Here is a 112,632-nt window from a genome sequence, read left to right as displayed (position 1 = left end):
TAGAGGGTTTTAATTTGCAAAACATTATGTATCTAAAAAAAAAAAAAAATATATATATATATATATATATATATATATTAGGGCTGTTGTAAACGAATATTTTAGTAATCGAGTAATCTATCGATTATTCTTACGATTAATCGAGTAATCGGATAAAAAAAATTATAAAATGAAATATTGGTAAATCTGGCATAATACCGGTGTTACTATCAGATATCAATATCAGTCCAATTTTTCATATTTGAGCATCCCTAACAGTTGCTTTTTTGTAGTTTAGAAAACTAACCTGTAACAATAATAGCTCACTTTCTAAGTGTTAAGGAAGAATTTCCTAAAATAGGTTAACTTTAGAAAAAAGTCTGGCTCTCTCTCTTCCTTAGATCCCAGGTCCTCTCGGCAGGCCACGTGTAGCCACAAGGAAACAACAATGCGTGTTGACATCACAGAATTACAGAGTTTAATCCAATATAAGACAATGCATAACTTAAAAGTAAGACAATGCACAAACTTACACCAGAAACTGCAGAACAACGGAGACATACATTCATTTACCTGACATAAAAGGAAAGAAAGAAAGAAAGAAAAGCAAAGACGTGCAAAGACATCTTTGGAGAATTGCAAGAGCAAATCTAAATTGTTACTTCTGTGTAGAAAGTTTTATCCTCTTGTATTTAATTTATTCAAATAAGGCGTATCTTTGCTCCTCCAACCAGGAGCTATCTCTGACCCTCTATCTGAAGCCTAAACCCCTGCCGTGTTTACGGCCTTTCACAGATGAGTGTGAAAAGCTACAACTTCCACTGTATTGTTTTCTCACAGACAAAAGGCAGTTCAAACGATCCTAGCAAACCATCTGCTGTAACTACAAGTAAAATAAAGGTCAATAGGCCAGAATAAGTTACTGATTTAAAACCACAATTTAGGCCATTTGAATCAAGACATGTTAAGTTTTAAAACTAGCTTATTTTAAATTTATTTTCTCAACAGTTCCCTCTTTTAATCTCTTAATAGAGATTACACTCTAAAATATAAATTCAAAATATGCTATGCGAGAATATAAGCCTAACACCATATTATAGCTGATAAATTACGCCCCTCTTTTTGCATGCAACCTTCTACATAACATTTGTTGTTAAAATGTTGGCATATTCATAGCAAATAAAATCAGACAGCAAAATCATATAAAGGATTAAAATCCTAAAATACATGTTCAAAATTATCTAGCCCATAGTCATATCTTATCAAAAGATGATGCATAAGTTTATCAATACTTAACAGAAACTTTACCACAAATCTTACTGTAATACTTAAAATGATATTTTAGAAAAGTCAATCATATTCCTGATGTAAATAGGATGTTACACAAATATTTGTCCAAAATTATCCATGCAATAAATGAGCAAGTTAGATACAATATACTGCATATAAAAGACCTACAAACTATCAATAAACTTCCAGTTGAATAGTTTTGTACAACAATTTTTTTTTTTTTTTTTTTTTTTTTTACATATCTTCATTTTGTGTCCGTGTTTCTTGATGCTCCTTGAAGTAAGATGAGTTTGATGGCACGTCGTAGATGAAAACTTGTTAATAGGAAAAACAAAGATGATCCTCTGGTCTCCAGCAGCTCATTTTCCTTATAGTTTTGAACTCAGGGTCGTCAGCTCAGTAACCGATGCTCACCTATTTAGGGATTATTATGCCCACAATTTGGTGAGTTTAACAAAGAGGTCGTTCCCTCTTTTCCAACTTGATGACATCAAAAGCAGAGTAGAATGAAAGAAATCCTGATGAACATCTAGGTGTGAGGTCGTCCTCCGGTCAGGGAAGATCCTCAGTCACACCAGGTTGTGGTCCTTTGTTATTCAATGAGGTCATCAGCTGGTCACCATACTGGAACAGAGTCTGTCACCTATGTAGAGCTCCTTAATGTATTTTAAAATAAAATAAGTAATTCCTTCCAATTTGAATTAATGTTTCATTTACATTGATTTATTAATTAATACTCTAATTATTCTTTATTGTTTCAAGTCATGTATTGTTCTTGTTCTCAAATCTTATTTTAATACTTACTTTATTATCACAAAGTAAGAAATTTTTTGGTAGCTTTTAGTTTTATTTCTCTTTAAAACTTCATTCCTAATTATCATTTATTTCCTTATGTTAAGTCTCTTCCAGTAATTTTCCTTTTGTATTATAACTCAGTAAACTTCGAATTTTAAGAAGCTTTTGTCAATCTTTTGACCCTCTTTTTATGTAAGGCATTCATGAGAAATAAATGTTTTCCCATTGTGTTGAACCCAAACCTTAACCATATTTTAGAAGCAGTTCCATAATTGTTCATTTGTAAATCTCCAATTTAGACCAATTTAATTTCAATCATCATATTTTCTATTTTAAAACCTTAAAGAATAATTAGCCTGTTTTACAAGAATAAAGTTAACCGTGTCACTAAATATCAAAAATGATTTACTTTATTCCAATCATAGTTTTGAATCCCAAAATTTCAAACATTTTTTACCTTTGATCCATTTATTCTTTTGAAAAGCTATTTGTATTTAATTGGATAATGAATTACCCTTTTTATATTGTTTATCAATTATCAATGCATTTTCAGTTTTGGGGAGAGATTCGATACAACTAAGTTTATTAAATGATGTAAATATTTAGCTTAGACCTTCCTGGATGTCTTAGTTAAACAACTTATTTTAAATCATATGAATAGAGATTCAACAATCCAACAATCACCTTCCCTGTTTTAAGAAACACTTTTTATATAAATTATTTGACAAGTAATATTAAGTTTAGTGTATTCAATTTATAAATTTTAGTTATTCCATATCCAAATAGTTAGCTCATATTTTAATGCTGCTAATACACTGTAAAACATTTAATGTATTTTAATTTAACTTTAACACCCTCTTTTTCCAAGAAGTAAAGAGAGCTCCGAACTACAAATTTGCTTATTGGATCAATTCCATTCATTTCCCCCTGTTTCTATAACAGAACATAAATGTTCTGTCATAGAAAACAATAAAAATCCCATACAACTCATTGAGATGAAATCTGCTAGCACCGCTAACCTTAGCATCATATAACACAGTTGGATGTAATTCAAACATGGTGTCCCAGATGCTGTTACAATCTGCACACCTCAATCAAAGAATTTAATGTTTGATTAAATTTATGAAATCAACACAGAACTTGGTGCTATTAGCTCAGTAAGCTCTATAGACACTCATCAATCCACTGTAGCACCTTCATTTCAAATTCCATTTAAATCTAAATTTAGTTGTCACTGAATGGTAGCCACTGTAAAATAGGCCAAATAAAATTTAGATCATCTTGTTTAGTAGATGAAACGTAACACACTATGAAATTCAGCTATGATTAAGAAAAACTTTTGTAATTGTAATAGTTCCCTTCCCATTCCTGTTTTAGGAAGGAAGGGAAAAACACATTAGCATTTTGTGAGACAAACAGAGTGAATCATGGAGGAAGTTAATGCATTTCCAAGAAATGCAGAGAGTCGTAACCGCTGGGTCACACGAACCCTCAAACTGCATTGTAAAACCTCTGACAGCAGGAGATGGGGTGTCCTCAACACTTAGCATTTCACAGCATAGGTTCAGGACGTGAAGGCAACAGGGCGCATCTGTGCTATAACTAAAGTAAGGAGAGAACAATGGCATCACACACTACAAAAATTAAAAAAGAACTTATTCACCACTGCCAAGTTTTGTTGGCATCCATTTCGTCTCCAACCTGCAGACTGAAGGGAACCCCAGGAGTGGGCTTTGGCGCTCAGGTCACATGATCAGAGGTGAGAATCCAGGATCAAACATGAGAACACACAACAGGACCACTGCTGAGCGACTTGCCATGCCCCAATTCTTTTCTGCTGTATCAGAAGGTGTCCAGAGTAGCAGTCATTCCTGCAGTTCAGAAACATCTGGATACAGTCCCTCTTTGATGAACTTTGGTCAGCCTTTCGTAGTCGACAGAACAGGACGTAGAAACACAGCAGATCAGTCATCCACTGAAACCCCCGTCTGGGTTTGGACAAAAGGCTTTGATCTTTGTGGTCCCGACTCCCTGCTGATTCCAGGCAGTAGAAGACTCTCGCAGATAACGCCTGAGTCCCTTTTGTTTTCAGCCAGGTGTGAAAAGCAACACTCAAAGCAGACATCTGTTGCCAGGTCCTGTGAGCAGCACTTTGCCCCCACGTGACAACAGGAAAACACAGTCCTTCTTCACTGACCTTAGTAATCGTTCAACAGTTTTTGGGTTCCATACAGCAGTCCAGCAGAAGATGGGCACAGTTCAGCATCGTCATGTCCTTGTGCAGCAGCAACAACAGCGGCCTGATGCGGTAATCAAGAAGATCCTTTCTAATCACATCGTCCCATGATCTCTGAGCTAGAAAGACCCTGCCCCCAAGATCGCCATCAAGTCAGAAGGAAGGAGAACTGCCAAAGAAAAAATAATACAAAGTAATTAAAAAATCAAAACTTATATATGCCACATTTTGTTTGGTCACTTTCATCATTATAAATAAAATTAAATTTTATCTTGTGATGCATCCTCCTTTGTGGCTCTAGATTTGTTGTTGATGTTATAGCACAAACGGCCAACTGCCTCAAATCCTGAACTGCAAAAAGAATACACATAGAAATGCATTAAAACATTCCACCATCAGATGTGCCAGTATTAAGAAAATAATGGCACTTACTGTTCAAAATCAATAGACATCAATACCTCGATGACATTCACTCCGCTTGTGCCAAATATCAACTACAAATTTTAAAATCACAACCTCACAAACTCATTATAGAACTAGAACAAAATCTAGAATGTCCTAGTACTAACACTTATAAAAGTTGTGATTGAATTGCACTTTGTCAAATAATTATGAATTTCATAAGTTATTCACATTTTATTTGAATTTCATAGCAGTTTTAACCAAAATTTTCCTCAAAATTCACAATTTACACCCAACTGTATATAATCAACATCAGCAGTGATGCAGAAATCCATCAACAATTTTAAATGAAATAAACATGGCATAGATATTGTTTATAGCTGTTCCATTTTAGATGATGAAATCCAATTTAGTAGAAGCTTCTATATCACATACACCATATTTTAGTCCAGCAGGAAGGCAATATCACTCTACATTAAAGAAATCCATAATTCACTATTGTTGAATAAAAAAGTCAAAATTATTGATTAACTAATTTACAATTAACCGTATTCAAAAATTTACCAGGAATTAGGGTCTACTTTTCCTTCTCCCCCTGTTGATATAATAAAATTATCATTTTGAAAACAATTTTGAATCTATGTTACTGTTATAATTTGCTGAAAAACCAAAATATTGTAAGATGTTCCACCATTTCTCCAAATCACCCATCTAGTATTCAAAATAGATGATATTCAAACTGAGATGTTTCAAATTTCAAAGTTCTATCAGTAATCTCTTAACTTTATAATATCCCCCTGTGTTTTTCTTATTTCAAAAAGAAAAACAATTTAGAGGTGGAAAACTAAAATTGAAGAACTTTCTCCCATTATGCTAAAATTTCAACATGTCCAATCAGTTACCCATGTGACATATAAACCAAGTCAATTTAGTTAGAAGTTAGGTTAGTTTGTTAGTGTTGTTAGTCAAAGTTCATAAGACAGTTTCCTAATAACTACATTTATCTTCTTTAAGCCAAGGCTGAATTCTTATTTTGTATTAATTCTACTGCACAGGCAGATGATTCAGCTTTCTCCAGATTGTGATACCAAAATATGTAATCATCACCTTTAAGATTGTCCGTAAACCAGTAATACAAGTAATTTTATGAAACAAAACCTTTACTGTCCCTAAATAGTTTCAAAATAAGAAAAATATCACACAGCTACTCACTAAAGTGACATCATATTTACATAGCGCTTCCTAAAACCCAGCAATGGCCATATGCATACACATTCACTCTCATTCACACTCAAACAGACTCTTTAACATCCCATTGTAAGAAAGATGCAGGATGTTACCCCAGATCAAGCTGACCAAACAAAGTGAGGTGTGATCCTCCCCCAACACTGCCGTGAGAGCAGGAAGAAGACCCCATTCTCAGCATCTGAAGAGAGCTGTACATTAGTTGACCCATAATGTAAGAAATATACTCCCAATTCTCCTCGATGACATTGGGCAAACACATTAAGTAGTGTAATCCACCTACAGCAACTGAAAAGATCCCCATGTTCACCTGTAATTTTCCGTCACACTCCAACATGTGAAATAAAATATTTGTGAACCATAAAGTTAGAACTTCCCAATTTGTACTGATTCCATCTTCCAAACACATATTTACCCAAATTTCAAACCAAAATTCATCCTGTAGAAAGTTTTAAACACAATTATGATAAGACTATGCCCGAAAGGAAACAAAATCATCCAACAGTTCTAATGTTCAGTTTTGAGTGAACCTGTTTCAAAAACTCCATGTTATACACACAACCTTATTTCAAGATAGCCTATTGTTATTAAATGGCTACTCAGTAACTAGACCCCCTGTAGGAAAATCCCAAAAACCATTCATATGGTCATGAAATAAGAAAAAATGGGCTGCACACGAAGATCATCCTACAAGAAACAAAGTAATTCATTAGTGTTCCAACATGTCCCACATTAACAGTGTACAAAACACTGTCAAGGAGAAAAACATCATATTTATCAGTTCTGCGTCCCCGTTCTGATAAGTGAGGGTGTTCCATCCAGTGTCAGGAAACCTAGAAATTGAAGTGATTGTAAATGTTACAATATTATGAAAAAGCAATGAGATCATTCCAGTGCTCCAGCCTGGAACTGACACCACACATTTCTCCCGCTGAGAAAGTAAAAACATCTTTAAATCTGTTATCTTGTACTTTTCATTTCAACATAAAACACAGTTCTAAAAGAAATTCACATCAAATTCCAAGAATCCTGAAAGAGTGAGCTGGAAATGTCAGTGCTAACAGAACTGCAGCACTCCCAAATGCAAATGGAGTGGTCAATCAGGCCCCCTGCTCTGTGGAACAAAACCTGTAACCAAAATGGAGAAGAAATCTCTGTCCCACAGAAGCATGAGTTAACAGAAACACAGCAACAGAACATCCAGCAAAACAGACAAACACATAAGACACAAATCTCTTCTGCACAATCTCAACACAACTCAGACTGAGACAGACAGCAGCGCGTGGCGGAACATATAACGGCGGAAGACAGACACACAATCAGTAATAGATCAACCCGCACACAAACACAGATACACAGACGACGTCGTAGTTCAGCCAAGAAAAGACAGAAAAGAAGAAAATGTTAGGCGCCGGCTTAAAAGAACGTATGATGCATCATTTAATCTTCCAACTTCACTTTTATAAATCTCTTTTATTCTCATTTCAACTTATCAGTCCTTCAAGGTGATTCAACCTGTAATTTATTATTTATTCTCAGTCCTTTTACTCCCAGAGTAGGGTGATTCAACCCGCTTCAGTCCTTTTACTGCTAGAGTAGGGTGATTCAACCCGCTTCAGTCCTTTTACTGCTAGAGTAGGGTGATTCAACCCGCTTCAGTCCTTTTACTGCTAGAGTAGGGTGATTCAACCCGCTTCAGTCCTTTTACTGCTAGAGTAGGGTGATTCAACCCGAACCTATCCAATTAATCCCAAACCAGTCCAATTATAAGTCCTCTGGAGATGAGTCGTAATCTCCGGGCTGATTCAAGCCCACACTATCTGAATACACAAAGACCCAAATTCTTTTAAAGAGGTACGGGACGACTCTCAGGGCAAAGAATTCAAAAGAAACCCAGCTTTAGCAGAGGTAGCGCAAAGTCCTGCTGCGTGGAACAGCCACGAACCCCCGTTTTATGTGTATTTTCTCTTCAAACTACAGACTCTTTTAGGTGGGATTTTATATACCGCTGCAGTTTCTAAATTCCGTGATGCCGCACACACCAAAAGCAATCAGCGACGGTCCAACGACACAGCACTTCAGACAACCAAAAAACAATTAAATACTGTCTTACCACACCGAAGCGTCGGGCCGAAACGGATCAATCAGGGCCAAACAGCCGCCCACCGAGATTCCAGAACCGGCACGAGCCCCCAAATGTTAAGGAAGAATTTCCTAAAATAGGTTAACTTTAGAAAAAAGTCTGGCTCTCTCTCTTCCTTAGATCCCAGGTCCTCTCGGCAGGCCACGTGTAGCCACAAGGAAACAACAATGCGTGTTGACATCACAGAATTACAGAGTTTAATCCAATATAAGACAATGCATAACTTAAAAGTAAGACAATGCACAAACTTACACCAGAAACTGCAGAACAACGGAGACATACATTCATTTACCTGACATAAAAGGAAAGAAAGAAAGAAAGAAAAGCAAAGACGTGCAAAGACATCTTTGGAGAATTGCAAGAGCAAATCTAAATTGTTACTTCTGTGTAGAAAGTTTTATCCTCTTGTATTTAATTTATTCAAATAAGGCGTATCTTTGCTCCTCCAACCAGGAGCTATCTCTGACCCTCTATCTGAAGCCTAAACCCCTGCCGTGTTTACGGCCTTTCACAGATGAGTGTGAAAAGCTACAACTTCCACTGTATTGTTTTCTCACAGACAAAAGGCAGTTCAAACGATCCTAGCAAACCATCTGCTGTAACTACAAGTAAAATAAAGGTCAATAGGCCAGAATAAGTTACTGATTTAAAACCACAATTTAGGCCATTTGAATCAAGACATGTTAAGTTTTAAAACTAGCTTATTTTAAATTTATTTTCTCAACATAAGTTAACCAGAAGAAAAGTTATAGAAAAATCTGAAATTATATTGAATTTAATAAAGAGGCAGGCTCACAAATATGCTTATAAAAAATGTCTACAATCCAGCTTTTAGTTTATGTATTCATCTTCAGTGAGTTTAATAGATTAATTAAACTCACCTTGCCACCTAACCTGTCACGCTTTGGGTTTGAAAATACGGGAAATGCCGCCTGGACTGGGAGGAGAGGGCGAATGAACGAACGTAAGATGGGGTGGAGGGGAGGAAATAGACCAGCGGACTGACGAACCGTTAGACCGGGGGACGAACACGGGGGGAAGCAATACGGGATATTTACGACACCTTCACTGGTCACACTCAGAAACTCATCTACCAGCCATGTACGATGCGCTCCGCCACCCGTTTCTTCAGACCGGGATATGAAATTTATTGTGCGGTTCGTCGGTAAAGCTACATTTACACGGTAAGCATCAGCTACTCAGCCGCCCGCCCTGTTCAGGCTATCCGCTCACCTCAGCGCTCTTCCCGCCGTTCGCTTTCAACCAGCAGCCCCGGAGGAGAAATGCTGCTGTACTCCAGGCATTCCCCCAGTCATTTTAAGGATGCTTATTGGTTCCCCAAAAACGATAAAAAGTCAGGCATTATCATCAATCAATAAAATCCCCACGGGCCAATCTTGAAGATTGGACTTTATGCCGCTGAGACTTAGCTTTTGTCAACAACTCAGAGGCGGAAGTGACAGCTCCGCGCAACGCAAATGAAGTCCCGGCCGGAACACGGTGCGCCAACTAATAAAACATAAATTAACGAAGCTTCGAGGCAGGTAAATTTTCCTCGAGGAATTTTAGTAATCGAGGTACTCGAATCATTCGAGGAATCGTTTCAGCCCTAATATATATATATATATATATATATATATATATATATATATATATATATATATATATATATATATATATATATATATATTGTGTGGGCAAAAAATCCTGTAAAGCACATATGTGCAACCTCAGTTAAAATTGGTCTTATAGGTGTCCCTGTGTCATCCTGAAGTCAGAAAAGTACCTGGTAAGGTATTGTTTATGTAATCTGAAAGATTTGTTAAATGTCAAATGTCAGCATGTGGTTTACAGAATTTTTTGCCAACATAATATGTTTTAATTTATTTTCAGATATATGATTTCCTTTAGTGTTATGGCAATAGATCCAATATATGTTTCATTCCCTAGACCTTTCAAAATAAAACTAAATTGCACAATAAAAATGCCTAAACAAATATCAATCGTCCTAACTAAATTTTATAAAATACAAACAAACCATCTTACAAATAACTTAAATATTTCCTATTTATGGCTCTAACATTTAGCATATCAATTAACACAAAGTTTTACATTTTTAAAGCCGCAGGAGAGAAACATGAATCAAACATAAACCGGAGGTCCGCTTTTATTTTGAAAAGCCTGCCAGGGGTCTAATCAGAAACTGAAATTTTAAGATAACTTCTGTTGCAATCAAACTGTCAGAGAGTTTGATAGTACGTGCAAGAGGGTTTGACTGTGAATGTGAGAGTGTTTGATAGCGAATGTGAGAGTTTGATAGTACGTGTAAGAGGGTTTGATAGTGAATGTGAGAGGGTTTGATAGCGAATGTGAGAGGGTTTGATAGCGAATGTGAGAGGGTTTGATAGTACGTGTGAGAGGGTTTAATAGTGAATGTGAGAGGGTTTGATAGTGAATGTGAGAGGGTTTGATAGTACGTGTAAGAGAGTTTGTAGGTTTTGGCCTATGGGGCCTCTCATATTATAGTCGTCGGTCTCGGATACATTGCACTTGAATGGTGACTCATATCCTCATAATATACCTGACAATATTTACATTTACCGTGTGCTAGTGGTGGGTTAAGTATGTCAGACCTGCATATATCTATTATTCAGGGCAAATTTGAAACTCTGTTAAAAGTGATGGGCACACTTGGCAGGCCCCTTAAAATTTCTGCAGGAATTTTCTAGTTTTTATTTACTCTTGTAGGGCAAACTGTTGCACTAATTTACAGATTTGTTCAAGAAGAACAAAACTTGTTTTTTAGATTTTATTTTTGTTGGTCAAACTACTGTATTGATTTTAAACTGAATCCAGTTTTACTAGCTGTTTTTTTATTTATGGTTTTAGAAAAAGGCAGAACCAGTCAACTTATATCAATGCATTTTTGACCAATAATCAAATGTATTTTGGTCAATAAAATGTATCAGAATCTGGTAGCAACCCCATGTGTGCTGCCAGATTGTTTAGCTTGCTAGTTGTGAGGCAAACTATAAAGTAAGTGTACAGTCCTAGAATGACAGTCACTATGCTTGATCAAAGACTCAAGCCATTGTGTTCCAGATTAAATGGAAAAAGATGTTTTTTGGGGCAGTTTGCAACCTTGAGATCAAGGTTGCAAACTGCCCCACACATATATATGTGGTGTAGTTAATTTAATACCAGGTGTATCGTTACTTTGAAAAAATAACTTGGTTTCTCAACTAGAATCCATTAAATAGAAAATGTGCTGATCTGTTCCCTCCATTGTTTACTTTTGTGTTGCTGGTGTTATGCGAGACATAACTGCCCAAGGAAAAAGAGGAAAGCAACAATATATGTTTTTACTAAATAAAATTAGACTTATTTAATTGTCATTGCACAAAGACACATAAGTGAAATTGGTAATGAAATGTCATTGCTTGGCCACTGGAGCACACACAAAAACACAAGTATGCCTGTAATATAAGATGACAAATTCTAAAATTACAAACACAGTACCTTAGATACATAACTTTAATCTGATTACTGGATTTTAAGTAATATGTTTGATTACTCGTTAGAAGGGATCAGATTATTGTTTATGGTATTTCTGCTCAAGCTATTTACGGATCTGTCAGGTTTCCAATATGTGTCACCCCCAATCATAAACTCGTTCCTACGCCCTTGGGCATTATATAAAATAACAATAGTTTATTATTTTTAAAGCAAGCTTTGATCATCGACCATCCAGTTGGTATGAAGTACTCTCATCTTTAATTTATTCCTGAATGAATACTGTTGTTGAATATTATTATTCAAGTGTAGATGAGTGCAATATAAGATTATCATTTTTGGCATGTCAAAAATCCCTGAAATGATTCAGTTTAATAAAGATTTTTGAATGTTTATTTCCACAGAGAGCCACAGCTGGGTTTAAAAGGACAATACCTGAACTGACAGACAGAAACCTCGACAACAACCCTTCTTCCAACAACAATCTTGCCGGTGACTTTTCTACGCTTGCATACCCACAGAATTTGATTGCCATGGAGATTAGTCCCTCATGTACAGCAACAGACCTAGAGACAGATATCTGTTTTAGCTGTGGCAATGAGGAGTCACAGGAACTCCCAGACCTAAAGGTTCCAAAGGTGGAAACAGTGGCAGAAAACAGAAATGATAAAAGAGATGAATGTGACTACCTTTATTTTAAAACTGAAGAGGAGAAGGAAAGGGAAGTACAGTATGACAGTGAACGAGAGGAGGAAGAAAATGGTGGGAGAGTAGAAACTGAAGAAGATGAAAGAAGAGGGGAAGTGGAAGGACAGGATGATGGAGGAGTAGACCTAGAAGGAGATATTCAACAAGGAAGAAACATAGTTGAGCACAGAGGAAGAGTAGAGAGGGAAGATACAAAAAAAGAAGAATCAAAAAATTATAATCTGGGGAACAGAGAAATAGAAGGGGCGGATGAAGGTAGAGAAGACACGGATAAAGTAAATATATGGATAACAGGAATTCTGGGGGAAATTAAGCGAGATGCTTCATCAGATCAGATTTTCGTTAATGAAAATCCACAAAGTTTATTGTCTGAGCCCTCAGTTATCACTTCAGATCCACCAGAATCCACACTACAGGAGGCCTGGAGACATGACTTAGACAACAGAGATAATCTCAGTGAAAGCCACCTCAGTGACTCCCTCAAAGCAGAGCTGGCTGTTGTGTACTCAGAAAGTGATTTTGGGGAGGACCAATGGCTAGCCTTAGCTCGCTGTGATGAGACTGACCATTCAAAAGAAAACAGAGATTATGCTGATGACACATGCATTGCACAGAGCATGAAGGATGATGAAGTGGAAGAAGTACAAACTGAAGTGCTGAAGTTGGAAGAAAGAGTGGTGGATAAGCAAAATGAGAAGAAGAGTAAAGTCATGGAGAACAGTGAAGAACTGACTAAGTCAAGAAGAGATATTTTCCTGCGTTCTCCTTCGGTGAACTCCACAGCCAGCTCAACTGACCCTGATAGGAGGGTATGTTTCACATCATCCATATATTTCTACCTGCCTTGTCCCCTGCTGTTCAATGTCCCAAAGAGTCGGAAGCTAAAGTTGAGACCAGATGTTGGCAAAGATGAAAGCAAAACAAACTAACATTTCTGCTGCACATTTTTGCTGGTTGATTGACACCAAATTTGTTTGATTTTGAACATGTGAGTGGGGGGGTTTGTTGGCCTCTGATGATGTCTGGAAACTTTTTAATTAGTATCTTTAAAATGATAGTGGTGCAAATAAAAAATTTTGCTGCACAAACCAGCACAAACAGCACATTTGACATCAATTTTGTTACATTTGAAGAAGGGGCAGGGGAAGCTTCACTCAGGTTGCACTGATCCATGCTGCACTGCTCAGTTTAAATGAGCTGTTAGCTCCATACTAAGTGCTTCCAGACAAGCATGATTGAATGCAGTGATTTTGTTTAGTTTAGCAGTGTATTTACACTATCAAATTCTATTAAATTAAGTTTATTTATATAGCACTAATTTACAACATATCTCATATTGAGGCATTTTGCAAAAAAAGATCAAACAGTAATTAACTCAGTTAATTATCCAAATTAGTTCAAAAAGTTTCTGACTAAGAAACCCAGCAGATTGCATTAACTTCTGGCATTCACAAATTTAAATGTCAAAACAAAAGCAGAAAAAGAGTGAAATAATTGCTTCAGTGTTTGCCCTCATTGTTAATTAGACTTTACTGATGTTACCACCAAATAAATAATTCTTATAACAATAAAAATTCTATTGCCCATCACTATAGAACAGGTATTTAACTATCTGAAGTGTCTTTTGATCACAAACTAAGAGTGCTGTGCAGCCTTTTTGAAAAAATCTCTGCAGTTTTAAATAAAACAGTAGTGTACAAACTTCAAAGCGCCTCACAGATAGTCAGTGGGACTAGAACATGCAGAAAATGTATTATTCTCTATTTTGTAGGCTGAAATAACTGAACTTTAAATCATAATGAAAAGAATATTTATTGTGCTTTGTTTGAGCAATTTTTGCTGTAATATAAATTAATCACACTTAATCTGATGAAACACATATTAACATATTATTTAAGCTTACAGTTGTCTGACTTGTGGGCTTTTGTGTTGCCCAGTGATGAACTGGCAACCTGTCCAAGGGGTACATTGCCTCTGATTCTATGACTGTTGGAGATAGGTACCAGTGATTTAAACCTTCACCATCTTCTTTAACTTGAGTAAGAACATATTTTCTTAGTTTGCAAAGCCTTGATCACTTATCAGTAATATCAGCTTTGTTTTAAAATATTCCTAAACCCACATCCAGGTATAGTTAATCTTTTCATCTTGGTACTGTCTTGAAATCTTCATTCACATGTTGTTGTTTTTTTTTATTATTATTTATCAGATTCCTTTAGATTTCTATGTGCAACAGGAGACCTTCAGTGAGAATGTCTCTACTGAGCATGTAGACTTTTTGGTTGCTCGCCAGCAGTGGAAGAAGATGGAGGAGGAGGTCAAAGGTCTGTCTATCCCCAAACCAGGACTGGGAGCTAAGAGGAGCTTCAAAGGCACCCATTCTTCTTTGTACCCCCCAACTCGATGCCCCCGTCTCAAACACAGGTAAGACAATGCCAAGCCATTGTTTCAGGGTATTGTTTGGAGAAAAGCAAATGCCATATTAGCACAAACGTCAACCAACCTTAAAGCAGCAGTACATAGCATTTATAAAAAATTGTTTTTTTTACATAAGACTATCACAATGTCATGACAGTGTAATATGAGACAGATAATGTGTGAAAAAAAATCAAACTCTTCTGCCTTCTCCCTATAGTCCTGCTGTCATGTGAACAACAAACAGAAACAACCAGTCAGAGTCTGGAGGATGGTCTTAGCACTTTTAATAAACCTTGTGTACACGCTACTCACAACCTCCCCGTTTCTCTCTGGTACGTTACAGCACTACGGGGCATTTTGTAGAAAAAAAGAAGTATGGTAAATTACAGGTAGCTGTTGTTGCCAGAATTTTACCATAAAAAATTACAGTACAACACACAAGGAAATGTAGTTTGTCAGCATTTCAATATGAAAAGAAAATAAGTCCAAATTAAAGCTCCGTGGAGCCTCAAGCGGCCCTCGCAGCCAGCCACTGCTCACGCTTGCGCGCCCGTCCACCAGGCGATACGCTTTCATGCCTTCTGCAGAGCTCCCTGGCGATGCACCAAAAATCTGGAGCAGATTTTGCCATGTAGCGAGGAGATACAGCTGTTTGATTAACCTAGGGGGCGCAGTGGAGTCAAATTACAATGAAACTCTATTGGGCTCCTTAGAGGTTCACAAGTGTCAATCATAAAAAGTCTGGTGCAAATTGGATGATGCGTGTGTGAATAAGAGACGATCGTATGCGTATGGCAAGGGACTTCCATTTGGCCACACCCCCACGGGTCAGTAGGCATTGACATGTCATTTTATGTCAGTCTGCACAGGATTAAACCCCTATGAATTATAGAGTAAAAGTAAGACATACAGTAGAAAAACAGACAAGTTCCTCTCGGAAGTGGGCGGGGCTAAGGTGATGTCATCAATTTACCACCTAACTGTGATGAGTACTGGTCAGTAGTGAGACATAGGAAGTCTGATGCAGCTGTGACCTCGTATGTGGAAGTTATGTAACTTTAATGTTTTATGGCGAATAGTCAAAGTTTGGGACTTAGCCATGCACACATGCTTTGACATGCAAAAATTCCTGTGATAACTTTTGACCTTTAATGTCTCAACTCTCTGCTGACTGAGTTTGAAGTCTGTATCTCGAAAGCTGTAGGAGGAGTTCGATCAGATGAGATGTCTATGAAAAACAGGAAATATCTGCTTTGATCCAAAATAGCCGACTTCCTGTTGGGTTTGGACCATGGCTCCAAGAGACTTTTTTGTAGGTCCTGGCATGATACACATGTGTACCAAGTTTCATATTTCTAGGTTAAAGGATGGCTTGGGGCTGATCATTTAAAAAATTGTAGGGGGCGATGTAGAGAAATTAGGCCACGCCCATCAATGACTGTTATGGATTCCTGTTCGGGGATGGATAGGGATGCATCTTAGTGAGTTTGGTGCAACTGGGCTGAAACATGTGGAATCTAGAGCCAAACGTATGACGGTGCCGTGACCTCTGCTTCGCCACGCTGCCATGGCCACGCCCTCTACTGAAAACTCTTGGCTCTTTAAAGCAAGTGAGACCAACTTGTTATCTGTCATCCAACACAGAATCATCTTCATTAGATCAAGCGAGCCAGAGATGGAGCTTTCCAAGGAAAAGAAAGGCACTTCCTGTTCTGAGGGGGCGGGGCTTAAAACACGTCAGACTCTGACGACACAGGATCGTAGGGGATCCAACCAGGATCAGTCATGTCAAGTTTGGTGCAGCTCGGCTCAAAATTGTGGAATCTAGAGCCAAATGTATGGCCACGTCGTTACAGGTCACTTTGCCACGCCGCCACGCCCACCTGCTCCATCAAAATCAAACAGGGTTAATCCACATTACACCAACATGTTTTCTGTCTATGGACACAGTTTCATGTTGATTATGTCAAAGGGGTCAGAAAGGAACTGTTCAGAGTAAAACATGACACTTCCTGATGTCATCATTTGACCATTGGGTATTGTAGGGGACCCGATGATGATCAGTCACTGAAAGTTTGGTGCCTCTGTGAGTTTTTGTGTAAGAGTTATAACAGTTTTGTGTTTCATGGCGATTTGGTGAACTTTGACCCCAGGAAACCCCCCTTTAGGAAGTTCGAAAAAACAAACCTTTGATAACTTTGAATCGGCCATGCCTTATGAACAATCTGACCAAGTTTGAAGCCGATCGATGGAAATCCCTAGGAGGAGTTTGATCAAAGGCGACGGTTGTAAACGGCCAAAATCGGAACTTCAATCCAAAATGGCTGACCTCCTGTGATACTTGCACTATGACATTAATTGTAAATTCTGAGTGTCTTGGGGCGCTCTATAAGTACCAAATTTCAAGACTCTACCATAAAGTAAGTGAATAGGAAAGGGTCTTTTGAAAGTTGCTAGGTGGCACCGTTGAGCTGTTTCTTTTGCGATGTATCCGTCGACCTTAAAATATGTAAATTTTACACTGGCTCTATGCGCCCACCAAGGTTGGTGAGTTTTTGAATATGATAAAGCCCCCAAAAAGCCAATTCATTCGGCACAGGGAAAATAATAAACAGCAAGATTACAATAGGCCTTCGCAGCGCTTAGCTGCTCACAAACTCAAAGCATGAACACGGATTATGAAGGTTACATAAAGAGTACATAAGAGATTATCAAAGAACAAATATATTTCTATATCACTATTTTTATTTCTTTCCTACTTACGGAAAGTTTCTGTTTATATCATACTGTAGATTGGTGGTGCATTTCTATCCTAAAGAAAAAGATATAAAACTTCAGATATTTCACAACGAGATATGACATACATGGAAAAACCCTGCATAACTTTATTTTAAAGCAGAAAGTACGGTGGCCACCGTAAGAAAAGGCTTACAGTATTCAACTATGCAGCATGAACTGATCAATACATTATTGCGAGAGAACGCAAAACCTTTTGCACGGTAACACAAAAAGCATTTGATATGGTTTGATGCATAGTGCATCGTGTCATCGGCTAAATAATAATAATAATAATAATAATAATAATAAGACCAATGTGGCATGTGAAATGCACACGCCACACATAAATTCTTTCTTCACAAAGATAAATCTTTCTCACAGTTCACTCAACACGAACCTCTGAAAGCGCAACTACAGGTCATAGAGCTGCACATATAGAGCTAATACTTAACTTGATGTAAAACTCCGGAAAGAAAAACAAGTCCTCACAGGGGATTGATGTAAATACAGATTATAAAGATCAGGCTGCATTCAGTTTGAGTGAAAGGAGGTGCGCGTATCCGCGCTGGGGTCAACTTTAGACCTCACAGGGGATTGATGCGTGCAAGGCAATGCGCAGAGGCGCCAGTGGTGTGCACTCTTGGCTTTGTGGCCTTTTAAATGCATCAGCTATAAACCCATCTTTTAAGAATAATTCTGCTCCACACTCAACACAACAGAGACGCTTGCAATCTGACTTATTTGAAAAGATAAGTGATTTTCTTTTTTTTTTTTTTTTTTTTTTAAGATTTTTTTTTTTTTGAATAGGGTTAGGGTAAGGATTAGCGGTTGATGGACTGCCAGGCTTATAATACACTGGGGGAAACCCTGAAATAGAAAAAAAGCCTTATGCTACATTGTGAAAAATAAAAAGACTAATGGAACTAAAATGTCTTTCTTAAAAGAAACTTTGGGGAATTCTGGTTTGAACGTCACCATGATAGCCACGCTGACAATGGGCTCCTGAGAGAACCTAAGAAATTGAAAACCCAGCCCCTTTAAAATGACGAAAAACATATCTATAAAGGTGAATAAGAACTGGGGTGAGCAAAATACTTCAAAACCGATGCTTTGTAGTGCCAAAAAGTGGACGTTTAAAACTGAGAAAATATCGCTAGCATTTCAGCTAATGCTAACCGCTATTCATCTTGAACCTCTGCTTTAAAGAATTATGGCTGCATTTTTTTCACTTGAGTTAAGCAACCAACAGTGGAAATATGGCGGAATGGGAAACGGTATTGCAGTAATTAAAAGGCTTCTTATGTGTTAATCATTTTAACGAGATGATAAAATGATTAACATATACTAATATTAATATTTTTGTTCATGTGTGATACTTGTTGAGTTAGAGAATAGTAGAGCTGGATTTCCTTGACTTTTACTTTTTTCATAAGCAATGGCTGACTTAAAGTGGCTGTTGGAGAGAGGCTGCTAAGTTATCTGATACATGCTGAGCACAGCACAGAGAAATAAACAGCATACATTTGTTCATAAGATTAAACTATTGTAATAATTATAATAGTATGCTTGTCTTATTATTATTCTAAAATTCATTGATGGTTGACTGTTTACTGGTTGTACATATCCTTGAATTTTATTCAGGGGTGAAAGTAGTTTTAAATTTTTGGGGGCACTATGACCAATATATATATATATATATATATATATATATATATATATATATATATATATATATATATATATATATATATATATATATATATATATATATATATATATATATATATATATATATATATATATGTTGCTTCTTTGTGTGCTTTGGACTTTCTGTGCTGATTAATTTTTTTTTTTGGCAAAGCGATAAAAGCTGGTAGCTCTTGAATTGCTACAAAATAAAGCTGTATTTCCTTCAGCCCACTGGCTGCAATGTTGACACCTTGAGATGCCATGAGACCTAAATTCTGAACATCATGGCATGGAGTGCATCCCAGTTTTCCATGTCTGGCATATAACCATTCATTTTAGCTTTTAAACTAGTTATATTGATCCTGTGTCCAGACAGAGGGATAATCAGTGGCTCAGCATCATGACCTGTTTGTTCTGAAGATCCTGCTTCCACTTCTCTTCCTAACATGGCGCCTCCTCACCCTGACTCTCATACTGATAGGAGGAACCACAGAGCTCTGTTAGGTTAAAGCTCATCTTCTGAAGTTGGGATATTTTTCCTCTAACAGGTTCCAGAGGAATCACCTCAAACCAGATGTTGGACTGGAATTTATTTCAATGTCATTTGTGAATGACATTGAAATATGTCATTCACATTCTGTCATTCTGCGCTTCTCATTTTCAACAGTGAAATTATAACATCAATATTTCCACTAAATAAGACGCAAAAAAATTGTTTGATAAAGGAAAAGCCTCTCAGACTCTGAGCCTGACAGCACCAAACTATTTTTTTATATTAGACAATTAATTTAATTTCACATAATTATTGCGGTAGAAGCCATTTGTTAAATACTTGATGAAACATATTTACCGTGTTTGATGTTTGTTGTAATTGACCTGTACTCACAGACTAACTTGATAATTAGTCCAAGTTTGTGTTTTATTGAACGTTCAGAAACTACAGCGGCTGTGAAGAGCTAAGACAAAGATAAAACAACCTGAACAGGTGATCAACTCAAAACCACTCGCACCTTTTTATTCTCCGTCTCGCCGCATACCCGTTGCCATGGCAACCTCCTGCGCTCCGTTAAAAACATAACATTCAGTCCGTTACGATATTAGGTTTACAGGCTTGATATTTATTTTTGCGATTATTAATAAGAGCTCCCCTGAACACAGCAGTGGTTGTTTGGTTAATTTTAAACTCCTGTTCTGCTAGTTGGTAATGGAACCGAAACGCGCAACACCTTGTTGAAACAATAATCACTGAGATTATAATTGTTGTTGGGTCATTAATTTGAGCACGTTTTGTTGATTTTTTGTTGTTCTTTAATAAGGTTAGGAACGTTTTAAGTGAGTCAGAGGAGGACGTGCTGGTCTCAGCGTCCTGGCGGTGTTCAGTTTGTCACCTAATGCCAAGATCGACTCAAAACCTTCCACGATCGACATATTGCGCCCCTGCTCTAGCAAAGCACGAAGAGTTCAGAAACAATGTGAAATGGGGAAAAAGTTATGTATTAACTGATCAAGTCGTGTTTTAGATTGTTCTTGAAAAACTAATCAGTCACGGCTGATTAGTGGGTGCACTCACAGCTGCACAGTGAACCCATTGATTTTTTTACAACAGACAGCCGCTCCTCTCTCTTGAAGGTACTGCTTACCCCCGCTAAATCTTTTAGGAGTATGCAGTACCCTACTGTACCCCCTTACTTTCACCCCTGCTTTTATTATTTGCAATCCTTATTTGGGTTAAAGTGACTGTTGCAGAGGGGCATTTGGTTTACTGATTCAGGCTGAGCACAGCAGCTGGTGCAGCAGAGAAAGAAAACCTCTCAATGTTAAAAATATAGATCAGTTGTCTACAAAATTAAACCACTCTTTTTATTTAAATTGTATTTCTTTTTTTAATTTACTATAAAAACAAAAATATTAGTTAATAAAATACTTAAAAATTTAGTAAATAGTGACTTGAATTTATTTTGACCTTTATTCACCCCGAGTGTTGGTTGGCTGAAGTGACGGTTTATCAGATACCAGCTGAGTGGAGCACAGAGAAAGAAACAATGTGGAAATTATGTAAACACAGATACATTTTTGCTTATGAAATGAACTATTCTTTGTTTTTGATTATAATTTGAAATTAATGTAACAATTAACATGATTTAATAAATGCTTGACTATTGAGAATTTCCTTGATTTAATTTCTTCATCAGCCTTGACTGGGATAAAGTGACTGAGAGTGGATCCAGGCTAGGAGGTGGAGATAAAAGTTCTTTATTTGATTAAATTTACATGAATTTAAATTTACAAAGAAGAAGAAGAAGAAGAAACTTTGTACAACTGTAATGATTTACCAATTACTTCTTGGGGTGATGCATGAAGCATCACCCCAAGATGGTGAAGCTCTCGTGATGGAATTCCCATCTGTTTTGGAGCTTCAAGCAGGTGAGTCAGATATTGGTGTACTAGCTTCTCCACCTCACTTCACAACCTGCTGCATTTTGTCTTCAGGTTTTCTCTTGCACAGAAAAAAGGTGGACATTTAATTGGGTAATGGAGAAGAAAATTATACCCCATTCATGGAGGGAAGCAATAATCTCTATAATTCAGAAAGAAGGAAAAGATAACTTAGAGTGTGGTAACTACCACCCAATCAGTGTATTAAATATTGATTGTAAGTTGTTCACTTCCATCATCTCAAAGAGACTTGGAATATTTTTACCAGGACTAATACATAAAGATCAAACAGGCTTTATCAAACATTGTCAAACTCAGGACAGCATTAGGAAAGTTTTGCACATCATGAGCCAGGTTCACAGACAAAAAATAGAGACTTTAGTTTTAAAGTTAGGCGCCGAAAAGGCATTTAATTCTGTGAGGTGGTCCTTTTTATATCAGGTATTTGGGAGATTTGGTTTTGATAAATCTATAATAAATACTATTTCTGGGTTGTATAATAAACCAACAGCCAAAATTAAAATTAATGGAGACCTTAGTGAATCATTCATACTCGAACGAGGTACTCGACAGGGTTGCTGCATGTCACCACCTCCTCTCCGCCTTTTTTATAGAACCATTGAGCCAGTGAATCAGAGACAAGATATAATTGGAGTAAAGACACCAGGAAGGGAGTAAAACTTGGCACTATTTGCTGATGACTTGCTATTTATTATATCTCATCCTACGCAGGTTCTCCCCAAAATAATGAAAACATGAGAATTCAGTTTGTTCTCAGGGTACAAGGTTAATGTAAACAAAATGCAGGTTGTAATGGTAAATTATGATCCATCAGTTGAAATTAAGGATTGCTATAAATGGAAATGGGATGCAGATGGTGTTAAGTATCTGGGGGTGGTGATACATCGTGACCCCTCTAAAATGTTTGAGGCCAATTATTCCCCCCTGAATATAGCCATAAGGGCAGATATACAATGATAAAATGTCATATCTTTTTTCTATCTACACTCCAGGATTGAGTCAGCTTAAACATCCTTCCCTGAATGTTGTATTTATTTCAATTCCTGCCAGTTCCCACACCCTCAAAACAATTTGTAGAATGGGATAAGTTGCTGTCAAAATACATTTGGAAAGGGAAAAAGGTCAGAGTCAAATACAAAACATTACAATTAAAGAAAGAAAAAGGAGGTTGCGGACTTCCTTGTTTACAAGAATATAATTGTGCAGCTCAGTTGAGACATATTGTGTTGTCCGGATTACACTGAGGGATGGAAAGATGTGGAAGGGGAAACAATACTGTTGTGATCTGTTTTCTGTGTATTTATTTTGAGGTTTTTGTGTTTATTCTGTTCCCCCGTGAGTCTCTGTCTTCCCTGTTTGATCCCCGCTGTGTCTCATTTCTTTGATTACCCTCCCAGTGTATTTAGTCCCACCTGTTGTCTCTGTCTCTTGTCGGATCCTCGTTGTGTTACGTCTTGCTCCCTGTTGTCCTGTTCTGTAGCTTGTCATTAAATCATCATCATCATCACTGGGTCTGCCTGCGTCTGTCATAAGGCGGTTTAGATGAGGTGAGGAGAGACGCCGAGAACCCAGGTATGGTGAAGATGATGAATTTAATGGTGATAATAAAGCTCAACAGTCCATTACAGGCAGCACGGCAGAGACTAGCACACAGCTAAGTACCGGTAGCAACTGATTCACAGGACTTGAAACGAGAGCTGACACTACCAGGACTAAACAGTTCTACTGGAGCGCGCGCACACACAACGTAAGACAAAACTGAGACATTAGACAAGGACCCGATGAGGAACACAGACAACAGGTGGGTTTAAATACACAATGGGTAATCAGGGGAATGAGACACACCTGGGGAGCAATCAACAGGGAGGACAGGACAGAGACTCACAGGGAAACAGGATCACATAGAAAAACTCAAAATAAACACAGAAAACCACGGATCATGACAGCGTCCTCCCTCACCTCACCAAACCCACAAATTATGACAGTATTCAGACTACGCTGCCACCTCCATTTAAGTTCCGGTTGGCTTTGATTAGTTGGTACTACGCAGCTTGACGTTTGCAAAACTTTAGTTAATGGTTTGAACAAATAAATTGACACCAATTCAAATTATTTGAGTTGGTGTCAAAATAATTTGACTCCAATTGTACCTGTTTGCCTTAAACGGGTGCAATTAATACATGTGGCAAATACAAACAACTAACCGGTATGTCATGTTCAAATATTTCTTTTAGGCAATAAAGAAAAAAAATAAAAATAAAAATCATACAATAATTCTGGAGTTTTTTATTCCGAAAAAAAAAACAAAAAAAAACATTTGTACCTGCTAAAAATTGCAGACCTTTCTATTCTTCAGAAGTGAGAACTTAAAAAAAAAACAACAAAAAAAACTGTGGTGTATCAAATATGTATGTTCCACACTGGGTATACCAAATATTAATTGACATTATCCTTTAGCGTTTGCTTAGTCATGATCCATTTTAGAAATATTTTTCTCTCTATTTCTGAAATTAATGATGAACATCATATTCAGTAAGGTAATGTTAGGTTCTGGGGTTTTTTTAGGTGGTCTTTTGGTTGCTGAGTTGGTTGCCTATTGGTCATTTCGAGTACCTGGTTATGCCTTTTGGTTTATGTAATGCTCCAGCCTGTTTCCAAGCACTAGTCAATGATGTTCTCCGTGATTTTCTCAACATTTTTGTTTTTGTTTATTTGGATGACATCCTCATTTACTCAAAGTCCCTTGCCGAACACAAACAACATGTAAGACTTGTTTTGCAAAGGCTTCTGGAGAATAAACTTTATGTTAAGGCAGAGAAATGCGAGTTTCACAAGTCATCAGTTTCCTTTCTGGGGTTTATCCTTGAGGGCAGACAGGTACGGCCAACGGAAGAAAAAATTAAAGCAGTTTTGGACTGGCCCACTCCCCAGACTCGGAAACAGTTACAGAGATTTTTGGGCTTTGCAAACTTTTACCGTAGATTCATTCGTAACTACAGTCAAACGGCCACACCGTTAACCGCCCTACCTACAAAGTCTCCTTTCCACTGGTCTCCTGCTGCTGAAGCAGCATTTTGTAAACTTAAGTCTTTGTTTTCCCAGGCTCCCATCCTCATCCAGCCAGACCCAGCTAAGCAGTTTATTGTGGAAGTGGATGCCTCCGACTCGGGGGTTGGAGCGGTCCTGTCACAGGTTGCTGACTCGGATAATAAGACTCACCCGTGTGCCTTTTTTTCCTGCCGACTATCTCCATCTGAACGCAACTATGACGTAGAAGACCGAGAGCTACTAGCTATAAAACTGGCTTTGGAGGAGTGGCAGCACTGGCTAGAGGGGGCTGAGCATCCAGTTTTAGTTTGGACGGATCATAAGAACCTTTCCTACCTCCGCTCAGCCAAAAGAACTAACCCACACCAATCCCGCTGGTCCCTTTTCTTTTCAAGGTTTAACCTTTCTATTTCTTATCGCCCAGGTTCTCGCAACATTAAACCTGATGCACTATCCCGTCTTTATGCACCTGATGACTCTGAAAGGACCCCGGCGAGTATCCTACCTCCCAGCTGTACAGTGGCGGCAGTAGCCTGGGAGATGGAGGACATCATTAGGCAGGCCCAGCAGTCGGAGCCCATTCCAGAGAACTGTCCCCCTGGCAGGATCTACGTCCCTTCGTCCGTCCGAGCCCGTTTCCTTCAATGGATCCACGCTTCCAAGTTTTCTGCACACCCAGGTACAAGCCGAACCATTGCTCCGGTTAATCGCAGATTCTGGTGGGCATCTCTCCATAAGGATGTCAAGGAGTTTGTTCAAGCATGTACAGTCTGTGCTAGAAATAAACCCACCCACCAACCCCCTGCTGGCCTACTCCAACCTCTGTCAATCCCAAGACGTCCGTGGTCACATATTGCCATCGACTTCGTTACCGGCCTCCCTCCCTCCAGAGGTATGACTACTATTCTCTCCATTATTGACCGTTTTTACAAAGCCTGTCATCTGGTTGCCCTCAGAAAACTCCCCACAGCCTACCAAACCGCTCAGCTCCTGGTGAAACATGTGTTCCGTCTTCATGGTTCTCCAGTGGAGATTTTATCAGACAGAGGCCCGCAGTTTGTCTCTCTCGTTTGGAAACAGTTCTGTTCCGCACTCAATGCTAAGGTCACATTAACATCTGGCTATCATCCTCAGACTAATGGTCAAGTGGAGAGGCTCAACCAGAACTTGAGTCTGCTCTTCGCTGTTTCACCTCCACCAACCCGTCAGATTGGAGCCAGTTCCTGCCATGGGTGGAGTATGCACACAACTGTCACGTTTCTGTTGCCACTGGTCTGTCTCCATTTGAAGCCTCCATAGGTTATCAGCCGCCACTACTCTCCTCTGACGAATCCCTCATATCTGTAACATCCGTCCAACATCACATCCGCCGCTGTAAAAACGTCTGGCGAATCACTACTGAGGCCCTCAACAGTACCTCCTTCCGCAACAAGAGGTTTGCTGACCGTAGGCGCCCACTTTTCATGTGTCTCAGTTGAAGCCCATTCAGACCAGCGACCTTTCCCCTCCTTCTGAGTCCCCTCCTCCCCCGCGAGACATCGACGGCCATCCAGTCTACACTGTCCGCCGGATCGTGGACTCCCGTCGGCGAGGTCGTGGTTGGCAGTACCTCGATGATTGGGAGGGCTAAGGTCTGGAGGATCGCATGTGGGTCCCTGGTTCCTTCATTTTGGACCCGACCATGGTCTCAGATTATCGGTCTTCACTACCCTCTAGCTCTTCTCGGCCGCCAGCTGGCGACCGTTGAGGTGGGGGTACTGTTAGGTTCTGGGTTTTTTTTAGGTGGTCTTTTGGTTGCTGAGTTATCTCCCCACTAGATGGAGTCCGAGAGGTGGCGGGCTGTGGTTTCAGTGATGATGTCATCCTCTCACCGGAGGCTGATCATCTAATTGACGGCAGCATAAGAAGGGTGGAACGCCGGTACTTCGACGCCAGAGTGTCAACCTTAGATGGTACCTCCAGCCCCTCAGAGTTTTGCTCTGAGTTTTTTGAGATCTGCCTGTTTTTTGTATTGTACTTCATTGCGGGTTTTTGCTCCCCTCAGGATCCTTCCGCATCGGGTTGCCTGACCACTGGTTTCTCCAACGACGTCATGGGATCTTACCCCATAGATGTCTGAAAGCCAAACCTCACAATTTACTGTAAGATTCTGCCAGCCATTCAGAAGTCTCCGACCGGCCGTTCCACCTAGACTCAGCCGCTTACAAGGACAAGCCTCCCTGTCCGCCCTCCAACGCCACTCACCGAACCACCAAGCTCCACGGAGAAGCAAATCCATAAGTTAGAAAGAACTCCAGGACCAACCAACCCCCTCCAAGTCGTTAGAACGCTCTGAGCCATGCACCAAGATCAGCCGAGCAGTTTTCCGGACCAGCTTTCCTTAAATTGTTGCTTGCTGAAAATAAACTTTTCATTTTTTTACATCCGTCTCTTTGGTGTTCCTGCATGTGGGTGAAATCCGTTAAACCAATCATGACAGGTAAAATAATGAACATAACCATTGGGCTAAATAAAGGTCTGTTACAAATCATTTTCTGTTGGATTAACATACCTCTAACAGACATCTATATTGTAAAAAGTAAGAAAGTCCATCAATCATTATTTGGAAATGTTTCATGGAAAATGAATATATATTAAGTGATTATGAACCTACCAGGATAAATAATAAAACCTGAAAAACTAAAGGATCATACTCAGGGACGGCCCAAGCCTCCATGGGGCCCCAAGCAAAATTTTGTTTTGGGGCCCTCTAGTTCTAACAATGTGGACTGGTTGCAATGAGCAGTCCAATCATTACATCATTCACACACCTGCTATAAACTTATTGCATCTCTGGCAGTGCTGTTTACATTGTACACATGTGTAATAAAGGATACGTCTATCGGCCAACTGATTTCTGGGTGCCGATTTCCTTAATTTTGGGGGATCATGATTGCTGATACTTACATGTGAAGCTGATCTTATCCACTAATCTTATCTTCATCAGCAAAAGTTTAAAAATCAGCCTCTGTCCTCTTCTGCTTTACAGTAAGAGGTTTGACTGACAGACTGGCAGTTAACAATGTTAAACCAGCTAGCAGCAGATTTAGCCACAGTTAGGAAAAATATACACCGCTCTGTAAGTACTGTAACGTTTAGAGATTCACTTTATTTATCAACTTTAATAATACAGCATTTAAGTGTTAGATAACCGTTATTACTCATTGTCAATCCACCATTCTCTGACTGTATATATAATAAACAGCCTCCGATCGGAGAATAAACCAGCTAGCAGTAGCTTTAGCCACAGTTAGGAAATATACACGTACACCGCTGCCTTTCAGTGCTGTGTTGTTAAGTTTCACAAAAATCACTTGCATCTTCCAACACTGTTGTTTAGAAAAGCATTTTAAATATTGATTTTACCCTCCTGTTATGTTCGTTTCTGAGGTACAGCGATAATGTTCGTGGGTCAATTTGACCCGGAGAGTGTTTAGTCATGCAATATTGTCAGAAACCAAGAGTCCTCCAAATCTTTTTTGTGTCTGATTATTAACTCCTATACTAACCATTTCAATCAATATTTGTGCAATTATGTTTTTGTATTCCTCACAAATGAAGGATCAATGACAACAATTTACTCATTTGGACATAAAAAAATGTGATTTACATTTTTTATGTAAATAAAAAAATGTATTTACATGTAAATACATTTTTTAAAAATATTTAAATGTATTTTTTTTAGCTCGACTGACTTGATGTCTGTGATGTGAGTTACTGCCATCCTAGTCGGCCCTGGCATGATCAACGAGAAGTTCCAGCGCTTCCAGGGTTGTCATTTTTTTATTTCCCTGCGGCTCATTTCCTGATCTCTGAGAGTGACAATATCACATGTACCTTCAGTGTGTAATGCGTTTAGGACTCCCTTGCAGAGAGTATTTATGTCCCCCGTACCCCTCCACTTCTGCTGAGTGTCCACTCAGTGTGGGTGGAGTTTGCCCACAGGAACAGAAAAGGTTCCCGTCAAAAGTTGTATGAACCACCTGCTTTCTGGCAGTTTCCTAGTGAAGTAAAGAGAATAGTGAAAGAGTGGGTTTGTGTGCGTGTTTAGGTGTGTGTATAGAAAAGGGTCTCAAAGGCTCTCTCCGAAGAGGACCACAGCGCAGGCATTCACAATCGATCTGCACACGGATCGTTCTCTTTCCTGTTTATTGACCAATAGAGAGCTGGACAGTCTATGAGGCAGCCCACCTCATTAACATAACGATGCAGCGACAAAACAATACAGAAATAAATACAGCAAATGAAAAAATATATTTATTCTTTTATTTCATATCAAAATATATATTTATTTTATTTATATATTTCTTTTATTTTTATATTGATTCCTTAATTTATTATTATGTTGGATATATATTTATTATTTTATTGATATATTTATTCTTTTTATATATGTTGGATTTATATTTATTCTTTTATTTATATATTTATTCTTTTATTTATTATTATGTCAGTTTTGGTCCTCCATAGTAGCAGCGGTTCAACAGCGAGAACAGAACCAGCATCTTACATCGCAGCTCGAAGACTTAAATTATTTTCCAGGTTTTTTGGTAAGCTTTCTGACCGTTATGCTCATCTGACATATCAACTCAGTTAAGTTTTTACTGGTTTTGTTTTTAAAACACCATTAACGTAAGCAGTGTAACTATTGTATATTTCCCATCACACATAAAGCATTGGTTGTGCAGCGCACTCTGCATGGATCTAATTAACTTCTGCACCTTTATTTATTTCCTCAAAATAAACTGCTGGCTTCTCTGTTTAGACTATAAATGGATTAAAACAACGTTGCATTGTCTTTAGTTTTCTCTGTTCTGTACTGGAGACTGGTGTTAAAGGCGCCATTTCAACTAAAGGTTTTCAATGAGCTTCCTTATCAAGGTGTCTTGTCCATCACTCTTCAACATGCTGTCAGCTCCAGGTCAGAAAGACGCATTTAGTTCAGTGTCCATGAGATGATATTCAGAAAGGATTTTTTTTATTGATTGATTTTAGTTGCCTCTGCGATGAGATCTTTGCGTAAAGTCTGTCATGTCTCCATTTGAACCAGTCAAAGGTGTTAATTATAACCTGTCAAATGACAGAGGGGCTTAAAAAAAATAACCAAATATTCAGTTTGGTTATTTTTAATTATATATATATATATATATATATATATATATATATATATATATATATATATATATATATATATATATATATATATATATATATATAACGACATAACCAAGTGGCGGGTATAGTGTACAGGAACATCTGTGCCGAATATGGACTGGAAGCCCCGAGGTCAAAATGGGGAACACCCCCAAAGGTGGTGGAGAATGACCGAGCTAAGATCCTGTGGGACTTCCAGATCCAGACAGACAAGATGGTAATGGCGAACCAACCGGACATTGTGGTGGTGGATAAAGAACAGAGGAAAGCCGTTGTGGTGGATGTAGCAATACCAAGTGACCACAACATCAGGAAAAAGGAGCATGAGAAACTGGAGAAATACCAGGGCCTCAGAGAGGAACTGGAGAAGGCCTGAAAGGTGAAGACCACAGTGGTGCCTGTGGTCATCGGGGCCCTCGGGGCAGTCACCCCCAAACTGGAGCAGTGGCTCAAACAGATCCCAGGAACAACATCAGACATCTCAGTCCAGAAATGTGCAGTTCTAGGCACAGCCAAGATACTGCGCAGAACCCTCAAGCTCCCAGGCCTCTGGTAGAGGACCCGAGCTCAGAGGATGAAAGAGACCACCCACGGAGGGTGAGAGGGGAATTTATATATATATATATATATATATATATATATATACTAGATAGATATATAGATGTGTGCACACACATTTTAAATTTTGCCCCCCCAGAGGTAGACCTGGCCCCCCCAACTTTAAAAGTCTAACTCCGCCACTGTCCATAGCAGCTAACGAGGCTTTCCATTCTCAACTATGTTTACAAAAATGACTCATTGCTCCATCAAGCTGCCGCTGAATATTGAAATCCGAAGCAAAGAAAAGCCAGCGTCTTTTTGTTTACCGCTTGTTTGTATCTTCCATCACTTCCATGCTGTAGCGAGTTTCAAACGTTGCGCCTTCGTTTTTCTTCTCTCTTTGCTGTTCCGCCTGTCCACACCCACAGCCAATCAGTGAACAGGAGCAAAGCTCGCATCACCCACCAAAGCAGGGCCGGCCCGGCTGGCCAGGCGAATTGAATAGGTTTAAACATAGGTTTAAAGCAGGGGTGCCCAGGGCCAAAGGGCCAGCATCCTACACATTTTAGTTCTCTCCCTGGTGGTAGAAACAACTTTTTCAGCTTGTCAATGTTCCTCTAGGTCTTCTAACGAGCCATCATTTGATCCAGGTGCATTAAACCAGGGAGAGAACTGAAACATGCAGAATGCCGGCCCTCGAGGACCGAATTTGGGCACCCCTGGTTTAAAGCCTGAAGATTTTAGCTTAGTTTTTATTTTCAGTTGAATCTTTTGTGTTGTGTTAATTTATATTTCCATTATAAACCAGGAGTGGATCAGATCATTTGTCATTGTGTTAGAAATGACACCTGCCTTCCTTATTTCACAACTGGATGAGTTATCTCGCTGGCATCAAGATATGAAATTTTTGTCATTTTTAGTGTGGCTAACCTCGGTGGGATTTCCTCTTGTCCTGTACAAGGGAAATTCAACCCCCCATGTCCAAAGAACCTCCTCTGTCCTTCACCCTGTCCCCCGGTTCTGAGGACTCAGGCTTGGATGACTCTTCGTTTCGCAGTGCTCTGGAGGAAACGGAAAATTCTGTGGAGAGGGAGATCCGACTGACATTAGAAAGAGAAGAACAGCACCGAAGGGAGAGGGGAATGATTGCTCAGGGCCTGACGGTACCCAGGTAAGGTAAATGGGTTAAGATTGTATGGGCTCATCAAGCCTGTGCATTGACTGTTCAGATTTCTCATTTTTGTTCTTTTTTCTGTGTTCAGTCTATACACCCTAAAGACAGATGGATCTGTGCCCAGACCTCCAGTCTTCTGTACCCCTGCTCTGTCCATCTCTCCATCCCCCTCCTGCTCCTCCTCTCTCCCCCGATCAATGTATCATGAAATGACAGCCAAAAACGTCATCATTCTTGAACCCGACTCCTCTGCCTCCAGCTCCAGGAACTACCTGCTCTCCTCTGCCATCAGTAGCCTCTCTGATTGGTCTCCCAGTCTTGATGTGGCACCCTCAGAAAACGTCATTGTGGTGGAGACCTCCAATTTGATCATTCGCAGTGCTTCTGAATTTTGCCTGAGCTCTGGGCCTCCGCCTGTAGAGACACAAGAGAGTACTTTCTCTTCTAATCCATTCTTCAAGTTACGTTCCATCAGCAGTCAGTCTCTAGTGGAGCAAGAGATCAAGATGGTGAGGCAGAGAGAAGAAGAGTGGAGGAGACAAAGGGAGGAACTGTGGCGAAGAAAACAAGAGGAAGCGTGGAGGACAGGGAGAGAGAGGTATGACACTGTCCTGGTGTCACCAAGTCTAAACGAAAACATCACTTTCAGTGGTATGTAGTGTCTATGTAAAATATATGTATGAAGCAACAGTTTCTTTCTATAATGTAGAACCCACTTATTGTTTTCAGATATATTTGTTGTTTTTCTTTATTCTTTGTATTCTAATCTAATTCCTGATTCTAGTGCCAGTGGTTCCAGACAGATCTGTTTCCTCCCCATCATCGCCTTCCAGACCACGGAAAATGGAATGCTCTAGTTTGTCTTGTGACCACAAGGTTGGCAGACATGCACACACATGCAAACATAAACGTTAGAGCTTGTATTTATGCTGACCCAACATAGAAGTAAAAAGTAAAACAAAAAAATATTTAATGTACATCTGTTTACAAGTCTGATTCAAGATATACAATCTGATCACTACTCTCCAGGGCCGTGTAGAGACCTTTGTCTCCGATTCAAAGTTAAAAAGAGGCACATTGAACAAGATCTTATAACATCGTACAACAACATTCCAACAGCCCATATTAATCAAAAATTTAAGTAATTGGATTATACTGCATCGATGTCGTCATGTGTGGGCAAATTTAGTCAGTTTCCCTCGATGCTGTTGAGGGGTTTCTGCTGCTGACAGTGCGTGAGGACTGTCAGCTGCTAACAGCAGTCTGCTGTCTGCTCTGGTCTGTTTTTAAACAGACCATAGGAGAGAAGGCCACTGGTTATGAAGTATGTGATGAAATAAGCAAATTTGCTGATATTTTACTCAATAAATCTTAATAATATCTGACTGTTTACCCTCCAAAGCAACCTGGATGCAGACTGATTTAAAGACCAAACTCTACATAATTTTTTGATGTTGGCACCTCTGAGAGATCTAGAATTGTAAGACTGAGTGATATCAAGGCAAAGAAAACTCAGTCGCTGCTGGTAGACCCCTCCAGACATACAGGTGGAGCCTCCTGAATGTCTGGTTGATATGTGATGGTTACATATCAACCATTATAAGTGGTTGACAGACCATAGATCTAAAACTTTATCATTTGTTTATTGAGAATGACAATGCTATTAAATTTTATTTAATCCATTCAGAAGATGAAATAGAAGTGCTGCTATTGTGAGGATAATTATAAAAATAAATACAACAATTTTTCTAACGTCAACATTAGATGTACGTTTTTATTCACAAACCAGTGTTTGTTGGAAAAATTATATTTTCTTGCCCATAATCCGATAGCTGGACGGTGCGGTTCTGTCCCCTCATCCTTACCATGGGCCTGGTGTCTTAACCAGTACCACTTTGGGGCACTGATATACATTATGAATAGTAACCTCCAGGGGTCTCATTCATAAAACATTGCAAAGGATCTATATGAAAAGTGTACATTTGCCTCAAAACTGAGGTTTGATTGTCTCAGACTTTGACACATTTTACATGTTAATCTAGAGCCCACATCACCTTGGTTATCTTCTAGGGAGAGGAAGGTGATGGTGAGAAAATTTTGTGATGTTGTGCGGACTTTGATTTAAGATTTATTTAGGTTTGACGGCCATTTTTTTTTTATTTGAATGGTCCTTATGTACAGTAATGGCTCACCAGTGGTAGCACAAATAACACTGCTGTACTGCTTAGGATAAAGTTGATCTGTAATAAAAGTTTGACTGTGGAATGAACTTAAATGTGTGAGAGGAATCATGATGCAGTGTGGCTTCAATTCCTGTTTCCCACAGTCTCCAAAACCAGTGCCCGTAAAGTTTTTTTTTTATATAGATCACAAGCTTTGTGTGGGAAATGACCTACGCCAATGTCAGATACCATTTCTGTGTAGACATGTTTATAAACGAAACCCCTGATTGAGTATGATCAATATTAAAATAAAATGCGACACTGATGTCACAGCAAATTCAACATATCCAGTTCTGTTGCAGAAGAACACTGTGGATTTACAACCTTCACCTTAACTATAGAAATTAGAGAAAAGTCAGAAATAGCAAACATACTTGGATGTGGCATGACTTTGTGTTGTGAAAATGTCTTTGTTTAAAAATGATATATTTTATTTACATAACCGTTCTCAAATAATCAAACACACTTTACAGGAATCAAATAAAATTACAGAGCACTTAAGTACAACAAACAAAATCAATTTTAAAAATTAATACTTAAATCCATAGCATTGTTTTACCCTTTCCTACCTATAAGGGTAAAAACAGGACACTATTCATACGTCAGAAGCTGTTGATTGTGTTTTGAGAAATTATTTAAATGTGGATAGATGTGTTCAGTCATAAATGTTTTGGGCAGAGAGTTCCCAAAAGTGGGCGCAGCAAGAGAGCACTGGACCAAGCACTGGACTATCACCCTTGTTCCAGTGCTTGTTCCTATGTGATGGAGACAGGCGGTTGAACATCCAAAATAATCCTACATCAGTTCATCTGTTTCTTGTGCATTCTGCTCTGCCTTATCAAACCCCCAGTCGGTCGTGGCAGATGACTGCTTGTACTGAGACAGTGTCTGCTTGATTTTTTTTCCTGTTTAAAGGGACTTTTTCCTCTCCACTGTCACATATATGCTTGATATGAGGGATTGCTGCAAAGTCAATGACAATGCAAATGATTGTTGCTACGTGCTCGTCCAGGAGGAGTGAATGTTCCAAGTCAATGACTTGATGCAATTTCCTGGGTTTTCTTAGATTCGAAGTTTCTTTCTAAGACTTGGAAATAAACTTTTTTATCTACTGTGTTCAAGCATCTATCCTTTAATTGAGCATCCTGCACTGTTTGATAAATAGGATTAATTGGAATGTATGTGTGATTGAGTTTAAATTATATTTTTGTAAAATGTTTTGAGATGACATTTGTTGTAAATTGATTGTATATATTTGAATTGAATTGATTGGCATTAGAGAAGTAGAAGCTGCAGGAAGAAGTGTGATGGTGGAGCATGTTGGTGATTATGGGTAAGATGGCTGGATGTGGTGAGAGACGGGGAGCTTCTGGGTGATGTGGTCATGGAAGTGTGTGTGGGTGAGCAGCAGAGTTTTTATGTGCTGGAGTTTATTGAAGACTTGACAATCAAGTGGTTCACTTGAATGATATGATTACTGCATCATCTCTAGTAATCAAGTCTGGAGATGATGCAGGCATGGATGAGAATTTCAACAGCTGAGAAGGGGAGTGATGGGCAGAGACAAGCAAAAATTTTTCAATGAGAAAAGGTGGTTCTTGTGATGTGGCTGACATGGTGTTCAAGGGAGACATTGATGTCGAAAGTGACTCCAAGGTTGCAGATGTGATTTGAGGGAGATAAAGTGGTGCTGTCAGTGGTGAGACTGTCAGGGGTTTTTGGTAAGTGTAACATACATTACTTATTTGAATTTTAGAATGAGTAATAAATCAGAAAAATTCTCTCCTACCTAGGCTGCTACAGTGGCAGCTGTCTATTAGGATGCTGATGTAACGGCACCAGGTCACAACCATGCGAGAACAAATACAGAATGGTGTTCTCGTTTGGTTAATTTTTGTGCTAAAGAAATTAAGAAAAGAGGATTAATTTTTAAATAAGTGAATCTAACAAAAATGAAAAAAATTATCCTGTTTACATAAAGGATTGGTGACCAATGATGTTGATGTCTGACGTGTCAGTTGAGTTTGAAGAACTTTAAGTACAACCATAATTTTATCTCAGTAAGACAGCTGGCCAGGATGGAGTGAGATGCAGTGCGAGTGTTTTACACAGACCAATCAGAGAAACGCTGAATGGATTCCAAAAAATATTCTTAATTTATTACAGAATATTACAAAATTCTTACAAAGTCCAAAAATAATTAAAAAATTATGAATTGGGGCCAACAATCCATAATTTATGGGTCAACATAAACTACAACTCGGGTAGTAAGTAACACAAAGAACTCAAGCACAAAATTGACCAAACAAGACATGAAGGGAATTTGAATAGTAGCTGATCAGACCACTGCTGACACACAAGGGGGTAATTAAACACACAAGAACTTATAGAAATACTGGTTAACACAATATAACATTTTTAATGAAATAAATACTATTAGAACTGAACTAACTGCCAAAAAGAAGAAACATTAAAGAAATGGTAAAATTAAACTAAAGAAAACCAAATTTCCCTTTCCCCTGGCAAACAAATGGAATGACCTGCTGAGGAGGTTTGCCAGTCATATAAACACAGCAATCAGCTGGAACTCTTCTATGCACCACTCCACCAGCAGCTCCAAAGGAAACTGGTAACTCAAAACAAGAAGAAATTAAGTTACTATTCACATCTCGGTGTGACGGTAGAGACAGCTGTCACATGCAGTTTGATGGATTTGGTGGAGATGTAGAGCTGGACATTGTTGGCATAGCAGTGAATGTGGATGATGGAGCTTAGGGCTATCTTTTACAGGACCAAAAGTAGAGCGCCGAGCACCAAACCCTGGGGAACACCTTGTGATTGAAGGGTAGTGGAGGAGATGCAAATATTGATGCCGATGATTTGTTGCCTGTTTGAGATATGAATGTAACCAGGAGAGGCTTGCATTTCCTACCTCCTCAGCATGTCGGTGTTCTGCAGAGTCCTTCTAATGCTCCATCATTTGATTCAAGTGTGTTGCAGCGTAGACATATTGAAAAGATGCTGGACACTCGCTCTTGAGGACTGGAGTTGAAGACCTCTGTACTAGGGTCATATTCATCCATTCCCACTCACAAATGCATTGGAGAGACAGACAACCACATAATCCAACATAAAAAAATAATCATAATCTATTTTTAACAGTCTTCTTCAAACTAACAAGAGTTAATATGATTTATTGTATAAATTGACTCATTTGTTATAAGATTTTTCGGTAACACTTTATTTGAAGGGGTGTGCATAAGATTGACATGACACTGTCATAAACATGACATAACATCTGTCATGAACATTAAGGAGTTTTTATGGATGTTAATGACTGTTGTCATGAAGTGTCATTCGGTAAATAATAACACTTTTAATGCAAAATTGCTCTAAAAGTTGCATTGAAAGTCCATTAAAAATGCCAACTTTGCATTAAATTATCATAATTTACAAAATCATGCAAAGTTGGCACTTTTAATGGACTTTTAATTTAACTTTGCATTAAAAGTGTCATTATTTACCAAATGACACTTCATGATAACTGTCATAAACATTCATAAAGACTTCTTCATGTTCATGACAGGTGCCATGTCATGTTTATGACAGTGTCATGTCAATCTTATGCACACCCCTTCAAATAAAGTGTTACCGATTTTTCTGTTGGGTTACTGATTTTTTTTCTCATTCATTTATTCATTTCTTGCACTGTATTGTGAACTTTCTGATTTGTTAATCAATTGGACTGATTATGTTTATCAGTTTGTTCATGACTTTTCTCATTTTCTACCTGTTACACCTTCATTCTTTATTCAATCATGCTCCTCATACTTGTTCCACCCATGCTTGTGTCCATCCATCCATCCATCCATCCATCCATCCATCCATCCATCCATCCATCCATCCATCCATCCATCCATCCATCCATCCATCCATCCATCCATCCATCCATCCATCCATCCATCCATCCATCCATCCATCCATCCATCCATCCATCCATTAATACATTAATCCATGGCTCTCTGCTTCAGTGGTTTAGCTGAATTTCCCCTTCCTTCCAGTTCCCCCTTTCCCTGTTTTCAGTTCCACGTCGTCAGAATGTCATGGCACAGCAGTGGGAGGCCTCGCTCTTAGCCAATCAGAAGAAGGAGTAAGTGGAAAGAGTTAACTGTTGGCTTTTTTAAAGCCATAATGGAATCCTACATTGTTTTTCTTTGCACCCATTAGGGCAAAATAATCTTGTCTGCCAGTGGCAAATTTTGATTTCAGTATTTGTCAAATACCAATATTTGTTAAAACCCAGTATGAGTAAAATGTCTGTTTGTTGCTAAAAAGCACAAGGTCAGAGGAATGCATGGTGGCTTCCAGTAAGATTTGTTTCAAAGAATATGGAAAATGTACTTTTTTGCTTTCCCCAAAGACTGTTTAGAAAGTCCTTTTAACATTGTGTTTTAGTGGATGATGTATGACATTCTTTTTCTTTTTGACATACTGACCTGTCCAGATCTCAAAGATTTCCACAGAGCCGGCCTAAGATGCACCAAATAACATTTAATTTGGCTACTCTTTGGTTACCACCTAGAAATTTGTAAAAATAAATAAATGAATAAATCACAGCAATTATGAAAACTGTGCAGAATTTCTACTAATGTGTAGATTTTTTTAAAAAACAATGTCAAAAATTAAAATTTTACAGAACATTGAAAGAATTTGAAATTGTACCAAGATCATACATGTGGCTTAAAAATAAAATAGTGTTTTAAAACTAAATTTTTTGGAGTCATACATTTCCCTTTTGTTTACGTTTTTAAAAATTGCTTAAAAAAAAAAATAAAGCCACTAAATAAAAAAAGTTTAATATATTTACTTATTTTAACATATGGGCTCAAGTTTTTTTTTTTTTTTTAATTGTCTGATTTAGCACAAAGATTATACTGATTAGTTCAGAATATGGCATGTTAAACATGAAAAAGAGGGCAGAAAATATAGAAACTTCAAAAAGGTATCCGGGTTGCAATCTTTGTCAAATACACACAGGGTTATTGAATTCTTAAAAATTACAACCTGATTTTGATCAAATATGAACTACATGCTGATAAAGGTTGTGCCAATTTTTCAAGCCACATGACAGAAGATGTTGGAAAACATGATCTAACAGGCTATTTGGTTGATTTAACAAAAATAAAACAAAAAAAAAACCTCCTGTTAAAGCAAACAGTGTACATATTTCAACAATAAGCCCCAAAATTTCATTAACATGCATGAAAAAAACAAAACAAAAAGTTTGTGCTGTGTGAATTAGTCATTCCATATGATTTATAATGTGATAGCACTTGTGCATGGTTAACAGATATAAGATTTTTGAAGGTTTTAAGATGAATTTTAACTCTGAGAGCTAAATACTTGGCGAGAGGAGAATAGAAATGATGTAAAAGAAAACTTTTTCTTAGAAAAAGTAAGTAATTATTACTTACCTCCAAAACTGTGTTCTCAGAGGGATCGATCTAGAGTGGACGGCCGAATCAGCTGCTTAATTTGCTTCTGACTGTGGCTGGCTATGTATTTCTCTACTGGTATTGGCTATAAACTGTATAACTTCAGATATTCCACATTATGCTACCTTGTGTTTTTCTTCTATTTAATTGCCACAAACCCTTAAGTAGCCTGTGTTCTGGATTATGAAACCTGTCCATGTATTTATTCAGTTTATTGAACATGATTTACTGTAATACAATTTTCAGTTGTTACTGTAGTAGCCTTTTTTTTTATTTAAAGTGCATTGTCTGCATAGAAACTTTGCAGAAACTTGATTAGCAGAAAGAAACTTAATTTTTGAAAACCGTTGCATTTCACTTTGAACAGACTTTGAAAATCACTGACTGGATAAAGTGCTCACATGCTAGAGTCACCAATTAACGTTTTTTTTTTTCCTCATTTCATTTCTAGCCACTCGGATACCTCTTTCCTGAGTCCTGACCAAAAACATGTCCAGATTATAGGACTGTTTTTGTTTTATAGCAGTGTTTTCTCATGAGTATAATTAGAATAACAATGTGTTCAGTCGTAAGCTAACAAGGCTCTTTAAATGTTTGTCGCTTCAGGTTCAGGATGCTAGCGTCAGCAGAAGCAAATAAAAGGAGGTTTAAAAACAAATTCTGATAGTTGAGTTAATCCTGCAAAAAAAGTTGCAGCCTGTCAAAACTGTCCATCGGTGGCTCTATGAAGTGAGCATTTAAAGAATCCGGTATTTTAACAAAAAGGTATACTGAAGATTTGTAAAGATTTTTATCTCCAACTGTGTTCTTGTAAAAGAGAATTAATGTATTTTTGATGCATATATTTATTAACTGAACAATACTTATAAATGCTGAAGACCTTTTCAGTTGTAAAAGTCATATTCTGACCTTAGCAATGAGGTTTAACAATGTGAGGTCCTGTTTGTTTTTAGGAAACTGTGTGGTGTGTACTTGTTTCCATCTGGTCTCTATCCTAGTTTAGTGTAGGTCACATATTTCATTTTAAAATGTTTCTAGTTAATTAAAACTTAAATAAGCAGAAAACTTATCAGAAAATAGTGAGCGTATTAGATATTTTAATCTGTTCTAATTTACAATGTCTGTTCTGTCTGAGTTTGAAAATATTTTATGGGATCTTTTGTAATTAAAATCTGCTATTTAACGTAGGAACGGCAAGAGCATGAATGCTGAACTTAAACAGCTGCACTGATCAACCCATCACTATTTCATTAGAGCCTGGTGATCACTATTGATCTCATTACACCTTTAATCTTCAGACTAACTTGAGATCATTGCAGAGACTAGCGGATAAGCTTGTGGAGATTTATTGCAGAAACTAAACACTTTTCGGAATTTGGTTTAATATGAAAAACTGTACTGATTAGACTAATTTTGATTAAATCGTGAATATTACGGCTTACTTAAAATGCTCTCCTGATTAGGCTGTACATTGCCTAAATCCTCAGCAAAATTAACCAGATTGAGGCCTACTGAAGCCAAACATAATCAATCTAAATTGCACACCTTGTATGATAGAGTTCCTTGGAAAACATTCATACCAACTGGGGATTCCACTTTCGTCATGAAAAGCAGCCAACATGTGCAAGAAAGTGCTCTTGTCAGATTACATCCTCACTGAACTTTTTGGCCTACAGGCAAAATGCTATGTATGGCAGACAACAACACTGCACATCACTCTGAATACACCACCCTCACTAAGAAAAGCAGCATTGGGCTGTGGGAGGCTTTTATCCTTCCAATCTTCTGAGCTTGATAGTTTGCAAATCAGAACAGAGAAATATCCCCAAATACTTTGAGCTGTAATTGCAACAAGTGCACACAAATCCACACAACATTTTTATGTCGTTTGCTTAAAAAAATGTAAGTTATCTCAATTTTTTTCTTCCTCTTACTAAGTATGTATAACTTAAAAATATTTCCAACATCAATCTCAGAAGTCTGATTTTTTTTTCTTTGAGAAATCTAGGATTAAGTCAGACATCAGGGTTTTTCTTTCAGTGGCTCTTTTATAACCATGCTGTTGTCTGATGCATTGAATCATTGTTGAAAGTACTGAAGTCTTGTCTGTGCACACTCATGAAATGGTCATTACTCTGTCTTCTGTTTTGGCAACTTTATTTACCTCATGCTGCACATATATTCTGGAATTGTTTTCGCTGCAGCAGCCCGATAGTATGGTAGAGCTTCTTCTTCTGCTATTTCTTCTGATCAGTGTTGTGTTCAAGACCACCTAACCCGAGACCAAGACAAGACCAAGACTTTTGGGGTCCGAGACCAAGTCAAGACCAAGACCGAGGGAAGTCGAGACCGAGTCAAGACCAAGACCAGCGGCCCGCGCTACATGACACAATAAAATGTAAAATATGATCGAAATTGCTTCTCAAAATAATCTGAAAGATCCATATTCCCATAAAAACACCTAGATATTAAATACTTAATACATTTTACCAATATTAAATATTCCATTTCTGTGCTACAATGTGTGGTGGTCTCATGCCATCCCTAAAAACATAACACCCTGGGCATTTGCCCATATTGCTCATGTAAGAAACCACCACTGTCTGTACCATTAAACATAGCAATGCCCTGACGGTAAATAACGTTCAACTATGAACACTGACCAAGGAGCAACAAGCAAGAAGTAACCAAACAGAAGGCGCTCATCGTGACTGTTTTCACTCTCTCTCCCAGTACATGAAGCCAGGTAGTCTGACACCATGGCAGACATTACAGCTGCCACTTTGAACAAAAACAATCAAAGAGGAATGTGCATTCTCTGCGTGGTCTTTCGTTCTTGTGTTTTAGTTATTTGTTAATTTAAATATCAACGTACATAATTAAATAAAATAATGATGCAGTGTACACAGAGCATTACAAGAACAAAGAACGGGTGTTCTGTAAGGTCAGATCGTCACACGCTTAGCACGAACTCACGGTGTTCTGTCAGGTCAGCATACGTTGTCAGATAGTCGTACGCTTAGCTCAGACATGCATACGCTGTCATTACCATATGATTTTATTTAATCAGCAACATAGACGTGACGTAGATCATTATTAACAGTTAACAGTTGTATGGCATCCAGCTGCAGCCAGACCTGCTTTAAACACACTTTGAAACCACGACAACGCATGTATATCTATCTAGTTATCATATTATGTCATATTATAAACAATTTAATGACTTATTTTCGTCATAACTTGTTGCGTATACTGACAACTCCACTGACCGTCGGACTTCTTAATGCGCATGCGCTGGCATGGTACTCACTGCATGTATGCTATCCTGACAGCGTATGGTAATCTGATAGAACACCGGCTACATCTGTCAGACACGTCATTACCATAAGATTTCATTTAATCAGCAACATAGAATCATGACGTAGATCGTCAAACACTTTGTTATTAACAGTTGTATGGCATCCTGACTTAGCGGTTAAGTGAGTTTTACATAGGCGTGTGTTGTAGCTGACTCCAGCAGCAGCCAGACCCTGCTTTAAATACACTTTGAAACCATGACAACACATGTATATCTATACAGTTATCATTGAAAACAATTTAATGACTTATTTTCGTCATAACTTGCTGCGTATGGTGAACTGATAACTCCTCTGACGGTCGGACTTCTTAATGCGCATGCGCAGGCATGGTACTCACTGCATGTATGCTATTCTGACAGCATATGGCTATCTGATAGAACAACGGCTCTCGGTGAGTAACACTCCAGTCCAATCTAATAAGTAAAGAGACGAGCAGATGAATCGTACTGTTCCAGAATCACTATATTGCAGACTTTTGGACACAACGCCGTTGTCCCATATATGCGACAAGTCAGTCAACATCTCCGCACAATAATTCAGCGCAGTGAGTGATAACATTTTTCATCACAATGCTTATGTCTCTGTACAGCTAGCTTTGTTAACATCATGTCAACGGATCTTACCCCTTCTTAGAGCTACTTTTCTAAGTGACGAAAAAAGTTAGACGTTGTCCCCACCGTCTGTGAAAGCGAAGCGATGTTGAGTTAGCTGTCGCCATCGGATTTCTTACTATTTATGCAGCGCTATTATATTAATGACGATTAGACAAACATTTTCTGCCGCTGAGAGAAAACCACTGCGCATGTCCTGGAGTGCCATGCGCGAGTGAAAGGTGGGGAAGGGAGCGGGGAGTAACAGAAACACAGTTGCTTGGATTTTAATCGGTTTGTTTTGCATCCACTGAAAACAAAGATGTTAACAAATAAAGTGGACAGTATGCTGTACGTTTAGTGATATTTTCACAGTTGCGGTCTCGACTGGTCTTGAAATAAAATGCAGAGTCCTCAGAGCCCGAGACCGAGACAAGACCGAGACCAAATGCGGTCGAGTCCGAGACGAGACCGAGACCATCAAAAAATGGTCTTAAGACCGGTCTCGAGACCAAGACCAACTTCGAGTACCACAACACTGCTTCTGATGCTATTTCCGTTACCAACTGTGAAGTAATATGCAACTCAGATTCAGTAAAACTACTGCGCTGAACAAAAATAACTTGACACAATGTTTTAAACAATGAAATTGTGATTAGACAAATAAAATATATTAAATAAATGAAATGCTCTCTGTTTTATCCATAACTTAAAAAATTGTAATACTCTAAATAAAATACTTTCAGGGTGTTACATCTGTAACATGACAAAATGATTGTCAATGTGCATGAAAGGCCCTGATCTTTCTTTTTGCTGTTTTTTATTCAAATGTGGACATTTGTTCAAAAATGTTTGTAATCTTATAATTCCTGTCACCAATTTTAATCTTTTAAATATACATTTTCTTTATGGAATTATGATATTAGATGTTCAGTGGAGAAGAAACCTGACTGACTGAAAGGCCAATGTTTGCATATATACTATGGACCCATATTCATTGCTCTTGTCCTCACTGAAATTAAGTGTACTAGAACAACTTTCCTTGAGTGTCAGTTATTATTGCCAAATGAAAAAATGTCTGTCTGATGATAACATGTTCAATAAAGTGTGCAACATCTGAGAGTTGCTGTGTTTGTATCTTCTGAATGCTAGAAATGAAACAAGCTGGACTTCTTTTCTTGCTTCTTGTAAACCATAGGTGTCAAACTCATTTTCAGTTTGGGGCAAATCAAGATCATGAATGTCCTCAAAGGGCAGGTTGTGGCAAAAGCCTATCATCATGGGTGAATTAGAGAAAATGTTGTGATTGACTGCATAAAGCCTAACCTCAGGTCTAATACGGTGATAATGGACCTGAGGTTAGGTGAGTGTTGATGGTTTGTGATTACTTATTTTACACCCAAGGTTATTTCAACCTGTAGAGACTCACACAGAGAAAAATGATCGGCATGGGCGAAGCTCTGGGTAGTCTTCCCCAGGGCCCGGACACTGGTGGTGGAGCAATGGTGATTGGCTGGGGCAGAGGGACAATCTGGTGCTGGTTGGCTGAGTTAGAGACGTGGTAATTAATGATGCCAGTAGGCTGAAGAGAGTCTCACAGCTTGAATTTACGCATAGGGTTAATTAAGGACTGTTGTGTTTATGCTCTCAGTGGATGTGAATCCCAACAGAAATTTTTGAAAGATGTTATTTTAAAAAAAAATGCCATTGTTGATTAAAACATGCTTTGGAAAACTTTTGTGTGCAGTTACAAAGCATGAAGGCATCAACCTACTTTTCTTCACATGCGATACAACTGTCCTAAGATCAGCAATAAAGAGTTCTTTTAAAAAGCATAATTAATGTTCAACAAATTATCCAAAAAAGGCAGGATGACTATAATAGAAAGATACCCAGATCAAGTAGAGTGGAGCAAGTAGCACCAGTTTTAAAGATGTCAAGTGTTATTACAGTGTCAAATGCTGTGATAACAGAGTCATTAATATTAACTTGTACCTCAAGTAAAGTGAAACAAATAGCTAACACTTATCAGGATGTCATTAGACTTAGATATTTAGACTTAGACTTATTTTTATTGTCATTGCACAAAGAAACATAAATGAAATTGGCAATGAAATGTCATCACTTGGCGCACACAGAAAAAAACAAGTGTGCCTATAATTACATAATATACAAATAATGATGTATATTAAATATATATGCCCTCCGACAGACTGGCGACCTGTCCAGGGTATACCCCGCCTCTTGCCCAAAACGAGTGCTGGAGGTAGGCACCACACCCCTCCTGATCCCACTAAGGACAAGGATGTGCAGAAAATGGATGGATGGCTTATTTTCAAGCAGTCTCAGAGAGTCTTATGGATGGGATTGTTGAGCAATCTGATAGCCAGTGGGAGACAACTATTTCTGAGTCTGGCTGTTCTGCAGTGGATGCTACAGAATCTTCTGCCAGATGCCAATCGGATGAACAGACCAAGGAGAGGATGGGTGGAATCAGAAAGGATCTGGTTTGCTCTGGCTAAGCAGCGTATGTGCGCAATGTTCTGGATAGGGGGGAGTGGAGCCCCAATGATCCTCTCAGCTGTCTTCACCACTCTTCGCAGAGACTTCCAGTCTGAGGCCTTGCAGCTTCCAGACCAGATGGAGATACTGCTGGTCAGCAGGCTCTCAATGCTTCATCTGGTGGAGAGGATGGGAGGCAGGAGGGAAGTCTTATTTGTCTCAGAGAGTGCAAGCACTGCTGTGTCTTTTTCACCAGGGAAGTGATATGAGGTGTCCAGCCAAGGTTGTCTGTAATGTGAACCCCCAGGAACTAAGTGCTGCTGATGATCTTCACTGCTCTGCTGTTAATGAAGAGTGGTGTGTGGTTGGGTCGAGACCTCCTGAAGTTGACAATGATCTATTTTGTCTTGTTGACATTCAGGAGCAGGTTGTTTATTCTGCAACAGTCCACAAGATGTAACTCTTTTCTGTAATTCACTGCATTGTTGTCCTGAATGAGTCCCACAATTGTTGTGTTGTAAGCATATTTCTCGATGTGGTTGGTGTTAAACCTGGGACCACAGTTGTGGATCATCAGAGTTAACAGGGTAAACCAGGGGGTTCAACACACAGCCCTGGGGGGAGCCAGTGTTCAAAGAAATGACATTGGAGGTGTTATAATGTGAAATATATATGTAGCCCTGGGATTTGAGAACCACAAGAAGTGGGGGTTTATGTCTTTTGATAGGTAACCGGGGTTAAGAATGGGTAAGGGAGTTGCATAAATGTATATTTCGGTGATTTACCTATTGTAGAGTACGGAGAGGGATGAATTCCTATGTTTGAGAGTAACTGAGGGGAAGTGAAGTGTACGGAGGGAAAGAAAGGAGAGAGAGAGAGAGGATTCTAGGAGAAGAGAGGAGAACTAGAGCAGAAAGAGAGAGGGGGGAAAAAAAAGAGAGAGGGATTGGAACAGTATGGGAAACAAAAAAATTCGTGTTAAACATAGTTGGTGAGTTAGAAATAAGATTATACGCGGAGGATATAATTGAGTAATGGGAAGTGTGGACCCGTTAATGAGGACTGCTACTAATTAGAGGACACTGCAGCGGAGCACGTGTTTGGGGTAACGCAGCAAGACCGAAGCAGCGGTGATTGTGAGGACGTCGGCGGAGCGAGCCGGTTTTGTTTGGTCCATCCGGTTCCAACAAGAGGAAAAGTAAAGAGGACTTCCGCAGTCGTTTCAGCGAACTCAAACATCAACAGGCCTGCAACGGAAGTGTCAACGGGTATTGGACTGTATGTGTGAGAGTGCGGGCCCTGTGTGCGGAGGTGTGTGAAGTTATATGCTGAAATGGGAAGTTGGTGTAAGTTTAAGAACTGTTAATGTTTGTAAATGTTTGTAAATAAGGGGTTATAGAGATTGGTATGTGTTAAATTCCTACCATTCCTTCCACCGTTCATGGTAGAAGAAGCCAGGTTAGTTTGTGTGTTTAAGATAAATAAGAAAAGCAACTTTGTGCGTGGATGTCTGGATTATTTTACTGGGAAGGTAACAGAATGACAACAGTAGTGGAGTAAATGCTACTCATATGAGGTGAACCTGCGTGGTATCTACCTGAAAATCACGAACCCAAGTAGCCACCCCGCAAGTGAGTTAAAGTTCTGCCCTGAGAACAGGTGATGGAGCAGTGGGGTGCTACATATAATGTGATTCTATGAACATGATTTATCATTTTAGAGTCGAAGGAAAATTTCCACCTTGATAGATTAAATAATTTCATCTTATTTTTTCCTATATAATGCTATCAACAAAAAGTCTCTCAGAATAATATACATGGCACTGTAAAAACAAAAATGTGAATTTTTACTTGCATCTGTTTAACAACCCTGGTTATTCTTCTGTACCTAATTCATTTGTTTGTTATTGACTTTTGCTAAATTAAATTTCTTACATGTACATTACAAATTGGATTTTTATTACAGATGATCATGTTGTTTTTCATGTCTCCTTATTTCCTTTGTTCCTCCTATAATTGAAGTACGCCGAAAACTACAGAATTTGTTAAAAACTGTTAGCTGCCCTGAAGTAAATAAAGAGAGAAGTTCAAATACATACTGACAGTGAAAACTCTTCTTAAAAATGAAGATATATCACAGATTTAAAAAGAAATTTAAAACGGAAGGCCGCGGATAATATAGGAAATAGCATAGACATCATAAATGTAGACGCCTCTTGGAGCGCTGAGTCGCCTACGCTCCATGAGGCGTCTACGTATTTATGTCTATCATAGACATCGCAACAACAGGCTGACCCGTCCAGGAGGCGTCTACGTATTTATGTCCATAAACATAAGAGTAGACCCTGCATCGGCTGCTCCGGTGCAGGAAATACGGCGGCCATCTTGGAGCGGTTGTCCCTCCTACTTTGCTCAACCAAAACAACAGAAGATGCCTCAGCACTGAGGGATATTGTTGTTCGGATTGATGAACTATTGATGTGAGGACTCCACAAACAACATTTCACAAGTAAGATGGACATTTTATTGTGTATATTTTGTGATTAGAATATTACTTACTGTATTTATGTCCACCGGTGAGATACCAGCTAATATTAGCTACAGTGCTTGGTATAATACGGGTTCAGCCCCGCTATGAAGGCTAACTGAGATTCCGTAAATCTAAAAAAATTAATTATTCTCTAACATTGACTTAGATTATCTGACACAAGAGCCTCCATTAGAAATGGAACAATGTAACATATATTATAAAACTTATATTATGTGTTATAACATTCACCAGCAAAGTTTATACAGGTGGTAAAGACTATTACTTGTATGTTTCACTCTGTCAAAAGTAAGATACATCCCAAATCTTCCGTTTTTGTTTTGAAGGTTTCCTAAAGACACAATGTGAGGAAGAAGTGGGAAACTCTTCCTCAATCTCGAGCAAGTAGCAACATTATGTGTCAAGGCTGCCGAAAATCTCACTTTTCATGCAGTGTAAGTGTCTCAGTTATGTCCAACTGATGCCGATTTACAGATGGGACACAAACATGCTGTACATTTTGCTTTATTAGTAACATCAGCAGCTCTGCAGACACCTCCAGAAAACTGATCCAACTCCACAATTTAAACCTGCTCCTGGACAGCCAAGTACACAGTTGCTCAGCCCTGAACTTTTCTAAATAGACCATTTGTTTATGTAAACAGGTCCAGACAGTCATCCAGCTCTGGCAGGCTGCTGGCCCCATAACCATGACAACCATCAGTCTCATGCTGATGTCTCAGTTTGTACACATTTAGTTGGTTCTGTTTATTTGATCCCTGTCCTCCCCTCCTTCCTTTCTTGTGTGTGTGTTGGGAATCTTGATGTTCCTGGGTGCCAGGGCTGTCTGGGATTTGCTGTCTCTCTGCTAACACGGCTGACTGGAGGTTCTGGAAGAACCTGGAGCGGACACATTGAAAGAGTCTGACATGAGTTCACGTTAGATGGTGTTGGTTCTCTTGCAGCAACCAAAAGGCTAACCTCTGTACCCGTCTGAGGTTCTCCTCCATCTTCTGATTGGCTGTTTGTGTCAGGAACTGGATGTAGTCTTCATCAACTAAAAGTTTTCCATGATGGCTCAGGGGAACCTCCAGACCGTGGGTGCTGCGAACCGCCTGTAAGGGCACATCAGGGCAAACGTATAAGCAACATCCCAATAACAAGTATAATACAAGCAATGGCTGAGCAAGGGCAACACAGAGACGGAGAGAAGAAATAACCATGCACACACACACACTCACACCTAAGGAAAATTTATACAGACCAATTAACCTAACAGTCATGGTTTTGGACTGTGGCAGAAAGCCAGTTTTAAAATCTCCTATTAAAAATGATAGATACCACAAAAATGCATAAATAAATCAAATCAAGCAATGTTTTATTATTAAGAAAGTAAATCCTCTAAAAACAGGCTAAAAATGGACAGGAGTCACGGGTGTCATATTTGCTTAGAAGAGTTATGCTGAGAAGAGAAAAATGAAGATAATTAATTTTATCTAGTTATCTAAATTATACATATTTTAACTAGCTACTTAGCAGTTTTTAAAGTGACCTTTACAAGTAATGATTTTCACATTGAGCATGTAAAAATCTGACTGTATAGCTCAGTGGGTAAGTCACCAGTCTTCCACCCGGGAGACCCGGGTTCGAATCCAGGCTGGGGGCAAACAGTTACAACAGTGAAATTGAGCTATGCAGTGTGGGTCCTTAGGCAAGACCCTTGGAGCTAAATAGCCTACCTCATACCATGAGAGACATTGATAAGCACGACATGCCGGGTGACATCGCCCGGCCAAACAAGGTCTGCATCAGGTGCTGGGGAACCAGAGCACCTTGATGAAAAATGGGCTACTGGAACAAGACGGAAATGGGCGAGAGATGAAAACATGGATCTGTTGGAATGCTACTACTCAAGTAACCCTAGTCAGAGGGGCTACATGCAAAGACTGTGGGAGGAATGGTTACTTCGACATCCCCAGGCGACACTAACTGCCAAACAACTAGTAGCTCAGTGTTCCAACATCCGCAAACGACAACTGCTATCACAACTTGAGATTGACGAGGTACAACACAAAGGGGAGGAGCCAGGTCAGAAGGGAGTTAACTACAACTACCCGCCCAGTACTGATACTGATGCCCATACCTGAAGCACTCGAAACTGCCAAACAAAGGCTCCAAGCCTTGGCCGGCCGCCTAAAGAGATACACAAGAGATACTGGTTGGCGCTTCTCCACCCAACCAGCTAAAGTGTACTCTCAATGGCAGGGTACCAACAACAGAGCAGACCCACCAAGGCTGGAGACTGAACAATACTGGAAAGGCATATGGGAAGGGGAGGCGTCCCACAACAGCACAGTGGCTGTGCGATAAAGGCCAAGGATGTTAAGACTCAGAAGCTACTAACCATGCTGTACACAAGCCGTAAGGAACATTGTCTCAAACAATGGACTCAAGGACAGCACAGAGGCCCTCATCTCATCAACAGCAGGGTGCAAGATGCTGGCAGGGAAAGCGTACATGGAACGACATAACCAAGTGGCGGGCATAGTGTACAGGAACATCTGTGCAGAATATGGACTGGAAGCCCCGAGATCGAAGTGGGGAATGACCGAGCTAAGATCCTGTGGGACTTCCAGATCCAGACAGACAAGATGGTAATGGCGAACCAACCGGACATTGTGGTGGTGGATAAAGAACAGAGGAAAGCCGTTGTGGTGGATGTGACTACAACATCAGGAAAAAGGAACACGAGAAACTGGAGAAATACCAGGGTCTCAGAGAGGAACAGGAGCTCCCAGGCCTCTGGTAGAGGACCCGAGCTCAGAGGATGAAAGAGGATGTCCATCACAACAACCACATTTTATGTGGAAAGAGAAAAAGTAAGTGCATAAAACTTTTATTGTTTATTATTTGTTGGCATATTCTAAATAAGTCTTAGCAGCATATTAAAACAATCTATTAAGTATTTTGACTATTTTATCGTAGTATTTAAAAGTTGAAAAATTGTACTTTGTAGTGGACATTTATAGTTATTTCCTCTATTTTGTTCAGTTTTTTTTTCAAATGACAAGAAAGTGAGTCGTTCTCAGATGCAGAGAGAATTTTACTGCGAATTATTGATGGAGACTCAGATATTGAGTTGTCTGATGAAGAAGGGGAAGATGCAGTGTTTCAGGCAGAAGCAGAGGAAGTTGATTCAGAGAGTTCCGAGGATGAAATTCAGGCAGGGCAAGCAGATGCAGAGTCAGATGAAGAAAGACAGTTCACATCTCAGTCCAGTAGGTGTCCTCTGTGGAGCCAGAATACAAAGTATTGAGTTTGTATTCTAAAAATCTTATTTTTTCTCTAAAAATTGATACTCATTTTAATTTATTTTTTTTTCCTTTATTGTTTTTTAAAGATTCCAGTTCCAACACAGTGATTCTCCCATCATTCAGAGCAATGATGCCATGACACGCCAAAACTGGACCCCAATGGATTATTTTAAGCAGTACATTGATGACTCTGAGTTTGAAGTGATGGCCCTATACACAAATCAGCGTGAAGTCCTTGTGTCTGGAGTAACATTAAATATCACTCCTGAAGAACTGAAGACATTCTTTGGGAATTCTATTTACATGGGCTGTCTAGGATACCCAAACATTCAAATGTATTGGGCCTCAAATACCAGAGTTCAAATTGTGGCAGAATCCATGACCAGAAATCGGTTTTACAAGCTTAGAAACTCCATCAAGATCGTCGATGACCTTTCATATGTGATGATGAAAAAAAAAGTGATCTCTTGTGGAGAATCAGGCCCCTCTTGACCAAAGTAAGGCAAGGATGTTTGAGTCTGCCTAGAACAGGGAAATTGTGCATTGATGAACAAATGATTCCATTTACTGGTCGATGCCCAGTGCGCCAGTATATACTAGGCAAACCACATCCAACTGGATTGAAGGTGTTTGTCTTGGCTGCACCAACTGGACTAGTCTTGGACTTTGTAGTCTATCAAGGTAAGACTACCTTCCAAGTTACAGGAAGAAATGGCATTGGAGCTGTTCTTCATTTGGCAGAGTCTGTTCCTCGAGGAACCCACCTGTTCTTTGACAGGTTCTTTATAACAATCAACCTCCTTCATACCCTGATGACAAAAGGGTTAACAGGAACTGGAACGCTCATGAGCAACAGGGTTCCAAAGGACTGTAAGATCATAGAGGATAAGACCTTCAAAAAGAAAGGAAGAGGTGAATCAGAGATGGTTGTCAGACGAAGCCCTCCTGAAGTTGCTGTCATAAAATGGTTGGACAACAAGCCAGTTGTTATGGCATCCTCTGGCTATGGTATTGAACCTCAGGACACACGCAGAAGATGGTCCAAGAAAGACAATAGATTTGTCCAGGTGTCAAGGCCACTGGCAATTGCTGAGTACAACATCAACATGGGTAGGTGGCATGGACTTGGTTGAAACTGGTTGCCATGAAGGTTAAGTTTTAAATGTATGGCGTTCCAATGTCCACTGTCTGGAGACATGATATTTCAAAAATAAAAACTTTTTTTTCCAAAAAAAATGTTTTCAGTATTCTAATTACCTTACAAAGATTGTGGAATTTAAAAAAAATGGTGATTGGATAATATTTTTTTTTCTGGTAGTCAGGAGGATAAGGGAAAGTATGTCTCATGATGAAGAAGATATAAAAAGCATGTGTGCACTGTGAAAGTTCATTCTCAGCCTTCAGGAATCTGTTATCAGTTTCTTCGATAAAATACAATGGCAAAAAATGCATTTTCTGTCAAGATTATTGATTCTGTCATTAACTGAAATCATCTTATCTTTGAATAGGAAAATCTCCATGGCACAGCACTACCTGGCTCTGATTGGTTCTTTCTAGTTAGTACTGGGAGCAAGGAGAGATTATCTGTCTCATAACTTACTGTTATGATATAGGGACAGTTTCAACAAATATGTAAACATATATATTTTTTATAAAAGTTACGTACTGCAGCTTTAGGGCCTCAAATCAGAGCTTATTGGAAGTGCCGAGATCTAGATATAAGAACTGGGGCAATCATGTTCCTAGACTCAAATAAAATCCCAGCTGAAATAAGATGACTTCTAACCTGAGTCTTGAAGACATGTATGTTCAACGTGGCTTGATGTAGATTAAGTGTAACGTTTTATCATCTTTTTATACTCTATTCTGCTGTCTCTTGTGTTTTATCTAGATTTTCTCCTGGTGTTTTAGGTTATTTTCTCAAAAATATGTTAACTTAGTAGTTATTGAAAAGGGCTACCCCTTGCAGCTTGACATCAAGATCTCACCCCCATTTCCCTGCAGGAGGGCAAAAAGCTGCTGGCTGACGATAACTACTATAAGTTTTAGCTCAAGTTCTCAATAAAATGTGCTAAATCTTAAATGTACACCTGATATATATAAAAGAAAAAGGGACATATAGCTTTGCTGCACTATGGCAACCAGATAACAAGGTCAGAAAAAAAAGTTTTAAGAAAAAAAATAGCAAGGGAAAGAAAGTAGTTCAGTTATTCTTGCTTGACTTTGACAGACTAAAAACAGAATACTGTAACGGAGTGAATATTCTGGTTTTTGTTTGAGAAATGTTTGTGGCATTGTTGTCAGTTGCTATGGCAATGAGTCTATGTGTAGCGTAGAGAGCAAGAAAAAAATGTTTGAGTTGTTCTTCAACAATTTTTCTGTGCTTTTTTCTTTGCTGTGGCACATAGCATTAAATTAATAATACCTACATCTCCAGGGTTCATTTAGATTATAGAATTGTTCCACTCCGGCAACGCAGCTATGGATAGTATGTAAAAGAATAGGCTTTTTGCCATCTATGCGCACAGCGTTGTGCGCATAGATGGAATTTCCTGATATAAGCAATAACATGCAGGGTGTCCATACAAGTGAATTTATTACTTTTTTTTCATCCAATAGCTCTGCATTTTGGATAAGATCACTCTGTGTAATGTTAAGAACTGCTAAAAGGTTAATGATTTCTTTTGTGTCCAGATATAGAACACTAGAACATTGTAACACACAGAAAATCTTAGTAATGACATTAACACACCAGAACTACATTCAGTCTCAGTGTTTCTTTATATCTTATGTTTGTAAGATGAACTTAAAAATTCAAAGACTTGTGAAATACATTAAAAAACTACTAATGCTGGTTTAACTTAAAATTAGGTCTTATCTGCATCACCACCTTTCTCTGCTTACCGATACAATCTTCCCTGTCTTGCCAACAGTGAGCCCAGAGTTCCTGAAGCCTGAGTTGACAGCCACTGAATGCTGAAAGAAAAACTACATGTGATACCTACAAACTGAAAAAGTCACTTTGCTGTTCTTTACATCAAAAATACATTAAACACAGTCATGAGCTAAAAGCTCTGACCCAACCTTCAACACTTTTTCTTTACTTTTAACAAGCAAATAAAAGCAATCTTTCTTTTGATCTTCAAGGGATTTTAAGACTTTCGGCTAATAAATGGAAACAAGCTAATTTCTTCATTTATTTTAAAAACACCACCAACACTTATTAACACTTAACAACGGTCATTTGAGGACGTCATAATAATTCTATAAACATCATTAATAGTCCTGCAGTGATGGAGGAGCCATTGCTAACATTCTGCTGCCTGTGCACCGTACGTGGTCTATGTGGCTAAAGAATGTGGAAGTCCGTGGCATATAGGCAATTCCACAAAGAATTCTGGCTACTGCTGGCCCATCTTCCAACAGACAGTCACAAAACTTCAGGAAACCTCTCCATAACTCTTTCGAAATATGATTTGAGCTAACATCAAGCTCATTCTCAAGTCGAATAAAGAACCCACCAGGAATGAATTTTATTAGAAATTATTGCAATGGCGATAATATTGGTAAATATTGTAATGACGAGATTAAGTGCAATATATACTTCTTTTCTTCCTTCCTCTCTTTCTAATTTGTGCTTACTACTCTATGTGACCTTTTGGAAATGTTATGTATGTCTGGTATGAGTTTTTGCTGCAGTGAGACTGTCCTACTCGCTAAATATTACATTAGCATAAAATATAACACTTCAGAAAGTGTAGATATTATATATCAACAATTATTGATCTCCAAACAGATGTTTGGAAAGCAAACATTTCTGTTCTGCAACAGAAATGTTTGAACATGAATATGAATGTCTCTTATAAATTAATGCAGATTATAAAATTATTGATCATTGCTTGATAATATAACCCATTAGTAGGCCTGTCACGATAACAAATTTTGTTGGACAATTAATTGTCTAAAAAATTATTGCGATAAACGATAATATTGTTTCAAGACCTTCTGACACTGATTTAATGGAAATGACGTAATAATGTGATTTACTGCCATAGATAGACGCACTTTATTTAAAAAAAAACACAACACTGGAAGAACTGATGAACTAAATAAAACCAAAAACAAAAATAAAATGGATTCTCAGTCTCCATTAACAAAAAACGTACTTTAATAAAAACTAAACAACATAAAACCAAAGTGGAAATAAATACTGCATTCAGCCAAAAGAGTGCAGATTATGAAGTCTGCATACTATATTGCCCTTCAGTAATCACTAGATTTAAATAGAGAAGATGGGAACATCCGACTACCTAATGCAGTAGGTCATACTACACGGTTTTTTGCCCCCATTTTCCCCTTACGACAATCTTAGATCGTTGGCTGTTCTAAGATTGTCGCTGGTGATTTCGTAACCGATCATCCTGTAGTGTGATTGTCGTGGCCGCTCTGATCTAAATCAGGGGTTTTCCCATTAACACTGAATGTGACAGGTAGCCAATCAGAAAGCGCGGATTCTCCTCCTGCTTTCTGAGCGGAAATTACGGAGGGGAATCCCAAACAGCTGACACAACAGTTGATAATAACAGTAAACCTATTTTAGCTGAGAATAAACCAAACCGAAGTTGGCTGGACTTCGGCGCAACACGAAGTCCAGCAGACATCGGAGATGATATGTGGAAACAACAATAATATTTATTCAACATTTTGTGCAAAGAATATAGAAATGACAAGGAGAGGAGTTGTAGCCAAATTGCTACCGCAGTTGATAAACTCTAAGTTTTCAGCTGTTCTTCGTTAACGTGACATAAATAGGTTATAATGATTTCCATTCTGTCAGGACTTTACGCTGACTCTAGCCACATGCATTGCAGGTAGATTCTAGTAAAGCATTGATTTATGCCTGGTTTTAAAATTAGTTAACTGGACTTGTAGCCATTATTTTGTGAACAGGTGGCTGGACACCACACGGCATGACGAACCCGATTGAACCGTTATGCCTAGGATTTCTGTCGGCTAATGTCTCTCAGGTTTTGAAAATGGGCTGACAGTCGGCAACAACTCGTGTAGTGTGAGCTGGACATTACACTAAGGAAATAGGAAGGGAGGGTCAGTGGAGAGCACCGGAGCTGAGCCTTTTTTCATTCAGTGTCATCAACAGAAAGAAAAAAAGGCAGGAAGAGACAATAAAGCCGATAATTAAAATCAGGTCGATAGGTTTAATTTATCGTGCGATTAATTGATCTATCGTTTATCGCGACAGGCCTACCCATTAGATTATACACCCTGGTCAGACTGGAGTTATTAACAATTCTTATGTTATAAATAAAAGAATTTCTAGAATATCTGGAAAAAGAAATCCCTCTCTTACATAGGCAAGTCAAGTTAAAAACCCATGGCAGAAAACTCTTAAAATGATGGACCTTCCTAAAATTTGCTATATCTTCTCTATGATCCTTGTCAAACTACTTCAGTTTATATTAGAGGTGTGCCAATCGATCGGCCACATAATAATCATAATCGCCCGATTTCCGTGAAAAAGTGTATGATCCGTGATCGCCGATCAGTCTCTTGTTGCCGATCACACAAACCAATGCTTCTCATTTCCCTGCCTGCCTGTGCAGCTGGTCTCCTCTTTACTTCACATTGTGCAAATGCGCAGCAACAAATCCTATAACGCACTGAGTGAATAGGGAAGTTTGCGTGTTGCTGCGGAAAATTGAAGCACGTCAAAATGCATCAACACATCGAATCTAATGGACCTTACCAAGCTCCGCCTAGAAACTCCCCTCGACAGTCCCACGTGGCTGCATGTCTCACAAACAAAGCCTCGCGGGGCTTAGTTTCTATGTGTAAACATGGCGTCTTTCGTTTCAACTGACTCTCTAGAAAGTATTTCTGAGTCGATTAGTGTAGCCTTTCTGCCGGATTTTCAAAAAATATGAGCCACGACAATGGACAGGGGAACCAACAAGTTCATGTCATCTTTTTTGGACGACATCAAGATGTTTGAGCCACGGGATGCCTCCAACATTGTGCGCGTCGCAGCTAAATGCTACCGATCATTGAGGAAAACAGCAGATCCTCACAACCTCAACATAAGTATAGCTGTGGACAAGATCACTAATGCCTATTGTTCTTGCAAGGCTGGGTAAGTCGGGCATTCATGGTTTTGAGGGTTACTTTTGAAATCAGTGATTTCTGTTGTTGGCAAATGTTTGAGTGTGCCTAGGCCTGATACTCGGTGCTAGCGTGGCTAACACGATTACAGTTTCATAAAAAGCCTTTTCAGGTAAAATAAAATCTTTAATGCATGTCAGATACGGTACACATTGCATATTGATCTGTTCAGCTAACGTAAGACTGTGTAACAGAGAGGCTTCAAGGTGTAGAAGTTGTATCGGTACTGCCATTATGCTGTACTTAGCTAAAAGGTTTTCATAATGAATATGTTTATTATTGACTTTTTTTCAGACTTGGGGGTCATTGTTCACACATTATAGGCCTCCTTAAGACCTTACAATATTTCAAGTTTCAAAATTCAAAAGGGATCAGGAGGTGCTGGTGCCTATCTCTAGCTAACATTCCGGGCGAGAGGCGGGGTCACCCTGGACAGGTCGCCAGTCTGTCGCAGGGCCACTCAAATTATCCCCATTCACTAAACACAAAGAAAGCAAAGTAATAATACTTACTCCAGCACACACTCCTTTGTTTTTATTGATCTTATGACGGTTGAGCTGCAAATGCGGTCGTGCACAAGCTTTGATCCAAGCAAGGCATTCCGTTTCAGATTGGGAAAATCTGTGAATTTTATTTCCACAAATACGATCAGGATACCTGACATCGCCTGAACAGATTCCCCACTGACAGTGGAGAACCATTCTTATTTGAGTTCTGTCGCAAAAACTTTGAGTAGATTGTGGTCTGCTAGTCCACAATCTACATTAGCATGTGTATACTACTTTAGCTTTTGTTTGTGAGACGGTCAAGCACGTGGTAGCTGCGCAGTGACGTCAAATGGGCATTAGCCAATGAAACGTGGACCCTGTGGTAAGGTCCATATGGCATAAAAACAATGACATACTTGATGGAGTTTGGCTACATCGAGGCTCACTGCAGTAAAAAAGACATACGGAGCGATCAGATAGCAGGTAAAGCAGCGCACAGCTACAAACACTCACCCGGATTAGCATGACGGTCAGAAAGCTAAACAAATAACCTGGAAAATGATTTAAGTCATCGAGCTGCGATGTAAGACGCTGGTTCTGTTCTCGCTGTTGAACCGCTTGCTACGCGCTACAGGTAGTAATATTTCACAGACGGAGCTTCGCTTCTGCTCCACCTGGCCGCTTGCTACGCGCTACAGGTAGTAATATTTCACAGACGGAGCTTCGCTTCTGCTCCACCTGGTAGTGACTCTCACACCAAACTTCTGCTTAAAGCTGCAGCATCTAACCTAAAAAAAATAAATTTTACATACATATTAAAACTTTAGTTGTCCTAACATGAGACAGAAAATCTCTGAAAAAATAATCGATCTCCTCTGCCTCCTCCTTGCTCTGCATAATTACTCCGCTCACTCAGAAACAGACAATCAGAGCTAGCAGTAATCAGCTAGCTGCCATGCTATCGGGAAGTTTTCATTCAGTAACTCTGGATTGTTTATTGTAATGGAACTTGTTTTTGCCTTTGAATGTTAAGTTTTATACTTGAATTTTTTTGGCAATGTTGAGAGGTTTTATTTCGACTTTTTGCATTATTTAGCCTCTTCAGAGCCTTCATATGTTATCAGTCTGTTAAAGATAGTATTATCAATAGCAGTACAATTTGTACAATGCCTGCTTTGTTTTTTTCTTGAAAAAAGTTATTAAAAACAAGTTTTTGTCTAAATTAAGGTGAATTCATGGTTCCTTTTTCCACATAACCGTTAGTGCTTATGATTAAAAAAATAATAATTATGTGATCGGTATCGGTGATCGGCCGTGATCGGCCCTCATGGGTGGTTGCAATCGGCAGGAAAAAACCTGATCGGCACATCTCTAGTTTATATTGTACTTATGTAACATTCTTACTTTCTTGGAGTCTGAATTTTAGATTTACCACAGAAATTCTCCTTAAAGTATGTCACTGTTAATTCACTTTTACATTTTTTTATGGAATTTGGTACAAACCACTGTGGAGGTTGTGCTTCTTCTCCACAACAAATGTTAATCCTTTAGTGCTATCCTCACCAGCAGCTGTGCATCCTCTAGCCTGCGGCACTGAACGTGGAGAACAAAGGGTTCAAACTTCAACACAGCATCTCCACAGGATCTGCTCAGACCTGACATCTGGAAAACACACAAATACACACTCTTCAGACTGCATCAGAGTATGATGCAGACTGATGAATCACACACAGTCTGCATCACTGACTGAGTGTAATGCAGAAAATATAAAATTGTCACATTTTCACGTAACAAATACTGTCATGTGAAAAGACATGATAATATCTTCACATATGAAATGTGTGATCAGGGCAGTGTTTCTCAATTCCAGTCCTCCTGACCCCCTGCCCTGCATGTTTTAGATGTTTCCCCTCTGCCACACACCTGGATAGAATATTTTGCTGATTAACAGGCTTCTGCCTGTTAATCAGTACTTGAATCAATCATTTGAATCAGCGGTTCTGGAATAGAGGCACATCTAAAACATGCAGAGCAGGGGGGCTGAGGACTGGAATTGAGAAGCACTGGATCAGGGCTACAAGTCTGCTGTATCTCACCAGGTCATCACAGGTGCACTTCTGGTGTGAGACAAACAGCCAGACACAGTTCTGTTTGTGGGCATCACTGCTGCCTGCCGCCTACAGAGGAAAAAGTAGTTTCATGCTCAGCTTAATCTGAACTTCTAAGCTATGCAGAAGACTTTAAGCCTCTCATTTCAATTAGCTAACTAAATGTGAACAAGGATATGGAGCTAGAACAGTTTTAATATTCACAATTGCACCTAACAATTCACATGTGCACAGGACGAGTCACATGCGCACAGGATGGTTCACATATGCAAAAGATGATTCATGTTTGTACAAAGCAATATGCACAGAAGGATTCACGCATGCATAGAACATGATTCATACTTGTATATTTTATGCAAATAGGCCTGTCACAATAAACAATAAATCAATTAATCGCATGAAAAACGAAAATGATTGACCTCATTTAAATTTTTTGGCTTTATCGTTTCTTCCTGATCCAGCCCCCTGCACTTCTGGAAAAACTTACCAGAATGAAAGTGGACTCCTGCCTGATCACCTGGATTTGCAGCTACCTTACCAACAGACCACAGTTTGTCAGGATGAATAGCATCACATCTGACACTATGGTTGTTGCTTCACCCTATACACCTCAGACTTCTGCTATAACTCTGAAACATGTCATATTCAGAAGTACGCTGATGACACTGCCATTGTGGGGTGCATCAAGGACAGCGAAGAAGAGTACAGGAGCCTGGTGAGGGACTTTGTTGTCTGGTGCCATAGAAATGACTTACACTTAAACACTTCCAAGACAAAGGAACTGGTCAATGACTTCAGGAGGGACAGAGGAAGTCGTGCAGACCTATAAATATATTGGCCTGTGGCTGGACAACAAGCTGGACTGGACAAGCAACACCAAGCAGCTTTATAAGAAGGCTCAGACCAGAATGTACTACCTGAGGAGGCTGAGATCCTTTAACATCTGTGGAAAGCTGCTGGGGTTGTTTTACCAGTCTATTGTCTCCAGCGTCCTGTTATATGCTGTGGTGTGCTGGGGTGGAGTGGTCTAAGGCAGACCTTTCCAAGCTGGAGAAGCAAATCAGGAGGACTGGCTCAGTGGTTGGCACAAGGCTAGACTCTCTGGCAGCAGTGGCAGAGAGGAGAACATTACAGAAACTCGAGGCTATTATTGTCAATGTCAGCCACCCTCTGCACACCGTCATCAGCAGCCAGGAAAGCAGATTCAGCGGAAGACTGCTTCTTCCAAAGTGCAGAACCAACAGACTGAGAAATTCCTTTGTCCCTCGTACAATAAAACTCTTCAACTCCTCACTGGAGGTTGGAAGAAGGGCTAACAGGAGTACAATAGAAACGGAGGAATGATAGAATCAGGCTGAATATTAATGTTTTTTTTTTAATGTTTAAGTATTTGATGTATTGGTGCTGTGTGGGAGACTGAACTACAATTTCCCTGATGGTAAAATCCCAAAAGGATGAATAAAGTTTCTATCTATCTATCTATCTATCTATCTATCTATCTATCTTCCTGCCTTTTTTCTTTCTATGGATGACACTGGATAAAAAAGGCTCAACTCCAGTGCTCTCCACTGACCCCTCCTTTCCTCATTTCCTTAGCGTAAGGGAGGAGTGAACTATTGGATCAGGTAGTTTTCATATAGCCATCTTCTGTATCTAAATCTAATGATTATTGAAAGGTAATATAGTATACAGACTTCATAAACTGTACTCTTTTGGTTGAATGTAGTTTTTATTTCCACTTTGGTTTTATGTTGTGTTTAGTTTTTATTCAAGTGCATTTTTTGTTAACGGAGACTGAGAGTCCATTTTATTTTTGTTTTTGGTTGTTTTGTTTATTTTGTTTACCAGTTCCAGTGTTGTGTTCTTTTGAAAAGAAAGTGTATTAGGTTTTGGCAGGATGTGCTTGCATTATTATGTCATTACCATTACATTTGTTTAAAATGGTCTTCAAACAATATTATAATTTATCACAATAATTTTTGAGACAATTAATTGCTCAGTAAAATTTGTTATTGTGACAAGCCTATATGCAAACACAAATATATAAGATACAAGCTGTTTCTGGCCTGTGGGCTTCGCTGCATTTGTGTGTGAATTTGAGACTCCCCTCAATCCACAAATGTCAATCAGATATCTTCCTTGTTTCAGCCAACCATATGAAGGGTCCCCACGTTGGGGTATTTTTTCAACAACTTTCTTTACAAATAAAAAATTTACAATTGCAGACAGTAGTAGTATGCTTGAGATGCCAGGGTAACAAATCCCTAGGCGTCCATGAGAAAAAATAAAAGGTTACAAATCAAATTCATCACTTAGGGCTATGATAAGTTTCACAGCTTTAGAGTTGGTGCACAATGTTAGAGTCCAAAAAGCATCTCAAATAGGCTCTGAAAACAATGAAGCTAGGCTTGTGTTTGGCAAATTTGCAGGTATGTATGTGAATAAGAAAGTTTAAAATATATTATTTTCCAGACACTCTACTATTTGAAATATCAAAGAAAACATATTTAACATACAAAGAAATCACTGTATCACATTTCATATGAAAGAAAATATTGAGGTCACACCAACATGTTTTACTGAAGGAGCATTCCCAAAAAAAGGGTGGGTTATTGTTTGTTGTTCAATGACAAACAGAAAGAGGATCAATATTTGGAATATATTTATTCCAAATATCCTGAATTTACAGGATAATTTTAGTGCTTAAGAACGGGTCTGAATTACCAATGAATAACTCTTAAAACCTGGAATATTTAACATGACCTCTATCCCCAGTGGATATAAAAAATTTAAACCTGCTAGAATAGCATCGAAAAGAACAGCAAATTCTTTAGGAGTCACATGGGAGTTATATTTACAAAGAAATTCACCACAATTAAACATTTGTCCATCCTTGTTAAACAATTGTATCACAAATGTCTCTCTTGAAAATGTCCCTCCAGGTCTCCCCTGAAAATGAGATCTAGATATCAGTGGGGTTGTACTTGGTCAAATAAAGGAAATAATAATAATAATAATAATAATAAAAATCATTATCCATCCACTTAAGGATGCTTAGACTTAGACTTATTTCATTGTCATTGAAGGCTTGAAGCAAATATCTTGGTTATTCAAAAAAATGGCAGTTATGAGGGGAAAAGCTTTGTTTATAAACCAATGTCCAGGATAAAAGTAGTTGTGCATGGAAGCTAGATAAATTACAGGGAGTTTTTCTATTTTGTAGTTACGTCTTAATAAAACGTGTAGACCACCCAAGGTTTTAAAACCTTGTTACGGATCCAATGCCACATTGAATTTAGATTTTTCAGATATATTTTGATCCATTTAACTTTGAAAGTAGAATGCAGGGTATTAAAGTCTAGAATGTTGAAATCACTATTTTTAATAATAGTAGCTAAGATTTGTATAAGGAGAAAAAATGAAAAAGGATGCTACAGGGCATCCCTGACTAATCCCACGTTCTATTTTAAACCTTTTGGTGCTTCCATTAAGTAATTTTATTGAGCTAGTTCTATAAGTGTGGATGGATTTTTAAAATTTCTCTCTGAACCAAATAAATGGCCATGACAGCCTCCACCATATTATACATTTAGTGGTGATGGAACTACTCATTTAGTAGTGCCTATTTAAAGCAGAAACGTGATTTGCCTTCAAGACCTGTTATTTTTCTCATCCATCTTCCTTAGAGAAGACTTTCTGACATCATCCGGTCTAACAAAGAGAAGCAGAGTAGAGAGTATAAAGTAGACCTGGGTGATTCTGACAAAGAGTTAGTAGAACTTTAAAAGCCTGTCTGACCCCATCGATGAGGATGATCCTGCCGGAACATGAGCTGGTGGTGAAGAACTGTTCACAGCTGTTGAGCAGAGACACCACATGTTCAATGTCTTCATCCACGCTGCCTTTCTTACTCAGGTCCAGTCTATTCAGACTCTGTGTCTTAATCCGACTGAACGTTCTGTCCATAGCTTAACGATATACTTTACTGCTGCTTTTGAAGCGGTACACACACCCAGTCAGTTCAGTGTCACGATTACGTCTAAATAACCATAGACATAACAGCAGTCTTCTTCCGCTTCCTCCTCCTCCTCCTCCTCCTTCTTCTTCTTAAGTTTTATTGGCGATTGGCAAGACCGTTAGGTAAGCAATCCCGCCACCAACCGGTAAGGAGTGTAGACCACATGACATAAAGAAATACAAAAAATCAAATATAGCCTGATATTATGGAGTTAAATTTGTTACACAATTATTCAAAAAATAAAATCGTGCGTTGTGATCAAAACTTTTGGATTTTCAAAAGAAAAAAAAGTTTCAAACAAAAAAATATCTCAATGAAACTGTAAGAGTTAAAAAAAATGCTTTAAACGCTTTTTTAAATTGATATCACTGTTTTGTTTGAAACTTTTAGTTTTGCATATCAGAATATTTTTGGTTGACAGCCCATTATATTCTTATAATGGTGAGAATATAACCCCCATTATATATTTTTTTATTTTATATATTTATATTAATACTTTTTTATTTATTTATTTTTTTTTTCAGTGCCTTGCAAAGAAATTTTGCTCAGTATGCACATTCTAAACGTACAGTTGAATGACAATAAAGTCTGTCTATTTCTAAAGCACTTTGAACTACCTTGCTGCTGAAAATATACAAATATACTTGACTTAAAAGAAAATTAGTTTTACAGGATTTAAAGATAGGCTAAAGAATTAGGAGGATGATCACTAGATTTTAGACTAGGAACACTGGACGTTTTGCTACTATATGGTAATGGGACATCATACAATTAGAGGTACATTTTAAATCATGATGAAACAATAGAACACGTTATTATTTAATGTATCAAAGACACAGTTTAATCAATGAGATAATTTTGATGATGACGCTATTACAAGGTCGTTATAGTAACTGCCTTAATAACGACAATGTTTACATGTTTAGATCTTAGTTCACACTCCTTACCAGTCGATGGCAGCAATGCTCTTTCGTTGTTTGTCAACTGCCATTACACTCCAGAAGAAGAAGATTCAGAAACAGAAACCTCAGGTTCTGGGATGGATGTTAACTTTCCGATATTTGGGATGTGATCGGACAAATGCAGTGAAGTGGTCACTTAGTCTGTCTTTTCACAGAGTATCAATATTATCCAGGTATTTGTTTTAAAATTCTGTTTTGTTAAATTTGATCGATATATGTAGACGTATGCTTAGTCAACTTTCAGTTTCCAGCTCTACTAATACCAGCAGACACGCTTTCATCCAGTCTGCTGGTATTATGCTCGGTGTTCACTCTCTCCACAGCACGCGCAGGTTGTACACTAAGCCGCGACGCAACCACATTGCTTGATGAAATAAGGTTGTCTTGTTATATAATTCCGCCTTGACACAACAAAGTTGTCGTTTGAATTAGTGCAGAGAAGAGCTGGCCATATTATAGTGATGTGCTTTTATAATCAATATCGGCTGCTTTTAGAAAAAATAATCTATTCTGTGTTGTTTCCTAGAGATGCCATGTATTTATTTTTTCCTATAATACAAAGCCTTATTCTATAAAGAAGAGTTACTTTATTTCAGCAGTTCAGTGAAACATAGATTTATACATTCTGTTAATTCTGATGATTTTCTGTTTACAATAAAAAAACATTTAACAGAATATTACATTAGAATATTCTAATGTTAAATTTTATTAATGCTATTAATTTGAGCTTAATGACAATAAGCCCAAATTAATGTTGTTGCTTATTAAAGTATTTTTATTTGTAGGATTTATTAGGTACCTTCAAGAAACGAGCCCAATTAAAGCCGCAAGTGACGTCGTACGGCCCACCAACCAGCGCAGACGCTCTCGCGCAGTTCATGCACCAGTCCTCCAGACAATATGCACAGATGCGTTCGGCGGCGCTCCCTGACGACACATGAAAAATCTGGTGCAGATAGGCTGATGCAGTGAGGAGATATATTAATGTATTATCCTAGAGGGTGCAGTGGAATCAAATTACAATGTAATGCTATTGGGCTCTTCAGAGATTCATTCATAACAAGTTTGGTGCAAATCGGATAATGCATGTGTGATTTAGCGACAATGCGTATGGCAAAGGATTGGAATTCATCACTCGGCCACGCCCACACGGTTCACCCAGCAGCCAGCATTGACAGACTTCATCTGTCATCATGTCATTTATGTCTCTTGACACAAATCTAAACCCATATGAATCAAAGAGTAAAAGTAAGATATCCAGCAGAAAAAAACAGATGACTTCCTGTTGGAAGGGGGCGGGGCTTAGATTATGTCATCAATTGACCGTGTGAATGTGATGAGAGGCTGTCTGTGATGAGACATGGAAAGTCTGATGCAGCTGTGACCTTGTATGTGGAAGTTATTGCACCTTGATATTTCATGGCGAATAGTCAAAGTTTGACACTTAGCCACGCCCACATGCTTTGATGTACGACAAATCTTTTGATAACTTTTGACCTTCAATGGCTCAAGAGTGCGCTGAGTGATTCTGAAGTTTGTATCTCAAAAGCTGTAGGACGGGTTCGACCAGATACGACGTCTACAAAAATGACATGGCTGCTTTGATCCAAATTGGCCCACTTCCTGTTGGGTTTGGACCATGACTCCAAGAGACTTTTTTGTAGGTACTGACAAGACACACATGTGAACCAAGTTTCATAATTTCAGGTTAAAGCATAGTTTGGGGCTGATCATTTAAAATATTCTAGGATGTTGTAGAGAAATTAGGCCACGCCCAAAAACAATTGTGCATTTCTGTTGATGGATGGACACCACGGCGTGTCATCCTACTTTCATGGGGTGGGATGGCCGCTGCAGTGATAGACAATATTTATGACAGTGTTTTTTGTTTTTAAAAAGTGATCCAGAAGGAGTGCTGTGATGGCGCAGGGGCAAAGCAAAACCCACATATTGAGGCCTTAGTCATAGTGGCGGTGGTCGCAGGCCGCATGTCTTCCCCCTCTCTCATTACCCACTTTCCTGTCAAACTACTTCCAAATAAAGGCAACTATAGTCAACAAAACTTTTAAAAAGATAGTGATCCAGAGAGCAATCATTCATACATAGAGTACTCCAAAGTTGTACTCCAATCAGAGCAGCACACTTTCAACATGTTTAATTAAGCAAATGTAAAATGTATTTGGTAAACTGCTCAAGTTCTGATTAACTGATCATAACACCTAATTTAATAATCACAATGTGTCCTCAAACAGAGCTCCAAAAGTATAAAAGTTATGTGAAAATTCCGGTTGTTGTAAAGAGTATTACTAAAATATTTATACAAATAAGAAGTGAGGCTTGGAGGCTGGTTCTAGTCAAATTTACCATGAAGGCAAGGGTAGTCAGGTCTGTGTCTAACATTAATAATACATAAAATGACCACTTAACACTGAATTAATAAAATATATCAACATTTCTTAATAAAACAAACAGAAAGCCCTAACAAATCTTTTTAAAGTAGGAAATATTTATGTATTTACTGTTAATCTCTTAATATGATTTGTTCTTTAAATGGCCAATTTTATTATTTTGGGTGATATGACTATACATTAAATAAGCAAATAATTGATTATCTAATAATCAAACCATAACAGTCTACTAAAACCACAATAAGAAACTTAAACAATCATAGCAAAATGTTCTGCACCATATCAGTCTCAGGAGATGATTGAGGGATGAAGAGATGCTGATGTCTGGTTTTTTAGGTTCTAACCAGGTCTTCAGTGTTCCTCTCCTGATCCATTCTGTCTGACATCATGCAGCACTGCACACCATGCCAGGACAAACACATTTGTTTTAATTACCTGTATTCATTTTAACTAACATGTTCAGCCTGGGATTTGAGTCTTCCCTCTCACGTCCGTATCTTTACAAGAGGTTTTGGTACGACAATTTAGCTGACCTTTATATATCCTGTTTTATTTTGGTCATTATTGTTACAATTATGTCTATGTCTATGGGACATTTATAGAAATACGGAACAAATTGCGTCCCTTATTGGTTCAATATGGGACGCAACATTTAACTGCCAAATACGGGACGATTCCATATTTTAAGGGAGGCGTGGCAACCGTAATGTGAAGTAATGTCATTCATACAAAATACATTAAAAATGAATAAATTGCACATTTAAGTGAGTTTTGTCAACACTATCCCTGAATGAGTCGCACTGTCAGTTAAAAACTGACAGAGTTGACATCTGATGGAGTTGACAAAATACCATACTACCTCAATTTATATGATGTTATCCTGAAGGAGGCTATATTGTAGCTCATCAGGTTCATGAACTCTTTACGGTATACCAGAATTAAGCATTTATTTCACAAAATTTCATCAAAGTTTTGTAAATTGTCAGTCATGGAGTTGACACATCATGAGCAACTTAGGAATAAAACAGAAGAAAAAACTAAAGAATAACATATGCTAACCAGAGCTGCCTAGCCCTGTTAGTAAAGGAAGATAAAGGAAGAGGTTATGGGGTCCTCAGAATTTCTGATGACCCCAATAATGCCTGATGTCTTTTTCCAATCTTAATGTCTGTCAGTGTTGACAAAAACTTGGGACAAATTTCAATTGAGTTAGAAAATATATAAAAATGATTTTTGATTCAATTTATTGATACTTTTATAATTATTTATTTGAATATTTATACTTAATTCTCATCATATATTATCTTAATATTCCTTTATTTGTTTTAAACTATTATAATGTGTCGAGTTCTGCTCAAGGACAAGGGATTTTACAGATACCATGCACCTACTACAAAGTTTAAAATACAAAATATTCAGCAAACACCAGGGAAACATGATTTGCTGTGCTCACATAGTTCAGGTTAGTTTAGTCAGATATTTGAAAAAATTATATTTTGTGTATATTTTATTCAAATTTTGTGCTTTATCCATAGGACTTGTTTGTCCCTCTTCTCAAGTATCACTGATCTGTCTTCTGACAGAAGATCATGTTTATTAGTTAAATGGGGTCAGAGATGGAGGTTTCCAAGTAAAAAAAAGTCACTTCCTGTTCTGAGGGAGCGGGGCTTAAATGTCATCAGAGTTTGATGACATAGGACCGTCAGGCATCCAACCAAGATCGCTCATGCCAAGTTTGGTGCCAGTTGACCTCAGCCACGCCCCCTCAACATATACGAAAAGTAATTTTTTTTATAGCTTTTAAAGCGGCACCCCTTAACATTACTGACCAAGAATAAAGCTGATAGGTCGAAATCCCTAGGAGGAGTTTGTTAAAGTTCGACTTGAGTAAAATTGGGATATGGCCAAAATCTACCCTTTGCCCCAAAATGTCTGCTTCTCTATGCATTTAGGGGTATCTCCAAGAGACTTTTTTTCTCGATTTTGGGTGATCTATCTACGTACCAAGTTTCAGATTTCTACGACCTACGGTTTCTCTGATCTCACCTTAGGGGGCCCTGTAGAGCCCACTTGCAATTCCACTGGAATCTGAAAACTTTACTTGGGGGACAATTTTGGGTGAAGCGTGGTGAGTCTTTGAATATGATAAAGCCCCCAAAAGGCCAATTCATTTGATGGAAGTATAATAATAATGAACACTATGATGGTGTTGATGCTGCACCCCAACCTCTACTCTCTACTTCTCCTTCAGAGAGGGTGAGATGTGCTACCAGCTCTCCGTCTAACAGGTGAATTGAGTTTCCTAAATCTGCTGGGATTTACCCTGTCCAGAACTGCGGTAAAGTCTGTTTAAGCTGGTATCGAGAAAGACTCGCCAGGTTTCTGACGACCTTCATTCAGCTGTCCCACCCTTCTTCCCCCTGTGAATTAGCTAGACTGAGCAGTCTGCAGCCAACTAGTTTCACAGGGCACACCTGTTAATGGTCGTTTTTCCTCTTTATTACAATGTGCTCTTGTTACTGAACCAGGTTGGTTTTAGTGACTCGGGCAAGTCCCAAGGATGTTGTTTTAGATATAGTTTTGGACTAAAAGCAACCTATAAACCGTTTTCCACTTTTTCTATTGATAGTGAGGTCACACAGGACTTGGGTGCGAGCAGGAAGAGTACTGTCTTAGAGCAGCAGGTCTCAGGTCTTAGGGTGATTTCCTCATGTGTGTAGTGTTCCTCAGCTTGTCTTCTGGCTCTGAAGCTTCTTTCACCTTGTCTCACGATCTTTCTGGTCCATTGAGATATAGAACGGAAGGAAAGCACCAATTCTTCTTATTTGCCTTTGTTCTTTGTCTTTGCCTTTGTCTTTGTCTTTGTCTTGGTCTTTATCTTTGTCTTTGGGGTCTGAACCCAGTTGTTGAGAGAAGTGCGATTTGAAGCCACATGTTGCGGGGCTGACGGGTTGGTCCCCATACGCAGGACAGTGTTCGGGTCTGTGGCCCCGGCTCTTCTTCAGTGCAGAGTTCTTTGTCCATCTCAATGTTGGCTTAAAGCTGCCTGGAGGATCCAACCAAAGGTTCCTCTTTTACACTCACTCTTTATAGCGTGTATCCACCCTACAGACGCGTTTGCATTGGCTAGCCTAGCACTGTCACTAACCAATGCTTGTTTCATTGGCTGACTGCTTGGATAGATGATCTCATATTCATCATTGTCTTAGAAACATTGAGCAACCGTGAGACATTAGCACAGACATCAGTCTGTGCTAATGTCTCACGGTTGCTCAAAGGCCATCCTACATCTGTTGCCTGCACAACCTTTTCTTTCAACAGTTTAAGCTGTTCAACAATCTGTTTCCAAATCTCTGAGGCGTTGGTCATCTCTGCTCTCCTGTTGGTTCCGTTTTTCCCTAACCTTTCACCTACCATCTACCTCCAATACAACATCAGTGATCTTTAATTGTGGTTACACATTTTACACCATTTCATGTTAAATGTCAAAATCACATCTATATATTCTTTAGCTTCTCTGATTTAAGATTATTTATTAAAATAATATTATGATAACCATAATGTATTAGTTCCTCTTGTTATAATCTTAATGTGAGTTATTAGAGATGGTCTTCTGAAAAGAAACCAGGAATAATCTATTTTTCTAATTGTTTGATACCACAGGTACAGTTACTTGTTTTACATGTAAATATTCCCGCGAGTGTAAGTGTAAGTATTTTTACAAGTAAACCAATATCAACATAAGTATTTTACTTTGGATTTTATTCAATTACTCAAAATGTTTAGATTTCATTCTTTAAAACTTTTATGCTTTGAAATAAGGAATAGTTTATACTATTTTTATAATTCTGCAAGCTGGAAATTTACTTCCTCTTTTTTCAGAAAACCTGCTGTTCCTGTTTCATGACACTCTCTGCCTGACTATGATTTCTTATGATTTCTAAATAGAAAAAGTAATAGAATTAATGCAACCTTTCCATGAGACAAAAACAATATACACAAGAGGTCTGTATTGTGTATAACCCTACCCTAACACTGATTGATTTTATTGAAGTTTAAGTCTACTGTTGGGTCTGAATGTTACTTGTATGATTAATTTTTAAGGTAACTTCGTGTATTGTTACTGTTAAACTAAAACTTCCAGCATGGGGAGGATGAGCTCGGGTTTTTTTGATGATGGGCTTTTTGCACTTTAGCTTCCGCATTCGGGGAAAAGTGGCTTGATCATTTCCGGTCAATAGAAAATGGCATTTTACACTCGGTGCTTGCAGGGCTTGCCCAAGGTAACAATTAATGATATACATCGATCCAAAGCCCCAACAAGTAAGCTGGAGAAAGGTTTTAAGATGTATACCTCAATATACATTCACAGATACGAAGTTCAGTTTTACTTTCTTTAAACTTTGTGGCTAACATTAACTATAACTTATGCTAGTAGGGAGAGCAAAGATTATGTTCAAGTGCATCAGGAATTAATACTAAAAAAAACCCACAAAAACTTTTCCCACACAAAAAAGGACGTACAAACACCAAACAGAACATTCTGTCTGTTGCAGATTTATGTTTTTGAATGTCCATTTTGCGATCATTAGGAAGTAATACTCTGAACACTAGCAGTGGTTGATTAACCATCTTAAACACCTGAACTTCTGATTATCTGCCAGAAAATGTATGTGGGTCGCCTTATTTTTGTGTTAATTCAACCGAAATACTTCAAGCTGCGCAGCAAGAGAACATGTTAAGGTGATAAAAGTTATGCCAGCATAACTAACCTACTCTCCACTTTCTGTATATATGTTTTTTAATTAAAGCTTTTCACTGACCTGTGAAATATGATCCCCTTGGACCTTGTTATCTTGCTATTGTAGTGTTGACAATTAATATCAAAACTTTTCGTATTCTCAGATTCTTTGCTTGATTGTGTCATTTCCCTGACCACCGATATTCGTGACTCAATGTAAAGCAATAGCGCATGTGACGCACTGCCACGGTGCACACAGTAAGTCACATGATGTCCAATCCACTAGATCACTGAGCGGACTTGCTATTTACGTTTTACAAAGGAATTTTAAAGAGCATTACCTAGCTGTTAATGCTTGGAATACAACGTGTATGTAACTCGACATCTATGCCGAGTTACATAGATTCAGACACATAAAGAAAAAAAGGTGCAGGAAATATTGGTGGGGACTGTCCACTTCATGCCAGAGTTGGTGGGGACATGTCCTTCAGGAAGTTACGCCTATGTGTCATGGTAACTCAAAGCGTAAACAAGTAAGGCACATTTCACTCATGCGGATATGATGTCAGCGCCTTACGTGCAAAGAGCCCATTACATTAGGCTTTTGCAGTGCTTTGCTGCTTGGGCCTAATAATGAATATTCTAATGAATTGAATATGACTGTAAGAATGACCTGAATGAATTCTGGAACAATCTTAAAGCTATTCTGTTCTTACCTTAGGTAACACATGTTGCCACAGTGAGATCTCTGCCTCATTGCTTGGATGCTTTGCTGATCTGGTCATCATCAGCCTCTGGAAGTCACGTTCCACAGGATGGCAGACAGTGGAAACCAGTCTTGCCTACTAGGATCACAAGACACCCTATCTTTCTTGGTATGAGTAATGCAACACTCACATTTCAACATACAATATGATTCTATGAAAACATATTATTTCTTGCCCATGTCATATGATGAAAATCAGATAACGAATCAACAAAATTACAAGAAATAAATTCTTGAAATATTTCTCTCTATATGTAATGAATTTATAAAATTCACTTTATGAAATTAGTGAAAATAAATGTTATTGAACTTTTTAAATGAAATTCTAATAGTACTATTTTGTAATAATTTATCATTTTAATAGATTTATTGGTATGTGATGCCACCACATCTGTGCTTAGAGACACTTCAAGGTTTCAGATTATGAAACCTTGAATTTGGATTTCTCATGAAGAGAACTATGTTCAAGAGATTATTTCATTTATTAATAGAAACAGATATGAACAATCCAACATCCTAAAGCAACTCTCATCGGTTTTGAATTCCTGTGGCAATTTATTCCATCAAGTGTTTGCGAGAAATGATAAGGAGACTGTTAGGTTGCTATGCAGAATATGTGACCCACTTCTTTGTGGAATTGGCTTCAGTTCAGTCTCAGTGGAGCTGTTTAGGGTCTTTGAAGGACTTTAATATTCTTAATATACACTATGGGAAAATTAAAAATGAAGTTATTTCTCTCAGTGGTCTAATTCTATCACCTCAATGGGGAGACAAAAAACATTCCAGGCTGGTCATGATAAACAAATGGCTGATTAAAACCTGCTCTGCCAGTTCAGTGACCTTCATCGATAACCTCTGGATCTATTAGCAGCACTTTCACCTCTTTGGAAGTAGCAGACGCAATCTTAACAAACATGGGATAAAGCTGCTCACTGCAAACATTTTTCATTTTATCAACAACGTGACCATCGCTTCAGAAGAACAGGCTCATGGATGTCTGACTAGGATGGAACCCTCCGCTTATCAGAAGCAAAGTGTCCCAAAACAAACTGATAAAACATCTACTGGGGACAAAATGACTGGTTCCTCTCCTCCTTCCCCCCTCGCTCCTTCTTCCCCCTCCCTCTCTGCTCCTACACTCACTCACAAGATACCTATGAAGAAATATCTTCCGGACCAGAGTCTCTCAAATTTACAGATGGAATGGATCAACAGGTTCGCCTTGGCACGACTCTCCTTAGTGCTAACATAGCAGACCCCACTTCATCTAAGCTAGTGGTCCCCAACCACCGGTCCACGGACCAATTGGTACTGGGCCGCACAAGAAATAATTAAATATTTCCGTTTTATGTATTATTTGAGCTTGGAGGATCTTTTATTTTGAAAATCCTTTAACCAGATTCTCTCGGTTACTTGCGCACCAAACTGCTTTGCCACGTAGAGACCGAGCAGGCTGTGGATATAAGCAACACTTCAGGTGTCATTGTCTCCATCACTCCCAGATGGGACCGTCTTGTTGCAGAGAAACAAGCTCGGGGTTCCCGTTAGTCATTATCGTTAAAATTTTCACGAAAGTAAAATGTTCATTTTTGTGGCGCATTTGTATCTTATTTTGAAAAGATATGTAAACGTTACCATAGCAACCAGAGTCAGAGAGCGTTTGGGCAGTGGTCGAGCGGAGATGAGTAGAGCTTGTGAGTCTTAAGTCTGGTTTAGACGGCAAGATTTAAGAATTGTCGGCCAATTCTCAAAACCTCTGTGACCACAGAGCTGATAAAAGTACAACATGTTCGATCGGTTCATGTTCAGCCACACGGCAGGAGCAACACACCACACGAACCGATTCCAGTCATGAACATCCCGATTCCAGAGGATAATCCAGTAAAACCCCCAACATAGCATACGGGAATTTAGAATGACCAAACATGGATGACTATATAGAAACAATAGTGATAGTTTGTGGACTCATTTTAAGAGATAAAAGACGTAACAAAAAGAAAAGGGGGCGGATAAAAGACTGTGGGAGCAGCCGCTCTATTTGCTGCACCATGATTTGGAGGTGACTATGTTTTTTCATAATTAACATTTTTAACTGAATAAACATAATAAACATATGACCTTTACATATCATAACATTTCCACATATCATCTCCGATATCCACCGGACTCTCAGTTGCGCGATATGTCAGCTGTTTGGGATTCCCCTCTGTTCTTACATCACCGCACTTTCTGATTGGCTACCTGTCACATTCAACAGGTTGTATTCTCGTTCCCAGTCAGGGAAAACCCCACATGCTGCGATAAAAGGGCCAAGACAACCCAAATTGGGCATATTCAGGATTTAGCGGGAACACCAACATGCAGAAGCCTTATCTGACGGTTCCCCCCTCCCCCTGGGCCACAGCAAAATTTCCAAGTCTTAAGTCTTGACCGGTCCGTGGTAATAAAAAGGTTGGGGACCACTGATTTAAGCCACCTGCCTCTGACTTCCCAGAGCATCCAGCACTCTGCGTTTCTGAGGTCTGAGACCGGGGTCCAGATATTATGTTTACACAGGTCTTCCTCCAGAATGTGTCTGGCTCCCCGGCAATGCAAAACAGGACATTACCTATCCGGATCACTACAAGTAAAGTTACAAAAAACAGAAATACAAAAAACAGTTGGAGTCCTTGTCAAACTCCGTTTTTGACTAAAGTCCCAGAGGGTTAGAGTCCCAGTTAAAAGACGTTTAAGTAAAGTCCTACAGGGTTTAGAGTCCCAGTTGACGGTGTTTCAACTAAAAACCTAGAGGTTGGAGTCCTTGTCAAACGGCGTTTTGACTAAAGTCTCAGATTGGGTTTGAGTCCCAGATAGGGACAGGGGTGCTGATGTCGTCCCCCCTGGTTGAAAAGGGGTGTGGGTTTTAATGTTTTTATCTTTTTTAATCTTTTTTTTTTTTTCAAAATCTCTTTCTCTTTCTTACTGTTTATTCAATGTCACATGCTGTTTTTTTATTATGTAAAGCACTTTGAAATGCCTTGCTGCTGAAATGTGCTATACAAATCAAATTTGATTGATTGATTGATTGATTGATTGATTGATTGATTGATTTCAATAGCCTCTGTATTTCTAGATGCATTAAATCATTTTAGTGTTAAAAAAAATCATGGCTGGATTTTATCTTTTCAACAGTTTCTGTTAGAAAGCAGAATTCATATGTCATACATCAATTACAATAAGTGTTCTAGGTTCTAGAGTAGCAAAGCAAGTCCATTTCATCACACTTCCCTCGCTATGTTACTTTGAAGTTCTTCTTCTGAGGTCCTTCAGTGTTGGCTTGATGGCCAATGTAAAGACTGTGGGCAGGCAAGGCCCTCCAATGTCCGCCCATTCTTCCGGGCCACTGACTGCTCATCTGTTTCCGTGTGTCCAGGGAGCCTGTTTTGCAGCCTTTTCAGATTTTTTTACTTGCTTTGTTGTCATCCAAGTTCCATGTAACTGATTTCTTGATTTCATTGCTCTGTCGGTATTCAGTGTGGCCAATAAAACTGATCTCTTATTAATCATTAATTTGTTCAGAATTTAACATGAGACTGATTTCCAGGTACAGTCATGATTGGTTTAATAGTTTTCATCCTTTTAATAAATGGATTTAAAAACTGTCTTTTGGATTTACTCAAGTTATATTTTAGGCTGAGGGCTTGCACAATGCTGCAGGTGGACTGTTGCCTTAGAGCATAAAATGTCCAGGGTTCAAATCCTCACCTCAGGTCTTACTGCATGGAGGGTAGTTGTTCTCCCAGTGCGTGTATAGGTTCATTCCAGGTACTCCAGCTTCCTCCCACAGTCCAAAAACAGGTATGAGTGTGTGTGTGTGTGTGTGTGTGTGTGTGTGTGTGTGTGTGTGTGTGTGTGTGTGTGTGTGTGTGTGTGTTAAAATATGCCCTAGCAAACCAAGTGATTACATGGATATCTTGCAGTTTGTTTTATTCTCATAGATTCTATAACTCTCATAAAAAGATTCAGTTTGAGATATTTAGAAAAATCCCCAACCAGACAGTTTCTACTCATTTGCAAACTTATTACAGAGTACTGTGAGGCAGTATCTGCTCCTCCACATTTCTTCTGTTTTGTTTTGTTACACTTAAAAGTTTTAGTTGAGACAAACGTCCATCCATCGCCTGCACCCAACTCGTGTTTGAAAGGTCTGCAGGGGGGCTGGTGCCTATCTCCAGCCCTGGACAGGTCCCCTTTCTACTCCACCACACAGGACAAATTACCATGCTCACACAAACGCATGCACGCACGCACGCACACGCACACACACACTAAGGGTAGTGTAGAGTGCTGGATTAATCTGGCATACTTGTCTCTGAACTGTAGAAGGAAGCCTGAGTACCCAGAGAGAATCAGTGCAACCAATGTCTCAATGAAGAACAGGTCTAACCATTGTGCCATGGCAAACACTTGTGATAACACCAATACAATGACATGAAGAGGTACACAATTAGTGAGCTTGGCCTATTAAAAATATTATGCAGCCTCAATATTTCAAGGCTCTCATTCTCATGCAGGAATGCATAGTGTCTGTAGGGCCTGCATACCCTGCATTATTGACTGATTAGCAAAGATCTAGACTGCAGTCTATGAATTCTGGATGTTTTATCAAAAACACAAACTATAATTAAAATCTCTTTTAAACTTTATTATTGAAATTTACAGGTTTAAGGTAAATTCCATTCTGAATGAACTTTAGTAATTTTTCAGCTTGACCCTAGATAGTCTAGTTCAAAAGTATTCATACCCCTGGCTGATTTAGGTTTGAAGAAATCCTTTCATTTTACCAACACGTTTCTTCTTACTAGAGGTAATAGTCATGTTTTGGAGTGGCGCCTCCTCAGTACCAAGTAGAGACTGGGAGAGAATCTGTAGAGCAGGGGTCACCAACTCCAGTCCTCCAGTCCTACCATCCTGTAACTTTTAGATGTGTATCTGTTCAAACTCACCTGGTTCAAATAAACTGCTAGTTTCCAGCATATTGCAGAGAGGAATGAATGCTGGTGAGGGAATTCAGACATTTTGGAGCAGAGGTGAATCTAAAAGTTGCAGGATGGTAGCCCTGGAGGACTGGAGTTGGTGACCCCTGCTGTAGAGGGAGCTGAAAATGAGGGTGATGGCAACGAGGCCTTTCAACTTCAAGGACTTACTCATCACATATTTATTCAAGTTAAAACTTAAGGAAAAAACTGAACAGCTGTTATAAATAGGATATTGTTGTTGTAAAGTTGTTGAAGATTATTTACCATTGATGACTGAGCAGGTTAGAAAAACATGACTGACTTGACTTTTCTGACCAAATGTGAATAAAAACTCTGTTTACGGAGTTTATCTTCTGAGTGGTGCCTGTCTGATCTTTAGAGAAAAACAAGTTCTATATTTAACAAAAAGAATTTTAAGTCTTAATGAGTGATTTTGCGGCTAAACTGTGACATGTAACCGCTCTTTGAGAGTTCTTGGACCCATCTACTGGTCTGCCATTGGCTATTTTTTGAGCTGTGATGTAGTATTTTTTGTTGATTTATGAACCTATCCAGAAGCAGTATTAAAGGTAACTGCATCAGTCAGACCTGGTAAATGCTGTGTGCCAGCAGTAGGATTTTTGAAAACATACACATGCAGATATCAATGTAACTTTTTAGAGCTTTTGTGTCTAAACTGAAACAGCAAACCGGCCTTTCATTTTTAATTTTTTAGCTCTTATCTTTGCCTACAGGTGTGTTTGTTTCATGTGTGGGAAGAGTGGGCAGGCCTGGAGCAGCTGGAGGACTACCTGAGCTTTCTGGAATACCTCTTGTGGGTCTTCACGCCTCTCGTTGTTGTTTTCCTTGTGCCATTCCTCATTGTTATCCTCCTTTATCTCTCAATACTCTTCCTTCATGTGTATAAGGTATGTACAAATTCAATATTGTCCACAGTATAAACAGTCAATTGTGAAACATTACTTTTAATTTCATGTTAATAAAATTACGAGATTATAGCTCTGAATGAAAAATTTTGTTAGTTTGGAGAAACACGTCACTAAATACAACTCCTGTTTACAAAAGAAACTTCTCTTGCAAAAATGAAACAAATATGTAACTTGCTATAAACTGTAAGAGCCTCCTGACAAATAAATGTATTATTGATCTCTTTTTGCTAAAGTTAAATGTTTATAGAAAATCAAACTTATGCTGAAATTTATTGCTATTCAGAACAATGGTTATTGTCTTTTTTTTAGGCTCTGATTATACAGTTATTGTTTTAGTTTTTCGAAAAGGATTGAGGAAGAAAGTTTGTGAATGCAATGAACTAAATTAGAGATGTAATCTTCTTAGAACACATTTTACAATTGAACCTGCCAGTAATCTCTTACAAAACCTGTCTGATAAGATTTTAGACTACAAAATCTGAAAAAGTTACACAGCATAAAATCATCTAAAAAAAAAAGCCTAAGCAGATGGGAAACTAATTTAGAGACTTCTTTTAGTGTTTAAAGACTTACACTATGCCAGTTCTAAGGCTTCTGCTGTGACAATTGTAAACCTTCCATGGAATGGTCACTCTTCTTCTCATATGTGGTTGAGGTGTGGATCCAAAAGCAGCAGGCGAGTGATGTGGTGGAGTTTCGTTTAAAGATTTAATGAAAAAAAAACCAACAAAGAATAAAACTTACAAAATTATGAGAGTCCAGGGAAACAAAATACAAAAATTAAGCCAAACTAAAGACACAGGAAGAGACAAGGAAGGTGACAAGCATATTGGTGAGCAGGGTAACAAGACAGATTGGCCTGTTGTGACTGAGATGCAGGAGCTTAAATACTAGGAGGTAGTAAATCGAACAAAGGGCCTAGCTAGATGAGATGACTGTTTGCACACTAGATCACACTAGAACTGCTCTAATTAAAAAACTACTACACCTAGACACTTGAAACTTGGAGTGGATTATTCTCCTCTTCAAGCTGAATATTTAAAACCTGGTTTGTGATTTGTGAAACCTTTTCCTGATTTGTGAAAACTCAATGAAGTTTGATAATCACTATTTTTTGGCATCTGGATCACACTAAAACTGCTCTAATTAAAAAAACTACTACACCTAGACTCTTCAAACCTGGACTAGATTATTCTGCTATAATAGCAGAACATTTATAACCATGTTTGGGATTTGTGAAACTTTTTTTCTGATTTGTGAAACTTCAACAAAGGTTGACTTTACCACTTTTTTTGCATCTGGATCACACTAGAACTGCTCTAATTCCAAATCTACAACACCTAGGCACTTCAAACCTGGATCAGATTACTTTCAATTAATAGCAGAATATTTAAAACCATGTTTGTGATTTGTGAAACCTTTTTCTGATTTGTGAAACTTCAATAAAGGTTGATTTCGGACATTTTTTGGATATTGGTTACTCCAGCTCCAAAACTACAACACCTAGACTCTTCAAACCTCGACTATATTGTTGTGCTCTAATAGCAGAATATTTTAATCCATGTTTGGAATTTGTGAAAGCTTTATGTGATTTGTGAAATTTCACTAAAGATCAGATTACTATTCATACATGTTCCATGCAGTTTTTTTTTTTTTCAAATTCAGGGTTTCCCCCAGTGTGTTATAAGCCTGGCGGCCCGCCATGCTTTACTAGCCCCAACGCCAGGCTAAGCGTTAATTGTTTACGTTCTAGGAAAATTAAAGGAAAAGAAAAGAAAACAAAGCGTCTCTTTTGCTCTTAGCATTTCACTAGCAGAGCAGATTTATTCCTAAAGGATAGGTTTATAATAGATAGGTTTATAGTTTATGCATTTAAACCCGACAGCACGCGGACTAATCACACAGCTGGCGCCTCTGCGCTTTGTCTCGTGCGCTGCCGCTGCTTTACCTCAACGCGGATCGCGCGCGCCTCCTTTCACTCAAACTGGACACAGGCTGACCTGTATGGATATTTACATCAACTTACTGTGAGGAATTATGATCCTCACAGTAAGTTGAGGATCATAAAAGGCTTTAAACTCTCTAGGTAAGAGTTTAAAGCCTGCCGCGTTAGCTCTGGACATCTCAACACGCTGCCCAGCGTGTGGCTCAGTGTCTGTCTTCCCTGTAAAGTTTATGTCTGTGGTCCCGGTTGGCCGGAGCGTTTGTGGATAAGTAGCACTGCTAAAATCATCATGCAGGTTCAGCCCGGTGAGGAGCTTTAACGCTCTCCTCGGAGTCGCGCTTAACGCTGATTTTATATTATTTTATTATTATTTTTAGTATTATTTTTCCGGTTACACGATGCATCAAACCATATCAAATGCGTTGTCTACTTAGAGTTAATGCGCGCGGCCACATGGAGATCTGAGAAACTCGTGACCGTCAGGCACGGTCGAGTCCTATAAACTCGACCAACCAGAATAGTTTCTGTGACGATTAAAAACTCAACAGACACGAAATGGAACTAGCCACTTTAGCAGCATTGAATTAAATCTCCTGTTTGTTGCGCATTTCTGCGTAGTGCAGCAGATTACCTCATCATGCAGGGCCGGTCCAAGGCTGCATGAGGCCTTGAGCAGAATTTGACTTAGGGGCCCCTTTTGTTGCTAAAAATATCAGCACCTCTAACAGCTTCTGTGTTAGATTTAGTGAAATATGGGAGAAGGGAGTAGTTTAATTGGTCAGCCTACTAAGTTGGATTTGTAAATTCAAAGATTAAACTCACAGCATCAGATTGTTGCTATGGTAACAAAACAATCTAACTATGAATATTGTTCTTTGAAGTTTTACAAAGTAAACTTGCCAGCTCCTTAAAATCTTGTACTTAAATATTAAACAATTTAAAATCATTTAATTTATGTATGCCTCAACAATTGAATAAAATTTAACATCATTGATAATCTCAATAAACATGTATTACATTTGTATCTGTGGTCTGTTTTAATATATTAGCATTTACGGGGCCCCTGAAGCCCTTGGGGGCCTAAATTAAGCCCCTGACTTAATTTAATTAAACAGAAGTGCAAATTTGTTGTTTTTAGACCAGTTGTGGGTTTAAATAGCATTTCACTGGAGATGTTTTCCCGTAACATATAATTAAACAGTAATACTTTTACATTTCCTGTCAACTTAACATCTTTTAATACAAAAACACGGTTGACCACCGGTCATTTAAATAAAAATAATCTAACTATAATCACTAAAGAAAGCTCGACATGGACTCAGACAGAATAATAACAGAACCTGCGGTAACTAAAGAATAAACCTAACTAGAAACACTATGAAGAACTGAAAATAAGGAAGGCAATAACTAACACAATTCTAACCACAATATATAAACTCAAATAATAAAACTAAAATGACCATGAAGGGTTAACCTAAAGTGAACGATAACATAATGATAATTAAGATGTAAAAGCAAAATCAAACCCAAAAAAACTACTGAAAATAACTACTGATTGTGTGTATATGTGTAACTATTGAAATAACTCCAAAATCCAAAAATGCTGTTTCAAGTCACTGTAGTGAAAATTTTGCATTGTAATATACAATGAACACTTTGAAAACAGCTTTGCAAATGCACACTGTAATGTGTGCATTTGCAAAGCTGTTTTGTAAATTAATATTTGTCATGCAGAATTACAACCTTAACCTGTGATTTAGTCCAAAAACCTGTGGCAGTTTTTGGACTGAAAACATGATTTGAACTAAATGTACTCAAAGGGCTTTCTGTGCATGTGTAACGTAGTTCATTCTGCATTGTGTCTTGTGGGAAATAACAGCCAAAAGAGAGCTGATTTGAAGGCGTTTTAATGCTCCTGCATTCAAATAGCAAAAAATAGTAGTCAAAAACAGTCCTTTTCTCATCAAAGTGTTATACAGCACCTGTTTAACCATGAACAACACTGTTTTCAGCACATGGATGTAGCAACTTCTTTAGCAATGTTTCATGTAGCATGATAACAGCTAAATATCAGCTAAAACAGTTCCATCACCTTTTAATAAAGCTTAACTGCTCCAAAACACATTATTTTACAACAGTAATTGAACCATCACTCATTATCCTTTAATCACAGGAAAAAAAACTTCACATCTTCAACGGAATCCAAACAGAAAGAGGGAATAGCGAGGGAAAACCCTTCGTATACTACAAGGGTGTAATTCGTTAAACTTCCCAGATAGCACAGAATGATTGAAACAACATTGAATTCACTAGTGTTAAACACTATTTTATTGGCAGATGATGGGCAAACTGTGTACAAAAGGTTAAAAATGACAACATGAGTTTGATATAACATTTTATTTAACCCTTGTGTCCAGAAGTGGACACAAGGGTTAAATACAAGTTACATAAAAGTTTTACGACCCCACACACGTAAAACTTGTATCATTTTCCAGTCCTCTACGTTTGCCTCAGTCCTCACACACAAGGGTTAAGAAAAGAGGAATAGATCTTTAAACATTTTTGACTCCTTTTTGACTGTCAAAACAACAGTCTGTTGTCCACAGAAGAACAGAGTACATGAGGTTAAGCTTTGTACTGTATGAATTAGGGAAACAGTGCAAGTTGCGGTAACCCCAGTTTGACTCTGGTTGGCGTCACTTTGATTCCTTGCGATGTCTTCCTCTCGTTCTGGCGTGTAATGAAGCCGCTTCTTGACAGTTTTGCTGCAGACCTCAAGAGTAAGCTTTCAGTCAAACTGCAGAGCAACGGCTGAAAAACACAAAAATAAAAGTGAGGAAGGTGCCGGTTAGAAAGATGATAAACATTTGAAAAGTTCTGAATGACATTGAAAGATTAAACAGTGCACTGGTTACAGGTCTGAGAACAAATACAAACCATATAGTTCCCCATGTGCACTCACTGTTAAATTAATATTCATCTTGATCTTTCATTAATATTTATCTTAATGTTTATGTATACAATTACATTAACCTTTCAAGCTGCAGTATAGTGTAGCATTTATGATGCTGCACTCATGTTAAAATAAGGGAATCAATATTTAAAATAAAGACTGTATCAGAAAACCTAAAGATGAAACTCAGGGAGGATCAGGGTTTAATTAACACCCCAGAGACAAATAAATAGAGCAAAAGGTGATTTATGCTGTAGTTGGAAAAATTATTTATAATTTATACAGAATAGGCTTCCATCAAACAACTGGTTCAATCTTCCATTAACTACAAATATTTTCAAATAAGTTGATTAAATTCATTCAAAAATGTCCATATGCTGATAAAGATCCCGCACAAGTAACCATAGTCCAGTTCAGTTTAACTAGTTACCAATCCAAGAATCAACAGACTGAATCAGTCATTAGCAGGTTTAGTTCAGTGTTTCACCTGCCTTACATGTTTTAAGTGTCTCCCTTCTGCCTCACCTGGATTGAATCTGTGGATGATTAACAACCTTCTGCACTTCTTGATGGCTGCAGAAGGTCATGCAATCATCTAACTCAGCTGTTCTGGAACAGAGGTTGTTAAGGAAGATATACTCAGAATTAGTTAATTTTGGAAAAAGTCTGGCTCTCTCTTCCTTTTTGATCCCAGGTCCTCCCGGCGGGCCGTTTGTAGCCACTCAGAAAAGCAGCAATGCGTGTTGACGTCACAGAATTGCAGTGTTTAATCCAATAAAAGACAACACATAAAATTACAACAGAACTGCAGGACAACAGAGACATACATTCATTTACCTGACAGACAGAAGAAGAAGGAAATAAAAAAGAAAAGCAAAGATGTCTTTGGAGAATTGCAAGAGCAAATCTAATCTTTTACTTCTGTGCAGAAAGTTTTATACTCGAGGCGTATTCTTGTCTTTAATTTATTCAAATTAGGCGTATCTTTGCTCATCCAACCAGGAGCTATCTCTGACCATTTCTCTAAAGCTGTGTTTACAACTCTCCACAGATGGGTGTGAAAGTTGGAACTTCTACATGTTTTGTTTCCCACACAGACAAAAGACAATTCAAACGATCGCAACATACCATCTGCTTTAACTACAGGTAAAATAAAGGTCAATAGGCCAGAATACATTACTGATTTTAAAACTATAATTAGGCTATTTCAATCAAGACATGTTAAGTTTTAAAACTAGCTTATTTTAAATGTATTTTCTTAACAAGGTACATTTAAGCATGTCCCTAAGCACATCATAATAAACAAATAAAAACAAGTGATTACTATCACAACAATTTAAAGCCCACCTGGAGCAGCCAGCCTTACACTTCCTTGTCCACCACATGCTCTCCCAGACCAAACAATAGGCCCCACCCTATTTTTTAAAAACTCAAATCCCACAAAATCTCGCAGGATTTCATATTTAGGCCTAGAGTGGTGGGCAGTATGAAAATAATACAAAAGGAGACATGACCTCAATTATTAAAAATATGTTTTGCCCCAAAATAACCAGGATTACTATAGGCAGAAAACAATGCCCTTATTTTTCAGTAAACAGATTTAAGATCAAAGTAATATTGAAAAACTTACCATAAAACTGCTCAGAGGAGAATTCAATTCAGAAGCCTGTTGCAAACAAGCCAGCAGCAAAGTGGCTGTTTGGTTGGGACAAACCACTACTTGTACACACTACACTCCTTGTAGAGACTTATAGATGTTTTTGTGTCAACACATTATGCGCAGTCAGTAATTATATTTATAGACAAGTAAGAAAATGTACACAACGGAATCACAACCCACTGTTCTCAACATGTAATGCTTAATTTGAAACATGACTAACCCCCACCTAGTAATAAAATGTTCTGACCCAGAGCTCAAGGATGGGGGAGGGAAGAAGGGATGAGAGGGGGTAAAGAGGAGAAAGTTGGGAGGAGCGGGTGGGCGGGGGGAGGCTTGGGAGGCAGTAAGGGGAGATGAGGAGGTGAGGAGGGGTGCAACAAACTGCCCAGATTGCACACAATGGTAATTCAACGTTGAAATATACTCAGAATGGTTGATTTTTGGTTGAGGTCAACAACTGACAGTGGATCAACCATCAAACAACCATCCAATTCTAGCCAAGTAACCAATGTTGGAACTGTGTCATTGAATCAATGTTGTTTTGTGGTTGAAAAATAATGACTGAAATGCCAATGTCTGATCAACGTCCGATCAATGTTGAATCAATGTACAGTGATCCCTCGCTATAACGTGGTTCACCTTTCGCGGTCTCGGTGCTTCATGGAATTTTTTGTTGTGCAGTTTTTTTTCCACAGTGCATTGTGTTCTGCGTCCTGATTGACTAAACAGTCTCTGCTGATCTTAAATACCGTAACATTATTGGCACACAGGTAGAGACCTGTGTGCCAATAATGTTACAGTATTTAAATATAAGTAATACAGCTTGGCCATTCAGGAGATGAAAACTGAAATTTTGAATGCCTGCTGGAAAAAACTGGCCATAATCAGCGCAAAACCAGACCAAAGGCTCGCTTGACGAGATCCATCGCTTTGCCGTAGATACAGCTGTGAATCTCGCAGGGCAGGTTGGAGGAGAGGCTTTAATGACATGACTCTGGATCACATTAAGGCCCAATTGACGAACACACACATCCGCTGACCTGAAAACAGGTTTTGTTCTTTGGTTTCAATGTAGTGCATTTAATTATGCTGCGTAATAATCGGAAAACATAAAGGTAACTATTTCGCGGATTTCGCTTATCGTGGGTTATTTTTGGAACGCAACACCCGCGAAAAACGAGGGATCACTGTATGCTGTTTTGCCACACCCATTCCCCTCCTCTTCTCCTCACCAGAACTCTGGGTGAGACCATTTTATTAGTGAGTGGGAGTTTTAACGTTTTAAATTAAGCACTGTAGAGCAGTGTTTCCCAACCCTGGTCCTCAAGGCACACTGCCCTGCATGTTTTAGAGGTTTCCCTGCTTCAACACGCCCAATTTAAATGATTCCAGTTCAGAAAAAGCTTGTTAATCAGCCATCAATTGAAATCCTGTGTGTTTGATTGAGGGGTAGATGGGCCAGGTGAGGGGTGGGCGGTTGGGGGAAAGGTGTGTGTGTCTTTGGCAGGTGGAGGGAGAGGGGTTGGGCGTTTGAATGGCGGGTGGTGGTGGAGAGGTGCAAAAAACTATGAGGGGCCGTTTAGGACAAAATTTACGTTTTGTCTCTCACACACTACCAAAAAGTCTCGCATACTCCAAAAAAGTTGCCTCGCATACTCAAAAAAATTACGTTTTGTCTCTCACACACTACCAAAAAGTCTCGCATACTCAAAAAAAGTTGCCTCGCATACTCAAAAAAATTACGTTTCGTCTCTCACACACTACCAAAAAGTCTCGCATACTCCAAAAAAGTAGCCTCGCATACTCAAAAAAATTACGTTTCGTCTCTCACGCACTACCAGAAACTCTCGCACACTCCAAAAATTACGTTTTGTCTCACACACTACCAGAAACTCTCGCACACTCCAAAAAAGTAGCCTCGCATACTCCAAAAAATTACGTTTCGTCTCTCACACACTACCAGAAACTCTCGCACACTCCAAAAATTACGTTTTGTCTCTCACACACTACCAGAAACTCTCGCACACTCCAAAAATTACGTTTTGTCTCTCACACACTACCAGAAACTCTCGCACACTCCAAAAAAATAGCCACGCACACTAAAAAAAATACTAAAATGTCACACATTCACAAATGTTAACTGTCTCGCACACATACACTACTAACAGCTCGCACACACACACAGACGTTTATCTCTCACATACACAAGACTAAAGTTGAACACACACACACAGTACTAAGACTCGTTTTTTGAATGTGTGAGAGCGAGACTTTTTTTGAATGTGTGAGAGTTGTCACGGAAGAGGCGGGGCATAATTTTTGGATCAAACTGCGCATGCGTAGAACCTAAACTATAATTTTCCATTTTTGACTCACTGTATGTTGTATTACTTAGTATATTTGTGTTTTTAAATATATATAAATATATTGAAACTATCTTTCAATAGCTACCTTATATTAAACTATGTTAAGGACAAATGTCAAACATAGTGCAAATATTTTGAAAACAATGTAAAAGATCTTGCAGGTATATTAATCTCCTTCCTCCTTCATCAGAAATGAAAAATTATAAATGCACACTATGTGTTGGGAACCTGTGTTTGTTGACTGACTTTTATTTGTCAGGCTTACGAGACAAAAGCTGAAAAAAGATCGATTTTCTTCGCTTTCAAAATAACACAAAACAGCGAATAAAGACCTCCACACCGGACCTCGTTTATTTATGTATGTATTTTTATTTTGATAGCTGCCGATTAAACTGAAAGTTACACATTGATATGATCATATGAGTAGTTTTTACCGAGAAATCGATCAGAAGCGCCGTGAAAATGGTCAGATTCACCGGATCCACGTCTCTGGCTGCAATGCGCGCTCCCGTCACAGGGGGAACAGATTTTCACGGGGGAACAGAATTTCTCACAAGACCTCTTAATAATTCCTGTAATGCTGGAACCCAGTGGACAGATTGTACTACAGCAATTTTGCTATTTTTAATCAATCAATCAAATTCATTTATTTCTATAGCACATTTAATCTACAAGAAAGTTAAACGTTCTATATATATTTAAAATATATATAGCACAAATATACTAAGTAATAGAACATACAGTGAGTCAACAATCGAAACTTAAGGTTTAGGATCTACGCATGCGCAGTTTGATCCAAAAATTATGCCCCGCCTCTTCCGTGACAACTCTCACACATTCAAAAAAAGTCTCGCTCTCACACATTCAAAAAGAGTTTCGCTCTCACACATTCAAAAAAAGTCTCGCTCTCACACATTCAAAAAACGAGTCTTAGTACTGTGTGTTCAACTTTAGTCTTGTGTATGTGAGAGATAAACGTCTGTGTGTGTGTGTGAGCGAGCTGGTAGCAGTGTATGTGAGCGAGACAGTTAACGTTTGTGAATGTGCGAGCTGTTAGTAGTGTATGTGTGCGAGAAAGTTAACGTTTGTGTGTGTGTGACATTTTAGTATTTTTTTTAGTGTGCGTGGCTATTTTTTTGGAGTGTGCGAGAGTTTCTGGTAGTGTGTGAGAGACAAAACGTAATTTTTGGAGTGTGCGAGAGTTTCTGGTAGTGTGTGAGAGACAAAACGTAATTTTTGGAGTATGCGAGGCAACTTTTTTGGAGTGTGCGAGAGTTTCTGGTAGTGTGTGAGAGACAAAACGTAATTTTTTTGAGTATGCGAGGCAACTTTTTTGGAGTATGCGAGAGTTTCTGGTAGTGTGTGAGAGACGAAACGTAATTTTTTTGAGTATGCGAGGCAACTTTTTTGGAGTATGCGAGACTTTTTGGTAGTGTGTGAGAGACAAAACGTAAATTTTGTCCTAAACGGCCCCTCATAAAAAACAACTTACACTGATTGAACATGCATTACTAGTTCTTCCCCAAACCTTGTTCATTCATTAGATTTCAACCACAAAACAACATTGATTCAATGACACAGTTTCAATGGTTAGAATTGGATGGTTATTTGATGTTTGATCCACCGTCAGTTTTTGACTTCAACCAAAAATCAGCCATTCGGACTATAATTCAACGTTGATTTAGCATCCTGTGCAATCTGCGTAGTGTAATAACATCACATTGCTACAAATGGATCACGTTACCAACACTTACATAATGAGATAAGGCTTTAAGACCTTTTCTTGCCTCCCAACAGTGTCGTAGTAGTCAATGCTAACACCTTATCTTGGAATGACTCAAGAACAAAAAAGATTAAGACTCAGAGGGAAGCGAGACTATGAGCAAACCACTGAGACCATTTTCATGAGTACATTCATAATAGTTTTTGTCTGTAAATGTTTTAATAAAATCTGCCAGTGGCAGTTCAATAGCAAATTCTTTGTGTTTTCAAAAAGCAAATGTAATTATTTTATGCAGTCAGAAGCATTTGCTCAGTAAAAACTTGATTGCACCATATGTGTACAGATATTTTCTATTTTAAATCAAATGACAAAATGCTGTTTGTTGTTGTAAACATTCACATGCCATCCCAAGACCAGGCAAAAATAGTTTCCAGGCTTCAGAGCTTCCACCACACAGAGCAGCCCTCCCTAGTGTCTCCCTGACTCAGCTCCTCTAGACTAACCAGCAGCAATTAGCAAACAGCTGGTGGTCGGTCTCAAATGTGTGCATAATACTTCATTCCTCTTGACGTTATAAAGTTCTATTATTTCTCACCATAAATATGACTGTAGTAATATAATTTGGAATAAGAGGTCTTAAACAAAAGCATGAATTTTGTCTATTGGATGCACAGGACGAAAAGTGGGATTTGTGACCCTGTATTCTGATGCAAACTCAGCTCATCAGCGACAGATATCGACAGCAATTGACAGTCTACGTTTTCACTCACTGGAGTCGAATTCTGTTGAATGCGGAATCCTGGAGGAGGGGAGGAGGGGGGGAGTGGCGGTGCGGGGCAGCGGGCGGGCGGAGGTGTTAACAACTCTTCTTAGCATACGAATAGCCTAGCATATGCAGCTTCAGCAGACCCACGTGGATTCTCAGTCATTGGATGAAAAACAATGACATCATAGTTCATCATTGACATGTGATTGGTTGGTTGATGTGTGCCCATTGGACAGCACTTATGACTTTATAAATAAACCCCACCCCAATCATTAATATTTTTAATGCTGTATTTTAACAAATCTATATAAAAATAAATGCTGTATTGTATAAGCATTTGATATTGCTTATATGCAACATGTTCATATATGAGGAACATAAAAGAGACTAAGTTTTTTTTTCTTTATTTCATTTTATTTTTTACTGTTTGCACATAAAATAAGATATAAATGCTTGTCCATTTCTGGACCATCTGGCAGTGTTTTTTTGTCCAAACATGATCAAACATTATGCTGCGTTCAGGACAGGCCCAACATCTCTCCTGTAGCATAGACCTGACGTCTCTTCCTGTAATGTAGTCCTGATGTCACTGAGCTCCTGGTTGGAGGAACTTGGGGTCCATCCTGACACCGCCTCATAGCTGCCATCCTCCCAGAATGCCACATCCTCTGCTGCCAGTACTCTCTGCCTTCCTCCATCAGCTGTTAATACAGAACAGATAATCATTATGAACTATAGGCATCTTTTAGTCATTATGAAACTACAGTGAAATTGTTTGGCAACTTCCAGCTTAGTATGCACACATAAGACATTAAAACAAACAAACAAAAAGAACACATTAATACATTCTTACAAAAAATAAAAACTTTAATGAAAAAGAGAAAACACTTGGAAACAATTGGAAGAAAAAAATAATCAAAAGCAGTTGGTAATACATAGTAAAACATAGTTCAACAAACTGAAGCAGATAATTTGCTTTGATGGATTTTAATAAATCACAGTGCTTTAATCATTCAAGGAATTGTGACATCTCTAGATTAGTAATAAATCTTACCTGGTTCTTTCTTTAGCTACATCCGGAAGACTGGCAGTAGGTCCTGGATGCAGCTGGAAAACATTTTTGTGCATTGTCAATACATAATTACAATATGTACATAAACAATACTGAAGCATAAAATATCATCAACATTCTAAAATAGTAGATACTCACACACAGTTGCGTCTCTGTCCTCGTCACGGACATCAGGACGTTCCTGAAGAGTCTGATTAATACAAATGTGACTCCCATTCTGTGGAGTGTCTGTGGAAATAAATGTAAAATAAAAAAAATATATTGTAGCAAATATATTGCTTTCTCAAAAATACATAAGTAAATAAGTTAAAATTATTCTCAACCAACCATTATACAGTCGGGAATCAACGCAGTGACTGTACATAATACATACCGGTTTCATGACTTCGTCCTCATATCTGTCCTCCGTCCGCCATGTTGTCGATCTCTACTGCTTTCCACACTCTGCCTTGCTGTACTGCGTTATAACAAAGTAAATAAAATAACGGGAAGATCAGTTTTCCTTACAAATATGCGAGTGTTCACTTTGACTAAATGTGAAATCATAACTTACTGTTTTTCTCTTCGTCCTGGTGGACTCCGTCAGATCGGCTCGGCACCGTGGTCTGAGGCCTGGCTGTTAAGGCCTAGCCATTTTTCAGGTCTGAAAAAATAAAAGAAGATGCGAGTATTTTTAAGAGTTCAGAACATCACATGTAATAAAAAATACAATACGAAATCTCACCCTACACTTGTTTTGGCATTAAGAAAACGACAGACCGCTTTCTGTAAGAAACAAACAAAGCAACTCACCTCACTGCACGTGCTCGCTATTCATAAAAGCTTTCTTACCGTGAGTTCGGCCTTGTTGGACCGCCGCGGTGTCATCTGTTGTTTTCCGCCAGGAAAATGCTTAATATCAACACGATACTGAAAAAGTAACTCCGTGAAGTAGGAATTTTTCCACCATTTCACACAACGCACGGGCATTTTCGTTCATGTTGGGTTTAGCAGTAGCACCCGTTAGCGTGGTTGCAAATCTTCCTCTGGAGTTTAATGGCGGATGCTTGACCGACTATGAAAGCGCATTACTGCCACCAACAGGACTGGAGTGTTAAATGAAAGTTGACAGAAGAAAAATACATTCTAAAAGTTATTTTTTTTTTCAAAAGTTACGTGACAGTATATTTTATTTTTATTATAATTAATTGCTAAAATGTTTTTAAATGTATAGATGTTTATTTACTCAATTCTACTTTGAACTGCAGAATATGATTCAGAATCCGTGAGTTATATTTAGTGTTTAACAAAACTTAAAAAAAAAAAGAATACAAATGTTTATACCCTATCAGAAGGTATCACATACTTTCAACCATTTTGTTCTTCAATTTAAACTTGAGAGTTAAGCAACTGAATACTGATAAATCATATGTAGTTTAAGTCTTGTATTGAGATGTGGAATGGTGTCACTACCACTCCAATATAGCATGACTCTGGGTCTTTAAAGCAATCAGTGAACATTAACATTAGTTTGAATATTATTCACAAAAATACTTTATGTACAATGAACCACTCTGGAACATGTTTTTTTTATTATTATTTTTGATTAAGTTGTGCAATTCCTCCCATCACAAGATAAATCTTCAGATAGGAGGAATGTGAAAGTAAGATCACGTTTCACAAAAGTCTATTGTATGTAATCATGCATATTCTTCTTTTATATAATCAATTCAACCAAAATTAAGTTTTTCAGTACTCCTAACACACATGTAATGTATATTTTAATGGATAAGATAGATTGTTTGGAGAAAGAATATTAAAACATACTTCTTTATGGTGAACAGAAGGTAAAAAGGGTTAGCTACAAAATAAATAAGAGTCAAAGGGCGGTGCTCAACAGTTGATTTGCATTTGCATGGCACTCAGCAACTTCATTTAAATACGAAAACCTCTGGTAGGCACAAGGGAAGGGGGGTGATAGGGGAACACGAACACACAGCATTTTTGACCACTTTTGGCAGTGTTGCCGAAAGCCCTCAATCTCCATGCGCACAGCAGAACAAGGTGTCAATAGCTGCCGAAAATCCCATTTTTCGTCCTGTGATGTATTCATCTTCTCTTTCTTGCTTTTATCAGAGGAAGAATCAGCTAAAGGAAGCTTATAGCAACAACTTGTGGGATGGAGCCAGAAAAACACTGGCTACCCTGTGGGATGGACATGGAGCCATATGGCATGGTATGAATAAATGTAAACTACTCCCCAAAGCATATAAAATGTGTTTATTTATAGCACTTGACTGTAAATGTAAAATCTCTATAATGTATTATTCTATCTTGTGATATGATCTGTGTATCAGGTTATGAGATCCATGGAATGGAGAAGATTCCCAACAGAGGACCAGCTCTAATAGTGTACTATCATGGAGCCATACCTATAGATTACTATTACTTCCTGGCCCATGTTATCATTCAGAAAGGACGTACCTGCCATTCTGTAGCTGACCACTTCCTCTTCAAGATTCCTGGTACTTCAACTGTTTTATTTGTTCTGCAAATTGAGGCACATTACCGTCATTCAGAAATATTGCTGAGTGTGTTTTGAAGTCATTTCTATACAAAGAAAAAGCATATCTGCTGGACAGTTTAACAGCTACTAGTCCACAGCAGTCAGTCTAGTTAGTCCATCATGTGGACTAAATTTCTGCTTTACTTTGTTGAACATGTCCATCCATCATTTGTCTTTCACTTGTCTGAGATCCGATCGCAGAGATAACTGATTCAGTAAAAAGAGCTAAACCTCCCTCTGTCCAATGACACTTCTCAGCTTATCGTATACTCAGCTAGTAAAATACTCAGATGACTCCGTAGTTGTTGGGTGTATCAGAGATGGACAAGAAGCTGAGTACACACAATGGACTGGGCTGGAGATGCATCAATGAAGCTTTTCAGCTATTTATCATTAATGTGACATAAATAGGTTACAAAATTTACAAGCTGTGTTTTTTCTTTCTCCTTTCTTAAAATTATTTGTATTTGTAAAAAGCAAAGGTAATAATTTTATGCAGTGAGAAGTGTTTGCTCAGTAAAAACTTGATTGCACCATATGTGTACAGATATTTTCTCTTTTAAATCAAATGACAGAATGCTGTCATGAAGCTGCTGCCCCCGTGACCCGACCCTGGATAAGCGGAATATGAATGAATGGATGTATGGATGTATGGATGGATGCTGTTTGTTGTAAACATTCACATGCAAGCCCGAGGCCAAGCAAAAACAGTTTCCAGGTTTCAGAGCTTCCACCTCACAGAGCAGCCCTCCCACGTGTCTCCCACTCCACTCAGCTCCTCCAGACTAACCAGCATCAATTGGCAAACACTTGGTGGTCTCAAGTCTTCCATCCCTACTAATGTGTGCATAATACTTCCTTCCTCTTGACCTTATAAGTTTCTGAACATATTTACAGAAATATCCCTTTGTGTGTATCTAATTTCTCCATTTTGCGTTCTTCTTCCAGGTTTCAAGTTGCTATTAGAGGTCTTCTCAGTGATCCACGGTCCTCAGGAAGAGTGTGTCCGGGCTCTGAGGAATGGCCACTTGCTTGGTATTTCTCCAGGAGGAGTGCGGGAGGCAATGTTTAGTGATGAGACCTACCGTCTTTTTTGGGGAAAACGCAAAGGCTTTGCACAAGTTGCAATTGACTGTCAAGTGGTGCGTTATGGCAAACTTCCTTATAACACTCCTTATAACACTATAACACTAGCAGTATAATATATATATTATTATACTGCTATAATATATTATGGCAGTATATTTTCTTTATTCAGATTATTACACAAAGTTCATACTTCAAAACTCTTTCATAGTTAGGCGTAGTAAAATGACAACGGATAAATGATTAAAATGGAGGTTTTATGTAAAATCCACTTTTTAGAACTCTACACCATGTACTAATATTATTCCTTCATCAGAAACATACCTGGAGTGTTGGCTTAATTCTTTCAGGCATGTTTGAGAAATCCTTTAATTTCCATGGTAACCATTCAGCTGTGCAAAATGCCTGGGTGGACTGTGCACTGCCTTCGACACGCAGCTCCTCCTCAGAACTGCAGTTTTCAAGCTTCAGAGCTTCCGCCTCACAGAGCAGCCCTGCTCTGCCCCCCACTTAGCTCTTTCAGACTAGCCACCAGCAATTAGCAAACACCTGTTGGAACTGCACATCTGTTGAGCTTATTTTACTTGCTTCTTCTCAGTGAAACACTGGTAAGAACATTGTTAAAGGGTTAATGGAAGAGTTATGTTGTGATGACTTCCTGAAGGTGGAGTTTCAGAAAGAGCAGGAGTTTTTAAAGAGAAGAGGTCCAATTTCAATGAGAAAGTATTACACTTGATGCATTTGTCTCCTTGTAGCAGGTGTGCCTGTGTGGCTACTATCGATTGAGGCATACATCTACCTATCTGTAATGGATAGGTTTATAGATATATACATTTTATGTTAACTGTTAATGGTTCTCTCTGTCTACCTCTCTTCCTCTCTCTCTCGATCGAGAATAGAGAAAGCAGAGGTAAAAATCCATTTGAACCTAACTGTATATCAGTGTTGTTCTTTCAATGTCATTCGGAATATGGAACCTTTTTCAGCTATAGCCTGACAAAGCAAGAGTCCCGTTTTGAGGCTCTTCGTTTTGAAAATCTAACATACCTTGTTTCTTCTATGCTGCTGTAGAAGAAACAAGGCAGGGTGTTTCTCAACCGTGGTCCTCTCCACCCCCCTGTTCTGCATGTTTTATATGTGCCTCTATTCCAGAATAGCTGATTCAAATGATTGTATGACCATCAAGTACTGCAGAAGCCTGTTAATCACCCAGAGATACAATTCAGGTGTGTGGCAGAAGGAAAATACCTAAAACATGCAGGACAGGGGGCCGGTGAGGACCAGGGTTGAGAAACACTGCTGTAGACCAATGGTGTACTTTGTAAGTTCCCTCTCAATAGTCTTTCTCATGGAAGAACTATTCCTTTATCTTGAACAGCATCTATGAGCTTTATTTTGAAAAAAAAATTGTGCAGCTGATAAAAATATAGCGACCTGTTGAGGAAACCCGCTGCCATGGAAACATATTGAAATCCTAATTGTTTCTGCTTCCCACTTGTTACCTATGGTTTCCAAGACTGATTCAGCTACTGTTTAATCATTTGAGAAATCTGTAAGAATGTTTTTGTGTCATTTGGTTGATAAAATCCTATTGGGAAATCAGATTTCAATTGAGATGTTTATTTTTGATCCAGTTAAATATGCTCACAAAACCTACTCCAATATGTCCAATATGAATTCATGATTGATCATGGTGTCATATCTCCATCTCTAAGCTTATTCTGTATGTTTTTCAGCCAATAATTCCAATGTTTACTCAGAATCTACGAGAGGGTTTCAGATCTCTTGGGACACTAAGTAAGTGAGGAAGATCTTGTGTGTTTTGTGTATAAGTGTTGAGGATTCTGTGCTTGTTAAACATGGCATGTTTCTGTGTCTGTCTGTCTGTATATGTATTGGTATCAGTAGTATTCTAATGATATTTGTACTTGTAGATACTATCAGGGCTTAAAGTAAAAAAAAATCCTGAGCCTGAAACTTATAGTTATGATAGAAATTAACTATAGCGTTGCTATTGCCACAGTTTAATAAAAAGTGTCTTTGAATAGTGCAAACAATTGCTTCTAACAATACAATTAACAAGCTAAACACTCAAACTTAAATAAGACTTCAGTACGTTTCAACTCAAAACAAAATGTAAAATGTCTGTGCCCTAAAGGTTTGCCTTACAGGCAAAAATCCCTGAACATTAAATAAGAGTCCTTTCAGTCGATGTTTTTGCAAGTAATTTAGAACATGCAACATTACCAACTAAATCAGTGTTTCTCAACTTTTTTTCGGACCAGCACCCCCCCAGACTTTATTCAGCTCCCTCACCGCCTCCCAACAAAGAATTTGTAGACTACTTTGCACTGACTATTATTTTATCATTAATATTACTATCACTATTGTAGATGTTTTGATTTTTATGCTTGTTTCTGTATTTATCATCAAAAATAATTTCCCAGAGAACAAAAAAGCCATGGGAATAGAAATTATTTTCACAGGCGTCTATAAAAAATTTAATGAATAATCAACTTAAAATTTGTAGGCCAACAGCAGCCAATCAGAGTGCAAAAAATATTATTGTTCTTTCTCATTTTCTAGTTGTTAAATATTACACAAAATGACCAGATAAAATATGTACAACATGCCAGCTTAAACTTTGAACTATTTACAAAACGACTGAGCTCTGCAGCATTAAAACATGGATAGAACTGTAACTACATTAATCATACCTCTTCTTCTCTTCAGTGTTTCTGTCGGTTTCTGGTGGTGCAGCTCTGTGCTGCCTTCAGGAGAATGGTACATCAGAGTATCATCCATAAAATTTCACCCACATGCCATTTACTGTGCAAACCATAAATGCCATGTGACATTTACAGTTTGCATTTAAGTTTTTCAGTGTTTTTCCACTGAAAAACTTTTGTTTTTCAAAAAAAAAAAAAAAAGAATTTGGTGTACATGGTTTGAAAATGATTAAAAAGCTATTTTGTGTGTAAACCAAAGCAACAGGAAATACTGTTTTTCCACTGAAAAACTTTTGTTTTTCAGTGGAAAAACAAAAGTTCCTTTTAATGCCATACAAAAATGAGACAGGAACATGGATTATATCTTCATGTAGACGTGTCTATTGATTTATAGATTAATAGTTTTACTGGACAGAAATTACAAAGAACAAAGCTGGTTCTTAATAAAATCCTAATGAGTCAAATTGAAAGTGTCATGGAGTCATCAGCCTCATGACATTAACACTGACATGAATAATTGAATAAATAAATATATCAAATCTAATTAAAAACATAAATAAGTGATAAGTTCTTTACTGCTATGGTCTGTAAGATATATTTATTATCAGTATTAGATGTGGTCTCAACAAACCCATGGCACTTGCCATACAGTCCTCTGTATTAATTATTGATCGAAAGGTCTTGCCATACCAGTTTATTCCTCTGTATTTACTTTAGTTTCTTAGTTTATTCTTGCATTTTGTTCTTCATTCATTTCCATTTAGTTTCCTTTGATTAGTATTATCCTCTCTTGGTTTATTGCTATGTCCACTTTAGTTTCTTTCCTGTTGCTAGATTTATTTTATCGTTTATTGACCATCAGTAATCTTCACTCATCACCTGCTGCGCCGCCTAATCATCATGTGTTTCACATCATGTGTTGATTTTTTCACTGTTCTGCGTCGGATTCTCTGTTTTTATGCCATAATTCACATCTAGTTTGTCGTTCCGTTTTATGTCCCACTTCTCCTGTTTCAGAGTTTTGCACAATGTGCGCGTCGTTTTTTTTTTTCACCCCCTAATGTGCAGGGCGTATTGATGGGGAAAAGGCAGACTGACATAAACCTTATAAAACAACGGAAACAATTTCGGTATTCTGATTATTGAAATTTAAAAGTCCTGTGGTTCCGTTGTTCTATCACACCCGTTTCACACCGGACCACTTATAGCACCGGTGTTAAAATGAACGCTCTCGTGGTATCACCATGGAGGGATTTCTTTATTTAATTGGGTTCATTTTTCAGAGGGATACACAGTGAGGGTATCGTGATTTTAGTAATTACATGTTTATAAGAGCGATTTTCTGTTGTCCTTCCATGGAAGCGGGCAGCTTTCAAACGGAAATAAAACACTTTTTAATATAAGTTGCTGCTTTGACATGATCACAGAACTGCCAAAACATATGTACAAAAATCCTCAATAAAACATAAAATATTTGAAAATCAGACAGCAGACAAAGTGAATCACAGCAACATCATCAGCCGGTGTAACGTTGACCTGATGCGGCGAAGCTACTAGTAGCAGGAGCGGAGCTACAAGCTACAAACACTGAATAGAAGAAGAAGAACTGCCATCGATACAGCTGCATCCAAGCATGTTTTGATGTTACACAATACAGTTTTAGGAAGTTGCTCAAACTCTAAACTGGTATTGTTGTAATTGTAAGGTGTAAAGTTTACCTTCGACCAAACGCCCCCCAAAGAAATCCCAGCGCCCCCCTTTTGTAAAAATTTCCGCCAGCTTCCCGTCTTGTCCCCTTTCCTCTAGTCATGCCCAGCGCCACTTGTTTTTAATTCCTTTCTCAAGTAAACGTGTTTCCTTACCGGGTGAGACAAACTCCATCTTCTGTCATATAGCATTTGATTTAACCGAATGCATGCACTTCTTTTCTACAAAACGTTTTACAGTCATTGGTCAAGAACACGGGAGCTAGAGTTCTGATTGGCAGACATCTTTTTTCTATTATCTACAGTTTAATTGAGGCGGGCCGTTTGATCCATGCTCGCTTTGCTTGGAAGTCTGGCCCCCAGACGGAGCTCTTTACGCTTAAGTTTCAAGCGTCTGCCTAAATAAATCTTCCTTATTTTAATTGTAAGTAGTTCTTTAAATGTCATGTGAGATGATATACTTACCCATGTATCCATAACAACCGGAACTTTCAATATCCAGAAAGTTATTTTCGCAATTTACCGTCTATTAAATGAGTGCCCCCCGGATTAAGTACACTCTCTGCAGCTGCAGCTGTGAAGTTACCGTATTAACCCGATATTTGCTGAAAAGTCCAATGTCTCCCTTTTCAGAAACCCTTGAAATTTTTCAGATAGCGCTAAGTGTGGCGGAATTACGGTACTGCAAATTTAGAGGTGTCGCGCCGACACGTTCCGGTCTAGCCCGGAGACTACAGTTTGGTTGAGGCGGACCGTTTGGTCAAAAGCCGGAAATCCGGCTTTTGATACTATTTTGTTTATCAGTTGTTGTTTTTTTCATCCTGGGATCCTTCTGTCCTCTAATGCTTCTTGGTTTGGTACCTAAATCTTATGGGATATGTTTGCATCTCTGCCTCTTGCTGTAGTTTATTGTACCCCTTTGTTGCGCTTACTAGGGAAATGGATGACACAATAACAAATTTTGCTAAACAAATTGTCCCTGTAATTTTTATGATAAACTTATTTATTTTATGATAAATAAAATATGATTGTTGTTTTAACACAATTTTCAAGTCATATAATGGTAATGACATAATAATACATCAATAAGACATACTTTCACAGTTTAATCATATCAATCTTAAACCTAATGTAACTTTTTTTTAAAACTCTGTGTTTTACATATTTGTTAACTGTCACTGTTGTGACAGTATGTTATGAGATCTGTGAAAAAAATCAAGTGGTTCCATCTTCTCTTATATGCTACTATAGAGATCTGCAAAAATTCCCTGCTCCTGGTCAAAAGACAGCCAGTCAGAGCCAGAAGGCAGGTCTTAGTCCTGACAATCAGGACTAAGATTGTGCAGGCTCGTGTAAGCGCTTCTCAATGTGCTAATTTCAGAGAAACAATTGATTGTTTCCACTGATCTCTAAGTATCGTCTGAATACCTGGATGTGTGGAAAGGCATACAATGTAGAAATCCAGACACAACCAAAACTAAACAGGGTGAACTCTACTGAACTGAGGAGCCACCCTGATGAGCAGGCAGGAGCAGACCTGGCCCAGGTGCATCTCATGCCACTAATGGTAGGTTCCAACCTGAAACACCAAACAGACCCTGTAGCAGTGGGTTCATCACCATGATGTCTAAAGTTAATTTCTGAGTTTACAACAATCACCACCCTCAACTAACCTCTAGCCCAATGTTTCTCTATTCCAGTCCTCATGGACTACTACCCTGGATATTTTAGATGTGTCTCTGTTCCAGAACATCTGATTCATATGATAACAGCACCTCTATTCATGCATCAAGTGCTGCAGAAGCCTGTTAATCACCCACTTATTCAAGTGAGAGAACACCTGGGAACCTAGGATATTAAAACACTTTCTTGATCCTGCCATCTTGATTAGACCATGGCATCATACAGGTCTGAGATGTTGAAATATGGCAGGAGCCATATTCATGAGATGTTGAAATATGGCAACATCTCATGGATGTTGAGATGTTGAAATATGGCAACATCTCAACATGAGATGTTGAAATATGGCAGGAGCATTGTTAATCTAAGCTCATGAGTGTACTGACTGAATGGTACAGTGGAAACAGAGATCTGTTTTGCTCTCTGGGTCAGTGGAATGTGCCAGTCAAAAATTCTAATTTACCACAAAACTGAGATGAAACTACCTGTTGAACACATTCCTCAATGTGAGGTATTTTTAACTTGGAATCTCATTACAAGAAATCTCTTTATAATTATTGGCCCGTATTTTCCTTTTCAGGATTATTTCGGTGGCTGTATGAAAGATTTCGTCTTCCTGTAGCTCCAATTTATGGGGGATTTCCTGTGAAATTTCGGACCTTCCTTGGTGATCCTATTCCATATGACCCAAACATCAATGCTGCGGAGCTAGCAGAAAGAGTGAGTTTTTTTTCATCCTTTTCTATCTGTCTGAATTTAATTGATAAATATCATGCTTTGGTGAAATACAAGAAAAATATGAAGGCAGGTGCAGATGAGATCTTGGATCTGCAACTGCAAATAAAGGTTAAATAAACAAATAAAAAGTCAAATGATGAATAAGGTGGTAAGAGATACTCATAGGTTTGCCAGAAATGCCACAGTTCCAATAACGGAAAAGAAATTAGTGAAGATGGTCTCTAAAGCACAGAGGAAGTGCAATATTGACTTCTACACTGCCAAGTCTGAACTCTACCCAGTTAATGTGGTTTGGTTCTACCCCAGTTCAATTGTGACGCAAATTTGTATCTTTGTACAATTACCTTTTTTTGTATCAAAGTGTCAATTATTTTTGACAACCCAAATTGTGTCTCTCACGTTGTGAAATTGAAGACTTTTTTTAATGGTTGTTTTGATACAAGTCTTATAACTGTTTTTGTTGTCCAGGTGCAGCAGGCGGTCCAGTCTTTGATAGACAAACACCAGCAGATCCCTGGGAGCATCTTGAGAGCCTTGTTAGAGAGATTCTACACAAAACACAAAGATTTCCAACATCAGAATTAAAATCGATACGTCCAATTTATGATCCGATTTGGATGTAAGAAGATGAACTTTATTGTCCCAGAGGAAATTTGTCTTGGGTACAGACTCTGACTGCTGCGTAATCCAAAACAATGCCCATCCCATTACATTCACACATCATACCTGTAAGACTGAAGCATAACATTCTAACTTAGAAATGACTGGTTGCATTCTGCATGTACACTGTCCTATTGGCTGTTTGTATTATGTCACTTGGTGATTTCCTCGAATAATATGTCTCTCAATAATATGTTGTAAAAAATAAAATAAATTTTATCAATATTAAATGTGGTAAAACTTAAAGAATATGGGAAGTATTTTTAAGAACTGTACATGCATATGTGCAAAATGTCATTGTACATACTGAGTGGGTGTTTGTTTGTTTTTTGTTTTTTCATTTTATATCCAAAAATTGTGAGAGGTGTGGGGTTTATGTTACTGTACTTCCAATTACAGTAAGATAATTTTCCGTACGAATGACCTCTATGCATCATGAGCAATTGTACCTGGTTGTGGTCCTGTCACTTTGTTTTGGTCTCACTAAAGGGCAGTGTTTCCTAACCCTGGTCCTCAAAGCACACTGCTCTGCATGTTATAGATATTTCGGTTACACTTTATTTGAAGGGGGGTGAATAAGACTGACAAGACACTGTCATAAAAACCTGTCATGAACATGAATAAGCCTTCATGAATATTTATGACTGTTGTCATGAAGCGTCATTCGGTAAATTATGACACTTTTAATACAAAGTTGACATTATTCAAAATGTCTTTGTTATGACAACTTGACATTAACCAAGAAATCATTACTGATATAAATTTGTTATAAAAGTATTCCTGATTGCCCTTTAAAAATTAGGTAGCTTTATGTTATTAAAGGTAAAGTTTAAACAGTAGTGATTTACTGGTTAATGTCAAGTTGTCATAACAAAGACATTTTGAATAATGTCAACTTTGTATTAAAAGTGTCATAATTTACCGAATGACGCTTTATGACAACAGTCATAAATATTCATGAAGGCTTATTCATGTTCATGACAGGTGTTATGTCATGTTTATGTGTCATGGCAGTCTTATTCACCCCTTTCAAATAAAGTGTTACCGATATTTCCCTCCTTAATGTGCCTCATTCAGTTGACTGCAGATCAACAAACACCTGTTAATTGAAATCACCTGTGCTGAAGCAAGGAAACATCTAAAATATGCAGGGCAGTATACCTAGAAGACCAGAGCTGGGAAACATTGCGGTAGGGAGTGTGGATCGGTGAAGTGATGTTATACCCAAAAATCTCTCCATAGCACAAAACTTTTGATTCTCAACAACTCGCATGTCGCAAATCTTTCACATTGATATTTGGAATGAACTTTGTGATCAGCTTCACTCTTTCTGAGATTATGCTTTGGTGTCGTTAGTTGTTTTTTTTAGCAGGAAAGATCAGCTGTTTTATATGTATTTATATTGAAGTTGAGAGGTCTGTGATCTTAACTCTACGAATATATATAGTTCAAGAGATGCTGAAAATATTAGAAACTTTTGTTTGGGATGGTGGTGGTGTATCACACTTGGATGTATTTACATTTACATGTGGTGATATGTAAAAGGTACATAATCATCTATAACTGTGTTATTTAATGTTGGTGCTCTCCTATTCCAGCTAACTGAACAGACTGCCATGAAGACAATTTATCACTTTTGATTAACTGCTCTACATTTTAAGGGAGGTTCTATTCTCACCAGCTCACATACATCCGAGCTGTTTTATAACAGCTCAGATGTACCTTCTTTTATGTTTTGAAACTCAAACTGTTTTACAGACATAACAGCATAAGAAATGTCCTTGTTACACATTTAGCTGCTGTGTTGTCTTTGAAAAATTCCCTGTTATTTTTATGTAGTTCATAGTACTGCTTGAAACAAAACTACAGACATTCCTTAGACAACTGCCTTTAGTCATGGTAAATTGCTGTCTTGATATTCTGTTATAAACCAATTTTTTTGCAAAACATCAGAGCGCTTAAGTTATCTTTTATTTTGAAAATACTTTTCTGTGTACTAGAAGTCCTCATTGTGCATTTTATCATTTTAGGTTTTGCAGATGTTCAATGTGTTAGCTTTGTAAAATTAAAAATGTCCATAAGTAGTTATGTTAAAAGAAGTGTTGTTCTTATGTTGTTCACCTGAGTGAACATTTGGACAAATTCTACAAAAAAGTATTTTTTACAAAAAAAAAAAAAAAAAATCCCACCTTATTTTTATGCCCTAAGAAAATCAAAAACACTTTTGAAAAAAACTTACAGGATCATAAAACATGCATGAAAGGGTTAAAAATTTACTAACCTTGATCCAATTTGGCAGAATACATTCAAAACAGCTGATTGATAAAATGCCAGTAAAACACTCGATCGTCTTATCACATACTGTAGTTTAGATGGCTGCACAAAATTTGTGGTGGGCTGGATTTGGCTCACGGGCCCTGAGTTTGGACACGTATAACACTTTTTTCTTTGTGTTCTGTGGTCCTGTGTAATCAGAGTTCTCAGCAGACAGGCTCTGACTCTGCGTGCGTGTGAGTTTTATCTTTGTTTTGGCAAGGCTCTAAAAGCAAAGGTTGTTACCTGTAAACTGAACGTGCTTAACGTCCCCTTATCTGGGCAACAAACGGAGTGCAATAAAACTCAGCCTGCAGTTATAAAATAAAACGGTAGCCTTTTGAAAATCTATAAAATTAAATTAATGCAATTTAAGTTTGATTTCTGTGCAAATGCCACCCTAGTAAAAAAAAGTGTACTAAGTATGTTAAATTTTAACATACTTTAGCATACCTCGAGTACACTTAGGATTAATATACTTAAAGTGTGCTTTTTTGGAACAACATTTTTGTGCTTAGTGTATTTTAATAGTATTTAAATTGTAGTAATGTACAATTTTAAGTACACTAAGCATACTTCAATGTACTTTTTTGGAACAACTTAAAATACACTTAGAATACTTTAATATCTTTCCATCCATGATCTGAACACGTTGATCCTTGCAGGATGGTGAGGGAGGCTGGTGGTGCCCATGTCCAGCAGTAATCAGTTGAAAGGCAGGGTTCACCCTGGACAGGTCACCAGTCCATCACAGGGCCCTGAGAGCTAATAATGAATAAAATATATGAAATGGTAGATTAACAAGTGGAATAAATTCTGTTAAATTATTTTCAAATCAAATCATGTTTATTAAGCACTTAGTGTTGGAAACACACCAGTTTTTACTGTTAAAAATGTGGCCAGCTGCTCAGTGTAAAAATATATATAGATATAGATACACCCTTGTTACCCTACTTAACCCATTTAACAAATATTCATGGACCACCTTGCTCGAAATTATTCTTGCAATAACACAACATCTTAATATACACAACCTGAAATGAAAATATCAGTCTCTTAACCCTTGTATGTAGAAATGGGGTCCAACCAACCCCACAGACGTAAAACTTGTATCATTTGCCTCAGTCCTCGCACGCCCAAGAGTTAAATCACTTGTCTTTGATCTTCTTAATGAAAAGGGTGGTGCTATTTTGTAAATGTGACTGACCATGACAAAATCATGACAAAGTCTGCCTGGGTTGTTTTGAGTTATTTATATACTTTTAAAGTGTGAATTCTAAGATTTTCAATTACGTCAAAATACATGAAAATAAAAAAAACATAAGATGTTCTTTACTACCAAGTGGTGTGTGTGTGTGTGTGTGTGTGTGTGTGTGTGTGTGTGTGTGTGTGTGTGTGTGTGTGTGTGTGTGTGTGTGTGTGTGTGTGTGTGTGTGTGTGTGTGATAATGTGTTGTGGTGGTGGACCCAAACGCAGTAGTCATAGAAATAAGTGGATGTTTAATGAACAAAATAAACCAACAACAACAAAAAAAAAAAATCCAGGGGTACAAGAAAATCCAACGCAAACTGGAAACACGAGGGAACAACAGGTAACCCAGGAGGGTAACAAGGGTAGTAACGATCAGGATGACGAGACGGACTGCAGAGTGTGACTGAGACAAGTGGATTGATACACACTGTCAATACACTATGACAGTGTGCATTGATAACATTTTATGGCTATTTGTGATTTAGGTAGTGTATGGAACAATGGGCATAGCTAGATGCCCATTGTGTAAGTGTGACTAGTTGGCACAGGAACTAGCTGAGGGGCAGGGAGAAGGTGGCACAAGGAAGCTCAGAAGATCTGCTGGGGAATACAAAAGGGAGGAAATGGGGAGCTGAAAATACTTCTATGCAGAATAAAGATAACCTGATAAACTAGAGAAAAACTATAGCGGAACCTAAATGGAAACCAGGCTGATCTAACAACAATAAGAACAAAAGAACATCAAGCTAGAAGACCTAAACAAAGAAATAACCTGTGTGTGTGTGTTCTTTTTCCAGTACTGGAAAAAGAAATAAAGCTGATGCTGGATTTGGGTATAAGTGAAGAGCTTAGTAGTGAGTGGAGCAGCCCGATTGTGCTGGTAGCAAAGAAAGATGGCTCCCTTAGATTTTGCATAGATTTTAGAAATTTAAATGCTGTGTCCAATTTTGACCCATGTGTTGACGCCCAGGGTTGACGACCTACTGGAGAAAGTTGGTTCAGCAAGCTACGTCACAATGCTGGATCAGTGCAAAGGATACTGGCAAGTGGCTTTGGCACCAGAAGCAAGAGAGTTGACTGCTTTCAAAACTCCTTTTGGTACCAATTTAGAGTCATGCCATTTGGGCTCCAGGGTGCGCCAGCAACATTCCAACGTTTAATGGATCATGTCCTGAGAGATGTTTCAGGGTGTTGTGGTATACAGGCAGTCCTGGGAGGAGCATCTAATTCACCAACAGGAGGTGCTACAACACATCAGACTGGCTGGCCTGACAGTTAACCCAAAGAAGTGTGCTGTAGCCTAGAGAGAAGCGGAGTACTTGGGTTTTGTCATTGGGTTTGCAAAAATAAACCCTCAAGTGGAGAAAATGGATGCAATCCAGTCCTTCCTGGTTCCAACTACAAAGAAGAAGGTGATAGGATCTCTTGGTTTGGTGGGCTGGTACTGGAAATTTATACCTCCTTTTGCAGAGCGATCAGCTGTACTGAACCATCTAACAAAGGGTGCAGCCCCCAACAAAGTGTGCTGGGCAGTTATGGACTGAAGTCACCTGGAGGCACGTGGCTGGCGAGAAGACGCGGATTTCGTTTAAACCAGTGTTTCTCAACCTTTTTTGGGCCAGCGCCCCCCTAGCCCTTATCCAGGTCCCTCACCGCCCCCCACCAAAAAATTTGCAGGCTACTTTGCACTGACCATTATTTTATCATTAATATTACTATCACTACTGTAGATGTTTTGATTTTTATGCTTGTTTCTGTATTTATCATCAAAAATAATTTCCCAAAGAACAAAAAAGCCCTGGGAATAGAAATTATTTTCATAGGTGTTTACGAAAAATGCAATGAACATTCAAGTTAAAATTGGTAGGCCTAACAGCAGCCAATCAGAGCGGAAAAAATATTCTTATTTTGTGCCATTTTCTAGTTGTTAAATATTCCACAAGATGATCAGATAAAAGATGTTCAACATGCCAGTTTAAACTTTGAACTATTTGCAAACCGACTGAGCTCTGCAGCATTAAAACATGGATAGAACTGTAACTACATTAATCATAACTCTTCTTCTCTTCAGTGTTTCTGTCGGTTTCTGGTGGTGCAGCTCTGTGCTGCCTTCAGGAGAATGAGACATCAGAGTATCATCCATAAAATTTCACCCACATGGCATTTATTGTGCAAACCAGAACTTTCAGTGGAAAAACAAAAGTTCCAGGTCCTTTAATGCCATAGAAATATGAGACAGAAACATTGATTATATCTTTATATAGACCTGTCTATTGATTTATAGATGAATAGTTTTACTGAACAGAAATTACAAAGAACAAATCTGGTTCTTAATCAAATCTAATTAAAAACATAAATAAGTGATAAGTTATTTACTGTTATGATCTGTAAGATATATTTATTCTCAGTACTAGATGTGGTCTCAACAAACCCATGACATTTCAACAATATTATTTTACTTTTTTATCTGGAAATAGTGTGTTTATTCTTGCCATACAGTCCTCTGTATTAATTATTGATAGAAAGGTCTTGCCATATAGTTTATTCCTCTGTATTTACTTTAGTTTCTTAGTTTATTCTTGCATTTTGTTCTTCATTCATTCCCATTTAGTTTCATTTGATTTTAATTATCCTCTCTTGGTTTATTGCTATGTCCACTTTAGTTCTTTCCTGTTGCTAAATTTATTTTATCATGTACTGACGCTCACCATCAGTAATCTTCACTCATCACCTGCTGCGCCGCCTAATCATCATATGTTTCACTCCGTTTTATGTCCCGCAATGTGCGCATCGTTTTTTTTTTTTTTTTTTTTTTTTTTGAGCCCCTAAGATGCAGGGCGTTCGGGAAGCGTATCGATGGGGAAAAGGCAGACTGACATAAACCTTTTAAAACAACGGAAACAATTTCGGTATTCTGATTATTAAAATTTAAAAGTGCTGTGTTGTTCTATCTCCCCCCGCGTTTCCCCATCGGATACGGTTCCCCTTGAGTTTTCTTGCCGCTCCGCACCGCCCAGGCGGCAAAATACGCGCGTGCTCGTGACGAGCACTGAGAAAGCACGCGCTTGTTCGGCGCGCTTGTCTGAGGAACTACGGACACCGTGAAAGCTCAAACAACATGTTTCGACAAAGTTGTCACACTTTCTTCACGTTTTGCGGGAAACTAATAATAATAATAATAATATAAGAAGAAGACGAGTAATAATAATAATACAAAACGTATATATTATAATTATTTTAAATTTAAATATATGTTGAGCATATATATATATATATATATATATATATATATATATATAATTCCCCTCTCACCCTCTGTGGGTGGTCTCTTTCATCCTCTGAGCTCGGGTCCTCTACCAGAGGCCTGGGAGCTTGAGGGTTATATATATATATATATATATATATATATATATAATAAAAACAGGGCAATGCATTTTGATACTCAATATTACCCATCAGATAACGTTCCCCTTGTTTTACAGTGGGGAACACTATCTGATGGCCATATTTCACCCATCAGATAACGTTCCCCCTATGTTAAAATCACCCATCAGATAGCGTTCCCCTTGTTTTACAGTGGGGAAACAGTATCTTTATAATTCCACTGTTGAAAATGAGGCTCTAACATTCACAAATGACAGTGAAATAAATTCCAGTCCAACATCTGGTTTGAGGTGATTCCTCTGGAACCTGTTGGAGGAAAAATGTCCCAACTTCAGAAGATGAGCTTTAACCTAACAGAGCTCTGTGGTTCCTCCTATCAGTATGAGAGTCAGGGTGAGGAGGCGCCATGTTAGGAAGAGAAGTGGAAGCAGGATCTTCAGAACAAACAGGTCATGATGCTGGGCTACTGATTATCCCTCTGTCTATACAGGATCAATAGAACCTGTTTAAAAGCTAAAATGAATGCATGCCAGACATGGAAAACTGGGATGCACTCCATGCCATGATGTTCAGAATTTAGGTCTCATGGCATCTCAAGGTGTCAACATTGCAGCCAGTGGGCTGAAGGAAATACAGCTTTATTTTGTAACAATTCAAGAGCTACCAGCTTTTATCGCTTCACAAAAAAATTAATCAGCACAGAAACTCCAAAGCATATATATATCACCTTTAAATTTTGGGGGGGTACTATGACCAATAAATTATATATATATACAAACTGTAAAACAGTCAAATTATTCTTTGGAATCCATAGTAATTTTAACAAGCTGACAAGATGGCAAATACATTTATTGATCATAGTACCCGCAAAAATTTAAAACTACTTTCACCCCTGGTTGTGAGTGGATCAAGATGGCAAGTAGTAGTGGAGGGCTTTCGGAGGATGAGAATATTGATGCAGGATGGTCTATGGTAGAAAATAGAAGGGGAGGAGGGAGATGAGGCTAAAAAGGGAATAAATACTGGAAAAAGATCTCTTGAGGATGAAGAAGAAAGAATTGAATTGAAATAAGGAAGAAAGTAATGATGGAAGATTTTATAGTTATAATAAAATTTAAGACTGGACAGGATATGTTTGGAGTGAGCCCCATTTGTCAAGTGAATTAAAGAAAGCTGTTGGAGATGTAGAACTAGCTAAAGTCTTAAGAGATGGAAGTCTGCTTATCATTTGTAAAAATGCTGAACAAAAGAATAGAGCTTTTAGAGCTCTAAAATTATAAGTGGTGTGTAAAAAGGAAGTGCTGGAAAAAAAGGTTGTTGGGGCGGGGGGGAGTAATATCAGGAATTCCAGTAGGAGAAAGTTTGGAGGAGCTAAAGAAAATAATCAGAGGAGAAATTACAGGCATCAAATGACTACAGGCTTTTAGGAATGGGGAGAAAATGGACAGTACATTTGTACTACTGGATTTCAAAGATAGAGTTGTGCCTGATAAGGTGATTGGCTACATCAGGCAATATATTCCATCACCGCTCAGATGTTATAAATGCCAAAGATATGGACATACTGCAAACGTTTGTAAAGGGAAACAGAGGTGTGGTAGATGTGGAGGCGAACATCCTTATGGTGAGTGTGGAAATAATCATATTAAATGTAACTGTGGAGGAAGTCATACTGCAGTACATGCAGGATGCACTGTAAGGAAAGAGGCAGCTGAAGTTCAAAAAGTAAAAACTGAAAACAGAATTACTTATGCTGAAGCAGTGAAACAGGTGAAAAGTAATGATTATGTTCCAAAAATAAGCTATGAAAGGAAGACCGTGGCAAACATTAATCAGTGTAACATTACATTAGAAAAATGTATTCCTTTTCTTGCATATACCATAATTTGCTCAGGACAAGCAAAAATTAAATCTGAAAAAATAAAAATTATAGTGAAAGCAGACATTTTTTAGTGTCAAAGATTTGTAATGATGGCTCATTACAGTTTAATATTCATGGATACGCAGTTCAGTAGAACTTACTGCTGTAGAAATTTGTACAAATGATGGGAATATTAAAATAATAAATTTGTACAATCCTTGTAAACAATTAGAAAAGTTTAAACTTGAAACAATCCTAGAACACTGGAGAGGGACAATAGTTTGGTGTGGGGATTTCAATGCACATAACACTTTAAGGGGAGATCAAGATGATTATAATGGAGGGATTTTAGAAGAAGTGATTGAAGAAAAAAAATTGGTCATTTTAAATAATGGAGAAGGCACTCAGGTGGACTTTGTAAGGGGTAAAGAATCTTCTATTGATCTGACCTTGGTTTCTCAATCTTGTGCTGGTATGTGTAGATGGAAAGTATTTAAAGAATGTACAATGGGGAGTAATCATTATCCACTTTTTGTCAATATAGGTATAAATACAGAGCAAGACCAGACAGAATTTGAGGAGAGGTGGAAATTTGAGAAAGCAGATTGAAGTAAGTTTGAAATTATGAGTGAGGTTAGTTTGGAAAATGTAGATATAAATGAATTAAACTCAGAAATTACCAAATGTATAATTAATTCAGCCAAAACATTTATTCCTAGAAGTAGTGGTATTAAAAAAAGAAGATGGTTCCTTGGTGGACACCAGAATGCTCAATAGTAATTAAACAAATAAGGTTTTTAAGACACTTAAGAAAATAACTTGTTTCCAAAATCTACTAAATTATAAAAGGAAACAGGCAGAAGTCAGGAAAACTATAAGAAAAGCTAAAAGGGATTATTGGAGGAAGTATTGTGAATCTTTGGGGAAAAATACTGCATTAGACAGGGTTTGGAATACTATTTA

The 112,632-nt window shown here is 38.3% G+C and overlaps 2 protein-coding genes and 1 long non-coding RNA gene across 7 annotated transcripts; 1 reads left to right on the top strand and 2 right to left on the bottom strand.

The window, feature by feature from the left end:
* Positions 1-48,811: 48,811 nt before the first annotated feature.
* tyw3 (tRNA-yW synthesizing protein 3 homolog (S. cerevisiae)) lies at positions 48,812-64,492 on the bottom strand. 5 transcript variants are annotated; one of them, XM_014973237.2, is made up of 6 exons: positions 64,188-64,492; positions 60,378-60,458; positions 59,845-59,943; positions 54,521-54,592; positions 49,292-49,417; positions 48,812-49,202 (listed from the first exon to the last, which is right to left on the bottom strand). In XM_014973237.2, the coding sequence occupies exons 1-6, from the start codon at positions 64,353-64,355 to the stop codon at positions 49,071-49,073; spliced, it is 678 nt and encodes a 225-aa protein (XP_014828723.2). In that variant the 5' UTR covers positions 64,356-64,492; the 3' UTR covers positions 48,812-49,070. The 5 variants fall into 5 exon arrangements, with proteins under 5 accessions (XP_014828723.2, XP_014828721.2, XP_087870742.1 ...); XM_014973235.2 differs by having other exon boundaries at positions 49,284-49,417; positions 64,188-64,486; XM_088014616.1 differs by lacking the exon at positions 60,378-60,458 and having other exon boundaries at positions 49,284-49,417; positions 64,188-64,487.
* A 920-nt stretch (positions 64,493-65,412) lies between these two features.
* tmem68 (transmembrane protein 68) lies at positions 65,413-104,944 on the top strand. The gene is made up of 9 exons (XM_088015077.1): positions 65,413-65,542; positions 73,240-73,393; positions 79,037-79,210; positions 93,832-93,931; positions 94,053-94,220; positions 95,210-95,403; positions 97,084-97,144; positions 102,043-102,182; positions 102,669-104,944. The coding sequence occupies exons 2-9, from the start codon at positions 73,334-73,336 to the stop codon at positions 102,783-102,785; spliced, it is 1,014 nt and encodes a 337-aa protein (XP_087871203.1). The 5' UTR covers positions 65,413-65,542; positions 73,240-73,333; the 3' UTR covers positions 102,786-104,944.
* Positions 91,037-92,745, bottom strand: LOC106912996 (uncharacterized). Its single transcript, XR_015765946.1, has 6 exons — positions 92,548-92,745; positions 92,270-92,359; positions 92,090-92,173; positions 91,855-91,944; positions 91,699-91,751; positions 91,037-91,345 (listed from the first exon to the last, which is right to left on the bottom strand). It is a non-coding gene; the product is annotated as an uncharacterized LOC106912996 (long non-coding RNA).
* Positions 104,945-112,632: the final 7,688 nt, after the last annotated feature.

The sequence above is a fragment of the Poecilia mexicana genome, unplaced genomic scaffold (assembly GCF_051168715.1).
Source record: "Poecilia mexicana isolate PSO_F unplaced genomic scaffold, ASM5116871v1 scaffold_17, whole genome shotgun sequence".
NCBI classification, from domain to species: domain Eukaryota; kingdom Metazoa; phylum Chordata; class Actinopteri; order Cyprinodontiformes; family Poeciliidae; genus Poecilia; species Poecilia mexicana.
The sequence above is the reverse complement of the archived record's forward strand: the minus strand, read 5'-3'. Positions and strand labels throughout refer to the sequence as shown.

What these genes read in the sequence shown, in the direction of transcription:
- tyw3 (XM_014973235.2), bottom strand. Translation starts at nt 64,355, where the DNA reads ATGGACAGAACGTTCAGTCGGATTAAGACACAGAGTCTGAATAGACTG. An exon ending in AGTGCACCTGTGATGACCTG is followed by an intron (nt 59,944 to 60,377) that starts GTGAGATACAGC and finishes TGTGTTTTCCAG; the next exon opens with ATGTCAGGTCTGAGCAGATC. An exon ending in AACCTCAGACGGGTACAGAG is followed by an intron (nt 49,203 to 49,283) that starts GTTAGCCTTTTG and finishes TGTCCGCTCCAG; the next exon opens with GTTCTTCCAGAACCTCCAGT.
- tmem68 (XM_088015077.1), top strand. Translation starts at nt 73,334, where the DNA reads ATGGCAGACAGTGGAAACCAGTCTTGCCTACTAGGATCACAAGACACC. An exon ending in AAGACACCCTATCTTTCTTG is followed by an intron (nt 73,394 to 79,036) that starts GTATGAGTAATG and finishes CTTTGCCTACAG; the next exon opens with GTGTGTTTGTTTCATGTGTG. An exon ending in TTGCAATTGACTGTCAAGTG is followed by an intron (nt 95,404 to 97,083) that starts GTGCGTTATGGC and finishes TATGTTTTTCAG; the next exon opens with CCAATAATTCCAATGTTTAC.